Below are 133,024 nucleotides of genomic sequence, written 5' to 3'. Positions count from 1 at the left end.
CGTGCTGGCCCCGACCGCTGGACCTCTGCCTCTGCTGCGGCTGGGCGCCTGGGGAGGCCGCTTGGAGCCACATCCTGGGGCCGGGCACCCGCTGGCCTCTGCCCCTGCGGTGATGTCACAGGGGCCACCTAGCAACAGGGCCGGTGCCCGTGGGCAGGTCCCTGTGGGGCGAAGCCATGTGCTCCAGCTGAGGGCCACTCGGGAGCGCCACCCCCCACTCTGCTGTGACCAGAAGGTGGGGAGGATGGACAAGGACGGCATGGCCGCCCACAGGAGGCACCGGCCCGGCCCCGGTGCCCCTCCCATGGGCGTGGGTACCACACACCTCAAGGCGGCCAGCGAGATGGCCGAGTTGCACCGTAGCCGGAGTGTGGGCGGCCTGCTTCAGAAGGGGGACCCGTCGAGCTGCATCAAGAAGCTGTGCAAGGAGCTAGGTGGGGGCAGGCGGCTCACCCAGAGCTAACGTGGGTCCCTGATCCCTGCGTGTGGGGCTGTGGGGCCCATCCTAAGGGCTGGGGGCTGTGGGGCCCATCCTAAGGGCCGGAGAGCTGTGGGGCCCATCCTGGGGGCCGGGGGCTGTGGGGCCCATCCTAAGGGCTGGGGGCTGTGGGGGCCATCCTGGGGGCTGTGGGGCCCATCCTAAGGGCCGGAGGCTGTGGGGCCCATCCTGGGGGCCGGGGGCTGTGGGGCCTATCCTAAGGGCCGGGGGCTGTGGGGCCATCCTAAGGGCTGGGGGCTGTGGGCCCATCCTAAGGGCCGGGGGCTGTGGGCCCATCCTAAGGGCCGGGGGCTGTGGGCCCATCCTAAGGGCCGGGGGCTGTGGGCCCATCCTAACGGCCGGGGGCTGTGGGGCCATCCTAAGGGCCGGGGGTTGTGGGGCCCATCCTAAAGGCTAAGGGGCTGTGGGGCCATCCTAAGGGCCGGGGGATGTGGGGCCCATCCTAAGGGCCGGGGGCTTCGGGTGCCCATCCTGGGGGCCGGCCTGGGGCTTCCGGGGGGCCTGCTGTAAGTTCTGCTGAGGGCAGGAGGAAGGGGTGAGGACAGAGACCTGGTCCCTGTGGCCTGTGAAGGCATCGAGTACTTTGGGACCACCTCTGGCTCTTGAGGTGGCGTGGAAAGTGTCTCGGGTTCATAGTGAGGCTCCAGGGCAAGGCTCGATTCCACTGCGGGAACCAGGGGCCTCACAGGGGCAGCGGGGAACCTGTGGGACTGGAGCCGCCCACCATACATGGCACAAATGAGACTCTTACATTGTGAACTGTGCACATTTGCATCTTATGTTGTCTGTTTCCCACTCCAGCGTGTTGCTAACCCCGCAAGCAGGCAGTGGTGTGCCCAAGGTGGGGATGGGTGCTCAAAATGCACTGGTGCTGACGTGGACCTCGAGGGTCAGCTACCCCGGGGCAGCAGGCCCTGATCTGGTGGAGAGACGGGGAGCTGCCAGTCATGGGTGGGGCCCCTAGGTCGTGGTTCTGAGAAGGCCACGCCAGCAAGTGCCCTTTGCCAAGACTGTCATTCAGGCCCAGGAAAAGAAACAGTGAACAGGAATGCAACTGGCCGCTCAAGCCCTAGGAGTGCCATTAAGAGCCCGTGGTGTAAAAATACTTGTTTTCTCAGCTTAAAAATCCAAAGCTGTGTCGGAGGAGGAGGTCACCGCACAGAGGCCACTCCATCTCCCCCACCCCCCATCCAGCACGGCCGCTCTGTGTAGGGATCTCAGGAGAGCTGAGTCCCTGAGAGGAGACCAACCCATAACCTGCCAGAAGCACTGCAGATGGCTGTGGTGTCTCTCAGTAACACTGGCCTCAGACCTTCCTGTCCAGCACTGCGTGGTTTCCCGAAGTTGGACGGCCGGGCGTGCCGAGCTGAACCTCATCCTGCCCTGCACCCACCTGCCCCAAGGCTCCAGGCCCAGGAGGTCCCGGACAGTTCAGAGGAGCTGGAACACAGCGGGCCTTGCTGTCCATGTGGTCAAATGGAACAAGTCATGGCCCCCCTGAGGGAGCGCCAGAGACCCACCTGGCCTCGACGCTCGCATGCAGGGATCGCGAGGGAGGAGGCTGGTGCTGCCTGACCTGTGGCTGTCAAGACGACAGGGTCGCAGATGCGGGGGCGCCGCAGACATACCAGCCGGAAGGTGCAGAAGCCGCTGGAAGCCGCAGAGCCGTGCCTACGCTCTGAGCGCCTTGCCTGGGACCCCGCACCCTGGCAACCGCCTCGCCGCACAGAACCTGCCCCGGGGCCGCTGATCAGCCCCTGCTCCCGACGGCCCTCCTGCAGGGCGTGTCCAGGAGGAGGAGGGCCTCGGGCTGCTCCACGTGGTGGGGCCCGCTGAGATCCACGGGCCGGAGGAGGCTCTCCTGCTGTGAAGGGAGTGAGGGGCGCCCTCGCTGCAAGGCAGTGTCGGTGTGGTCGTGCAGAGGGTTCTGCGATGTCAGCCCCTCCCCACCTGGCCTGCCCACCCTACACGCTCATCCCAGACCTATGGGGGCGACTCAAGCTGAGACAGTGACCTGTGAGTGCTGTGAGGGTCGCTTAGAGCCCAGCTGAAGGGAGGCAGCAAAGGGGGTGCTCTACCTCCAGGCCAACTCCCGACCCCCTGCGCCCCCTCCTGATGCTGCTCGTGGGGCCCAGGGGAGCAGCCCTCCCGTATGCCCGGAGATCACTACAGACCCTGCAGACATGCCCAGAAACTGCGTGAATGCAGGATCTTCCTTAGACCGCAGACGGGGGACCCACCAACACGAGTGTTTCCCTTTCTGACAATGGTGCACTGGAGGAAAAGGCGGCTGTTGCTGATTCTGCGGCTGTGGCGGAGCAGAGAAGAACCAGCTCTTCCTGCTGAAGCTTCCTCTCCTGTCAGTCCACGCAAGAGGAGGGAGCTGTGGAGAGTATGTGGGCCAGCCCATGCACAGACACGTGTGCACACACACACACAGGGGTAGGGTGCCAGCACACACGCATGCACACACTTGCACACACAGGGACATGTGTGCCGACATACATGTGCACACGGTCGCACACCCAGACATGTGCCCCAGCACACATGTGCCCACACACAGGCACACGCGCCAGCACACACATGTGCAAACTTGTACACCCACAGGCATGTGCACCAGCACAAAGGCACACACGTGTGCACACAGTCAGGGGCTGCTGAAGATTTTCCAGAAGTCACCTTGGAGCACTGCCTGCAAACAGCGGCTCCTGACTGTCCGGGCCCTTCCTGCTGAGAGCAGTGGAGCTCTGAAGCGTTCTCTGAAGGCCCGCTGCGGCTGCACCCCTGGCCTTCAGGACTTTGTCTCCAGGTGGCCAGGGCCTGCCTGGGGACAGCACAGCACAGGTCAGCAGGCTCCCTGGAGCCTGTGCGGGCCCTGGAAACGGAGGAGGACGCACAGCACCCAGTTCTTACCTGCAGGGAACTCAGCCCAGAGGCGAGGGAAGGTCCACGAATGACCCAGCCCGGGGCGTGGGTGCCGAGTACCAGGAAGGCCAGGCCTGGCAGAAAACTCCCTCCACGGAAGGTCACTTAACCCTGGGCAGGGGGCCCAGGTCCCCGTGAAGGACGGCGCTGGAGGATGTCAGGAGCCAGGGACACGGGCTCAGGGCTGGGGGAGGAACAGCGTGCGAGGTGGCGAGGGCCAGCGGACGAAGTGGCACAGCTGGCAGGGCGGCCACAAGGGGCTGGCCCTGACCCCATCCCTGGCGTTGCCCCAGCCCCGAGGCCTGTGAGCTGAAAAAACCCTGAATAGCCAATCTGGCCACCAGATTCTGTAGGAAACTCTCGAACCATGGCCGCCAGAGGCACCCTGCCGGGCGTCCTGCCGAGAGCACTCCTTAAAGCTGGGAGCCTCCTAGACTGTGCCAGCTGCAGGACCAGGGCCCAGGGTGTGTGTCAGGCTGGGGTAGGAACCGGGCCACCAGGGGCAGGGGGTTCTGGAGCAGCCACGGGGTGCCTCAGGCTCAGGGGGGCTGAGAGGTGGTGGGGCTGGAGCGCAGCAACCTCGGGGCCCCTCCGAGGGTCCTCTGAGGCCCCGGGGCCTGTGGGAACCCCCACTGTGAGCTCCAAGCTATGGAGCGAAGAGCCTGCATCTCACCAGGAAGCCACAGCCTCCTGCTCAGAGCTCAGGGTTCACGCTGTCCCATAAGGCCCTGAGACGCGGCCCCCCTACTCCCCATATGTGAGGCTCCCTCCTCTGCTCACGGACAGACCCCGCAGCCAAGAACCCGCCCCCGCAGTGCCCTGGGCCACTGAGGCTCAGATGCCGCCTCCGGGGGTCCAAGGATCGAGTTCCCCCTGCCCCCACCGCTGCTGCCTCCAGGAGAACACAGCAACACCTCAGGCTCCCCAAGTTCCACTGAGAGGGCGAAGCCCCACAGGGACCCCCTTGGCCCAGCTGCGACCCCTCAGGGCCCCTCACTAGCCTGCAAATTGCTGATGGGGACGTCAGGGCCAGCGGCCTCCCAGGCGAGGATGCCGGGGGACTTGGGTCCAAACAGGGGCAGCAGAGCCAGGCTCCCTGTGGGTGGCCATCAGCATCCTTGCAGACTGACCACAGCTCTGCTGCCCCTCCTCAGAGTCTGAAGACCCGGGGAAGGACGTCAGGAGTGAAGCAGAAGATGCCAGCTGGTGAGCGGCCTCGGCACAGCGGAGGCAGCCATGCAGATGCGTGCGGGGACGTGGGAGACAGGGCAGGAGCCAGGCCTGGAGGCCCTGAAGGAGGGCAGCAGGGTCCAGGGAGGCTCAGAGGGGCAGGCCACCCAGCAAACAGCAGCGCGGCTTAGCCCAGCCCAGCACCTCGGCGCTGGCACCTCTCTGGCGTCCTTCCCCGGGATCTCCAGAAAGAAAGCTTGCCCTCCGGGAGGCTGCCAGGACCCCGGGGCAACCGTCGCGCTGGGTGGGTCTGGGTCGGGAAGGCCCCTGGGAGCCCTGCGTCCCTGCCTCCGCACCTCCTCTCCCCCCAGGGCCTGCCTTGCCCACCGCCCCCGCCCCTCTGCCAACGCAGGGGCACTACACGGGCTCCCAGGGTTAGGGTTATGGTTAGGACGAAGCTGTCCAACTGTCTCCACCCCCTGCAGCCAGGCCAGCCTGGAGGACAAGCAGGACAGGGGCCAGGATGCCCGCGGGCAGGCGCCCGAAGACACAAAGGTGGAGGAGGCCAGCATCCGCAGCGAGCAGCCGGCCGGAGGGGAGGGCGCAGACAAGTGCACCCCGGAGGCCAAGGTGACCCGTGCCCCCCACCCGCGCGGCCAGCCCCCAGCTCAGCCCTGCCCATTTACCCGGCCTGTCCCGCCTCCTCACAGGAACAGGAGCCCGAGTCCATCAAGCTAGACGACCTTCTGGAGAAAGAGGCAAGACGGTCTCGCTTCAGTAGCGGAATCAGGCAGGGAGGCAGCGGGGCGCGGTTCTGCTGTGGACGCTGGTCTGTTCCCCGGGCGGAGCCAGGCTTGCGTGGACTGGCCCTGATCCCCCTCGGCACCGGGCTCTGTGCTCCGCCCTGGGGCACTTAACCCCAGCTCGCAAAGCAGCACCACACTCAGGGGGCAGGGAGTCCTGACCGAGACACCCTCAGCTCAGCCTTGTGGGGAGACCCAGCCCAGCCAGCAGCCCGGGGTACAGCCCTCCCTGGACGCCGCCCACCCCCGGGAGGGGCCTTCCTTCCCACAGGCTCGTGGGGGTGGAGAGGAGCTGGGCGGTCTTGTCAGGGTGTACACCGGTGGCCCTGGGCCCGTGTCCGGGGGTTCTGGGGTTCCCTCCACTCCCAGAAACACTTCTCCCGGTGTCGGCCAAGGCGCTACCACAGGAGCACTTTCAGGGCTGAGCCAAGGAGCCTGAGGGGCAGAGACGTGGGGCAACTGCCACACAGACCCCGGGCCCTCAGGCCCTGTGTGCATCTGCACCAGGCGGAGGGCCGCCTGCAGACGGAGCCCAGGAGAGCATGTGGGCATGCAGTGTCCGCCCAGCTCTCGGCATGCCTGCTCACCCAGGCTCTGGTTCTCAGCGGGTAAAGGTGGGGGGCCCCTCTGCGTCCTCAGGGACCTGATATGAGGTGACCGAGGGTGCTGGGGAGGCCAGACCTCCCTGCCCTCTGCCAGAGCTGCCGTGGAGGCCTCGCCAGCCCCACTGCCAGGAGCTCCCACCACACACAGCCAGGGTGTGGTGACCCTGGGGTAATGAATGCCCAGATCTGAGCACCACGGGGCCTCGAGCCCACGCCCCTCCCAGGAAGCTGCACTCCTCGCCCCTCCTCAGCCACACCCGTCATCCGTGTGTCTCTGATTTCCCTCCACAGAAACCATCTGTGTTTGTGGACATTGATCTGGGAGACCACGCCGAGGAGGTAAAGCGCCAGAGCCGAGAAAGCCGGGCCACCCACAGGGAGGCAGCAAGCTCGGGGCCCACAGCGGCCCCGGGAACGTGCCCGAGCAGGGTGTGCTGGCCGCTGAGGAGGACAGGGCCTGGGGTTTGAGGGCTGGCCTGGGGACCAGAGGGCACCTGGGCCTCTTTCTCACTCCCTCACGCCAACCCACACGCGTTTCTGCACCACCAGCAACCCCAGGGCCTGGGTCAACACTCGAGGTGCCCGGGGGCCTCGAGAACCTCTTGTGGGATTGTTGTCCAAGCCAGGAGCTGGAAGATTTAGTCTCCACATGCAGGGAAGGCTCACACAAGTCACCATGCCTCTCCATGACTCAGCTTTATCATCTGCAGAATGGGATCTTAGTACCTGCAGCCCAGCATTGTTCTGTAGCACCCTCAGAGCTCTGCCTGGCGCCCAGAGAGCCCCTGCATCGGGCACTGTCTTCCCCACCACCACCATCGTCCCTGTCTCCACCATCATCGAGACGGCCACCCCACTCACTGCCTCCATCAGCACCAGCCGCACCTGCACCACCTCCACCACCACCATCATTTCAGCACCACTCTCTGGAAATGGAACTGGTTGACCCAGTGGCCTGGTTGGGTCTTTCCAGCACGAATAGTCTCCATTTCTGTTGCAGTGAGCAGCCGTCCCTTTGGGAGCTTTCTCTGATTCGCCCCTGCCTCGGGTCTGCCCCTTTCCAGGTGGTACTTCCTAGCTCTCTGCCCTCAGAACACGATGCACGGTGAAGAGAGTCGGTGACTCACCCCAAGGTTACCGTGGCTCGAGAAGGTTCAGCCAGGGGCACAGCTGGGACTGAGGGACCAGGCCTTTTGACTTGCATTCCAGGGTCAAGGGCATGGCTCCTTGGTCTGGGTCCCCAGCTAGAAATCCCTGCCTGACGGGGCCTGCTGCGTGGGAGGACGCTCAGGGCCGTCTCCATGGCCCCATCTTGTTCTCGGCGGGTCCAGCAGGTCCAGCCTTGGTCCCTAATGCCTCCCACCCCATCCCCTCAACTGCTCCCGCCCCACAGGTGATCACGTGCATCACGAAAGAAGAGAAGCGGTCCCAGAAGGACATGGGGGATGTGTCAGAGGACGAGTGAGTGAGGAGTCCACTCAGGAGAGGTGGGCTAGGGTCAGGGGAGTGTTTGTCCCAATGCCTCCACCCTCTGGGGTAGAGATCATGAGGCTCTGGAGCCAGGAGGAGGCTCGATGCTCGCCCGAGGGCTGTGGGTTGATGGTATTTTAATCGGTACAGAGAAGCACAAAGAAGAAAATAGTTATTCATCCACTTCTCACCTGAATTAACTGTATTAATATCTCAGCTGATTTGCTTGCACAGTTTTAAAAAGAAAAATTTCTCTGTTCACCTTGTAAAACTGATAGTCATTTAAAATAAATGAAGTCACATGAAATAGCACAACAGAGAGGAAAAGTTTAAAATACCCAAGTGCCACCAACTGGAAACAGTGGGAGCATCTGGGAGCCTGGGCCTCGAGGGACCAGGAGCAGAGGCTGGAGTGTGGGTGAGCTGGGGCGGGGGGCCCCCAGCCACGCTCCTGTGCTTCCAGACGTGCTTGGCCGCAGCATCCCGGCCCTTTGCGACTTGGCGGTGACTGTTACTGCCTCTCCCCGGGTTGGGTTCCGGGGGGACAGTGCTCCTGTGAGGAGGTGTCACCCCCAAGTCTGTGCTAATCTCTGCTCACACGGCCAGGCACACAGCTTTCACCAAGGTGTCAGGACTGCCTGGCATAGCCTCAGAGCTAGGCTTGCCAGGAAAGTCTTCCTTAAGCTAGTGTCTGCTCTTCTCATCGTTTCTTACTGGACGTGGTGATGGACTTGGTCACTCTGGACACAAACTGGCAGCTCATTTTCCGCCCCAGGCCTGGCAGGCCCAGGCCCACCTCTCAGCCTCCGGGTCTGGCTCCCACACTCTGTGCTCAGCGGCCCCAGAGAACCTGTGGATGGGCCATGCCTAGGAACCAGGCCTCGGCGGCCGGCAGCTGCTCGGCCGACAGGACAGGGTCTGCTCATAGGGGGTGCCTGGATACGCGCCAGGAAGGCGGGGTCACCTGCCTGCTCACCCGCAGCCTTAGTCCGTCCAGTCAGCCCCCTCGGGCACCCAGGTGCCTGTTAGGAGCCCATTGGGGCACCCTGGCCCAGAGCCATGGAGGTCCCTGTGAAGAGGAGTGAATCTGACCCCAGAGACAGCCTTGGTTGGAAGTGGAACCCCCAGAGTCCCCCCAGCAGGAATAGGCACAGGCCACAGTGCTCTGGAAACACTGGGCTGGGGTGGGTACTGTCCACCCGCGATGCCTCTTCACGGCTGGGCTATGGATGGACGGAGCAGCAGGCTCAGTGGGCCTTCAAGCCCTCTCGTGCTCGAGGGGCTCCTGTTGGACTGGAGAAGCCGAGGCAGCAGAGGGGAGGGCCCCAGAGGAGCTGTCTCCGCGAGCTTACCCACGCGGAGTTGATGGGAGGGGGCAGGGTGCCTCTCACACCCTCCCCTTGGCCTCCAGGTCCAGGACCAGCTGGGTGTGCTGCATCCCATACTCCACCAGGAAGAAGGTGAAGGAGAGCACCTAGGCTGGAGAAGGTAACTCAGGCTCAGGGAGGGGCCGGGCGGAGGGCAGGCTGCCTCCTGGGTCCTAACCCAGACCTGCCCCTCTGGCCAGTAACTGGGCTACACTTGGCTCCTGGGCCAGCCAGACCGGGAGGGGCAAGGATGCAGACAGCTGTCCTGAAACACCAGAGGAGCCTGCTTCAGAGGCGCCGTGACCACTTCACACACGATGATCCATCACTGGGAAGCAATGAGGCCATCTTTTAAAGACGCAATAAAAAGTGAATGAAAGATGTTGTACCTCTCAAGGGCCCCATCCCTTCTTGCCACGAATCTTGTCCCACAAAATGTACATCAGGGAAGAGAAGCAGCTCAGGGACTTATCTCCCAGGTCATGTGGCCACACCTCCCCTCCCAGGTCATGTGGCCACACCTCCCAGGTCATGGGGTCACACCTCCCAGGTCACGTGGTCACACCTCCCAGGTCATGTGGCCACACCTCCCAGGTCATGGGGTCACACCTCCCAGGTCACATGGTCACACCTCCCAGGTCACGTGGCCACACCTCCCAGGTCATGTGGTCACACCTCCCAGGTCACGTGGTCACACCTCCCCTCCCAGGTCACGTGGTCACACCTCGCCTCCCAGGTCACGGGATCCTGCAGCACCACACTTAGCCCCAGACCCCCCAGGGGCCTGGCCCCAACCACAGCTGCCGCCAGGGCACAGGGGGACCTGGGCATTGGTCCCTGGAGACCAAGGGGCGGGCGTTCCTACAGCTGGACTGGGAGCCCTAAGGGCCACTCAGAGGAGGTGCAGCCACAGGGAGATGCTGCCTGCAAGGGGAGGGATGCAGGACCTGGAGGGGAGCTGCACCAGGGAGACCCCACGAGATCTGTGGCTCCTTTGTCCAACCAGCTGGGGCTTGGCAACCTGCCTCTGGCCATGTGTCTGACTCAGCCCAAGACTGAGGACACGGTATCACAGCGCTTCCTGAGGACGTGTCCGTGGCCTCCACCAGCAGGCACAGCCTCCCAAGCAAGTGTCCCCGTCATCCCTGCCCCTGGGTGGCAGCTCCCAGCTCTGGCACCTGGTCGCCAAGATGGACACTGAAAGAAGCTTCCAGAGAATTGGCCAGAGGAGGCCACAAGCCAGGAGTGTGACTGCTCGCCAGCCAACACTCGCCCTTGTCCATCCCTGGCCACCATGGACAGCTGGCCTGACTCAGAGCCACGGGAGGGCCGGGCCCAGGGCAGCCCCACGCATGAGCATGTCTGGCTGCAGGTGGTGACCTTCGCCTCCTGGGTCAGCTGGGGTGCCTGCAGGGAGCCAGTCGGGTGGCCCGTGAGAACCGGCAGGACAGTGTGGGTGTGGAGGTGGCTCCTGCCCACTGGCCAGGCTCTAGAAAGGAGCCTTCGATCTGACCCCCAGGCCGACTGAGGCCACAGAGAGACCCCTACCGGGGAGCTGGGCCACAGCCAGCGGAGGCAATACCGTGACCTGGGTCACCCTTGATGAGCTGGAGCCCTAAAGTCACTGCTGGAGGCGGGATCGCTCGCTCCGGGGCAGGAGGGAGGCCGAGACCCCACCCTTGCCGCCTGGGAGCCGTGGAGCTCTCTGTTCATCTCGGTGCTCGGAGCCCCGCCCCCATGGACTGCAGGCGGGAGGTGGGCATTTACCCCCGGGAGGGCCCCAGTCCTCAGGGCCCCCGACTCAGCCTGCAAGTTTGGGACCCCAGCCTGACCCAGGTCCCTCCCCAGCCCCCACTGGCCCACAACTGCTCAGACCAGTGAATTTAAGGCCACAGGGCCCCCAGGGCGGGCCCAGCCCAGGGGCTCTGGTGGACACAGTGCCCCTGGGGGCCTGTCCCTGCCGCCAGCCTGTTCCTCCCAGGGTTGCTAGTCTCCCCCAAATCACACATGCAGTTTCACTGTGGGCAACGTGGGACCTGGCAGAAAGCGTGTAACCTGTCCCCTTGTGACCTTCATACCACCACCGGCTGGATTTCTGTTTCTCCCTCAAATACATAGAGAGCGCTGTATATGGAGATAGGTAAACACAGCTTTTTTACAAAATTGACACCACATTGCACTAGTTTTTGGGTTTTATTTTTGTTTGTTTGTTTTGTTTTGGTTTTACAATTTTTCCTTCTATGCTCATAAACCCTTTCCCACTATTGTTGGTCAGTGTTTGCCAAAAGCCTGCCTTGTGCCAAGTGATACTCAGGGGACACATGGTGGTTGAACAAACCCTGGCCTGTCAGAGCCTCCATTCTTGGAGGAGACAAGCGAGGACGCCCAGCGCGTCCTGACTTACCACTCGCTGCCCAACAGACGTCAGCTGCATCTCCTGGAAAGCGGGGCTTCACGGCTGCTCCACCCAGCACAGGCACCTGCCACAGGCAGGTGGATTAGGAGGAAACGCAGGTGGTGGGCTGGGCGGGGAAGGGGCCTGGGGAGGACGAGCTGACGGTGGTGCTCATGGCCACAGCAGCGGACCCTCAAGGGCGGGTGTTTGCTCTGCACCCCGTGACCTGCCCTGCACGGACTGGCATCTTTCACGTCTACACGGCGGGCCCTGTTATTCCCCCTGCTTTTGCAGCAGGAAGGTGGGGTGGCGGCGAGGGGTCACTAGCAGGGCACCCCCACCCGGGCAGCTGCCCTCAGGAGCCACAGTGCCCGAACATCAGGTGGTCTCTTCCTGCGGCTCCAAGGAAATGGATGTGCAAGGGCCATGTCCGCGGCCCGTTCTTTCTGCCACCGCCGGGAGGGCAGCTGCGCTTGACCTGAGCGCCGCCTGGTGGCGGGCCGGTCCTCCAGCCTCCCTCTGACGCCCAGTCGGAGTCACGCTCCCAGACCTTTCAGCTGGAGGAGAGCTGACATCTCCTAACCTCGCACACCTTTCACCAGGAGGCGGGCTGACATCTCACCTTGCAGACATAAACTCTCTACTCAGTCACGAAGCAGCCGGAAGGAGGCTGTGTTGGTGGCCAGCGGCGGGCGGACGGAGGGGCCTGACCCAGGCACCCTGTGCGGAGCTGCCCTGCTCTTGTGTCCAGGGCGCGGAGGTCAAGGGCCCTGGACCCCGACCCTCCCTGTGCCGTGACCTCAAGACCCACAGTCCTGGGAGCTGCGGAGGATGGACGGACAGACTTACCCTCTGTCTAGAGTCTTGGGCACCTCCAGGGGGGGATGACACTTCGCGCGTGTGGGACCCAGGCCCCAAAGAGAGGCTCCCGGTGCTTTTCTCAAGAACTTCATGCGACGAGAAAAAATGCAGAGCTCGCTCCAAAGGGCACCACACTAAGAGGCCTGTCCCCAGTGTCCCCAGTGTCCCCAGTGTCCCCCATGTCCCCACAGTGTCCCCAGTGTCCCCAGTGTCCCCACAGTGTCCCCACAGTGTCCCCAGTGTCCCCAGTGTCCCCAGTGTCCCCACAGTGTCCCCAGTGTCCCCAGTGTCCCCAGTGTCCCCAGTGTCGCCAGTGTCCCCCATGTCCCCACAGTGTCCCCAGTGTCCCCAGTGTCCCCAGTGTCCCCACAGTGTCCCCACAGTGTCCCCAGTGTCCCCACAGTGTCCCCAGTGTCCCCAGTGTCCCCAGTGTCCCCAGTGTCCCCACAGTGTCCCCAGTGTCCCCAGTGTCCCCAGTGTCCCCAGTGTCGCCAGTGTCCCCCATGTCCCCACAGTGTCCCCAGTGTCCCCAGTGTCCCCAGTGTCCCCCATGTCCCCACAGTGTCCCCACAGTGTCCCCAGTGTCCCCAGTGTCCCCAGTGTCCCCACAGTGTCCCCAGTGTCCCCAGTGTCCCCAGTGTCCCCACAGTGTCCCCAGTGTCCCCAGTGTCCCCAGTGTCCCCACAGTGTCCCCAGTGTCCCCAGTGTCCCCCATGTCCCCACAGTGTCCCCACAGTGTCCCCAGTGTCCCCAGTGGCCCCAGTGTCCCCAGTGTCCCCACAGTGTCCCCAGTGTCCCCAGTGTCCCCACAGTGTCCCCAGTGTCCCCAGTGTCCCCAGTGTCCCCAGTGTCCCCAGTGTCCCCAGTGTCCCCCATGTCCCCACAGTGTCCCCACAGTGTCCCCAGTGTCCCCAGTGTCCCCAGTGTCCCCACAGTGTCCCCAGTGTCCCCACAGTGTCCCCACAGTGTCCCCAGTGTCCCCAGTGTCCCCAGTGTCCCCACAGTGTCCCCAGTGTCCCCAGTGTCCCCAGTGTCCCCACAGTGTCCCCAGTGTCCCCACAGTGTCCCCACAGTGTCCCCAGTGTCCCCAGTGTCCTCACAGTGTCCCCAGTGTCCCCACAGTGTCCCCAGTGTCCCCAGTGTCCCCAGTGTCCCCACAGTGTCCCCAGTGTCCCCAGTGTCCCCAGTGTCCCCACAGTGTCCACAGTGTCCCCACAGTGTCCCCACAGTGTCCACAGTGTCCCCACAGTGTCCCCAGTGTCCCCAGTGTCCCCACAGTGTCCCCACAGTGTCCCCAGTGTCCCCAGTGTCCCCACAGTGTCCCCAGTGTCCCCACAGTGTCCCCAGTATCCCCAGTATCCCCAGTGTCCCCACAGTGTCCCCACAGTGTCCCTAGTCTCCCCACAGTGTCCCCAGTGTCCCCACAGTGTCCCCACAGTGTCCCCAGTGTCCCCAGTGTCCCCACAGTGTCCCCAGTGTCCCCACAGTGTCCCCAGTATCCCCAGTATCCCCAGTGTCCCCACAGTGTCCCCACAGTGTCCCTAGTCTCCCCACAGTGTCCCCAGTGTCCCCAGTGTCCCCACAGTGTCCCCAGTGTCCCCAGTGTCCCCACAGTGTCCCCACAGTGTCCCCAGTGTCCCCAGTGTCCCCACAGTGTCCCCAGTGTCCCCAGTGTCCCCACAGTGTCCCCACAGTGTCCCCAGTGTCCCCAATGTCCCCAGTGTCCCCACAGTGTCCCCAGTGTCCCCAGTGTCCCCAGTGTCCCCACAGTGTCCACAGTGTCCCCACAGTGTCCCCACAGTGTCCACAGTGTCCCCACAGTGTCCCCAGTGTCCCCAGTGTCCCCACAGTGTCCCCACAGTGTCCCCAGTGTCCCCAGTGTCCCCACAGTGTCCCCAGTGTCCCCACAGTGTCCCCAGTATCCCCAGTATCCCCAGTGTCCCCACAGTGTCCCCACAGTGTCCCTAGTCTCCCCACAGTGTCCCCAGTGTCCCCACAGTGTCCCCACAGTGTCCCCAGTGTCCCCAGTGTCCCCACAGTGTCCCCAGTGTCCCCACAGTGTCCCCAGTATCCCCAGTATCCCCAGTGTCCCCACAGTGTCCCCACAGTGTCCCTAGTCTCCCCACAGTGTCCCCAGTGTCCCCACAGTGTCCCCACAGTGTCCCCAGTGTCCACAGTGTCCCCACAGTGTCCCCAGTGTCCCCAGTGTCCCCACAGTGTCCCCACAGTGTCCCCAGTGTCCCCAGTGTCCCCACAGTGTCCCCAGTGTCCCCAGTATCCCCAGTATCCCCAGTGTCCCCACAGTGTCCCCACAGTGTCCCTAGTCTCCCCACAGTGTCCCCAGTGTCCCCAGTGTCCCCACAGTGTCCCCAGTGTCCCCAGTGTCCCCAGTGTCCCCACAGTGTCCCCACAGTGTCCCCACAGTGTCCACAGTGTCCCCACAGTGTCCCCAGTGTCCCCAGTGTCCCCACAGTGTCCCCACAGTGTCCCCAGTGTCCCCAGTGTCCCCACAGTGTCCCCAGTGTCCCCACAGTGTCCCCAGTATCCCCAGTATCCCCAGTGTCCCCACAGTGTCCCCACAGTGTCCCTAGTCTCCCCACAGTGTCCCCAGTGTCCCCACAGTGTCCCCACAGTGTCCCCAGTGTCCCCAGTGTCCCCAGTATCCCCAGTGTCCCCAGTGTCCCCAGTGTCCCCACAGTGTCCCCAGTGTCCCCAGTGTCCCCACAGTGTCCCCAGTGTCCCCACAGTGTCCCCACAGTGTCCCCAGTGTCCCCAGTGTCCCCAGTATCCCCAGTGACCCCAGTGTCCCCAGTGTCCCCACAGTGTCCCCAGTGTCCCCAGTGTCCCCACAGTGTCCCCACAGTGTCCCCAGTGTCCCCAGTGTCCCCACAGTGTCCCCAGTGTCCCCACAGTGTCCCCACAGTGTCCCCAGTGTCCCCAGTGTCCCCAGTGTCTCCAGTGTCCCCACAGTGTCCCCACAGTGTCCCCAGTGTCCCCACAGTGTCCCCACAGTGTCCCCAGTGTCTCCAGTGTCCCCACAGTGTCCCCAGTGTCCCCAGTGTCCCCACAGTGTCCCCACAGTGTCCCCAGTGTCCCCAGTGTCCCCACAGTGTCCCCAGTGTCCCCACAGTGTCCCCAGTATCCCCAGTATCCCCAGTGTCCCCACAGTGTCCCCACAGTGTCCCTAGTCTCCCCACAGTGTCCCCAGTGTCCCCAGTGTCCCCACAGTGTCCCCAGTGTCCCCAGTGTCCCCACAGTGTCCCCACAGTGTCCCCAGTGTCCCCACAGTGTCCCCACAGTGTTCCTAGTCTCCCCACAGTGTCCCCAGTGTCCCCAGTGTCCCCACAGTGTCCCCACAGTGTCCCCAGTGTCCCCAGTGTCTCCAGTGTCCCCACAGTGTCCCCAGTGTCCCCAGTGTCCCCACAGTGTCCCCAGTGTCCCCAGTGTCCCCACAGTGTCCCCACAGTGTCCCCAGTGTCCCCAGTGTCCCCACAGTGTCCCCAGTGTCCCCACAGTGTCCCCACAGTGTCCCCAGTGTCCCCAGTGTCCCCACAGTGTCCCCAGTGTCCCCACAGTGTCCCCAGTATCCCCAGTATCCCCAGTGTCCCCACAGTGTCCCCACAGTGTCCCCAGTGTCCCCACAGTGTCCCCAGTGTCCCCACAGTGTCCCCACAGTGTCCCCAGTGTCCCCAGTGTCCCCACAGTGTCCCCAGTGTCCCCACAGTGTCCCCACAGTGTCCCCAGTGTCCCCAGTGTCCCCACAGTGTCCCCAGTGTCCCCACAGTGTCCCCAGTATCCCCAGTGTCCCCAGTGTCCCCAGTGTCCCCACAGTGTCCCCAGTGTCCCCAGTGTCCCCAGTATCCCCAGTGTCCCCACAGTGTCCCCACAGTGTCCCCAGTGTCCCCACAGTGTCCCCAGTGTCCCCACAGTGTCCCCAGTGTCCCCAGTGTCCCCAGTGTCCCCACAGTGTCCCCAGTGTCCCCACAGTGTCCCCACAGTGTCCCCAGTGTCCCCAGTGTCCCCACAGTGTCCCCAGTGTCCCCAGTGTCCCCAGTGTCCCCACAGTGTCCTCAGTGTCCCCAGTGTCCCCACAGTGTCCCCACAGTGTCCCCACAGTGTCCCCAGTGTCCCCAGTGTCCCCACAGTGTCCCCACAGTGTCCCCAGTGTCCCCACAGTGTCCCCAGTGTCCCCAGTGTCCCCACAGTGTCCCCACAGTGTCCCCAGTGTCCCCAGTGTCCCCACAGTGTCCTCAGTGTCCCCAGTGTCCCCACAGTGTCCCCACAGTGTCCCCACAGTGTCCCCAGTGTCCCCAGTGTCCCCACAGTGTCCCCACAGTGTCCCCAGTGTCCCCACAGTGTCCCCAGTGTCCCCAGTGTCCCCACAGTGTCCCCACAGTGTCCCCAGTGTCCCCAGTGTCCCCAGTGTCCCCACAGTGTCCCCACAGTGTCCCCAGTGTCCCCACAGTGGCCCCAGTGGCCCCAGTGTCCCCAGTGTCCCCAGTGTCCCCAGTGTCCCCACAGTGACCTCAGTGGCCCCAGTGTCCCCAGTGTCCCCAGTGTCCCCAGTGTCCCCACAGTGACCTCAGTGGCCCCAGTGGCCCCAGTGTCCCCAGTGTCCCCACAGTGTCCCCACAGCGTCCCCAGTGTCCCCACAGTGGCCCCAGTGGCCCCAGTGTCCCCAGTGTCCCCAGTGTCCCCAGTGTCCCCACAGTGACCTCAGTGGCCCCAGTGGCCCCAGTGTCCCCAGTGTCCCCACAGTGTCCCCAGTGTCCCCAGTGTCCCCACAGTGTCCCCAGTGTCCCCAGTGTCCCCAGTGTCCCCAGTGTCCCCACAGTGTCCCCAGTGTCCCCACAGTGTCCCCAGTGTCCCCACAGTGTCCCCAGTGTCCCCACAGTGTCCCCCGTGTCCCCAGTGTCCCCAGTGTCCCCACAGTGTCCCCACAGTGTCCCCAGTGTCCCCAGTGTCCCCACAGTGTCCCCACAGTGTCCCCAGTGTCCCCAATGTCCCACAGTGTCCCCACAGTGTCCCCACAGTGTCCCCAGTGTCCCCAGTGTCCCCACAGTGTCCCCACAGTGTCCCCAGTGTCCCCAGTGTCCCCACAGTGTCCCCACAGTGTCCCCAGTGTCCCCAATGTCCCACAGTGTCCCCACAGTGTCCCCACAGTGTCCCCAGTGTCCCCACAGTGTCCCCACAGTGTCCCCAGTGTCCCCACAGTGTCCCCAGTGTCCCCAATGTCCCCAGTGTCCCCACAGTGTCCCCACAGTGTCCCCAGTGTCCCCAGTGTCCCCACAGTGTCCCCAGTGTCCCCACAGTGTCCCCAGTGTCCCCAATGTCCCCAGTGTCCCCACAGTGTCCCCACAGTGTCCCCAGTGTCCCCAGTGTCCCCACAGTGTCCCCAGTGTCCCCAGTGTCCCCACAGTGTCCCCAGTGTCCCCACAGTGTCCCCAGGCACCCTGATTCTATCCAGACACCCTGCTCTCCAGGTTGGGGGGGGCCCCTCTGCGACGAGGGTGTAGCTGAGCCTCGCCAACCTGGCCCAGTGGGGAGCTGCTGAGGCCTTGGGAGGTGAGGGGCAGCCCTCAGAGGTGGGGAGCAGCAGCCCAGGCCACATGAGGGGAAGAACGCCTTTTGTGCATGAGTTGTCCTTCTGCGAGCACAACCTGCCCGAGGACTCCTCTGAGGCCTCACGCGGAGCCCCCCAAGCCCGGCCCAGGGCTGGTGCCGCTCTCTGGGGCGTCCCGGGTCCCAGGGCCTGCCTGACGTGGGCTCCTGGAAAGGGCAGGTAAGCAGTCAGTGCTGCCGGCCGGAAACACGGGCCAGGGAGCGGGCCAGGAAAGCGCAGTGTCCCCACCTGTCCCTCCTCGGGAGGAAAGCGGGGCGAGCGCGGGCTCCAAGGGGCTGGCCGGGGCAGGGGACACGGGCCTGAGACCCCCACGGCAACACCAGCGCCCACCTGCTCATCTGCCTGACCGTGTCTCGAGAGCTGCTCCCCTCAGCCGCAAACACCCTCCATGGGCCCGAGAAGTGGGAGCCAGAGCCTTGGATGTGGGCCAGGGGGCATGGCGGCCGGAGACACAGTGTCCTCAGCCCACAGGTGCGGGGCACTGGGGCAGAGACCTCCCGCCTCCGGCTCATCCGGGCCCGGCTCCTGCCGGCTCCTCCCAGGCCCTCCCTGGCTGCAGACAGCTGCCTTCGCCTCAGTCCACACCTTGGCTCGTCCTGGACTCCATGTGCTTTGGAGAGTAAACAGGGCCCTCAGACCTGGGTCCATGCTTCCCGAGGAGCCTGGCGACCACATGGGCCAGGAGTAAGCCTCCAGCATCTTCAGTGACCAGTACTGACCGCCACCCCGGGGCTCCACTGCTGGGCCCCCACCCCAGCCCGTGTGCGAGCCCTGCTCAGGCTCCACGCCCACTGGCCCCAGCCCTACAAGCAGGCCTGCCTCCCAGCTCTCCCAGAACAAAAGGGTCTCACCCAAACCCTCCTCCAGGTGTGAGCTCGGACCTCATTCCCCGGGGCTTCTGGGGATGTGTGCCCCAGTCAATGTCCAGCGGCCTGGGGGCCTCCCGCCGGGTCCGTGCCCCCCAAGCAGGGACTTCCCTGGCCTGGAATACCAACCCTGCCCCCCTTTCCCACCGGAATCGCTGAGGGTCCTGCCAGGGCAGCTCCAGCGTCACCCGGGCCATGGAGTGGCGGGTGGGGAGGGGCACTGGGTGTGGTCTGACGGGCAACCTGCAGCCCAGGTGCTGACACACGCAGTCCTGGCCCCGTTACACCTCCGCCCCGACAGGACAGGACAGGACGAAGCAGGGCAGCTCAGACACCGCGGCCCCTGCAGGGGTGCTCACTTAACCTGAGCTGACTCAGCCGACCACTTGTCCACGCTAATAACCTAACCCACCTTACTTCTCAACCCAGCGGACTGCCTACCCACCTGACCACGTTCGATACCTACGACCTAGCCCTTCTAACTACTTAACCCAGCTGACCGCCGATTATCTGCCCAGCTGACCATCTGCCCAGTCCCTCTAGACCAGTGGCTGGCTCCCTGTGTGAGGGTTCTACTTGTCACAGGGACAGTCCCTGGGCAGCCCCCACCACGCTGAGACACCCCCGTGGAGAACAAGCCAGATGTATTGTGGACATGAAGACTGCCGTGGGAGCCACGCTGATACTCTGAAGCGACTCCGGAGGGGCGTGCAAGGCTCTGCGTGCCTGTGGACGTCTGTCCTCTTGATCTGTGATCCTCCGCAGCTGGAGTGAGCTCACCCAGACGGCCTTCTCCTTCCCTGTTTACCTGTCACCTGTCGAGGGGAGGTTTCCTGAAAGCAGCGCTGGCCTCATCCCTGTGTGCTCGTGTATGCAGGTGGCTGTGTCCGTCAGCCTGGCTCGCACACTCTGGGTGACAATGCACCAGCCTGAGTCTGCTGCTCAGGGCATCCGTCTGTGGCTGCTGGCAGCACTCCCAGGGCGTGCCCTGTGTCTGCTACAGGCTCTTACTTTCCTAATTAACTAAATTGGGGAACATTTCCTGGCTTTCTGGCCCCCAAAGATATTCCAGGCTCAGCTTGTGTTTTCTCTGACCCAGTGGGGAGTGGGACGGGTCGGGGGCACCCATTCAAAAACGAGAGCTCACAGGGGATATTCCAGGCATCACTGAGAAAGCTGAAAGGATGTTCTACTAGGAACATCGATATGATGGTCAAGAGCAAGGGTGACCTCTCCCCAGGGAGGAGCTGGGGGCCTCCAGGCCAGCCAGCAGGGCAGCTGTGGGTCCAGGTGGGTGCCCCACTGTGACCCTGAGGAAGGAAGGAAGGGCAGGCAAGCTTCCAGGGGCCTGAAGGTCCAGTTCAGACTTCCTCTCACAGGGGAAGCAGGTGGGCAGCAGGCTCTGTGCCCCAAGTCTGTGACATCCTCAGCTCCTGGGTGTCCTGGGTAAGTCCAAGACACACAGCCACTTGCGTGGAAGGTGGCTCTCCCCCTAGAGCCTGAAAACGTTCTTCCTGAGAAACCTGGCCCAGCCTCCCACACCTGGCCTCTCCGCCTGGCCTCCCCGCCTGGCCTCCCACACCTGGCCTGTCCACCTGGCCTCCCCGCCTGGCCTCTCCGCCTGGCCTCCCCGCCTGGCCTCCCCACCTGGCCTCCCCGCCTGTCCTCCCCGCCTGGCCTCCCCGCCTGGCCTCCCCACCTGGCCTCCCCGCCTGGTTTCCCACACCTGGCCTCTCCACCTGGCCTCCCCGCCTGGCCTCTCCGCCTGGCCTCCCCGCCTGGCCTCCCCGCCTGGCCTCTCCGCCTGGCCTCCCCGCCTGTCCTCTCCACCTGGCCTCCCCGCCTGGCCTCCCCGATGGCCTCCCTGCCTGGCCTCCCTGCCTGGCCTCCCCGCCTGGCCTCCCCACCTGGCCTCCCACACCTGGCCTCCCCACCTGGCCTCCCCACCTGGCCTCCCCGCCTGGCCTCCCCGCCTGGCCTCCCACACCTGGCCTCCCCACCTGGCCTCCCCGCCTGGCCTCCCCGCCTGGCCTCCCTGCCTGGCCTCCCCACCTGGCCTCCCCGCCTGGCCTCCCCGCCTGGCCTCCCACACCTGGCCTCTCATACCTGGCCTCTCATACCTGGCCTCCCCACCTGGCCTCCCCGCCTGGCCTCCCCGCCTGGCCTCTCCACCTGGCCTCCCCGCCTGGCCTCCCCGCCTGGCCTCCCCGCCTGGCCTCTCCACCTGGCCTCCCCGCCTGGCCTCTCATACCTGGCCTCCCCGCCTGGCCTCCCCACCTGGCCTCCCCGCCTGGCCTCCCCGCCTGGCCTCCCCGCCTGGCCTCTCCACCTGGCCTCCCCGCCTGGCCTCTCCACCTGGCCTCCCCGCCTGGCCTCTCCACCTGGCCTCCCCACCTGGCCTCTCATACCTGGCCTCCCCACCTGGCCTCCCCGCCTGGCCTCCCCACCTGGCCTCCCCGCCTGGCCTCTCATACCTGGCCTCCCCGCCTGGCCTCTCCACCTGGCCTCCCCACCTGGCCTCTCATACCTGGCCTCCCCGCCTGGCCTCTCCACCTGGCCTCCCCGCCTGGCCTCCCTGCCTGGCCTCCCTGCCTGGCCTCCCCGCCTGGCCTCCCTGCCTGGCCTCCCCACCTGGCCTCCCCGCCTGGCCTCCCCGCCTGGCCTCCCCGCCTGGCCTCCCACACCTGGCCTCTCATACCTGGCCTCCCCGCCTGGCCTCCCCGCCTGGCCTCCCCACCTGGCCTCCCCGCCTGGCCTCTCATACCTGGCCTCCCTGCCTGGCCTCCCCGCCTGGCCTCCCCGCCTGGCCTCCCCGCCTGGCCTCCCTGCCTGGCCTCTCATACCTGGCCTCCCCGCCTGACCTCCCCGCCTGGCCTCCCCGCCTGGCCTCTCCACCTGGCCTCCCCGCCTGGCCTCTCATACCTGGCCTCCCCACCTGGCCTCCCCACCTGGCCTCCCCGCCTGGCCTCCCCGCCTGGCCTCTCCACCTGGCCTCCCCGCCTGGCCTCTCCACCTGGCCTCCCCGCCTGGCCTCTCATACCTGGCCTCCCCGCCTGGCCTCCCCGCCTGGCCTCCCCGCCTGTCCTCCCCGCCTGGCCTCCCTGCCTGGCCTCCCTGCCTGGCCTCTCATACCTGGCCTCCCCGCCTGGCCTCTCATACCTGGCCTCCCCACCTGGCCTCCCACACCTGGCCTCTCCGCCTGGGCTCTCTGCCTGGCCTCCCCACCTGGCCTCCCCGCCTGGCCTCCCCGCCTGGGCTCTCCGCCTGGGCTCTCTGCCTGGCCTCCCCACCTGGCCTCCCTGCCTGTCCTCCCTGCCTGGCCTCCCACACCTGGCCTCCCCGCCTGGCCTCCCCACCTGGCCTCCCCGCCTGGCCTCCCCGCCTGGCCTCCCCACCTGGCCCCTGCTCCTTGAGACCCTGGCCCCTCCCCACAGTGACTCTCACCCAACACTCACCTAACCTCAGTGGATGACCCATTCAGTCCTCATGTGACACTTCTGGAACAGGCACTGCCATTCGCTCTGTCCTGCTGGTGGCGGCCGGGGCCATGAAGAGGTCAGCACCCTGGCCGGGGCCACACAGTAGGCGAGCTGGCCGGCAGCTGTGAGGCCGGTCGGGGCCTGGCCCTGCCCCCTGTGCTTGTGCCTGTTCACAGCTCGGGAAACAGGCGGCCTCTGGGCCTCTCACCAGGGCCCGCGGAGACCCTGGTCCCGCCTCCCTCAGGGGTGTACCCGCCCCGCTCTGGGAGGTCGCCCCGTCTCGGGCACACAGGCGCAAGGCCGGGGCTGGGCTGTGTTCAGGAAGACTCCGCTGTAGGGCAGCTGAGCACCCAGAAGGGACGGGGTGGCAGGTGAGGGCCACCGGGAAGGTGCTGGCCACGGGGCTGGCTGAGCCAGGACAGAGGTAGGAGGGGAGACTGCATTCCTGGAGCGAGAGTGTCAAGGTGGGCCGCGTGGAGACCCCTCCCCCAAGGCATCTGTGTCTGAACCCATGGACCAAGGGGGACGTCACCTCACTGGGGACAACGACTTGGCGGTGGGGTTAAGGTGGGGCTCCTGTTCTGTGGAAGCGGGCCTGTGTACAAGCTGGCTGAAAGGAAGGCAGGGGAAGGCGGGGCTCAGAGGCAGGCGGGACTGGAGATGCTGTGCTGTTCAGTTTGGGCCCCAAGGTCCGGCCACCCGTGCTGGGAAGAGAGGATCCCCGGAGGTGGCCCCGCAGCCCTCGGAGCCCAGCACGGCCTCAACTGACCCCCAGCTACTGACGGGGAGGCACCAAGCCGATGGGGTCTTGAGCTGTGAAGCCTGTGATCAGCCAGAGCTGCTCTCTTGGGGTCGAGCCATCACCCTGGGGCCGGGCCAACTGCGAGGACAATGCAGAGTCCGGGGCCGCAGTCCGAGCCAGGACCCTGCAGCCTGCCTGGCAGCTCAGGGCCGAGCTCATGCTGGACTCTGGCCTGGACAAACACGGGCTCTGCAAGCAGCAGGGGCTGAGCGCAGGACCGGGAGCCCGACCGTCAACCCTGCTTCCCTTCCCGCTCACCGCTCCGCCCCCATTCCCCACCCCAATCCCCAAACCGCCATCCCCCCAGCCCTGCTGGGGGCTGGTCCTTCATGGACCCACACTTCCTGGCACTGAAGTTGTGTCTGTCTTTTCCAACTCTGGGCTCTTAAAAAATCCTCTGATGAAAACCTATTGCGTGTGGATGTCTTCTCCACAAACACTAAGGAGCTTCTCACTGGCTGCAGTCCTGCCTTCACCAGCTCAGTCCCACCCAGCCCGTTTTAGGAAGCTAGTCATTTGTGCAAATTCCATGCAGCAAGGGGCTTTTCCAATCGTGATCACAGTTAGCGAAGTTGCTGGGTTTCAGCCGACCTCTGGCACTGGGCCTGGCGTGGAGAGGGCGCTCCACGGCTGTGTGCACGCTTGTGAAGCCGAGGCGCAGCTCCTCCGTGCCAGGCACTTCTCCGGGGAAGCAAAGAGAAGATGTGAAAACAAACACGCATCCCGGCCTCCAGCAGTTCACAGCCAACAGGAGCCCCGAGCCTCCTGAATGCAGTTTACCCCAAACAGCAGTTGCCATGGCAACAGAAAGCCAGTGGCGGGGCCAAAAGCACCCCCAGTTTGGCTACTGAGAGACAGATGTCTGGGAGATCAGGCTACCAACCCTTTCCTCACTAAAGGGGAAGAAGCTGGATCTTCTGGGAGAGATTTAAGAGGACAGTCTGAAATCCAACAAAAGCAAGGGCTGCGGAAAGAGGCGGGCTGCTGGGCCAGAAGCCAGCCCCCCAAGGCTCTGTTTGTTCTGGCCTCCTCCAGGTCGCACTTCGCAGCAGGCAGACAGCGGCCAAACCTTTACTGGTCAAACAGCACATGGGGGCCAAGTTTGCTAGGAGAGCAAACAGTGGCCCGGGGCCAAAGGCGGCTTTGGGAGCTGTTTTCCACTTTTCCTCCAAGCAGCTGGAGGTCCTGGGGCGGAGGCTCCCAGTCGTGCCTGAGGACTGGGTCCTGACGCGGAGTTGAGACCCCAGGGAGGCGAGGACAGGCCTTCCCGTACTAGGACCCCGGGCAAGCCTGGGGGTTGGGGTCAGAGGACAGGGAGGCCCGCTGACTCCTGTGAGCAGGTGGGCGGGGAGCTGGGCGCCAGGCCCGCCCGGGACGCTCCTCTGTGGCCCTCACCTGCCCAGGCCCAGCAGCCCCATCCCGCGGCAGAGGGTGTGTCTCTTCTCGTACCTTCGCTCCGGATGGCTACAGGAGACCCTCCACCAAGGTGCCTGACCAGGGGCACCATGGCTGAGCGGTCGGCACTTCACGAGTGGCCTGTCGGAACCATGAGCTTAACCAGGCCATCTGAGGCAGGGGCGCCACACAGAGGCCCAGGCCGCAGTCCCCAGGGTCTCGTGAGGGCTGCCCAGGTGCTATGATGGGGGAGGACCCAGGCCTGGCACTGCAGCCAGAGGTGGCCGGGCTGAGACCCCGGGAAGCTGAAGAGATTGGGCTGAAGGGCCAGGTTGGCCCTGGGTTCCAGACAAGCAGGAGCAAGCCTCCCCACGCTGGGTGGGGGTGGTTGGGTGGAGTGGGTGACGTGAGGACATCTGAGGACAGAGTCCAGCACACGCCCAGGTAGCCGCCCACGGCTCTGTGGGGACACTGCCTGTCCAGGACACCCGCAGAACAAGGCGGGCAGGCAGGTCTGGCCCTGGGCCCTCTGTGGTCGCTCAGTTGTTCAGTCATGTCCACCTCCTTGCAACCCCATGACTGCGGCATGCCAGGCTTCCCTGTCCTTCACCATCTCTTGGAGCTTGCTCAAACTCATGTCCATTGAGTCAGTGATGCCATCCAACCATCTCATCCTCTGTCACCCTCTTTTCTTCCTGGCTTCAATCCTTCACAGCATCAAGGTCTTTTCCAATGATTTGGCTCTTCGCATCAGGTGGCCAAAGTATTTGAGCTTCAGCTTCAGCATCAGTCCTTCCAGTGAATATTCAGGGTTGATTTCCTTTTGGATTGACTGGTGTGATCTCCTTGCAGTCCAAGGGACTTTCAAGAGTCTTCTCCAGCCCCACAGTTTGAAAGTATCAGTTCTTCGGCGCTCAGCCTTCCTTATGGTCCAACTCACATTCATACAACTGCTAGAAAAACCATAGTTTGACTATACAGGACTTTGTCGGTACCTACTCACATTTTTTAAAGTATTTTTTTCATTGGTGTAAGATTATCGAATTAAAATTAAAGAGCAATAAACTGAATGCACCTGAAGTGTGTAATGAGGTTGCGGTGTGCGTTTGAACCCAGAAACCTCACTGTGCCCATCGCAGCTCTCCAGGACATCCCGGAAGCCAGGTGTCTGCCTGCAGCTACAAGTTTTGTACGATCTGAACCACACATGTGGGCTTTTTCCAGCCCGGCTCCTTTCACTCAACTTCGTGACTCTGAGACTCACCTGTCCTCACACGTGTTTCTTCCCTGTCATTTCTGAGTAGCCCTGTGCTCCGCGAGGCAAACGTGCCACCAGATGACAGATATGCCGTCTGTACATGGCTTCAGTGATTCCAAAGGAAGCTTCACGTTCACACCTTGGTGTGGACATAAGCTTTGTCTCCTGAGTAAACATCAAAGGGGGGGATGGATGGTTGGGTGGCAGCGCTGTGTAGGTTTCTGTCATTTGTCTTTTTCTTAATAGGAGGAGTTTTTAATTGCAACGAAGTCCAATTGATCAATTTTTAAGATTATTTCATGCTTTCTGTGTTCTAAGAAATCTTTGCCTGTTTCCTATGTTTCCTTGCAGAAGTTTCATGGCTTTAGAATTTACATTTACATGTAACCTATTTTGAGTTATGTGTGTGTGTGTGTGTGTTGTAAGAGACAAGGGACATGTTTTTCTCCGTATAAGGACATTCAGTGGATCCAACACTATTTGTTGAAAAAGTTTTCTTTTCCCTTTGCGTTGTCTTAGCACCTTTGTTGAAAATTGATTTACCATATATAGTAGGTCTATTTCTTTTTAAAGATGGATTTTTGAAAGGAAAATTCCAAGACTCTTTTTTCTACATTTGGTCCTACGTCTTCCCCCCGCCACATTTGACTCACCTCCATCCATTCTGTTTGTCTCAAAGTTTCCTTAAAAAGTTAAATATATATCTACCAGACAACCCAAAATTGCTCTCCAGGGTTATCCTGGAGAAACAAAAATTTGCATTCACAAAAAAAGTCTGTATTCAAATGTTCGCAGCAGCCTTACCTGTGAGAGCTAAAGCCCAGAAACACCCACGTGTCCTTCCGTGGCTAAACAAGCCCTGGCCCATCTTGGAAGCAGTGCATTGCAATTACATTATGCTCCTGAAATGACAAATTATCGTGATGGAGAAGAAGCCAAGGGCTGGGGAGGGACAACATGAAGGAGTCCTCTGTGGGGATGGAAGAGTCTCACGTCCTGAACATGGCCTCAGGGTCTACACGTCGCGGGATCCCTGCACAAGACACCCCGGAGGGACCGCGTGAGCCTGCACAGACTGGCCCACCCCTGTGAGCTCCTTGGTGTCAACTGCGCTAGCTAGTCTAGTTAATGGTGTCAACTGTCCTAACTAGCCTAGGTAACAGTGTTGGCCGGTTATTTACTGGTGTTACCTTGCTAACTTGTCTAGTTGATGGTGCTAACTAGTATAGTTACTGGTGTTACCTGTACTAACTAGTCTAGTTAACGATGTTAACTACATAAAGCTCCTGGTTTTGAACATTTACTCCTGTCAGGTAAGTTTCCACCACTTGCAGAAACCCAGCAGTGGGCATGTGGGACCTCTCTGTGCTATTGTGCGACTTCTTATGAAGCTGTAATTCATTCAAAAGGCAAAACTAGAAATATACATACTTAGAAATAAGTCTGACAAAAGTTATACAGAAGACCCATAGGCTTAGAATGTAAAAACACTGCTGAGAGAAATTAAATGAATAAAGAAATAAATAAATATTTATTTAAATAAATAAAGAAACATTGAGTTCATGGAGTGGAAGATTCAATATTGTCATAATCATCAAGAGGCCAATCTCCCCAAATTAATCTGCATAATCAGCACAGTCCCAGTCAAAGTCCTAGCAGGTTTTTAGTAGAAATTAACATTCAAGCTAATTCTAAAATTTGTATAGAAATGTATAGGACTTAAAGTAACCAGAGCAAGCAGGGAAAAGAACAAGGATGGAGAATTCATACTGCATGATTCCAAGACTATTTTAAGTAGCGCTGATCAAGAGTGATATATCATCATGATAACAGACCAACAGATGACCTCGATAGAGCAGATTCCAGAAACAGACCTGCTCGGGTGCAGTCAGCTGGCTCGACAAAGGTGCTGATGCAATTCAAGGGGAAAAAAGCAATCTTTCCAGAAATGACCCTGGGTCACCTGGATGTTCATCTGCAACAAAACAAAGAAAACTCCTTAAAACCCTTACCTCATTGCAAAAAATATAACACAAAAATTCACATGAAATTAACAAATTTCAAAAATTAACCTAAAAGAGATCTTAAATCTTAATGTATGAGCTAAAGCAACAAAACTTCCAGAAGAAATATATAATAACATCATAGCAATCTTTCATTTGGGAAAGATTTTTTAAATATGAGGCAAAAGTTTAAACTATGTAGAAATTATCAATAAATTAAATTAACGTTTTTCCTTCAAAAGACAGTGAAGAAAATGAAAAGACAAGCCACAGAATGGGAGGAAATATTTGCAAAACATCCAATGCACAGCTTTTATCTAACACGTATAAAGAAGTGTTACAACTAAATAACGGGAAGACAAACAACTAATTTAAAAGTGAGCAAAAGATTTGAAGAAACCTTCACCAAGGAAGATATCTGGATGGAAAAGATGTACAAAAAAGGCAACAAACATCATCTAGTCAACAGATAAATGCGGATTAAGAACATAACTAAGCACCACTACAAATCTGACTCTTAGTGACCCCACGGACTGCAGCCCACCAGGCTCCTCTGTCCATGGGATTCTCCAGGCAAGAATACTGGAGTGGGTTGCCATGCCCTCCTCCAGGGGATCTCCCCAACCCAGGGATCAAATCTGAGTCTCTTATGTCTCCTGCATTGGCAGGCGGGTTCTTTTACCACTAGCATCGCCCGGGAAGCCACAAAGCCACTAGGAAGGTGAAGATTAAGAAGACTGACGGCAGGTGGAAGTGAGGTGCGTTGCTGCTGGGCTCTGCAGACAGAGTGTGTCAGACGGAAAACACCTCAGAAAGCAGTTTGGCAGTTTCTGAAAAAAGCAAACCCAGACTCCATTTCTAGGTACGTCCATTACAATCTGGGAGCCACTTAGATGTCCACTGGAGGGTGAGTGGATAAGTAATGACGTTCAAATAGCACTAACAAGGGATGACTGACTGGGTGCTCAGGGTGATCAAGGTCAGGCTGTAAACACACAGGCACACCCCCTTCATTCACAGGGAAGTCCCAAACACGCACACCAGTCTAGCGTGATGGGGAGGTCTGAGCTTCTCAGGCCGGAGGGGCAGGAAGGACAGACAGAGTCTGGGATGACAGCTGCGCTCCTGATCACCCCAGTTATGGCGACGGTCTTACGTTGTGTTTGGGCATCAAAGCTTACCAAAGTGTGCGTCCTACACATGTGAATTTATATCAAATAGGTCTCAGAAAAGCTGAAAAATGCACAATAAGTGGCATCCAGTTGTGATATAAGGGGTTTAGTTCAGTAGAAGGAAGAATCCCGCAACAGAGGCCACGGATCTCCAGGGCCGGTCACACGACATCACTCCGTGAGCCCTGCTCAGGGGCATCTGAAGGATGAGGCGTGGACATGGGTCACACTGGTGACCCGTGTCCTCCTCCTGGAAGGTAACATGGAAATAGCAGAACAGCATGATGTCCCATTTCGGAGGGTGTGCTCCCCAGTCTACAAGGAACTTTCCTCTCCCAACACCTGCCTCCCAAGGGCTCTGCCTCCGCGTCTGTGTCTGCCTCCCGTCCGCCTCCCACTACCTTACCGTCCGCCTCTCGTCCACCTCCCACTACCTCACCGTCCACCTCCCGTCCTGTCCACGGCCCGTCCGCCTCCCACTACCTCCCCATCCGCCCCACCATCCACCTCCCGTCCACCTGGCCTTCCCCTCTAGGAACAAAGCGTGCCCCCCGCTCCCGCCTGCACAACTCCAGACCCACAGACTGTGCTCCCCCTACAATGGACTTCTGTCCAACTCAGAAGCTACTGATGAAATAAAACTGCTGTTAGGGCAGGATAAGTAACTTCAGCATGAGGCTTTCTCTGCCCTGTAGCCGCTCTACGGGGCCCTTCAGAGTGTGTTGCACACACATCGCACACGCTAGTGCCCCTTAGGAGATGCAGGAGTGCCTGCCTGCTCCCAGGAAAGAAAGCCAGCCTCCTCCTGGCACTCGTGAGGTGACTCTTCAGAAGACGCCATTCCTGTCCCAATCCTGTAAGGAGTCGCAAGACCCACCACTCACCTTGCTGGACGATGTGAACCGTCAGTGAGTGACTTTGACGCAAGACCCTTTGTCTCGCTTATCTAGCTGTACTTCGACCTCTGAGGGGCAGAATGACCTCAGAGATTCTGAAAGACTATCTGCTGAGTTTTAATCCTCAGGTTGGCTCAGATAAAATTTTCCACTTCTTTTTTAGATTGACCACTGATTAGGGGAGCGGAGCCTGTAGGCCATGGCCCCAAGCGTCTCTGCGGTCCAGGAGGGGGACTGAACCTCTCTCTTGGCTGAGACACTACTGCTGGCTCTGCCTGCTGGAGCCCCTCCATCCCACTAGTGTGGCCAGGGCTTCGACTCTTCCGACTTTGGCCCAAACCTCAGCCTCCCAAGGTAGGGCTCTGGACATCTCCCTAATCAAACACAGCCGTCCCCTTGGCCTCAAGCCCTTTTCCTTCCTGGATAGAACAGTGGGGCATGGTGACCCAGGGGCATGACAGTCAACACCAGCTCCAGAGGTCCCAGAGCAAAGTGGACCTGGGACCCTCGAGGGGCAGCTGGGCGTTGGGGCTCCCAAGGAAGGCGGGCAGAGGAGCTCACAATCACATCCTGGGGTCACGACCCATGGGGGTGCAGAGGTTGTCTGTGTCTGTCACAGGTGAGGAGGCACAGAGCCTGCCCGGTCCCCCTCCTCCTGGGGACTCGGGTCCAGGCTCCGCCCTCAGCTCCAGCCTCTGTTCTCACTCAACTGGACCCCCACCCCCCTATGGATGCCCCCCAGGCCACCCCCCAGATGGACGGCACCCGGCCCAGGCCACTCACGCTGCACAACAACCCCCCTTCCCCGGCTCCGTCCCTTGAACAAGCCTATAGAAGCCCCACACACAGGTCAGGGATGTGATCTTCCTCCCTGTGGTCTGCCCGGGACGCCGCTCCGTGAGGCCTGGCTGGGAAGATGAGACACACGGTCAGCGAGTAAGAGGATACACAAAAATTCCACTTCTCTTCTCACTGCTGGGCCACATTTGGAGCGAGGGTTTCACAACAGCTGGAGGAACGCAGTGCTTCCTGTTCCGGGACCTCCAGGGTCTTGTGGGTTTTACCGCAGTCAGACATCCCTTTACCAGGAAGAGGGGTCTGTGTGGACATGCCAGGGGCCACCCGGGCCAGGGCTCAAGCTTCGGGACTCTCGCTGGGGACCCGGCCTGGGATGCTGGCAGCGCGGGGCCTGGAAGTGTCCGCGTGTTGGACATGGAAGGCCACTGCCCACCAGAAATGAGGACAGAGGGCCGAGGGCTGGCGCCAGGGTCTGCTTGGCTGGGGTCTGCATGTGGCGCTGAGCTTGGCCTCAGGGACTGGAAACTCTGGCAAACGCAGATGTGACTGAATCTCCTTAGTCATCCCATGGTTGCTGCAGTCTCACTGGAACAGGGACAGCCACGGCACGAGTGCTCCCCCAACGATTGCTCCACAGCAGGAGTGCTCCCCAACGATTGCTCCACAGCAGGAGTGCTCCCCAATGAGTGCTCCCCAGCACGAGTGCTCCCCCAACGAGTGCTCCCCGGCACGAGTGCTTCCACAGGAAGCTTCCACAGCAGGAGTGCTCCCCCAGCGAGTGCTCCCCAATGAATGCTCCCCAGCATGAGTGCTCCCCAACGAGTGCTCCCCGGCACGAGTGCTCCCCCAACGAGCAGGTGACCACCCTACACAGGAGGGCCCCCTGGGGGGAGGGGCAGGATGGAGGGCTTCCTCCAAGCTGGACTCCTAGGGGTGGAGGAGGAGGGGGTCTGGGGGAGAAGGCCCAGCCCTTGTCCTGGAGCTTAAGTCCAGATTCAAGAAACCCAAACCCGTGAAGGGAAGGGAAAGGAAGGGAAGGGTGCAGGCAGGTGGGGCGGAGGGACTGGGGTCTGGAGAGAGCTTGGCAGTTTCCTGCCGCTGCTGCCTCTGAGGCCCACTCAAGGACTCAAGGGCCCCCTTGTTGAGTGAAGCCCCAGGACACGGTCACCCCACAGGTGCAGTGTTGCCCCACAAGTGCAGGGTGCAGTGGTTGTCAGCCAGGACAGCCGGGGCAGCAGAGCGAGCTCTGACCTTGCTCTGACCGTTTTCCAGGAGGACGGAGGCTCAGAGGCAACTCCTGGGGAGACGCCAGGTGGTCTTCAGACTTGTAGGAGCAGAGTCCACAGGCAGCATCTGCAAGAGCCTCAGCCTCTGGGGCCGATCTGGTCCCCAAAGACCCTGATACAGCAGCAAAACAAGAGTGAGGGCCAAACGGGACTTCACCTATAAACTGAGAACCTCAGTAACTGCCATAGTGTAAGGACAAGCTCGCTCAGAAATACGACTCTTTCTTTTACGTGTATTTTATTGATGTAAAATGTACATAACACACAAGTAACTACTTTAAAGTGTATAATCCAACGGTACTTGGTGCATGGACAATGTCTATAACCACTGCTTCTCTCCACTTCTCTCTAGTTCTAAAAATTTTTCAAAATGTTCACCCCAGAAAAACACTCTCAAACCATTAAGTAACCCCTGCCCCTCCCACCTGTCAGCCCCAGGCACCACCATGCTGTGTCCCGTCTCTAAGGGCTTTCCGTCTCTAGACATTTCATGCAAAATGAAGCTTACACCTTGTGTATGTTCATGTCTAAATCCTCTCACTGAGCATAATGTTCTCGGGGTTCATACAGCCGCACTGTTTTTATATTCAGTGGAAACTGTACTTTGAGTTTTGAATTTTGACCTTCTCTGGGCTGGTGATGACTCGCTCCTGATGCTGGGCAGGGGCGAACGCCCCATTACCCCAAGGTCACGAGGGCAAACGGCTCGCACACTTGCTGCCACTCTGTACAGACGGCCACTCTGATTTTCACTTTCAGTACAGTGTTCAATAAATCACATGAACTCTTCAACACTTTGTTATGAAATAGACTTTAGTGTCCTGAGCATGTTTCAGGTAGGCCAGGCTAAGCTACCAAGGAGGCTAGGTGTATTAAATGCATTTTTGACTTAAATGTTTTCACTCACGATAGGTTTACTGGGACACAATCCCCACTGTGAGTCAAGGAACAGCTGTGCATGACTGTATATATATATACACACACATATACACTGCATTTCTTTATCCATTCAGCTAATGAAAAACATTTAAATTGTTTTCATGTATTGGGTATTTTAAATATGTTTCAATGAACATGGGATTTCTTTTGAATTAATTTTGTTTTTTCAATGTTGGTGTTCACAGCTAATAAATTTCCCTCTGATCGCTATTATTGCTGCACCCCTTAAGTTCTGCTATATTGGGTTTCCTTTTCCATTCTTCTCTAAGTGTTTCCTTTCCAACACTTTGGCCACCTGATGCAAAGAGCTGACTCATTGGAAAAGACCCTGATGCTGGGAAAGATTGAGAGCAGGAGGAGAAGGGGGCGAAAGAGGATGAGATGGTTGGATGGCATCGCCAACTCAGTGGACATGAGTTTGAGAAACTCCAGGAGATAATGAAGGACAGGGAAGCCTGACACGCGGCAGTCCATGGGGTTGCAAACGGTCTGACATAACTGAGTGACTGAACAAGTATCTTCTCAGAGGAATTTTCCAGTTTCCCTCATGATTTCTTCTTTGATCCATTGACTGTTTATGTTGCTTAGTTTCTGTGCATTTGCAAATATTCCTGCTTTCCTTCTGTTGTTGATTTACGGTTTCATTCCATTGTGACCAGAGAAGATAGTTTGTATGAGTTAAATTTTTTAAGATGTACTGAGAATCATCTTGGGGCCTGACCGGCGTCTCTCCTGGGGACTGTCTCACAGGCAGCCCGTGTGTCTGGTTCCCTGCGGGCTCCTGTGGTCTGGTCCAGCTGGTTGACAGTGCGGTCAAAGTCCTCTGTTTCTTTCTTGATCCTCTTTCGAGAGTTCCTTCTATTATTGAAAGTGCATAATACTCTTCATCCACTTAGCAAATGTTTCTCCATCAAACAGTCATCAATCCAGCAAACGCACTCGCAGTGAGTCACATGCATGGTCAGTGGGACATTCAGAGAGCACCTACTGACTGATCTATGTAACGATGTCTGTTGCCCACGATACAGCGTGCAGGAAACACAAAAGCAGATGACCTACTGCTCGGGCCAGTCAGCAGAGATGACCTGGGCACTGCCAGCTGTACCACAAAGCACAAGGTCCTAAGGGTTGTGGGACGCGCCAGTGACCAGCACTGCACGTTTAAGGGTCTTTCAAACCCAACAGGGGATCCCTTATGGTCGGGAGCAGATTCAGCTGAGAACTGGCCCTGAGCTGAGGGCGGGCAGTCTGCATGGACGTCAAGGACGGGTCCACGCTGGTGATGGAGGGCAGCTGTGCGGCTGAAGGGGAGCTGAGGGGACAGGGAGCTGTGCCGAGGCCTGCTGCTCCCCTCTGCTCCTGGGTTAGTCACTCCTCCCGGAGGAGAGGACACGAACGCGAAGGAGGAGCACGGCATGATGACCACAGGCTCCCTGCAGACAGCGGCTTCACCCGTAGCATCGCTGCTGCTCGGGTCTCAGGGCGGTCACTCCTGGCCTAGTGACTCCACTCCCGCGGCGTGCTCTCCACCGATGCAGAGCCCGCCCCGCCTCTCCCTGGATACCCGTCTGCTGCCTCCTCGGCTCCCGGATCAGTGGCGCTGGGGCGGATCCAGGCCCACCTTGGGGGCCCCAGCCTGGCCCAGCCGCGGGAGGGCAAGGCGCTCCTGCCTCCCGGCCTGGCCGCACCTCCCACACAGCACGGGGCAGCCCGGCGGGCAGGTGGAGACGCGCTCCTGGGTAAATGGCGGGTGGGGACTGCAGAGTCGCTCAGAGTCAGGGTGTGTGGCTCACCACAGCAGAGCAGCCACAGGAACAAAGGGCCCAATGTCCCGAGGGAATTAGGGGACCTAATCCTGCCACATCCACCTAGGAATTAGCCCTTCACTGCTCACAGGGGTGGACATATGAGGCTGTGAAAGAAGTCACTTGTTCCCACACGTTAGTAACTCAACTCCGGAGAACCCAGCTACCGACCCTCAGAGCAAGTTCGATAAGATGCTCCGACCGTGACTGCATAACATAGGCTGAAATTACATACTTGTTTCCAGGCAAATCTAAAGAAAAGCCTCTAAGCCCATTTTAAGACCTCTAGAAGGAAATTTGCTGGACACAACTCTGTGTATGAAGGCCAGGTGTTGACACGGAACAGGCCAAACACGAGCCCAGAGCTGTCCCGCGAGGGTTGGGCCCAGGTGCGGGGACGGGCACCTGCCCTCGCTGACGTCCCCCGATGGAGCCAACAGGACCAGCGTGAGAAGCGACGCAAAACCTTATCCAGGAATGAGTGAAAGAAAACCCACGAGCGGTTCCAAGTAAGCTTTCTGGTCCTATTGTATTTGACGCTGTGGTGTGTCACGTGTATACAACTATTTTAACTATAACTTAATGAGATAATTGTGCTTGCCTGGTGGCTCAAATAGTGAAGAATCTGCCTGTCATGTGGGAGACCCAGGTTTGATCCCTGGGTTGGGAGGATCCCCTGGAGAAGGAAATGGTTACCCATTCCAGTGTTCTTGCCTGGAGAATTCCATGGACAGAGGAGCCTGCTGGGCTAGTCCGTGGGGTCGCAAAGAGTCTGACACCAGTGAGTAACCAACGCACTAAGGAGATAATTAAATTACAGAAGATGATGTAACACTTCCCAGCTCCCCCGTCAGTGGTGGTCTCACCCCAACCTGGCCAGCCTGCACTGTGGGGAGGGGTGCTGGGTCCTCACTGATCACAAAGGGCTGAGGTGCAGAATCTCGGGGGAGCACACGGCAGCCTGGGCAGGGATGACCAGGTCCTACTGAGGAGCCCCACGATGAGCTCGGGATCGCTGCCAGCGACCCCGGAAATGCACAGGAAACCGGGAGCTGCTCTACTCCTGGTCAACAGTTGAAGGAGCGGACCCGGGGCCAGGAACTGAGGTGCGGTGTGAGCCAGGAGACACTGGGACAGTGGGTCTTCTTCCTGCTCTGGGACGGCAAGCTGGCAAGATGTGAGGAGGGATGTAAAAGCTCCGAGCCTCTCCACACATCAAGCCCCATGAGGAAGTGACTTAAAGGACAAATAATAAAGCTGTACGCTTGCAAACAGAAAACCACCCAAAATGTCTAGCGACAGGCAGTTCTAGGCGTATCTACTTTACGCTTCATTATCACTGACACTGGCAACATGCACATTTGTAAAAGTATGTGCAAAATACCTTATCTGGAGAAAATCAGAACACAAATAGTGTACGAGCAACACCGAAAGTGTGTAAATGTGTGTGTATATGTGGTTAAGTGTGCAAGAAACAGGAGAACCCAAAATAGGTAAGGCTGGTTTAAAAAAGTAAGCGACACTGCATCTTTTAATATTTTCATAATAAAATAAAATTATCTTTTTTATTGACTTACAAGGTTAAAGTCAATGTTCACTTCATCTAGTCAATAACCCCATTTTTTAGAAGAGGAACCGTGTAGCTCAGACTGCAGATGGATGAGTCAGAGTGAAAACTCACGTCCGTAACTCAGCACCTTGATCAACTCACAAAGCACAGAAGACATGACCATCTCCACTACCCAGGCTGAGGCCAGGTTCCGGTTCATTTAAGCCTCACACACCCCTAGCAATGGACACAGAATGTCATCTTCTGCAGCAGCGGCAGAGCTCCTAACTGTGTCAGCATCTTGGAATGGAGCCTCGTGTGGGGAAGATCAAGAAGCCCAGTGGGGGAGGAGCTGCAGGTTGGGCCGCTTCCTACCACAGGGCCTCCTGCACCCCAGCCTCTCTTTGCAGTGGGGTCACACCCCAAAACAGGGGAGGGACAGGTGGGTGGGCGGGGGTGGATGGCAGGGGCAAGGGTGGACGAGGTGGACAGCTGGGTGGACAGCTGGGTGCATGGGGTACCACCTGCGGCCAGAGGCCCCGCTCCTTCCTCGGTCTTGCTTGGGTCCCATGCCTGCATCACCCCCATCTCCCTTGCAGGAGAGAGAAACCCAGCACCCTCCTACCATCGAGTAGTCAGTCAGTACACATCAGTGGGTGAAATTCCACATTCACCCAAGAATAAAGACAGCGACAAAATGTCAGGTGGATTTACCACTCCAGGCTGGGCCTCTCTTGGTGAACTCCATCTGCAGGCTTGCTGACCACTGGCCGAGAGAGGTGGTGGTCACATGAAAGCAGCCACACGGAGACCTTAACAGACAGTGACGTGGGGCAGGCAGTCCCAGCAGGGCTGCAGAGGAGGCAGGGCCAGGCTCTTCCAGGAGGGGCCCGGGGGCTTCCTGGGGGAGGTGGCTGAGAAGATTGAGCGGCAGGCTCATTGCATTTTGTGTTTTGTGTTTTTTTTTTTTTAAAGCAGTAAAAACTAAAGGAGAAAAACTGTCACCTCTCATGTTCGTGCCAGATAAAGCCTTTACTAAGCTGCGGCTGCACAACTCCACCCTTTGGAGTAGGGGAGTGAGGGAGGAGGAGAGGTCAGGGCGTCCTGTGTGGGGGGTGGCCTCAGTGAGCAAAAGCGCAGACCTCCAGTCTGCTTACCTGGAGCTGGAGGGGGTGTGGGCAGTTTCCAGGCGGGAGGACACCGGCATGTCCGCCTTTTGGCGCAGGGTCAGTCAGTTCCATCGCTCAGTCGCGTCCGAGTCTTTGCCACCCCATGGACGGCAGCACGCCAGGCCTCCCTGTCCATAACCAACTCCCGGAGTTTACTCAAACTCATGTCCACTGAGTAGGTGATGCCATCCAACCATTTCATCCTCTGTTATCCCCTTCTCCTCCTGCTTTCAGTCTTTCCCAGCATCAGGGTCTTTTCCAATGAGTCAGGTCTTCAAATCAGGTGGCAACAGTACTGGAGTTTCAGCTTAAGCATCAGTCCTTCTTGTGAATATTCAGGATCAATTTCCATTAGGATGGACTGGTTGGATCTCCTTGCTGCCCCAGGGACTCTCAAGAGCCTTCTGCAACAGGCGCAGGGTCAGCCTCAGTCAAGCCCTGGACACAGGTACTCTAGCTGTGCAGTTTCAGTCTGGTCGCCCACCCACCACTGAGGACTGCTCGCAGCTCGGCTGGAGACCCCAGGCCTCCCCATGACAGGCGGAAGGGGGTTCACTGTCCCAGAGGAATCCCTCGGGGTCGGCTCCCAGGCCCAAGTTTAAACCAAGGCGGAGGTGGGATTGGCTGCAGAGGCTCTAAGATGAACCAGATGCAGTCTTAAACACTCGGCCTCAGCAGCGCTAGAAATATTTGGGACGATCTCTGAAATTTATCGAGCACTTGCTACGAGCCAGGAACTAAATAAACACATTCCACACACTGCTCTGCTGGGCCACAACGACCCTGCAGAGCTCCGGAGGCCAGGGCGCGTCCTCCGCCCACCTTGGTCACGAAAGGGTGAGCTGACAACGGCCCTGCAGAGCTCCGGAGGCTGGGGCACGCCCTCCAAGCCACGGCCAAAGTGGGTGCTGACCTGGAGGCCTTGGGGGCCGTTGTCTCTCAGGGCTCAGAGATGACCCTCCAGAAGGAGAAGGAGTGAGTCCAGGCACATCAGGATGGTCCTCGAAAGTCCGTGTGGGGGATAGTGACAACACAGCGCAGCCTGAACCAGCAGCTGCCACTGGAGAGTGCCCGTCCGCGTGACAGGCGGTGGGCTGGACGCCACACCCCTGTAAGCCCCACGCTGAGGCCCTGGGGCAGCTGGTCCTCCAGGTCTGGGCAGAAGCCAGTCTGCTCCAGCCTGGGGCAGAGAACTTCCGTCCACACACTTTTCTAGGACGGGCTTCTGCAGAGCTTCTGTCCTCAGGACACTCTGGGTGGAAGGTTCTCACTGCTGTGATTTCCGGACCCTCCTGCATTCAGAGCCTGTCTCCTGCCTGAATCTGAGCTGTGTCCACTGGGCCCTCCCCCCGCCCTGCTAAGCCCCAGGGTCGAGCGGGTGGTTACACTCCCAGCCACGTTCAGAACTCAGCTTCTGCAGAGAAGGTCAGCACCTGTTGTGTTGGCCCAAGCTGCTTCCTCGGGGAGAAACTCCTGGGACCCCCAAGCGTGACTCCCATACTTACCTGTCCTCCAGGTGGTGGGATGATGCCCACCAGGCCGGGAGCTCTGCCCATGCTGCCCCTCCAGTCTCGCGTCTCGCTGGGCCCCCTTTTCTTCTCCGCCTCTTTCACCCCCCACACTGGGACATCATTGCGGGGTGAGGTCTGCGCAGCCAACTGGCTCCTGGGGCGGCAGCGTGGAGAGACGGAACCAGGGTCAGCCTTGGCCACCACGCCTCTAGAGGCAACAGATGGAGCGGCCGTGTCCCTGCCATCAGGATGTGGCGGCCTCTCGCATCCTGTCTCGGGAACAACACGGCCCACAGGCCATGGTGTTCACTCAGTGAGTGAGGGCTTCACCGGGGGCTCAGCGGGTGAGGAGCCCTCCTGCAATGCGGCAGACACGGGTGATGGATCCCCGGGTTGGGAAGATCCCCCGGAGAAAGAAATGGCAACCCCCTCCAGTATTCTTACTTGGAGAATCCCGTGCACAGTGGAGCCTGGTGGGCTACAGTCCGTGGAGTCGCAAGAGTCAGACACGACTGAGCGACTAAGCACGAAGTGACAGTTGAGATGATTTTTGACGACTGCATCTAGAGGAAGAGGGCACAAAGGCCGAATTTGAAACCTCCATCTGCGCAGTCCACCAAGCTCTGGTGGCCTCCGGCGTGACCGTCCTGAAACCCTCCCTTGGGGATGGAATCCTGCCGCTAGCCTGGCTCTGCCCCCCAGAGACATCCCGAGCACAGCTGACGTGTCTGTGAGCTCTGCCGCGCAGCGTCCAGGTTTCACGGGCACCGTCTCTACACCGTCAGGTCGGTGTTGAGAGCGCCGGCCGTGCGGCATCGCCACCCCTCCAGGACCTGCTTCAGAGCTCCACAGGTGGAATAAGCCTCCGCACATGCCCGAAACTTCCAGACAGCGGTCACCCACCCACATCTACCCACCGACGGCCCCCACGGTCTTCGGTCTCCTGGGGTTTTACTTCCTAGGAAACCGCTCTCTATGATTTGGAACCATAATTGCAGAGGAAAGGCACAGAAACACAGCAGGGTTATCTAATTTGCTTGCCAAGAACATGCTGCTCTTCTAAAATCCTCTTGTTTTCTGTATGCTAGTCATGGGCCAAAATGTCAGCGTCCGTCTGAACAGTCTGAGAAGGACAGACTGGAGGGGACTTGCAGCTGTCGCTTTGGGCCGCCAGCTTTGTGGAGCTCTGAACCGGGCAAGAACTGAAAGTGTAATTAGGACACAGGACCCGCTCTGAGCAGAGATGCTCTGAACTGCGCTTTCACGGGAGCGGGCCCTCTGATCACGGAGGGACTCAGGCAGGCGGCTCCCGAGATGCAGCCACAATAAGGAACTGACTTCTGATTAGCCAGGAAGTCACTGCCCTCAGCGCACGCGTAATGTGCTCCAGATGCCGCTGGCATCGCCGGACGCCAGGACTGAAGGTCGTCCATCCACGCTGGCGGGTCATGCGGGCGGCGGGCCCCTAACCCCACCCCCACACCCTCCAGCCTTCCCTCTGGCTCCTTCTCCCACCTCAGCACAGCGTTCTTTCCAACTTCAGGGTCTGCTTGAACCAAGCACGAGCTCTCCTTCCACTGAACACAGCACACAGAACCGGGTACAGACACGACACGGTGAGAGGCATTAACAAAACATGCTGTGTTTACGTCGTGGATCCAGAGAGGGACGCCTTTGATCCTCTGTGCGCCATGAGTCCCAGGCTGGCGGGAAAGCAAGGCTGACCTGCCGTCTCACCCGCACGCCGAGTCCCTGCCGGGCAGAGCAGGGCCCGAGGCTTCACGAGGCCTTCTCTGGCTGGGGGCACGGAGCACAGCGCTGAGGCCTGGGCCCGAGTCAGACTGGCCCTGCAGATCCTGCGCCCGGCCCTCGTCAGGACAGGAGCTCAGGTGAGGCCATCAGCGGGACCTGAGGCGCCTGTCGCTTCCGCCACTGTGTGTTCTGGTCATCCCGGGAACAGCGTGAGTCTGAGAAACGAAGCCATGCAGAGAGACTGTCCTGTGAGCCTGAGCAGACGTCAGGGGACCGACCACCACCCCAGAGCTGGCTGGCAGCCTGTCTGCGTCCGGGGAAGCAGAGGACAGCATGCCGGGCGGGCAGCCCCGAGGGCCTCCGCATGTCCTGGAGGGCAGCTGTGGTCCCATGATGACCCAGTCCCCCCGAACGCCTGCCTGGTCCTGGAGCAGGTGGCCGGGCCAGACTCAACCTGTCCCCCCAACATCTGACCATGCTCCCTGGACCCTGAGCCCTGCTCCCTGGGGCCCAGAGAGACGGCACCCAGCTGGCATTCAGACCGGCTGGGCAGATGGCTCTCCTGGAAGGAGGAACCGAAATAAGAAAAACCTGAATGTTCTGGCTCAGAAAAACGGAGGAGACAGAGGAAAGAATCAGTGAACTGAAAGCTGAGCCAATAAGAACCACCAAATCTGAACAACAGAGAGAGAACAGACCCGAAACCAAAACTCTGAGAACGTTAGGGACTGCAGGGCTATGGCTTTGTGTCACAGGATCCTGGAGGAGAGGAGCGTGAAGACGGAGCTGGAAGTGCTAAAGAAAGCATAAGTAAGGACAGAAACAGCTGAGATTTTGCAAAAGGCCTTAAACCCACAAAATTAAACTGAAAAAAAAAAAAAGGATTCCAAAAAGGAGAAATCCACACCAAAAAGCCAGCAAAGTCAAACTTCTGAAAGCTGAAGACAAAATGAAATGATGCTTTACACATTTAAATCAACAAATTTAGAAAAGCACTCACATTATAACATTGTCTCATGAGAAAGCAAGAAAGCCTAAAGGACAGAGCCTGGCATTTTCAGATGCTAAAGGAAGGATAGGCCTAGAGGCCTGTATCCGTGACAACAGCTTCAGGTTGACGGGAAATCAGAGAATCTCAGCTGAAGGGGAACTAAGAAGACATGATGCAGAAATCCTTAACAAAGCATTAGCACATAGAATTCAGCAACATGTAGGAAAATTGTATGCCAGGGACGACTGAAGTTCATTCTAGGGATGCAAAGCTGTTTCAATATTTTAAAATCATCCAGTGCAGTTCACCATATTAACAGACCAAAGAAGAAAAATTACATGATCCTATCAGTAGGGGACACACACAGAAAAACCATTTGACAAAAATCGGCACCTATTCATGCATGATAAGACAAGTGCCAGGAGTAACATCATGAATTGGGCAGGGTGGCAAGAGTCAAACCCAACATAAAAAAAAAGTCAACTGTGTCTTTATGTATCAGTAGAAATACACCTACATGTATACGGTCAAGTCATTTTCAGCAAAGGTGCCAACGTAACTTGGTGAAGACAGAAATACCTTTCAGCAACTGTTGCTACAACCGCTGGATATTCAGAAGAAAATCAGCGTTGACCCTTACCACCCTGCACACAAAAACTAACTCAAAATGGATCTTAGCCCTGAGTGTTAAATATAACACTATGCAGGATTTCCAGGAGAAAAATGTGTAGTTTGCGTATACACAAAGATTTCTTTGGATCCTAAATGCACGAGCCATGAAAGAAACTTGATAAATTGGACTTCATCAAAATTTCAACACCTTTGCCTTTGGAAAAGCAACATTAAGGAAACAAAAAGGAAGTAGATCAGAAAAGGAATATTTGCTTTTTCCCCTACACTGAAAAGACATTGATGTGATTTAGCAACACTCTCTGATGAAAAAATACTGACAATGGAAAACAAAAGGAAATACCCATAACATGTTTTTGCCTTTTACTTTGGTGGGAAAGCCTCCTGAACGTGTGATCGTTGCCAGGTTTATTCTCCTCTCTTGGCTGCACATCTGAGCTCATAAATCCTCTCCATGAAGACAAGCTGCCTCCACCTGGAAGCCTCCCAGATGTTTTTGCCCAACACATTTCAACATTTCTTTAGACTTAGAGATAAGCAAAGAGAAAGGGGTGGGGAGGAAAGTCTTACTGCATCGTTGGGCCAACTGCCCAGGGCAAAACCTTCTGCTGGGGCGGGTAGGGGAAGGAGGCAGGGAGAGGTGGAGACCCCCAGGCAGAGAGGGGTAACGCGCACAGTGGGCCCAGACAGGAGTCCCGGACCCTGAGCCCAGCTGGTCCTGGAGGCCACTCTCATGGAGGGGCTTGCGACTGAACATCCGATCCACGCGGCACCGAGCCCAGGTCAGGCTCCCAGGCTTGGAGTGGCTCAGACTTCAAGTCCGCGACAGGAGGCGACTGTGGACTGTGGGCTTGGAGGGGCTCCTGATGAGGCGATGAAGCAGGGACAGAGCGGGGACCCCGGGTGAAGCACACAGCTTTCAAGGGTCATCGGGGCCATGGCAGGAAGCCTCTCTGTGTCCACTGTACTCAGCAGTCTAGAAGTCCCACCCGATGCAGTAAGACCAAACAGAAATAAATAAGAGCTGGGACACCAGAAGACGAAGGGAGGGGTGGAGAACGGAAACAAAGCTATTACCACTGATATGTGATGTCTCTAAGAATGTCTGTATTATGGTTTTACACACATCATCTGGGGCCCTGGGAGGTAGGTCTGATCACAAACATTTTACAGACAAGGAGCCAAGGCTTTCAGAAGGTAATGAGTGGCATTGGGAAAAGTGAATATCCACATGCAGAAGAATGAAACTGGACCCCTGTCTTATATCATACACCAAAGTTAACTCAAACTGGATAAAAACTGTAGAACTCCGAGAAGAAAACGCAGAGGGAAAGCTCGATACCGGTCTTGGCAAAGGTTTTGGGATTTGATACCTAAAGCACAAGTGACAAAAGCCAAAAATAAACAAGTCAGACTACGTCAAAGTAAAAGCTTCTGCATGGCAGAGGAAATAATCAACAAAACAAAAGGGCAGCCTACAGAATGGGGGAAATGTTTGCAAATCATGTGTTTGGCAAGGGATATTGCTGTGAGGAACTCATAGAACTCAACAGCAAAGCAAATAATTTAATTTAAAAATGGGCAAAGGACCTAAATACACATTGTCCAAAGACAACATACTCTGGACAGTAGTCAACAGGCACATGGAAAGATGCTCAGCATCACTAATCATCAGTGAAATGCAAGTCAAAATCACAGAAAGATATCTCCTCACGTTGTCAGAATGGTTATTGTGAAAAAGGCAAGTAACAAGTGTTGATGAGGATGTGAGAAAGGGAAGCCTCCTGCATTGTTGGTGGGAATGGTGTTGACAAGACATGGAAACAACTTAGGTATCTGTCGATAGGTGAATATCACATTATGGTTATAAGTGCTATACATTGTAACATACATATATACATATATTTATCACATACATCACATTTTATTTATCCATGATTATCATAAGTATACACACATATGTATATTGGATAATTATGCATATGTAAAATGGATAATCACTCAGTCATGTCCACATGGACAGTAGCCTGCCAGGCTCCTCTGTCCACAGAATTCTTCAGGCAAAAATACTGGAGTGGGTTGCCATTCCCTTCTCCAGGGGATCTTCCCGACCCAGGGATTGAACCTGGGTCTCCACTGCAGGCAGACTGTTTACCGTCTGAGAAGGACTGATGCTGAAGCTCCAATACTTCGGCCACCTGATGCAAAGAGCTGACTCATTGGAAAAGACCCTGATGCTGGGAAAGATTGAGGGCAGGAGGACAAGGGGGTAACAGAGGGCAAGATGGTTGGATGGCATCACTGACTCAATGGACATGAGTTTGAGCAAACTCCAGGAGTTGGTAATGGACAGGGAGGCCTGGCGTGCTGCAGTCCATGGGGTTGCAGAGAGTCAGACACGACTTAGTGACTGAACAACAAACTGGATAATAATTATTCAGCCAAAAAGAAGAGGTAAATTCTGCCATTTTACATGACATGGATAAAATTTGAGACCATTACGCCAAGTAAAATAAGTCAGAGAAAGGAAAACACAGTATGATCTCAGGTGTATGTGCAGATCTAAAGCGTCCACTTCACAGAAATGGAGAGTGGAATTGCTTCCCCATGGGGGCTGGGCTTTCAGGAGATGTTGGTCACAGGATACAAGCTTTCCGTTACAAGGTGGATAAGTTCCAAGGGTCTGATGGGCAGCCCACAGCAGCACCCGCAGTTAGCAGCACTGAGCTGAACCTGTGAGGTCTGCTGAGAGTAAGTGTTAAATGTTCTTAGCACACTCGGAACAACACGGTCACTATGTGAGGCGACACATGCCAGCCAACCTTAGTGATGATCATTTTACAATAGATACATGCATCGAATCACCACGTTGTACACGTCGAACTCACACACTGTTGTTAATAACATCTTAATAAAGCTCGGGGGGGAAAAGACCTGGATCCAGCAAATGGTGTGTTAAGAATATAAACACAGGTCTGGTTGATTCCAGAATCAGAGCTTCAAGTCAAAAAACTTTCCCTAACACCCAAAAGAATGGACTCACAATTAGTAAAACAAAAATGAAATGACAATGTTGGGTAATAAAATGAATATACAAAGCCAATAGCCTTTCCAGGTGCTAGACATAACTAGTTAGCCAGGAATGGTGAGGGCGGAAGATCCATTTAAAATAGCAACACAGTCCACTAAACCTCAGGATTAGTTAGGTCAAGAAATGTGACAAAATTCAAACTGAGGAAACAACAGACATTGTAAGGCAAAGACTTGAGCTTGTTGAAAGATGTAAATGTAATATCAAAAGCAGAACCAGAGATGGGAAGAATGGTAGTCCAAGTGCATAAAAAACAGAAGACGTATAAAAATATAAAACCCCACGGTGCACACATTTGTAGAGCAAGTGAAAACACAGAACTCCACCACAGGGCGTGAAAAAGAGTGTGTCTTTTTCACGGAGGAGTACCGCGTGCTCTCGGAGACTTTTATTGGTTGAAATGTTTGGTCTGATGAGTGAAAAGCATGGGGAAAGCAGGGATACGTGATGGTGGTAACCCGCCACAAACACTCCGTTTTGGCCGAATGTGCACCACAGCTCACGTGTGTCCAGGCGTCTGTGCCTGACATGAAACCTGCAGTGAACGGGTGACCAGTTGTAGAGGCCTATGACCCAGTACCAGCCAGATCAGTTCTCATTTCCACTTAGGAAATACCATGAAGACTTTAGGGTAATATTTCAGAGGAGTTTTTAGTAAACTTAAAAAGTGCTAACAATATTGCTAAGTAGAAAAAGCATGTTGCAGAATCAAGTGGATAGCCCAAACACTTTTTTGCGAAATGTAAATGTTGATATGGGGTTTCCCAGGTGGTTCAGTGGTAAAGAATCCGCCTGCCATTGCAGGAGACTCAGGTTTGAGCCCTGGATTGGGAAGACCCCCTGAATAGGAAACGGTAACCCACCTTTCTTCATGACTGGAAAATCCTATGGACAGAGGAGCCTAGCGGGCTACAGTCCATGGGGTCACAGAATTGGACATGACTGAGCATGCACACGAAATTAAAAGACGCTTTATCCTTGGAAGGAAAGTTATGACCAACCTAGAAAGCACATTAAAAAGCAGAGACATTACTTTACCAACAAAGGTCTATCTGGTCAAGGCTATGGTTTTTCCAGTGGTCATGTATGGATGTGAGAGTTGGACTGTGAAGAAAGCTGAGCACCAAAAAATTGATGCTTTTGAACTGTGGTGTTGGAGAAGACTCTTGAGAGTCCCTTGGACTGCAAGGAGATCCCACCAGTCCATCCTAAAGGAGATCAGTCCTGGGTGTTCATTGGAAGGTCTGATGCTGAAGCTGAAACTCCAATACTCTGGCCACCTCATGCAAAGAGTTGATTCATTGGAGAAGACCCTGATGCTGGGAGGGATTGGGGGCAGGAGGAGAAGGAGATGACAGAGGATGAGATGGCTGGATGGCGTCACCGACTCGACGGACATGAGTTTGAGTGAACTCCGGGAGTTGGTGATGGACAGGGAGGCCTGGCGTGCTGCGATTCATGGGGTCGCAAGGAGTCGGACACGACTGAGCGACTGAACTGAACTGAACTGAGCACGCACACACACACAAGGATATATGCATGCATATGTTGATATGACATGCATATTCATGCATCTTAATGTGTTAAGATATCGAGTATAAGTGAAAGTCTTAACAGTGGTGATCTCTCAATGATTTTATTTCCTTATTTGTGTTTTTCAAATGGTGTGCAATTCACACGAATTTGGATGGCATCACCGACTCAATGGACCTGAGTCTGAGCAGATTCTGGGAGACAGTAAAGGACAGGGAAGCCAGCCGCGCTGGAGTCCATAGGGTCACAAAGTGTCAGGTACGACTTAGCGACTGAGCAGCGACAGTCCGTATGCCAGATGTGCCCCATCAGCAGTCCTATTGCTGCAACATTTACTTGGGATAAGAAATTACCTACTACAGCCAGCTTTCCTTCCTTAGATTTTAAGTGGGACTTGCCTATATTTTTTTGATCAATGATTTTCCCACCAAAACGAGGAGTATGACACCAGCGTGGAGATCTGCAGCCGGGTTTCTGCCCGGGGGGGCGGTGGGGCAGGTGATTTTCTGTGACTGCCCTCAGCCACGCACCCTGCTCTTCTCGTTCTGTGCTACCCTGCTTTCCAGAGGAAGGCAGTGACCCATCTCCTCGGGTCTCAGAGTGTGGAGGAAGTCCACCAGGAATTTGAGATTGTCCATAGATGGGTACATTTTATTTTAAAAGTTGCTAATTATTTCAGTGTATTGTAGAAAAAACATGCAGCAAGTACCACGAAGCTGATTTTACAGATATATTTTCAGGTGGCACTGGATGTATTTAAGATTTTAATCTATTAAAGGTGCGTGAAGTAAATACTAAAAATATTATTATTTTTAGATATGGCAGATACTCAGATATGGCAAAACTATGGAATTAGCATGCAAAAGACTGAAATTTGAGCAACACTCATGTATGAAATAATGCTTGGGCTCACGGAATAAATACCGTTATGTTGTATCTGTGTTCTCATTGCTTGTAAATATCTTGAAATACCTTTGCACACTGCTTTCTATATAGGCACCACTTGTTCTGAAACAGAATAAAACCCCACCTCAGCAACATAAGTGGGTTTCAGGGAATCCAAACAGGCAGATCGTGGGCTGCGTTTCTGTGAGGTTACATGACCAGGGCAAGCTGGGACAAGCCTCTGGCTACATCTGACCAGATGCCACCTCCTGGTAACGGTCCACCTCACCCTGGCTTCATGTCTAAGTGGACGGCTCTTGTGGTTACTGGGACCTGCAGCAGATGGGGACACACGGCAGACAGGGACAAGCTGGAAGTGCTTACTTGACATCCCCCAAGCATTTTCGATGCAGAAGTCTGGGGAGTGAGGGCTCAGACAGCCCCTCTCATTTCCTTATGGGCGTTTCTATGATCCTTTCTCCTTTCTTCAAATATAAAATTTGACAAGTAGGTGCCTGGGGTTGACAAGTAGGTGCCTGACAAGTAGGTAGATGGAGGTGGAGTCTTCCTTTCAACAATGCTTTTGGGCAAGGTTGGCTATAGTATCCTTGCCAAGATTTACTTTTGGAAAGTTTCTGGAACTAGCTTCTGAATCGGTTTCCACATTGCTGGTAAGAGCTTAAAAGTCATGTGTGGGTTGCCACGTGGATCAGACTGCTTATTAACTATCTGATCTTGTGCAAGACACCCAGTCGCTAGATGCCTCAGTCTTCTTATTTGTACACTTGATACGAGACGCCTCTCCCAGGGGACTGCTGTGGGCTTAAACAAGACAGCATACATATCACATCCTGAAGACAGCAATTATTGCCGCGATCATTTTGTTATTCTGGCTCCTCCACCGCGACTACCCTCATATCTACAAGTGAAAACTTTCAGATTCTCCCGGTTCCTTTGGGGACATCATCTTTCTGTACTTCTCAGTGCTTCTGGAGTATTACAATCCTGCATCTCTGCTTGCTCTCTTAAAACATCTATTGCAATTATAAACATGGTATTTGAATACAAGTGACCTGCCTCATGTTTACAAACCTTGACTTTTCTCTCCTTTTAAAATAGTGTAAATTCATCAGAGCTTGAGCAACAGCATAAATTTGGAGGCCTCCTGCTCAGCACATGGTCTCCGTGAAGATTCTTTGCTTCCTCCCCCATAAGGTACCCCCACCTCAGGACACGTATCGGTAATGGGACAGGGATGGTCGTTTTCTCCAAATGCCTCATCATTTTTGGAGAGCCTTGTGCTGGACTTCTATTGTTTTTTATTGGGGGTAGTATTATTGGGGCTTCCCTGATGGCTCAGATGGTAAAGCATCTGCCTGCAGTGCTGAAGACCCGGTTCGATCCCTGGGTTGGGAAGATTCCCTAAAGAAGGAAATGGCAACCCACTCCAGTACTCTTGCCTGGAAAATCCCACGAACAGAGGAGCTTGATAGGCTACCGTCCATGGGGTTGCAAAGAGTCAGACACGACTGAGCGACTTTACTTACTTATTTATTATTATTATTGGTGATTTCGCAGGTGGCTCAGTGGTAAAGAATCCCCCTGCCAACACAGGAGACATGAGTTTGATCCCTGGGTCAAGAAGATGCCTGGAGGAAGAAATGGCAACCCACTTCAGTACTCTTGCCTGGGAAATCCTGTGGACAGAGGAGCCTTGTGGGCTGCAGTCCATGGGGTGGAAAAGAGTCAGACATGACTGACGGGAGACTGCGCGTGCACGCACACATTCGGGGTATTATCCTGGCTTCATCTGAGCATTTTCCCCAAGACTAGCTCTCCTTCTGGCCATTTTCCTGTGTCTGTTTCTTTCAGAAAATGCTCTAATAAGGCACTGATAACCAAAGTCACCAACAAAGGTCTTCTGCCTTTGCCAGGAGGCTTATTTGGGGAAAGTGAGTGCAAAGCCACATGTGCACTTCCCCAGAGAGGCAGACACTCAGACACTCGGACAGACCGTCTTTGGAGACTCCGAGGCCCTGGCTGCGGTGGGCAGGCTGCCCGGGCCACCAGTGGCAACCTCACAGGGAAACTATGCAGCGAAACAATGGAGCTGTGAGCAAATGATTCATGCCTCTTCCAGGAACACCGTGAACAGACCAAACACAGTAATTCCCCTGTGAAGGCTGCACTGAGAGGCAGCGACCTGCCAGCACTGCATGCCTTCCCGCCTGTTTCCGCATCTGCCTGGGGGTCGGGGCACGGGGCCGGCTCCGGAGACACCAGTGGGGCGCCCGCCCGCAGGCCCCGCCTCCCACCCCCCCACCCGCCCCCCGCCAGGTGCCCCGAGTCCGCTCCAGGAATTTCCAGTGCGGCAGCGAAGGGCCAAAACAGGAATCACGTGTACATGAGCAGAGAACACTCACAACCTGAAGCCATCATAAAATGCTCATCACAGGGAAAGTGGGAAAGCAAAAAAACAAAAGAAGAAAAGAAGAAATCACCCAGAGAAAACTGCAGTGAACATTTTTGCCATATTTTCTATGAGAAATATTGTATCATGTTGTTGTTGCTTAGTCGCTAACTCGAGTGTGACTCTTTGCTACCCCATGGACTAAAGCCCACCAGGCTCCTCTGTCCATGGGATTCTCCAGGCAAGAATGAAGGAATGGGTTGCCATTTCCTGCTCCAGGGGATCTTCCCAGCCCAGGGTCCAAACGTGTCTCCTGCATTGGCAGGTGGGTTCTTTATCGCTGACTCACCAAGGAAGCCCATCATAGTTCAAGAAATAATTGTCCCCATACAGCACAGGTACAATCTTATGACACAGAACACCTGACCATCACTTGCGGACGGACAGACGAATGTCATTAACTCTGGATCAGCACACCTCCATCCATCAACAGAACCCACCAAGGGTTGACTAGTAACCTTCCACTGGGACACTTGAGTTGTTTGTATTTTTCACGATTATCCAAAATGCTGTCCTGTAATGAATATCTCGGGGCACAAAGAGATAAACGTCTTTAGCACTTTTGATGTCTGTTTCTTGGTTGGCCTTACACCAAACTGGTGTTTTTAATTGAACAAAATCTATTCAAATATTGAAACACTGGCATTTTGTTGGAGAGTTTTGGAGAAAAGTTCATTTTTCTACCCTGAGGAGCTGTGCAAAAAATGTTAAAGCGTGCATTACATAGAGTTTAAGAGAGTCCACCGAGGGAGTCATGCTTTTTCCCCTATTCATGGAGGACCTGCTATTGCAGCCAGGATCCCAGGCGCTGGGAAATGTGCACAGGAAGCTTGGAGTCCTCAGCGCACGTGAAGTCCTCCCCAGGAAGTCAGAGCCCAAGAGCGGGGATGGGTACCATCCTGAAGAGGCACCTGCTGGGTGGGGGGGTGCCTGCAGAACCGAGGTCCCAGGGGGGGAAAGCTCCTGCCGCATAGAGAACAAAGCACTCACAGGACATGTGACAGCATTCTCATCTCTTTCTTGGAAACTTGGCTCTAATTATTGATTTTTCATTGCTTCCCATACAGCTTGATACGTTTTGCTTCCTGAAACAACCCTGCAGGTTCCACAGGCAGGAGAAAAGAGAGGCTGCCGCCGAGGGTGGGGTGCGAGGCTGTGGGGGCGGCCGGGCACCTGGTCACCGGAGATGCTGAGACCTTCAGGGCCAACTCGGCCGGCGGGGGCGGCTCTGCCTGTGGTCCCTAATCTCAGAGCACTGCTTTCATCTTCCTTCAGTCCGGGGGTGGTTATGATAAAGCTTATTTTTGCTTTGTTGGAGCCTGAGGTCCAATTAGCAATGATGTATTCTTACTCCGCACCCTTTCAAGTTTGAAATAAGAACCTCAGGCCCACAGGAGCCAAAAGCCTTTGTTGTGCTGACAGTTCAGAGCATCTAAGCTCCTGCTGTGCCGCAGGGAAAAGGACATCTCAGCGACAGGAATCTGCATCGGGACTGGGCCAGGGGATTTGAGCATCCTGCAGCTGTTTCTGAAGCTCCCGGCCGGTCTGGATGGTGACTCTGGTGACTCTGAGCCCGGGTCACCACCAGCCGTGGGTGGACCTCGTGATCGAGCCTGAGGCTCCCAGGTGTCCTGTGGTCTCTGCATTTGCTGGGAACCACCTGCTGGCCCTTGGTGCGAGCGCTGCTCAGATCCCGCACCCGATCCCAGCCCCTCCCCAGAGAACCAAGGACTCGTCCACACGTGACCCAAGAACAGAAGCACAGCGTCTCCGTCCAGATGCTCTGCAATGGGAGGACAGTGACTCGGCATCCCGAAGGGCCACCTTCCCTCCCGAGCCAGGACAACGAGGATGGCTCCAGAGGCGAGGGCCACACTCGGCATGCATCCACACTTGCCAGGTTCAAGAGCAGACCCAGGCCTGCGAAGGAAGCAGCAGAACCCTGGCTCCTCAGGGGGCTGTGGGGAGTCATTGGGAGGGGATGAGGGTTACATGGCCTCTGGTCCCATCACTTCATGGGAAATAGATGTGGAAACAGTGTCAGACTTTATTTTTGGGGGCTCCAAAATCACTGCAGATGGTGACTGCAGCCATGAAATTAAAAGACGCTTACTCCTTGGAAGGAAAGTTATGACCAACCTAGAAAGCACATTAAAAAGCAGAGACATTACTTTGCCAACAAAGGTCCGTCTGATCAAGGCTATGGTTTTTCCAGTGGTCATGTGTGGATGTGAGAGTTGGACTGTGAAGAAAGCTGAGCACCAAAAAATTGATGCTTTTGAACTGTGGTGTTGGAGAAGACTCTTGAGAGTCCCTTGGACTGCAAGGAGATCCAACCAGTCCATCCTAAAGGAGATCAGTCCTGGGTGTTCATTGGAAGGTCTGATGCTGAAGCTGAAACTCCAATACTCTGGCCACCTCATGCAAAGAGTTGATTCATTGGAGAAGACCCTGATGCTGGGAGGGATTGGGGGCAGGAGGAGAAGGGGACGACAGAGGATGAGATGGCTGGATGGCGTCACCGACTCGACGGACATGAGTTTGAGTGAACTCCGGGAGTTGGTGATGGACAGGGAGGCCTGGCGTGCTGCGATTCATGGGGTTGCAAAGAGTCGGACATGACTGAGTGACTGAACTGTTGCTGTGGTTTAGTTTCTAAGTCGTGTGGGGCTCTTTTGCAACCCCGTGGACTGTAGCCCTCCAGGCTCCTCTGTCCATGGGATTCCCAGGCAAGAATACTGGAGTGGGTTGCCATCTCCTTCTCCAGAGGATCTTCTTGACCCAGAGATCAAACCCCAGTCTCCTGCATTTGCAGATGGATTCTTTACCAGTTAACCATCGTGTAAACATGAAGCCTACATAGGATGATCGATTTATCAATGCTTTATAATCCATTATATGCAAGTTTTACCTCCCAATTCTCCACACCCATCAGGATGCACAGTCCAGGAGCAGTGTCCTGACTGGGCTGAACCAAACTGCTCACGAGGACCCAGCTAAGGTCTTGGATTCTCTTCTCTGTTTGGCTCTCTCATCCAAAACTAAATTCTGCCTAAAGTTCCAAGTTGTTAGAGTTATTCTTTGGAATGATTTCCCTCCACACAGCCTCTTCCTCATCCTCTTTGCTTTACTTCTGCCCCAACTCTTAACAGTTAAAATGTCTGATAACCTCGAAAATAACTTTTCCAGCCAAATAAATCTCTAAACCTTCAGTTGCTGCTGTTTGCATGTTTGAAGACTGTCTCTCAGAGGCAAAGACCCCTCAAGGTGCATCGGAATGGAGTTTTTGACTTTGTCCCAGAGGACAGGCCCCACCAGCCTGGACCCCAGCTCCACTTAACCGACAGGCTCACCTCCCACATAGCAAAGAGCTGCTAGCATCACTTTTGCGGGCCCTACACTGAGTGGACTGCAGCTGAGTCTGCATTCCCGTGTCTGCTGTGTTGGAATCCATGAGTGGGCTGGGGGCTGTCTGTTCCCTTGTAGCGGGTGGTGGTCCTGCACCGAGGCCACCTGCATCTCCCAGTTAACTGCAGGCCTTTCACGTGGGTCAGGCACCACAGCCAGCTGCCGTAGATGGGGACCCGACCTATGCTGACCCCCTGGGGTGCTGACGCTATGAGGAGCAGCATTCCCCCCAGCTCCGCCGGTCTGCCAAGCCGACTGCTCTCTTCTCACCTCTTAGCACAGCACCCTTCTCCCACCACAAAAGTGCGGGAAGGAACGTCCTCGCTGCCAGTCAACCCCTTTGCGCCTGTCTCTGAGGCAGGAGTCTTCCTACTTCTTCCAACTTTTCCATTTAAATCCAATTGGTGCATCTCAGATGGTAATACGTGATTCCACAATCAACTCCAGAGTTCAGGGTGTCCTGAAGCCAAATCTGGTGAAGGATGACCTGCCTTAGGTCATCCAAGGACGTTCAACTGTCTCAGGCCACAAGGACACTCCTATAAGAACAACGCCTCCTACAAGGCAGCTCAGACCCGAAACCACAGATGTCTGTGCTGCCAGCGGCTCTTTTAAACCAGTTGCCCAGGAGATGGGGTCCCGAGGACCCGCGGAGCTCTGACGTCAGACGGGGGTTTCAGCTAGAAAGGGGGACGAGGGTGGCCCTGAAGCCTGCAAACCTGACTCGACTTTGGCTTCACAAAATTTTTAGCTCTGAGACCTTGCATAACTTACTTAACTTGATCTCAGATACCTCATCTGTGAAACAGGTATAGCAACACTTAAAAGGCTAACACTGAGGAGTCAAAATAAGATATTTAAGTGATAAATCATGCGATAAACTATCCATCTGGGTAAAACAAAATTTCTACACTTTATTGTTCATCCCATGTATTAGAATACATTTCAGATGAAGCAAGGATTTACATTTGAAAGAAGAAAGGAAGGAAGGAAGAAGAAAAGCAATAGATGGAAACATGATTTTTCTGCTGTCACGTGTTCTTACAACTTTACAATCTTGAAAGGAAAACACGCTGCTCTAAGGGAAACCTCGCTACCTCTCTGGATACAAAATCCAGAGAACTGGAGAAAAGGCTAATAAAATTAACAGCATCATTTTAAACTCTGTCAGATGATATCCTTACCACCTGGGACTTCCCAGGTGGTGCTAGTGGTAAAGAGCCTGCCTGCCAACGAAGGCCACAGAAGAGACGCGGGTCCCATGCCTGGGTCGGGAAGGTCCCCTGGGGAAGCAGGTGGCAACCCTCACCAGTATTGTCGCCTGGGAGAGTCCAAGGACAGAGGAGCTTAGTGGGCTAGAGTTGGTTGGGAGCCACAGAGGCAGACACAATTGACGCAGCTTAGCACAGACATACGCATCCTTACAGCCCAACAACAGTAATTTACATTTGCTGCTGTACGTATGAGCAGAACGCTTTCACACGCAAACAGCCTTTTGAAATAAACATAATAAATAAAGAAAAATGGGGAAGTTTTCTGCACACTTGACCAAAGAGCAGTCATTTCCTTTGCGTATAAAAGGTACAGAGAAGAACAGGCTCCACTTCATGGCAGTAGCTCCCCATGAACCCGTCTTTCCAAACATAGCAAGTATAAATTCCAGACACAACATAAAACCAAGTGCTTGCAGGTACCAGAGCGTGACAGAAAGCAGGCACCTGCTGGACCTTTGTGAAGACAAAGCTGTTCTCTGGCTCTGCCGCCCTCGCCTCCCGCCTCCCCGGCCCCCGCCGCCCCAGCCCCACTGGACTCCGCGCCCCGGCCTCCGCCTCCCTCCGCGCCCCGGCCTCCGCCTCCCTCGGTGCCCCGGCCTCCGCCGGCCTCCACGCCCCGGCTGCGACACTCCACAGTGCTCCCACTGGAGGGGAATGCGAAGGAGGCCACAGCAGTCTCTCTGCTTTACTGTTTACAACTGGCCTGAATCTTTAATTACCTCAAAGTTTTTCAAAATTTAATTAAAAATGAATTTTTGTCGTTTACAGGATTATAGAAAAAAATTAATCCATGTGGTCATTGAGATGTGTGGAGATACATGTACAGAAAGCCTTTGCCAAATTCAACATTCATGATTTAAAAAACCCAGCACACTAGAAGAACCCACATTAGAAGAACACAGCAAAACCAGAGGATAATTGCTTCAGTTGATAAAGGGCATTTACAGAGTCTACACTTAATATAATGATTACAGTGCAACAGCAAACAGTTTTCTCTTAAGATGGGAAACAAGGTGAGATGACAGCTCCCTAATTCCCCAGCATGCAGTGTAAGGGTAGCCGGTGCAATACTTCAAGAAAGATGACAAGCATCTCAGCGGATGCCAAAGGTCAACGGTCTGTTTATCTCAGCTCCTCAAGCTGACCGCTTCTAGCTGTCCTCAAGTCCGAGGCAGATAAAAGGCTGGGCTAGTGGATGCTCGTCCTCTGCCTTCCGTTCCCCCGAAACATGAAAGGGTTTGGCGAGCAGAGCTCCTACGTGCCACACTGGCCCTCCGGGCAGTGAATCGGCTGGCAGCAAGCTTGTCCTGCTGACGACCCCTTCATCCTCAGCTGAAGCCCTCACCTTGACTGTGTGAGAGGCGCGGCCACGGGCTGTGGCTGGGCTCCGCTACTCATGGGGTAAGCCGGTCAGACTCAGGAGCCACGAGGGGCTCCTTCGGGTAAGTCACTTTGGAGACGCCCAAGGTCACCCCCAGACCCCTGCCTCTAGCCCCAGCCTCAGTCCCCTCGGGGCACATACCCCACACAGCCGCATGGGCTACAGATGGAGCAACCCCCAGGCTCATCTCCTTCCTCAGGCTCAGCCCAGATGGGAGGAAGCCACCTCCCCCAGAGTCACTTCTCACACCACTATCAGGACCCACACTCCAGGTGTGCCATCTGGACAATTCATTGCTTAAGATCTGCCCCATTAAAGAAGGTAAGTTCTTTGCAAAAGGCCCTATATTTGAAGTTTTCATTTATTGTGTGCCTCTCGTCTCCACATCTCCCATGGTTCCTGGAGGATGATGATGTGAACTTGATAAATAATCGTCAACTCAATGAATGGATGCAAGAAGCCCGGGAGAGGGTCCAGGTGAGGACTGGATGGGGGCTGCAGGACTTGGGGGGCACAGCTGATGGGCCCTGAGTCTCCCACACGTGACCCCCCAGGAGAGAGGGTGGCAGCTGCACCACGGCCTTGACCCCGAATTCCCTGAGCACACCCCACCCTGGGGCATGGGTGGATCTAGGACCCAGAATGTCATCTCTGGAGGAGACGGCCACGGATGCGGGGGGGCAGCCCCAGCACATGAATGTCTGCATCTGAAGATCACTTCTCACAGGAACTATGGCTGCATGTCTTATCAACCGTTGATGACACAGCTGTTTATCGGGACATCGCCTCGAACCATTCACGCTGGCACAGAATCTCAGCAAAACTACCTGACGGGGCCTGGGAGCCGCGAGTCTGAGGGCACCCTGGGGAGGCATCTGCTCACTTGGTGCAGAGCTGTTCAGGGTTTGTGTGGGTGGGGGTAATGCCCCCCCAACCTACCCCCAATCTGCCAACGCGCCCTTGTGGCCGATGGGACTGTGGACGTGGAGGATCTGAGGCCGGGCAACGGTACCGATGGCGAGTGTAACCTCAGAGTGCTGAGGAGGGAAGGCGGAGGCAGGTAGGTCGGAGTCAGGGGGGCCTCGGGGTGGGGGTGGGGGGAGCTGACCCCGACTGCCGACTCGACCGACACCGGGGCTCGTGTGGGGGCTGCAGGCGGGAGCTGACCCTGTACCGTGGACTCCGACGGTGTGGTTGCTTGTGTGGAGCTGGTGTAGTTCTAGCCGCACCCCCGCCCGGGAGGAGGACAGCCAGCCTGGGGGTCCGGGACTCGGGGGCGGAATGGCGGTCACAGCCGCGCGTGTTCCGAACTGAACTTTCAGACCTCCTGCCTACACAAGGTGCTCCCGCGGGTGGGCTGATGGGCGAGGGGCTTGGGGGTCAGGGGTCACTGCAGACCCCTGGGCAGGAAGGCTTCCAGGCAGCCAGCTCCCACGAACACTTCACATGCTTGTAGCCTCAGTCAGGTTCATCCAGGGGAGCTGTCATGGGCCCAGTGCGGGGTCCCAGCCCACCTCTCCAACCAGCCTTTGCACCCTCCACACACCCTTCCTCCACTCTTGGGCGCAGACACTCCCCCGGGTGGAGGGCGGCCAAGTTCCTGGGGGTTTGGGCCCCAGTGCACGGGTATGCCCCCCAAGGTGCCCTGGGCCACGCCTGACCCCTCCCCGTGCCCAGCCCAGAGCCTGGCCTGGACCAGAAGATGGCAAAAGAGCCGCTGAAACAGCAAGAAACCACCGGGGAAACAGCAGGGGAAATCCGCACTCTGATATCTGATGACCGGGAGGAGTCACTGTCACTTATTTTCATTGTAAAACGCGAGTTGTGGTTTCCTGGGGTGTTTTTATTTCTTATCTAGCTTTTAGAAATACTTTCTGAAATATTTACAGATAAAGTAATATGACGTCTAGGACTGGCTTAAAATAACCCTATGAGGAAGTGGGTGGGGTGTAGACAAAACAAGGCCGGCGGCGGCCGGATCCTTGCGGTGGGGGCGGGCCGCATCCTTGCGGTGGGGGTGGGCTGGCTGTGCGCAGTCCTCGGTCTCAGCGCGTGTGGATCCCCCCCACCGCACGGACCACTCTCGGTGCCGGTTCCTCTGCGGGGCTGCTTGGACCAAAGCCGCGGGGCGGGCTCTGCCCTCGGGAAGGGCGCACAGCCTCCACCTGGGTGGACAAGGGGCCCTCGAGGCGGCTCACTCACATTAATCTGGGGCGAACACACCCTGGCCGCGGACACGGCCGTCTCAGCCGTCCTCCAGGCCCGCCTACACCAGGCACCACCCTGTGGGCGGCTCAAAGAGGGAAGATCAGCTGGTGAAGGGCCTCCCCTTGTCCAGCCCGCCGTGGCCCTCACCTGGCGTCCTCACAGTCCAAGCCCCAAGCCGCCTGTCCCGTCCAGACCAGGGGCAGAAGGCCACCTCCTCCGACGCCGGGCTTTCGCTGCAGCCGCTGCCCGGGCCGCTCACACCTCCTCGCCTTGTGTAACACAGGAAGCGGCCTGTTTTGATAAGACGGAGCAACAAGCTGGGAAATCAGATAAGCTGGGCTGCACAAAAGCGTTTCCTCTGCCGCATTCCAGCCCGAGACGGGTCTCAGGTCTCGCTTGGAAAGACCGGGGGCGCGTCGGGGGCGCCGGGTGGCCTGTCACCCCTCGTGGCTCCCTCGTGGCTCCGTCACCACTGGGGGGGTGGCCGCGTTGGGCTGGGCCACGTGCCAGACAGGCCATGGGACCTGCAGCCGCTCTCCCGCTTAAACACGCTGCAGCACTTTCTCTCAGGCCCTTGACGTGTCAGCGAGGTCAAAGGGTCCTTTATCCACTAGCTCTGCAGCCTTTGGCCCAAATCTCAGAACCAGAAACAGGAAGTCAGGTGGAGACTTCGGTCAGGCAGAACCCCAATTTCTGCAGCCCCAGCCAATGGGCAAGACCTCAGGTAAACAGCAGCCCCCAGAACCTCGGGGCCAGGAGGTCAGCCCAGAGGCTCAGGGCCCAAAAGGCCCAGCAGCCTGGGAAGGGGTTGCCTGAGGCGTGGCTGGATGTGGGCACTGCTGGGGACGGAGGCCACGGGCCCCAGGGACAGCCTGTGGCTGCTGGGTCCCCAGGGCCGGCGCGCCAGGAGGGGGGCCAGGGTGTGCAGGCCAAAACCGCGTGAGAACTGAGCCACAGGAAGGAGGCGCAAGCAGGCGCCCCCGAGGAGGACGGGCCAGCACCACGGTGCCCACGGCCTGGATCGCCGCGAAGCCCGGGGCCCAGCACCAGGCTCACACAGCCAGGCTTCCCGCAGGCGCTTCCGTCAGAGCTGAGACGACACCTGAGGGCCCTGGCAGAAACCAGTTACTGGTGACTACCACGGTCACGATGACGCTGTGCTCCCTCCAACCCCCGGTGTCCCCAGGACCAGGCCGTGAGAGCCGCAGGGCCACATGGGGCCCGAGACAGAAGCAAGAACACGAGCCTCTGGACATGTGCGTTTGTGTGTGTGTTTAGTCGTTTCTCTGGAACATTAGAAGTCTTTGAGAAAGACACTGAAAAATTGAAAAGCAGATACATTGAAACTCACAATATTATGTTTAAATATTTTATTTATATAAAAAAATTTATGTAATTTAACCATATTGAATTTAGTGGAATGGAAATAAAGGCACTGATAATATTTTCAAAATGCACTTCTAAAACAACCATTAACTGAAAAATGACACAGCCATGTTTATGGGGACATGTAGGAAATACGAGAAAATACAGTGAACACGTCAACATTCACACCAGCATCACTCACAACAGCCAAAGAGTAGACACAACCCAGGTGTCCCTCAACTGAAGAAGATGCAAACAAAACGTGGTCCATATGCTCAATGAATGATTGCTTTTCTAAAGGTGTCACATGCAGAGAACAAATGACCTTAATACTGAGCGGACAACCTGGACCCGTCAGGAACGGGACACACTCCCCAGCAGTGACACGGCAACTTCTCTTAACATGAAAGATGACAGCAGCTCATCCATGCCCTCCCCCACGGACCTGGAGTCACTGCAGGACCGGAGAGACGCTGAACTGGATTCCAACTCAGCTCAACCACTTCTGCCTCTGATACCAGGCAAAATGCTTACCCTCTCTGAGCCTCACACCCCTCGTCTGCAAAATGGGAATGAAAGCAAAACAGTGTGATGAAAGTGCTTAAACCACAACTGACCCTCAAGCAGTGGCTGGGTCCCCCACCTCCCCTGGGGACACCGCAGTACTCAGACACCACAGACCTGGGATTTCCAGCACCGACAGGACGCTCAGTGCTCACCAAGTCCTCTCCAGTTTACAAAGATGCGCTCGATTCACACACAGGGTCCTGCAGCCCGTGTGGGCTGTTCACCCGTGAAGTCCCTCTGCAGTGCCGTGGTCCCTGACCAGCAGGCAGCAGATGGGGGTGCCAGCCTCCCATGGGGAGCCTGTCGGGTGGAGGGAAGGCAGCGGCCTGGAGAAGGGGGCAGCGGCTCGGGCCCGCGTCTGCCTCTGCATCCCCCCCACATCACAGCAGCTCCAGGACGCCCACCTCACACTTAGAAACCACACGTGCATCGAGCACAAGGGCAGCAAGTCATCTGTTCTGTTAAATCCCTGGACGGCATGAGCTCATTCTCGGCACCAGAACACCGGCCTCCGCGCCTCGGGGGCGAGGGATGGAGGGTGTCCAGGCCCCACTCGGCTCTGGCTTCCGCGATCACAGAGTGTCTGGCAGCAAGAGCACCCATAACTAATGGGTTGTTTCCCTTGCCTCTTTCGATAAAAAGCAGGAGAAGAAGATGTGATTTCACGTGGAGAGTGAATCACACACGTCCCAGAGAGCAACAGCCTGGGCAGGAGGAAGGCCTCGCTCCGCATTCTGGAGTGAGTGCCGCCCCCACCAAGCACAGAGCCTCGGTTCTCAGTCACCTGGGACAGTCACCTGGAAGCTGGCTGTTTGGAGATCAGTTACCCCGCCCTGCTCAGCTCCCAGGAAATGTCCCCATCCAGTAAACAGGCTGCTTGCAACCTTGGGCTTCACGAGTTGCAGGGGGAGGTGACTAAATACCAGGGCGTCACCCGGGAGACGTGCCCTGGACAGAGGACAGACAGGCCTCCCCAGGGAACACAGCGCTACCTGTGCAGATGGGGCTGGCTGGCCTGTACCACGGAGTCACCTCCACGTCCGAGCCCCGAGACCCTCGTGACTTTCAGGGAGGGGAGCAGACCCCGAGGCTCCCCTCCTGCTAACAGACAGCCAGGACGGGTGGGGGGAGCGTGCACAGCCTCACGTCCCCGGCCGGCACCCGCCGGCCCTGACTGGCAGAGCCCGTCTCCAGGTCTGAGGTTCCCTGAGCACCAAACGCCAGCAGGTTCCACAGCACACTGCAAGGGATGGAGCGGCAGAGGTGGGCGCTGCTAACCCTGGAGTCTTAAGGGACCAGGTTCACCACCTGGAATCTGTTTTACAGATGCAGCAGCCTACAGATCTATTCTTGGCTTCCAAACAGAAATTCCAACAAGAATTTTCTTGTTCTCCATTAAGCATAAAATAAAGAACTGTTGAGGCAGCAGACCCACGCTGAGGACGAGTGGGAGGCACCTGCAGGCCCACTCCGCCAGGTGTTCTAGGCAGGCACTGACCCCAGGGCGTTCATGAATGGGGAAACCCACTGTGAGGGAATCAGGCCTGTGAACCAGCTTTCCTGTTACCTGGAGTCACAGCTCCAGTCACCAGCCAGAGCAGGTTAAAGGCTACTTGAGGACAGACCACATTGTCTGATAGTACGATGGCCTCTTCTCAGGGAGGAGAGCACCATCTGTGTTGAGAAAAATACCCCAGACTTGGAGATCTGGCCGGACAGCGTGTGGCGAGACCCCAGCGTCAGCCTGTCCCCTTGCCCAGCCCACCAGGCGTTCACCGGGGCCCAGCGCCCTGCGGGTCACAGAGGCAGGCTGCAGAGTCACTGTGGGGTAGAGCTTCACTGGCAAAGGGGCGCGTGACTTCCTTCCACGCGACTCTGCGGGCACACAGCACCTGAGCATCCAGCCCCCCAGCCCTGCACGCACGTCCCTCAGTGGGTGTGGACACCAGGTCCTTAAAACGCTCCTGGAACAACTTCACTCTGATTCCCTCGTTAATGAGAGGATAAATATTTGACACTTGTTCATTCTGCATCTGTGTGAGAGTCAGGTTTTGAAATATTTAAAACTATAGCATGTCACGCCCACAGACAGAGGACAAACCACACCGGAGGCAGCCTGGGGTCAGGAGCCTGCGGAGACGGGCCTCCCGGCTCTGCTGACCTCAGGAAATGAACCCAAGTTCACACGCTGGTGTCTTGGCTGCATGGGGATGGCCTCACAGGTCACTGCTCGCCTGGCCTGCCCTTGAAGGTGAAACGAACTCCACAAGTGATAAAGCAGCTGGTCAACCCCAGGGGCTCCCACGGCTACTGGAAACATTTTTGATCCTCCCCAGAGGATGATTTCTAGGTGTCGTCAAGCTCTCACTGAACCAGGTTTTTTTCATTAACTAAGGCAAAGCTCATCAGTTTGTGTAAAGGTCAAGGCTCAGACCAGCTCATCTAGGCACCCATGTCCATAATCCCAGATTGTTTCTGTCGGCAGGTGGTGGGTTCAAAACTGAGGCTGCACACGACTCCGGGGTCCTCAGGCGGCCTCCCCCATGGCGCTGTTAGACCAGCCTTGGAAGGCAGATCAGACCAAGACACCCGAGCGTCACCCTCCCTGCTTCCTATAGGTGCACAAGTTCTGGCCGCAAAGGACTGACCCGGGTTCCCACAACGGAAGCCGCTGGTGTGACTTGGGTGGAGGCTCAGGCCGCAGCTCATCAGACAGTTGGCAGGGAGGAGCCGCCCAGAGCCCTGCCTGGCCCGCCCGCCTGGACACTGACCCGCACCCGTCACCCGCGAAGGGGATGAGCTCGGGGGATGTCACTACTGTCTTATCATGACCCCTCCTTTCTGTCAGCTGACCGACCAATGACACAGCGGGCGCCCACCCCTGGCCTCAGCAGAGACCAAGTCATTCGACTTCAAAGATCCTGATGGCTGTTACAGACAGAAGCACCCAGTAACTCGGCCCGACAGACAGGCAGCCCTGAGCCCCTCTGGGACTGGGCCTGACTGGCCGGAGACACCACGCGCTCAGCCTCCTCACGCCAGGGGAGGCGCCTCCTCTGAGCGCGAAGCTGGGGTGGGTCTCACACCTGGCCTCTGCATCTACGGAGGCCCCTCCCTCTGCACCTGGTCTCCCCACCGCAGGGGCTCCAACGTTCGATACTCACGGGCTTGTTGTAGCAGTAACTCGTGCTTGCTGCCAAAGACAGAACAGGTGCAGAGATGCAAGGACACGGTGAGGGAACATCCCCTGCACCCTCCGCAGGCAGCTGCTCTCGACCACATGTCCCCAGGCACGTGGCAGCCCACGGGCCCGTGGAGGCTGCATCCCCTCACTGACGGGCTCCATGCCGCTGCAGCTGCGCATGTGCATCCCGTGACCTGGGCGACAAGCGGAGCTCAGGCCGCCACGCGTCACCTGCACTCCAGGGACGTGCCAGCTCCAAGCCCTGCTTCCCAGCACGCCGAGAGCCGTGGGAACCTTGATGTTTCAGCAAACGGCAGCTGACCAGATGGTCAGTCTTACATGGAGACTCGGGGAGTCACAGAACCAGAAGATGGGAGGCTGAAGGGGAGGATCCCGGGCCCCACAGAGCCTGTGACTCAGCAACGACGGAGGGGGCCCTGTGTCCATGATTCAGCCCTGATGGAGGGGGCCCTGTGTCCACGGCTCAGCCCCGATGGAGGGGGCCCTGTGTCCACGGCTCAGCCCCGACGGAGGGGGCCCTGTGTCTGTGACTCAGCCCCGATGGAGGGGGTCCTGTGCCCACAGCTCAGCCCTGATGGAGGGGGCTCTGTGTCCACAGCTTAGCCCCGATGGAGAGGGCTCTGTGCCCACAGCCTGCTCTTGGCGCCTCACGCCTGCACCCACCTCTCTTGCCCCTTCCTGCCCCGTCCAGGCTCTTCCTGCTGGCTGCTTCCCGCCGGAAGAAGCCACCACTGACCCTCCCAGGAACAGTCTTCTCACGGTTGCTCTGCCTCAACTTAAAATCAGCTTGCAGTGTGTTCAGACATACTTGGCTAACAAAATCTGCTTGGGAGATGAGTAGATATGAAAAGAACACTTCCTATCAGGCTTCGCAAAATCAGTCTTTGTCACAATGATAAGGTTAAAAGTCCGCCCGGAGCTCTGCGGGGCGGCGAGCAGGGCTCTGCCCTGACCCCTGAGCCTCCCGCCCGGCCAGTGCCGGTGACTGAGGAGGAAGCCCCAAGAACTGTGACCTCACCGGAGGTCGCTGCAGCAAAGCGAGACCTTTGCGTCTGGGTTTCAGATCTTTAGAACACAGTCTAAGCCAGCTTACATAGCTTTCTAACAAACACCTTATCAGCCAGGAAGGAAAAACAATGTTCTGAACAGAAGCTAGTGACCCGCAAACTCTAAAACTGTAAACTTTCCTGTGGTGGCGTGTTTATCTACCCCTCCGGTACAACGGCGCTTCTGTTAACAGACACAAGGGGCATCTGTGGCATTCCATCTGCCCAGCAACCTTGCCCTCTCGGGGAGCTCTGCATGCCAGTGAGGAAGCTGAGCGCACAGTGCCAGGGCCACTCAGGCCAAGCGGATGCGCCCCTGGAGCTCCGGCGGGGCCCCTCAGAAGCACACGGCTCCTTGGGTTTCAGGACACCACCGTCTCGCTGCTGCCAGAGGACACGTTACCTGCCGACCCAGGGGGTCCAGCACCACCAGGGCCCAAGGTCAGCGCCGGCCAGGACTTCTCGGTCACCCAACCGATGGGCCCCACACACAGCCACACTGGCCTTGGTGGGCACACCTCTGAATCCGGGAGTCCCGGCAGTTGGCCCAGGGGGCTGCGCTGGGCCCACGCTGCATCCCAAACAGGCAGCCCGCGAGGCCTGCGGGCCGGGGAGGCTGTCCTCCGAGAGCCTCGGCCTCCGTGTACTCAGCCCACAGGTGCCTCTGGTGCGCGACCCCCCAGGCGTCTCGTGTGCTGGAGCTGAGTGCGCGGACGCCCCGGATGGAACCAGCCTCTGCTGAGCAGCAGCAGCGGCTGCAGCCAGACACACCATGGAGGCCATGGCCCCTTCTCTCTCACGACCCTTATCTGCGCTGCACCCCAGATAAGGAAACGGGGTGTAGAAAGGTGACCGCCAAAGGATCCCTGGGGTGTGAACTGCATCTGGGCCCAGAGCCCCCCCACCCCCGGCTGCCCTCACCAGGCCCAGCCTCAGGCCAGGGCACTAGCTTCAGACAAGCAGGGTTAACCAGGCTACTTCAGCAGCCTTGCCTGGGGATGGCTGTTGTTTCCAGCAAGACCCTAGAGCATTCCACAAAACCACTTCACACAGAGCTCAGCACAAAACCACCTGTAAGTCACAGGCCGCCAGGGAACCCCCACTGGGGCAGAGTATGGGGAGCAACCACCCTGGCCTGCCGGGGCTGCGGGGTCCTGGGACCCAGGGCTGAGCTTGAAGCAGCCTGGGAAACCCTGAAGGACTTTTCCACACCAGCACTGTCACCTCAGTGGGGCTGGACCACGTTGACTCACGATGCTTAGCAGCATCTTTCAAGCTTCTGGACCCTAACCCACAGCAATAAATACATTTTACATCAGGATCCAGCACGCACTCTGAGAAATACAGTGGAAATAAAAACTCACATCTGATAAAACTCTGCTACCCTCTACCCTATGTCGTTAAAAACTGCAGGTTAACAAAACACTGAAACCAGGGCCTGAACCCAGGCCTGCTGCATTGCAGGCAGATTCTCTACCATCTGAGCCACCAGGGAAGCCCCAGGTACCTACCAGTGGGTGCGAAACATGGTTTGGGGGTAAAAAATCCTTCATTAAACTACGTCTGGAGGGTTCTGTTTTGGACAAGACAGTGTCACGTGGCCCAGGCTCAACTTCCTGTCTGATTTACCAGGCAGAGTCTGAAACAACTGCAGAACCAGACAAATCTAGGAAACGACAGTATTCCAGAGAGTGACCCTGCGGGACAGAGCACAGGTGAAGGTGGGCCCAGACCTCGCCCACTGTAGGGAGGGGCCCGGCCACCCAGACCTCGCCCACTGTAGGGAGGGGACCCCGGCCACCCAGACCTCTCCCACTGTAGGGAGGGGGCTGGCCACCCAGCCCTCGCCCACTGTAAGGAGGGGGCCCGGCCACCCAGCCCTCGCCCACTGTAGGGAGGGGGCCCGGCCACCCAGACCTCTCCCACTGTAGGGAGGGGGCCCCGGCCACCCAGCCCTCGCCCACTGTAGGGAGGGGGCCCCGGCCACCCAGACCTCTCCCACTGTAGGGAGGGGGCCCGGCCACCCAGACCTCTCCCACTGTAGGGAGGGGGCCCCGGCCACCCAGCCCTCACCCACTGTAGGGAGGGGGCCCCGGCCACCCAGACCTCTCCCACTGTAGGGAGGGGCCCGGCCACCCAGACCTCTCCCACTGTAGGGAGGGGGCCCCGGCCACCCATCCCTCCCGGGAGACTGCTGCCCAGAGAAGGAGCTTCTGAGACCGCTTTGGCTGAGTTGCTACAGTCTCGGGAAGACTCCCAAGACTGGGAAAGAACCACCTGAAATGATCAGAGGCGCCAACCCCGAGGTTCTCACATGGCCTGGACAGTTCCAGTCCCTTCTGCCAGAGTGGGACTCTTCTGTTCATGGGCTTTGGAGCATCCCTGGTCCAGGGTCCCCGCCGCGGGGCTGCAGCAGGAAGGCATCTAGCTCTGCTCCTGCCTGAAGAGGCTTCAGGCGAAGCTCCAGAGACAGAAACAAACGTCAGAGATGAAGAAGACCCTGTGTGGATGGATGGATATAACGCTGCAAAAGAAGAGATTGGGGGACTTGAAGGCCCAACAACAGAAAATATCAAAATCATACAGAGAGAAAAAAATGTTAAAAAGAGCATTTAGTAAGTTCTGGGAAAACTTCAAGTAGCCATATGTATGTGCCATTGGAGTTCCCAAAAGAGGAGAGGTTTGAGAGACATAAAACAGCATTTGAAAAATAATGGCCAATTTTTTTTTTCCAAATTCAATGAAAACTGTAAGCTCACAGATCCAAGCAGCTCTGGGACCTCCAATAACAGAAGTGCCACCAATTAATTAAAGATCTGGTGTAAATCACGACTGAAGGATTTTCTGCCTCACCAAGATTTTTGAAAGTAGTGCTTGTCCTCAGGACAAGCAGGAAGATTAACGTGTTCAATATTCTGTGTAAGCGCCTGCCATTCCAAGCCGGCTTGGAGTCCCCGCTGAGGTGGGAGGCTGGGAACGGAGCGCAGACACTGGGGCAGACATCCGTCCCGGCTATTAAATTGTTAATTCTGTAGAGGTTGGGGGAACATCCTTTTCCCTTGAAATTAACATATTCACTTTCACTACCCCACCTTCAAACCTTTGACCTCAAAGAATCTGCCAGCAGGCAGCGCTCATCGGCCCTCCAGGGAAGGTGGGGTGGGCGCAGGTGTGGACTGGAGGTCGGGGTGGGGGTGCCTCGCCGCCCCTTTACTGTCCCGCGCGGGCGCGTGCTCCGGTCAGGACCCCCGAGGCGGCGCCGCCCGGTACTCGCCCTGGTCCCCCGAGGGGGCTGCTCTGCTTTGGTTTTGCTTATGTGGATTTTTTTTTTTTTTTTTTTGCTTGTGACTTTGCGAAATATTGGTCCCCCAGAACGAAAGAACACTGCTTTCGGTTTAAATAGCTACTGGGAGCCCTCGAGGTTTTCCAACACCACCGTGAAAACAGAAACTACAGAAGGACATCATCTAATCTCGCTCCTGGACCCCAGTGCGGCTCGCTCGTGTCTCTCCTTTGGTGGGTAGTGGTCTTGAGAACACGTGCCCCGGATCTGAAGACCGCGGAGATCTGGGGCGCGGTCGGGGGACGGGGTGGAAAGAGGTTCGAAGCTGCTAAATGTCCGTCTGTACCTGACAGGCTGTACTCGCGTGACCTCCTCTCCGCGTTCGCACCGCCCAGTTACATAAACTTAACCCGCGATTGGGCGCGGGGACCGGGCCCGGCGGGGGTGGGCAACTCCCCGCCTTCGTCCCGCAGACCCGCTGCCCCTCCGGGCTTTGATCTTCCTGAGAAAACCCGCTCGGCCGGGCGGAGAGGCCGGCGCGCCCCGAAGACCCGCACCGCCCTCGTCCCGAAGACCCGCACCGCCCGGTGACATAAACTTAACCCGCGATTGGGCGTGGGGGCCGGGGGCGAGGTCGGGGGGGAACTCCCCGCCTTCGTCCCGAAGACCCGCTGCCCCTCCGGGCTTTGATCTTCCTGAGAAAACCCGCTCGGCCCGGCGGAGAGGCCGGCGCGCCCCGCCCGCCCCGCGCGGCCCCGAGGCCGGTCCTGCCGCGCGCCCCGCCCCCGCCGCCGCCCCCGCCCAGCCCCGCGCGAGCGCCGCGGTGCCGCCGCCGGGATGTGACCTTCAGAGCCGCTCGCACAGGATGACCGGAGCCACAGCCCCTCGGCGTCCGCGCCTCGCCACGGCCCCCCGGACGCTCTGACCGCGCGTGCCCGGCTCCCGGCCCCGGTCTCAGTGCCGGCCCTCGGCCCCGGCCCGCCCCGCCCCGCCATGCCGCACGGACCCGCCGCCGCCCTGGGCACCGCGCTGCTGCTTCTCCTGCTGGCCTCCGAGTCGGCGCACAGTGAGTACCGCGCGGGGCCGCGGGGCGCGCCGGGCCGGGAGACCCCCAGCACTCCGCCCCCCCGGAGGGCGAGGGGCGCCTCGGCACCCGCACCCCGACCCGGCCTGGTGCACCTCGGCCCCGCGCGCCCCTCCGCCCCGTGCGCCTCGGCCCCGCGCGCCCCGGCCCCGGCGCCGCCGCGCTGACGGCGCGTCTCCGCTCTCTCCCCGCTCCTCCCGCCCGCGCCCGGGAAGCCGTGATGCTGCGGGCGCGCGAGGCGGCGCAGTTCCTGAGGCCCAGGCAGCGCCGCGCCTACCAGGTCTTCGAGGAGGCCAAGCAGGGCCACCTGGAGAGGGAGTGTGTGGAGGAGCTGTGCAGCCGGGAGGAGGCCCGCGAGGTGTTCGAGAACGACCCCGAGACGGTGAGCGCGGGGCGGCGAGGCGTGCGCCCGGAGCCTTGGGGCCGCGAGCGGGGCGTCGGGGCAGGCGGGTCACCTCGACCCCCGCTCCCGCGGCACCACCCTTCAGGGGACGCCGTCGGCGCGCACGGGCGGGAGCCTGGGGTCTGCGGCAAACCCTTCTGCGGGCACACGGACCCTTATACAGGGAGGCGGCGGCGGCGGCGGCGGAAGGGCAGGGTGCGGTGTGCCGCCCCGGCCACCCGCAGGCCTCCTCCTTTCGAGCCCCTGTTCTCCCGGTGATGCCAGCTGCCCCTCAGCGGGGGAGAGGCGGCCGATGCCAGTGGCGGGGGGGGGGGGGTCCTGTGGACGCCCGCAGTCGCTTCCCGCGGCAGGCCTCGGAAGGCAGCCGCCTTGAAGGAAACTGCAACTCTGACAGCTCAACCAGAAAGAGTAGGGTCCAGCTTAAAACGTAAACGAAATAAATGGTTGAAGAGCCGGAACAGTTTCCTGCCTCCCTGCCCCCTTGGCCAGATTAGAGGTGGGGGTGGGGCTGTCCACAGATCTCTATCTAGAGGCGGGAGCCTCAGCTTCAAAGACGGAGGGCTGGACACGCCGGAGGCAGCAGGTCCCACGCTGGGCGGACTGGGAGGACGGCGCGGGGCTGGCACATGCGGGAGGGCGGGCCGGCAGCCGCAAGGTGCACCCTGGGAACCGTGGCGACCGCAGGAGCCTAAGGTGCTGGCTCAGAACAGTTCAGTTCAAAAAGTTTCTATTAAAAGTGTCATGAAGAATGTGGGGCGACAGGCGGCCGACCACAGGGAGTGGCCCTGGGTGCTCTGTGCCGTCTTAGGGGGGGCAGAGGCTGGGGTGTGTGCCCAGGAGCTCCCCGCTGGGAAGCAGGACTGATAGAGGGGTGGGCTCACCCTGCCTCACTTCACACCCTGAGGTCAGGATGATTTCACAGCTGTTTTTGGTTCTACTGGAATATTTCTTTTAAAGAATTCTTCTGGGGTGGAATAAGCCTCTCATGCAATGAACAAATGAGTGTGAAGGATGCAGGCTTTTACTGTAACTCACGTTTCTGACTGGCTGGCTTGACCCAGCCCGTGGTGCCCTCTCTGAAACAAGCTTGATGGCGAAGACCGGCCTCTGCCCCTCCGTGGCCTTGGCACAGCCCACGGCTGCAGTGGCTGAGCTGTGACTGGTGACGCTCCGTGTTAGCAGTGGCGTGCTTTAACCCGTGTGAGCTGCAGTTCTGCCCTGCCCCGTCTCTTCTGCCTGTCCTCCCATCTCTGATGATGAGTCCTGCTGGCCCTGGGGAGCTTGCTCCGCGGAGCATTTCTGAAGGTCCCACGCGGGCTGTGTGCTGGCTGCTTGGGTCACTGCCTGACTGCGGGGTGTGTGATAAGAGTGTTTCTGCCAGTCCCAGGCTCAGCCTGGAACACTGGCTCATACAGAGCACGGGATGGGGCTTGCAGGTGACCAGACTTGAGGGCAATGAGACCGCTGCCCGCACCAGCCCTGCCCCACCCGGGCCCTGCTCCTGCAGGCAGGAGAGGCTTGGGCTGAACACACCGCATGCTGGTCACCATGTGCGCTTCCCAGAGCCCACCCCGCCCCACTGTAGCTGTTCTTAGGTTTGCTGTAACCTTGTCTGTGCTCAGCCGCTCTGTCGTGTCTGACTCTGTGTGACCCCGTGGACTGTGGCCCACCAGGCTCCTCTGTCCATGGGGACTCTCCAGGCAAGAATACTAGAGTGGGTGGCCATGCCCCCTCCAGAAGCCTGTCTGCAGTGGATGAAATGAGGGCAAGGACAGCAGTGCCCACAGCAGCGACTTTAACACAGGGACTTGGCACTCCCTCTGGCGTCCTGCCCCCTCCCTTCCAAGGGGAGTTGCCTCCCACACCCGCCCCATCCACCCCATCAGAACGCGTGGACTCCTTTCACATCAAAGCCGCGTGTAATTTTCCAGAATCCAACCTTCCTGACCCATTCCCGAATTGCAGTCACACCTTTCCCTGTATTAGTAGCTTCCCAGGCGGATGAGCTCTTTCTGCGTTCACTGAGGGGCACTGGCTTCTGGAGGAGCCAGTTCGGGTCGGGGGTTGGGGCTGGTGCTTGGGGGACTTCCTCATGGTCTGCTCTGGTCGACCAGAGGCCCCTCCAGGCGTCCACACCATCCTATCCTTCACTTTGAGGAGGTCCTGGGTCCCAGGGGTGGGGAAGACCCTGCAAACACAAGTCACTGCTAATAAACCTTTGGAAAAGCAGCGCATCAAGTGAAGCGGTCCTGTGACCTCACCCATGGCCCCCGGCTCCTGAGAGTCTGGGCTTTCCTGAGAAGCATCACTCCCTTACCCTCAGATTCCTGGCTCTTTGTGATCGTGTGTGGGTGTGATCTCGACGAGGCCCTGGTCTTAGTTCAGGAAGTCGCAGGAGCCCCATGCGTCCTGACGTGTGACGGGGAGGCCGCGGCCTCTGGGCTGAGAGCGCTGCCAGCTCAAGGGGCCGGCGGTGGGACAGCCCATCCTCAGCTGCGGCAGGACATCCTCCATGCGGCTGCCCCATCGCAGCCATACACACCTGCGGGAGCATTTCCCACGGGCCCTTTGCTTCTGGCAGAGGGGCAGCCTGTCCCATGTCTCCAGGGTTGTGGGCAGAAGATGGGGCGGCCGCCCTGTGCCTGGGCCGGGTGGGGGCTCTGGCACCTGGAGCCAGCCCTCTGGGCCACGTGCCCGCCCTGGAATCCCGGAGGCGGTGCCCTCTGTGCTGGGCGTGTTCTGGGCGCCTCCTGCCCAGGCGGATTGTTCCGCCCTGCGCCGCCTTCCTCTCTGTGGATGAGCCCCTCCTCTGAGCAGGTAGCTTTGGGCACCTTCCTGATTCCAGTGGCTGTGGAGCCCTGGAGAGGAAGGAGCCTGGGGCCTTCCTGACGAGTCCAGCACTTCCCAGGCTTCCCTCCAGGGACGGGCAGTCTCCTCCACATTCTTCCAGCCTCGGGAGTGTCCCACCCTGCCCTGCCCTGGAGCCCTGTGATTAGGCTCCCGCTTCTTATCTTGTTTTCCTCTCACTTTGTTACTCTGTCTTCCCAGCACTGCCCTCCTCCTGGGGTCTTGCTCAGAGGACTCGGTGCTGGCCGCCCTGCCGGGCTCCCCAAGCTCTGCTGAAAGCTCACCAGCCCAGCAGTCACCTTCCTACTTAGGTCCTTCAAGGCAAGCGGTCGCTAGAGCCCATACCGCTGCCCTTGGCTTCAGGAAAGGATTCTGGACGAAAGACTCACCCAGCCAGACCCGTGGCCCAGGCCCAGTTCTGCACCTCCCAGCACAGAGGCCACCTGAGGCCTGCAGGCTGGAGGGGGTTCCATGTCTTGGTCCTCCATCCCCTTGTTTGTTTGAGATGCAGTCAGTCATGTTCTCACGTCCACAGACAGCGGCGCTCTCACGTCCGCAGCTCGGCGAGTGTCACACCCCAAAGTCTCAGCATCTGGTGCAGCTGGAGCCTGACTTCTGGTCTCACGTCCCTCTGTCTCTCTGTCTCTGTCTGGCAGTGTCTGTCTCTGCCTCGCTCCGCCTGCCTCCACCCCTGACTCCCTCCCCCTCTGACGTGGGGGCTCTGTGGTGGGCAGGTTCCCTACCAGGAGGGTTTTCTGGGTGCAGTGGGTTTCAGAGCCCTGTGAGCTGCTGGGCTTCTCTGAGCTGTGTTGGCCATCCAAGGACACCTGCCTCCTATGATCCCAGCATCTTAGGGACAGCTTGGGGGGATACCCTGAGGGAGGGGAAAACCCCTCCCCTCAAGTCTCCCCTTGTTGCAGTGCCTAAACAGTCTCAGGGGCACAGAAATGGAGTCCCAGCAGGAGGGGATGGGGGACCTTTCACCCCCAGTGGCCTCCAGGACAGCCGAGGCCCACCTGCCCCCCACGCCCCACCCCACCGTGTCAGCAGCTCCCTAACACTGCCTCAGATGCTCAGACACACTCCTCTGCCCCCTGAGGGTCCATGGAGGATGGAACCAGGACCCCACCGGTGCAGACTCAGCCCCAGCTCCTGTCTGTCCAGGAAGACCCCTGTTCACTGTGGCCAGGCGTCCCCCAGGGCCTGGTCCCTCCCAGGCTTCCTCCACTGGAAGCCAACAGGGGCGGGTTCTCTGAGTTGCCCGTTGCATTTTCTCTGGAGTTGACGCCACACGACCCAGAGGCCTGCAGACCACTGGTTAGACGGGTGGCACGCAGGGCCCCCACGCGGGCCAGCCTCTCCCTGGATGGCCTTGGGGGAGGGACAGCTCTGTCTGGCCCCCCTTTGCTGCCCCTGAATCCTCATACACACTAGTCCTGGGGGGTCAGCCCAGTGTGGAGATGGGCCCAGCGGCCTAATGACAGGGCAGGCCCCTAAATGATGTGTCATCCGTGACCATGGGCTCAGCGTCTGTGGAAAACCTAAAGATATTCTCAAGGGCGCTGCAGGTCTGCCTATGGGACTTGGGAAGAAAATGACCTTTAAGAGGCTGATGCTCGCAGCCTGGTTTTTGAGATTCCGAGTGGCTGGGCTGGGACGTTCCAAACCCAGCGAGGCTGTCACTTTACTCCAGCTCTGCCGGTGCGTGTGGGATGTCCTCGCGCTGTGTCCGCTGAGCTCAGAGGTCGGAGCTGTTTCTGGGCTGCAGACTTCGCTGTGGTTTGAGAGTTAGTGTAGATGTTGGGGTTCCTGGCCCTGTGGTGGTGACGTCCGTCCAGTGATTTCACTGCAGTCCACGTGTGCACGCTTGTAAATTGTGACCCTGGGAGAGTGCAAGTTATTATGTTTTAAAGTAATTTTTAAGGAGGAGTTGGGTATGGGATGACCCCCAAGCCCTCGCGCACTCCTGAGACCACGGGTCTCGTCCCTGCCTGGAGTCCGCTGGCTCCTGCCCTGCCCTTCTGCTGCGTGGGCTCCTGGAGGACGCCCCCTGCTCACCAGGGGCTGGTGGGCGTGTCTCTGTGGGCAGCAGGTGGGCAGCGTCGTCCCTCCCCCGGTCCCATGCTGTCCAAGCTCCCCAAGGCCGCCACCACATGTGGGCAGGGGCGGGTCAGAGGGAGCAGGAGCGTCGCTCAGAGTTGGAGGAAGATGCGCCGTTCCCTGTCACTGCAACGCGCCAGCAGGAGCTTCCTCTTCTGGGGCCCCAGGAGGCTCCACGCCTGCTTTTTCCATCTCCTGCCAGCTTATTCACAGCTGCCAGGAAGAGCACCTGGACATCAGGCATGTCACTTCTGTGCCACCAGAGGGTGTGGTGAGGCCTGGCACCCGGGGAGGCTTAGGACCCGGGGAGGCCTGGCACCCGGGGAGGCTTAGGACCCAGCGAGGCCTGGCACCCGGGGAGGCTTAGGACCCAGCGAGGCCTGGCACCCGGGGAGGCTTAGGACCCAGCGAGGCCTGGCCCCTGGGGAGGCTTAGGACCCAGCGAGGCCTGGCCCCTGGGGAGGCTTAGGACCCGGGGTGGCCTGGCACCCGGGGAGGCTTAGGACCCGGGGAGGCCTGGCACCCGGGGAGGCTTAGGACCCAGCGAGGCCTGGCCCCTGGGGAGGCTTAGGACCCGGGGAGGCCGGGCCCCTGGGGAGGCTTAGGACCCGGGGAGGCCTAGCCTCTGGGGAGGCTTAGGACCCAGCGAGGCCTGGCACCCGGGGAGGCTTAGGACCCGGGGAGGCCTGGCCCCTGGGGAGGCTTAGGACCTGGGGAGGCCTGGCCTCTGGGAAGGCTTAGGACCCGGCGAGGCCTGGCCCCTGGGGAGGCTTAGGACCTGGGGAGGCCTGGCCTCTGGGAAGGCTTAGGACCCAGCTAGGTCTGGCCCTTGGGGAGGCTTAGGACCCGGGGAGGCCTGGCCCCTGGGGAGGCTTAGGACCCGGTGAGGCCTGGCCTCTGGGGAGGCTTAGGACCCGGGGAGGCCTGGCCTCTGGGGAGGCTTAGGACCCAGCGAGGCCTGGCCCCTGGGGAGGCTTAGGACCCAGGGAGGCCTGGCCTCTGGGGAGGCTTAGGACCCGGGGAGGCCTGGCACCCGGGGAGGCTTAGGACCCAGCGAGGCCTGGCCTCTGGGGAGGCTTAGGACCCGGGGAGGCCTGGCCTCTGGGGAGGCTTAGGACCCAGGGAGGCCTGGCCTCTGGGGAGGCTTAGGACCCGGGGAGGCCTGGCACCCGGGGAGGCTTAGGACCCGGGGAGGCCTGGCACCCGGGGAGGCTTAGGACCCGGGGAGGCCTGGCCTCTGGGGAGGCTTAGGAGCCGGGGAGGCCTGGCCTCTGGGGAGGCTTAGGACCCAGGGAGGCCTGGCCTCTGGGGAGGCTTAGGACCCGGGGAGGCCTGGCACCCGGGGAGGCTTAGGACCCGGGGAGGCCTGGCACCCGGGGAGGCTTAGGACCCGGGGAGGCCTGGCCTCTGGGGAGGCTTAGGACCCGGGGAGGCCTGGCCCCTGGGGAGGCTTAGGACCCGGGGAGGCCTGGCCTCTGGGGAGGCTTAGGACCCGGGGAGGCCTGGCACCCGGGGAGGCTTAGGACCCAGCGAGGCCTGGCCCCTGGGGAGGCTTAGGACCCGGGGAGGCCTGGCACCCGGGGAGGCTTAGGACCCGGGGAGGCCTGGCACCCGGGGAGGCTTAGGACCCGGGGAGGCCTGGCCTCTGGGGAGGCTTAGGACCCGGGGAGGCCTGGCCCCTGGGGAGGCTTAGGACCCGGGGAGGCCTGGCCTCTGGGGAGGCTTAGGACCCGGGGAGGCCTGGCACCCGGGGAGGCTTAGGACCCAGCGAGGCCTGGCCCCTGGGGAGGCTTAGGACCCGGGGAGGCCTGGCCTCTGGGGAGGCTTAGGACCCAGCGAGGCTTAGGGCCTGGAGAGGCTTAGGACCCGGGGCAGCCCAGTTGTTTCCGGTTGTTTCCTGTCCTGCCAGTGAGCACCCCAGCCAGTCCGGTGAGCATCATAGCTGCATTTGGCCTTGAGAACAAAGGTGTCTCCGAGCAAGGCTGTGGATGGACAGCCAGTGCCGTGAAGGGGAGCGCCCGCAGCCCTGAGAGGCCTCTGCCAGGAAAGCACACGAGAAGGAAGGAAAGGCCTTCATGTTGCCCATTTCCCAGAACATTCTCACTGACTCATGAAATTTTCACTTTGCAGGCCATGACACATCTATTTGCACTCATTTTTCAAATTCAGTTAGCCTGGTACTTTGGCCTCATTAGAGTGGTTTAAATAAGACTGTGTTTCTCTCTCATGTAAAAGGTGGAAGGCAGGCTGCCCAGGGCTGCTCCACGGTGGGGGCCCAGGGACTTACATGACCTCTTTGTGCTCCGCCGCACTGGTGCATGGCCTTTGTCTTCCAGGCCTCCTCGCACAGTGGGCAAGATGCTGGAGAACCAGCCATCACATATGCATTCCAGCAAGGAGGCCAGAGAACCAAGGCGCCCCACTCTCTACTCTGTCTCGCTCCCTGTTTCCCGTTGGCCAGGACTCGGCCGCACGGCCACGCCTGGCTGCAGGGGTGGCTGGGAAGTGTAGTCCTACAACTGGCTGCTCTGTTGCTCTAACTGAATCCAGGTTCTGTTACTGGGGATGAAGGGAGAATTGGATGCTGGACAGCAGCTACAAATCTCTGCTGTGGGGGAGCAGTATTTGGAAACAAACCTGTTTTATGAGGTCCATTTCCGAGAGTATTTTCGTGCCTGGCAGGAGACGCTGTACTGAGCCTGCCAGGAGGTTTGCACAACGCGCCTCACGCGCGGGCCTTTCAGCTGCACACTCACAGCCTGTGCTGGAGGGACCAGCCCCTCCGGTCCCTGGCTCACGCCCCACCCTGGGCCTCGGCTCTCCCATCTGCCAGAGCCCATCAGCTGCCTCAGGGCCCCACTGACGCCCGGGCCTGCCAGCAGCTGGGGTGCTGCGGGTGCCCGGGGCAGTGGGGACTCCGGGGCGGGGGGGGGGTGGTAGGCGGTGCGATGGGATGTGCCGGGGGCGGGGCAGACTGCAGGAAAACTCTCGGTAGTGAGGGGCGCTGGGATCTCCACACCCTGAAGGTAATGGCCACCTGCCCCAGCCCTGAGCATAGCATCCAGGGCAGCTTATCCTGACGCTGATGTGATCGGACCTGGAGGACTGGGCTTCTCGACCCCTGTCATGCGGGGGCAGGCTGGGTGGGAGGGGATGGCTGTGGGGATGGAGGGGTGTTGTAGCCCCAGGAGACACACACACACACACACACACACACACACACACACACGTGCGGAGCTGCCGTGGGCCCCAGGTCACCCACGCCTCTGGCTGGTGACGTCAGGTCTTTGTTCCAGGACCTCCCTGCAGTCTGAGGACAGAGGGGATGCAGCGCCCTCGCGGGGTGCCTAGGGGCCCACCTGGGGTCCTCCGGGAGAGCAGGGCCTAGGGCATCCGGGAGGCCCGTGGCCTCAGAAGCAGTGTCCGCGTTTCCTTCGGTCTCATAGAGTCTCCCGCGCCTCGTTGGGAGAATCTCAGGAGAGGAACTGGGGAAGGAAGGGAAGAAGGCTTTGTCTGAACCGCCAGGAAGAGCGGTGGAGCCCCGCGGGGTCTGTGGGCACCGAGGGAGTTGGGGCGCCCGCCTGCAGGAGGGGCTGTGCTGAGCTTCACGCTCTCGGGGGCAGCTCCTGAGCAGCGGCGGCCTCCTGGTGAGACTGGGGCGTGAGCACTGGCTGGGCCTTGCGGGCCCTACCCACCGACTCCTGGGGAGAACGCCTGCGTCTGCCCTGTCGATAAGCAAACTGTCGTGACACCCGGGTCCCAGCCTGCTTTGACAGAGAGTAGAGATCTTTGGAACTAAAATTGCGGACAGCTACAGGTTAAAGGAAGCAATAATTCTCAGTTCACTGTTTGGGGAAAACCGCATTTGCTGCAGTCGTGTTGTGTGGCCCAGGTACAGGTCCCGCACACTCCAGACAAAGGCACTCAGGCGCCGCCGACACCGTGTGTCTGCGGGGGTCACTGGAGCTGGGGCTGGGTGTCCCGGCTTGTCTGCGCTAAGGGTGGGGAGTGTGCGTGGCCGGTGGGAGGTGGGGCTGCGTGGAGGCGGGAGTCCCAACCTCACTGGGCCCCGCAGGGACATGGCTGCCTCCGAGGAGCTCAGGGTGAACAGCTCTCCTTTCCCCTTAGGGGGACGGATCATGAGGAGCAGAGGGAGAGGAGGAGGCTCGGATGTGCTGTGCCGTGGCACAGGACGTGGCCAGAGCCCATGGCAGCCTCACTGCAGACCTGGGCGGGCCCCGCTGCCTTGGGTCAGCTCCTGGAAGGACTACATGTTCCTGCGTTTACTCCTCCAGTTCAGTCAGTCAGTTCAGTCGCTCAGTCGTGTCCGACTCTCTGCGCCCCCATGAATCGCAGCATCCCAGGCCTCCCTGTCTATCACAAACTCCCGGAGTTTACTCAAACTAATGCCCATCGAGTCGGTGATGCCATCCAGCCATCTCATCCTCTGTCGTCCCCTTCTCCTCCTGCCCCCAATCCCTCCCAGCATCAGGGTCTTCTCCAATGAGTCAGCTCTTCGCGTGAGGTGGCCAAATTACTGGAGTTTCAGCTTCAGCATCAGTCCTTCCAATGAACACTCCAGACTGATCACCTTTAGGATGGACTGGCTGGATCTCCTTGCAGTCCAAGGGACTCTCAAGAGTCTTCTCCAACACCACAGTTCAAAAGCATCAATTTTTCAGCACTCAGCTTTCTTCACAGTCCAACTCTCACATTCATACATGACCACTGGAAAAACCATAACCTTGACCAGACAGACCTTTGCTGGCAAAGTAATGTCTCTGCTTTTTAATATGTTATCTAGGTTGGTCATAACTTTCCTTCCAAGGAGTAAGTGTCTTTTAATTTCATGGCTGCAGTCACCATCTGCAGTGATTTTGGAGCCCAAAAAAATAAAATCTGACACTGTTTCCACTGTCTCTCCATCTATTTCCCATGAGGTGATGGCACTAGATGCCATGATGTTAGTTTTCTGAATGTGAAGCTTTAAGCCAACTTTTTCGCTCTCCTCTTTCACCTTCATCAAGAGACTTTTTAGTTCCTCTTCATTTTTGCCATAAGGGTGGTGTCATCTGCATATCTGAGGTTATTGATGTTTCTCCCAGCAATCTTAATTCCAGCTTGGGCTTCTTCCAGCCCAGCGTTTCTCATGATGTACTCTGCATATAAGTTAAATAAGCAGGGTGACAATATACAGCCTTGACTTACTCCTTTTCCTATTTGGAACCAGTCTGTTGTTCCATGTCCAGTTCTAACTGTTGCTTCCTGACCTGCATACAGGTTTCTCAAGAGGCAGAGAGGTCTTTTTCACAGCCGCAGGGTCAGTATTAAAATGTGTCGCGTTACCATCAGCTTGTCGTGATTTGGGGAAGTGGAGAACATCTTGTCTGCAAAGCTGCAGCCACGCGGCCGCCTGTGAGAGGCGGGCAGCCGCCCCACAGCCTCCCTCCTGCCTGCCCCCGGTCTGGCTCCTGGCTTCCTCACCCTGAGCAGGCCCTGCCTGCCCCCACCCTGACTTCTCTTTCAGAACCAAACCCCTCCACCCATGACAAAGTCCAGTGCCCTCTGCTGTCCCGCTAACCCCAGAAAGATGCCACGACCCACAGATCCCGGGGGACCCGAAAGCGCTCGTCACAGGGGCCCAAACCTGCCTGCCTGTCTGTTCCCGGAGCCAACTGGTGCAGGACTGAAACTGGGCAGGAAAGACGCAGCCCGGCTTGTCGGAGCGGAGAGGGTGTTTTACAAGAAGCACCCCTACCAGAATGTTATTTCTAAAAGCATGAACTGACTGCATCTGCACAGGGCGCCCCCACCCCGCCCCCAGGCACGGGGGCCCAGCCCAGTGAGTGGAGGTGACAGTCACCTCCACAGTGGCCTGGAGTCTCAGCTCACTCATCTGTGATAATGGGCTGATGAGAGCGACCTTCCTGGGAGGGTGGTCGTGAGGATTAGACACCAGCAAGCTGGTGACATCGGGTCACTTGGTTTCCTTGGGGAGGGGATTTAGGACCAAATGGCTCCGCCATCAACCCTGAGGGGCGTCAGAGGCAGGGGCGGGCTGCTGTGACCCCACCCCGTGGCAGCTGGAGACGGTCTCCCAGACTCACTGCCCAGCTCCGACCTTGTAATTTGTAGTCGTGGGTGAAAGGACGAGCCCTTCACACCCTCTGTCCTCTTCTGGCCTGGTTTACAGACACAGTAGCTCCTGGGAGTCCTCCCACCGGGTCTGAGGCTGGGCTCTTTTGGGCGTTTCTCATCCTTCTGAAGGACACTTTACCCGCGTGGCATAGCTGCTGTCAGTGGCACTGGCCTGCTGCTTATGGCCGGCGGGGTCTCAGCATGCAAGCACACTGCAGAAGCCTCAGGGCTGCTAGGGCCTCCTCTCCCCTCCCCTCCCCTCCCCTCCCCTCCCCCCCGCCCCTCCCTGTCATGTTAGAGGCAGAAAGCTTTCTGGACCGTCCTCGCCCTCGCCCTCTGCAAGCACCTGCCTCCCAAGGGGAGGGCGAGGTTCCTAGCCCAGCGGCCGTGGGGGTGCCCAGGCGTCAGGCACTCTGCCAGTTAACCGCTGCCTTTCTTTTTCTCTTTCCACAGGAGTACTTTTATCCAAGGTACTTAGGTAAGTTGAAATCACGGCCTCCTTTAGTTGGGGAGGAGAGGTTTCTCAGGCCGCGTCGCTGAGTTGTCCCTGGAGGGACAGAGCTCCGTGACAGTGAGGTGGGACCTCGTGGGCTCACAGGGCAAAGCCTGGTCTGTGACCCTCTCACCGTGGTGACCTCTAGTGTCACTTGCAGCCAGCGTCGTTGTTGGCAAACCTCCACATCACTCTGACCCCCAGCTTAGCTGGTTAACTGGGAACGCGGTTGATTTAGTCTCAGGACTCCCCCCGTGACGTTACTGAAGGCCCCGGGGAGCTCTTGCCTGTGTCGGCTGTGGCTGTTGACACCATAAGGTAACTAAAGCTGAGAACATTAGAGATGAGTTTGCTTAACTTGAACAAGATTGTGCAAGCAAGCCGCCTTGGCTGTCAAGCAGCGACGTCTCTGTGAGTGTTGGGGGCAGGGGGCCTGGAAAGCCCCGCTGGACTTTGCGGGGAGCGAGAGGAAGACGGCCCAGTCTCTCCAGGGCAATCTGGAAGTCCCCGCGGAGCTGCTCCTTGGTCCGTGCCTCTTGGGGGCTCTTAGGATGTCTGTACTTGGTGGCGAGAAAGGTATTCGGGGCTCTCCCTTCTAACGGTGTCAAGTGCGTTTCGGTCACTTTTCCATTGACCTTACAGACTCTTAGAGGTGCCTCCCTGGGGTGCACATCGGGTGGCAAGCAGACTGGACCGTGGTCGGCCCTGAGCAGCCCAGCCCAGGCCCCGTGCGGCCTTGCTCCTGGGTGCGCGGCTTGTGTCCTCAGGAGGGGTGCCGTGGTCCCCTGGGCTGCCTCCGGTGCTGTCCACTGCCGTGCCCACATCCTCCGCATTTGCTTGGGCAGCAGCAGCCTCCTGAGAGGCCAGTGCAGTGGCTCAGCATCCGTTGTCCCAGATGCCCGTGGCCGCTCCCCCACCCTGGCCCGGGGCGGAGGCCCAGCTAACTGCGTAGCGGGGAGGATCTCGGTCTCCATCAAACCCAGGGCGCTGTTCCAAACAGGGGTCGGGTTGAGATGGAGCTTGGGTCTCTGCCACGGTCAGAGAGCATCCAGAGGGCCACCAGAGAGCCTTCTGAGCAATAGCAGGAGCCTCCCCCCTCAAGGTTGCAGGGGCCAGCGCCCCTCAGACAGAGCTCTGCCTGTTGGAGGCACCTGCTCATTTTTGGTGTTAAAATTCTGTGTCAGCATGAGCTTGTCAGAGGGTGACGCCCCCTCCCTGTCTTGCAGAATGCATCAGTGAACATGGCTCTCCGTACAGAAAGAACCCAGCTTTCGTCACCTGCGTGCAAAGTAAGCGTGCTCCTTCCTTGCAGCCCCTGAGTCTGGGCTCTCAGGGCCTCGCGGCCATTCCCAGGGGCCCCGGCTGTCCCTGTGGCCTTCAGAGCCACAGCCTGAGGTCAGCCCCCTCTGCCCTGAGCCGAAGTGTGTGCGGCATGAAGTGCAGACCCCTCCCGGGTGGAGGGAAGGCCCATCTGGGCCCACCTCCTGGTCAGTCCAGTCCCCTTTCACTGCCGTCACTGGCTCTGAGAATGTTCTCAGCTCACCTGGCCGCAGCATGCTTGGTAAGCGGGGTGCGCTGGCAAGGTCCTGGGCTTTCTCCAGTCTTTATTGTAACAAACCAGAGTGGTCTCCTTGTCTCCCTGAGCACCTCTGCTGGGTCAGCCCCTAGGAGTGGGAGTGCAGAGGGAAAGCTGTGTCCTTCCCCAGTTGTGACGCAGACCTGGCCCGTTACCCTTACAGAGGGCGGGACTGCCCCCAATACCTGCACCTACCAAATGTACTTCTTTTTACTTTTTATCTTTTCCAGCAGGAAAGTGGGGAAATGACCCTCAGTCCGTTCAGTTTAGTTTTTCTTACTCATGAGTGAAGCCGAGCTCACCTGTTTCTTTCTCTGCAAATGGTTTGTTCATATTCTTTGCCTACCTTTCTCAGTTGGTAGGAACTGTTGAGTTTGTAGGGACTGTTGATCGATTTTGCGGGTTAGCCGTTTGTAGTAAAGGTAGCAAGATTCCCCACCCGCCTAGGTCATCACGCATCTTTATCATTATTATTATCACATGGTAACACATTTTTGGTGTCTGGTCACGTGGCTTTCGATCCACACGTGCACACGTCTCAGCTGAGCCTTGACTCCAGGCCTGGCTGTGGCCTGAGAGTCCCATGAAGCAGACACATTACCTCTGCCCCCGTCTGCCCCTGGCGCAGCCGTCTGTGACCCAGCTGTCCCCGCGAGGGCAGTGCCTCGGCTTTCTCTTCTGAGCATGCCCTGCCCAGGTTATAACTTGTCGTTGCCCTCACACTTCTGGAAGGAGGAGCAGAAGCCACGAGACTGGCCTCCACTGACCATAGCAGATGCCGTGCATTCCAGTGCAAAGGGCGGCCTCTCTCCCTCGCACCCTCCCACCGCTGGCAGCAGGCAGATAACCCCTCACCTCCCTCCTGTCAGGCCTGGGTCAGGGCTCAGCCCAGAGCCTGTCCGCGGGCTGCCCACATCCACCGAATTCCTCAGAAGCTTGGGACACCCGCAAACACGCTCCCCACTCTGCCCCAGAGATGAGCTTCCCAATGAGGCAGCAAAGGAAAGCGGGTGGAATTCTTCCTGCTGGGAGTTGTCCACCCCCAGGAGAAGGTGGGGTTGCCCTCTCGGCCTGGGGACCCTGAGATTTGTAATAGGGGCGGTGTTGGGCATTCTAGGCAAATTCCAGGCAAAGGTAACAAACTCAGGCTTGTCCTTCTGCAATAACTTAAGTCTAACCGAGTGTGTCGGGTGGGGACGCCCCCACGTCCAGCCGCCCCTCCCGTGGGGCCTCTGACGTGCTGGTGCTGCAGGGGGTGGCGGGACCATCCGGCTTGGGAGCTGCCTGGCCCCGCGCACGTCCCCCACTGCCCAGGGGTCCTGGGCACGCTCCGTGCGAGCTGGACACGGGGCTGCTGAGCGCTCGGGGAGCAGGCGCCACTGCTCGCGTCTCGGGGGAAGCTGGGCAGGGGGTGGGGACCTGTTCCTGCGTCCTGTGCCTGCCGGGGCCCGTGACCTGCTCCCTGGGAGGTCCGTCTGGCTCTGGGGCCCAGCCAGGCCTCGCCTCTCCCCCGAGGCCCCAGGGCGCAGCCCCAGCCTCTAGCCTGGTGGGTGGGCGGCTGCTCCCTCCAAGCTGACCTGAGTTTCCTGGGGCCAGCCGGGGCCTGGCCAGCCTGGTCTGTGACCCCCTCCGGGGAGGCGGGGCTCGGTGTGGCCAGCCAGTGCCCCGGACCTGCCTTGGCGCTCCCCCAGCTCAGGGCCCCTCCTCTCTGCTTTCCACTCAGAGCTGCCTGACCAGTGCTTTCCAGACCCCTGCGATAAGAAGGGGACCCAAGTCTGCCAGGACCTCATGGGCAACTTCTACTGCCAGTGCAGAGACGGCTGGGCAGGGCGGCTGTGCGACAGAGGTGAGGCTGCGTTACCTGGGGAGGTCGGGGTGCTGGGAGCCCCCTCGGGGCCACCAAGGGCCTGGGCTGGCAGGGCTGGGCTCTGGCCCTCCTCTTGCGCTCCTGCCAGGGAGCGTGTCCAGCTGCGACAGCAGTGAGGAGACGTCGGGGGGAGGCCAGCTGTGTGGGGACACAGGAGCTGGTCAGCTCCCAGGAGATGGGTGGGTGGGGTCCTCAGCCTCTCAAGTCCTCCCGGACGCATGGATGTCTGGACAGTGCTGGGTGTCCTGCTGCTACCCCAGGCAGGGTGCCATCCAGCTTGAAAAGCCACGGTGCTGAGCCCCGAGCAGTGCCCAAGCCAGGCCAGCTCTTCCAGGGCACTGTGGGGGAGGGCATGCCCTCCCTGAGGCAGGCTCCCTGTCTGGGCCCCCACTGGTTGGAAGGGAGTCAGGAGCAGGTTCACCTCTGCCCTCCCTGAGTTCCCGGCATGCTGGGTCAGTGGAGAAGCTGCAGTAGACCCTGGGACCTGGTTAGAACCCTTGGGCAGCCCCTCGCTGCAGAGGGAGCCCTGAGCCCCTCAGAGCCTCCCATCCAGACACAAGACTGTGCCCCCCACCCAGGGGCTGAGGGTGGATTCTGTGGGGCTGGGGGTGCAGACGTTGCCGAGTGTTCCAGGCGGTCGTGGGTCACCTCTGGCCCCGTGTCCTGTTCCCAGATGTCAACGAGTGCAGCCAGGAGAACGGAGGCTGCAGCCAAATATGCTACAACCAGCCAGGCAGCTTCCAGTGTGCCTGCCACGCGGGCTACATGCTCTCCCCCGACAGTCGGACCTGCCACGGTGAGCCTGACCCGGGACCCCCGGCCTCTGTCCTCGCCCGCTCGCCTCTGCAGTTGCCAGAAGTCAGCAGGCTGAGGCCTCGGTCGCCTGGCTCCTCCGCGGGAGGCTGAGGTTGTGGCTGGCTCCGTGGCTCTGGAGGGAGGGCAGGAGGGCGTCCTGCAGACACGGCACATGCCCAGGCTTGTCCGTGGCCACGGGCCGCAGAGCCGGGACACAGGCTGATTCACTCAGATCTGTGGACGGAGCCCGCCCCGCTGGGGAGGCCTGTCTGCTGCTCTGGGAGAGGCGGTGGGGTGGTTGCCAGGCCTCCTTCCCGGCCACGGAGCCTGCAGACGCTCCTGTGCACGCCAGGGCCCCAGACGCCTTGTGGGGAGGTGTGGGCAGGATCAGAGCCCACAAATGGTAGAAAAGGAAGGTGCCTTTAATCGGAGTGCTGGCAAGCTGGGGAGATGGTGGGCTCAGCAACCCCCAAAACCACCTCTGAAGACTCGGCTTGGCCTTGAGAGCTTTTAAAGGGACACAGGACGGAGCCTCACTAGCCACGGAGATGGGGGTCAGCGTCCTGCTGCGCACACAGCGTGCGGCCGCTCAGCCCTCCTCACGGCCCCTCCGGGCACTGTCTTACTATCCGATCACACAGTTTGTTCGCGAGGGTACTGAAGGGGAAGCTGGGGAGAGACCTGGTCATCTGTTCTTTATTTCTAGCTCTTTGATCCCCAGAAAGAACCATTACGTTAAGCAGGGTGCTCTGTGGAGGTGTGCTTGGGCCAGAGGTGGGGTGGAGCAGGGCAGGGCCTGGCTAAGAGCCAGTTACATGCTGTTTTGCTAAAGTGATGTGAAAGGGGGCTTCCTGCTCAGGACAGAGTCCTGCAAAGGGCTGCTCACGAATCCGCACTTACAGAACGTCGCTGCCTCTCTGAGGGGTTGGGCTGATGGTCTGCTTTCTGTAACTGCCTCCAGCTGACACGGGCACCATGCTCTCAGAGGGAACGATGTCCCTGGAGGCCTGGAGCATCTCTTTGCTGATGGTTTTAGTTGCCTCCTTACACATATGGGCAGAACAAATGATTCCAATGCCCACAGAGACACAGATTGTCGTGAGCGATAGTGTGAATCCCATTCTTTCAAGGCCACAACTTCAGTTCTGCTCAAGACAGAGCCGCGTCTGGCATGTCTGCAGTCTGCTCATCGTGCAGTCTGCCTGTGCCTCTGGCGCCAGTTACAACCTCTGTGAACCCACTCAGACATGTGCATCCGACGCTGAGTCTGTGACTGTCGTCCTGATCAGGACTGCTCAGCTTCATACTTGGTGGGTGAGGGGTGGGGGGGCCTGCAGGGTTCTGCTCGATGCCTCCAGGATCCTACCTCACCACCCCCGCCCCACTGGCTTCCCAAGGCCCCAGTCACCAGCCTTCCTCTGAGAAAGGTCTGCTCTGGAGTGAAGCAGAATGCAGCTACCCTGCACCCCCACTTCTGCAGTCTGGGGCTGCAGTCTGGGGCTCCCCACATCCAGCACCCGGGGCACCCCAAGAAACCACTGCAAGCTGCCCGCTCCCCAGAGGCACCCGTCTCTCACCCCACTCTCCAGGGGCACCTTGCCCGCCCGCCTCCCTCTCTCCATGAATTCCCATCTGTCGCGGCAGCACAAGGGGTCAGGGCCCGGGGGGGGGCTGGGAGCCCCAGGGGGGCCCCGAGCACAGACGCGGGTCGGCTCTCTTATCTGGAGAAACCACTTCCAGTCAATGCACATCGGTGCCTCCCAGGCCTGACGAGACGTGGGAGGCATCCGTGTGTCCCGCTGGCAGTTCCCACCCCGCCCCGCCCCGCCCTTCACAGTCATCTGCCTCCCCCTGAGAACGCGCTTCCTGGCAGGGCATGTTGCAGGGCTGTCGTTGTGAGGTGTGGAAGGCGGTGCTCAGGGGCTCGGGGCTTCTCCCCTCACTTCTCCGGGGGCCCTTCTCTACTCAGACTCGGCCTCTCCTGTGCCCGCAGCTGCCGGGGCAGTTCCGGGGCCTGGCCCAGACTGTGGGGCTCAGATTCTGGGGGAGCCCTGTGCTGTCCATGTGGGTGCCCCAGGCACTGTCGCAGCCCTGCGAAGGTGCCCTCTTTGGAAAACCCCGAGGGCCGACTTTGAACCGCTTGTGTACCTCACAGGCCGCCCAGGGGTGAGGCGGCCTCCGGCTCTGAGTGAATCCCAGCATCCTGCATCCCTGACTGAGGACTGGTCCCTGTTAGCAGGACTGGTCCCTACTGAGCCTGACGGCACGGGCCCCACCCCAACACCTGTTTCGGGGTGTGCCTGCAGATGCTGGCCCAGCACCTCCCTTTCTCTTGGCATCTGTTTCCTTAGGATCCCTGCAGTGAGGCATCTTCTCACCATGTCCTCTGTGGTCAGCCCTGAGATGCTGAGAGCGAGGGGGTGGGGACTCTGCGCCTGTGGGGCTGGGCTCCAGGGGTCTGCCCTGAAACACCGCCCAGCCTTTGCGGATGAATCTCTGGGCACTTTCTTGGCTGCGAACAGCGGACCACCCAGAGGCTGGTCATTGCTCATGAACTTTCATGGAGCCGGTTAGGTTGAGCAAGACTGCAGGGTGGGCTGCAAGCTTTCCCTACGATTGTAGTGAAGTCTCGGCATCTGAGGCCGGGGCTGGCACTGCTGAGACGGCAGGGTGTGGGGTACCTGCCTGTGGCCCCCAGTGTGAGTGTGGTGCCTTCCCGCTGGGGACTCCGCTTGGCACCTCCTGCCCCTGGATAGCTGGTCTGGACCCACTGCCAGCCTGGCCCATGTGGGCTCGGCCCAGCCTGGCTCCTGCAGTGCCTGTAGGTTGGGCAGCTCGGTGCAGATCAGTCCTGACAGTGTGGGGCCCGCGGGCTTACAGGCTCCCTGTGGGGAGCACATGGATCATTCCCACCGTCTCTGGGAGGAATCTTAGTTTCCGCGTCTGAAAGCCTGTGTTTGCCGAGCTCCCTTGTGACAAGTCAGGAGCAGCTGTGAGTCTTTGCGTACTTTGAAGTGCCAGTTACACTTTCTAGAAATTCCCTGTCTCCTTAGGAACCAGCTCTTGGCTGCAGGCTTCTCCTGCTGATCCTGGTTTGGCCATGTGGCAGAGGGGAGGGGGCCTCAGGACAGACCCTGAGGGTCACAGACCGTGACTGTGGTGCTGGTGTTCCTCGGGCAGACCTCAGTGTGAGGCCCATGCAGTCAGCGTGGTGGCCAGGGGGCTCTGGGGATGCGGGGTGGGACTTTGGGTTAAAAGGCTCAGAGGTACTTTTTTACCCTCCTGGACTGCTGTCGTTTGAATTCAGCAACAACTCTGTGCACCTGGCCAGCCAGGGCGCTGCAGAGACAGGAGTCGGCCTTCTCAACCAGGCCCCTGCTTCTGGGCCGGGGCTGAGAGCCCAACGGGTGGACGGAAGGGAAGAGGGAGGGGAAGGGGGATGGGTGGGAGGGGGAGGGGTGGAAGAGGGAGGGGGAGGAGAAGAGGGGGAGGCGGCGCTGCACTGACACCGCCAGGCCAGGCCGGGCTCCCCCCGCAGAGCTGGCCGCCTCTCTGTGGTTCCCGGCCAGCGGGCAGCAGTTCCTTCCGGGCCGGCCGCCAGCAGGCCTGGTGGACCTGATGCAGCTGGTTTTTCCTGCAGACGTAGACGAATGTGCGGACGTGGGTGCCTGCGGGGCGGCTCGGTGCCAGAATCTGCCGGGTTCCTACTCCTGCATCTGCGACGAGGGCTACGTGTTCAGCTCGCAGGAGAAGGGCTGCCGAGGTACCTACCTGAGGCCACACGGGACACACATGCACACACAGGGCACCGTGTTCTAGGGAGCGCCATGTGCCGCGTGCCCCTGGAGGGTCCGAGTACCTGCACACACGTGACGTGGCCCCTGCATCACCTGCACACACGTGATGTGGCCCTGCATTACCTGCACACATGTGACGTGGCCCCTGCATCACCTGCACAGACGTGGCCCGTCTCACCTGCACACACGTGACGTGGCCCCTGCATCACCATAGACGTGATGTCGCCCCTGCCCCACCTGCATACACGTGACGTGGCCCCTGCCTCACCTACATGCACATGACATGGCTTCTGCCTCACCTGCACACACGTGGGCCCTGCCTCAACCGCATGCGCATGACATGGCCCCGTCTCACCTGCATGCATGCGACGTGGCCCCTGTCTCACCTGCACACGAGTGACGTGGCCCCTGCCTCACCATACACGCATGACGTGGCCCCTGCATCACCTGCACACACATGACGTGACCCCTGCTTCACCTGCACACACGTGATGTGGCCCTGCATCACCTGCACATGCACGACGTGGCCCCTGTCTCACCTGCACATGCGTGGCCCCTGTCTCACCTACACACACGTGACGTGGCCCCTGCCCCACCTGCACACACATGACATGGCCCCTGCCCCACCTGCACACATGTGACGTGGCCCCTGCATCACCTGCACACACGTGGCCCATCTCACCTGCACACACGTGACGTGGCCCCTGCATCACCATAGATGTGATGTGGCCCCTGCCCCACCTGCACACACATGACATGGCCCCTGCATCACCTGCACACACGTGACGTGGCCCCTGCATCACCTGCACACACGTGGCCCATCTCACCTGCACACACGTGACGTGGCCCCTGCATCACCATAGATGTGATGTGGCCCCTGCCCCACCTGCACACACATGACATGGCCCCTGCATCACCTGCACACACGTGACGTGGCCCCTGCCCCACCTGCACACACGTGGCCCATCTCACCTGCACACACGTGACGTGGCCCCTGCATCACCATAGATGTGATGTGGCCCCTGCCCCACCTGCACACACGTGGCATGGCCCCTGCCCCACCTGCAAACACGTGACGTGGCCCCTGCATCACCTGCACACACATGACGTGGCCCCTGCATCACCTGCACACACGTGGCATGGCCCCTGCATCACCTGCACACACGTGACGTGGCCCCTGCATCACCATAGATGTGATGTGGCCCCTGCCCCACCTGCACACACGTGGCATGGCCCCTGCATCACCTGCACACACGTGACGTGGCCCCTGCATCACCATAGATGTGATGTGGCCCCTGCCCCACCTGCACACACGTGGCATGGCCCCTGCATCACCTGCACACACGTGGCATGGCCCCTGCATCACCTGCACACACGTGACGTGGCCCCTGCATCACCATAGATGTGATGTGGCCCCTGCCCCACCTGCACACACGTGGCATGGCCCCTGCATCACCTGCACACACGTGACGTGGCCCCTGCATCACCATAGATGTGATGTGGCCCCTGCCCCACCTGCACACACGTGGCATGGCCCCTGCATCACCTGCACACACGTGACGTGGCCCCTGCATCACCTGCACACACGTGACGTGGCCCCTGCATCACCTGCACACACGTGGCATGGCCCCTGCATCACCTGCACACACGTGACGTGGCCCCTGCCCCACCTGCACACACATGACATGGCCCCTGCCCCACCTGCACACACGTGACGTGGCCCCTGCATCACCATAGATGTGATGTGGCCCCTGCCCCACCTGCACACACGTGGCATGGCCCCTGCATCACCTGCACACACGTGACGTGGCCCCTGCTTCACCTGCACACATGTGACGTGGCCCCTGCCTCACCTGCACACATGTGACGTGATCCCTGCATCACCATAGATGCGATGTGGCCCCTGCCCCACTTGCACACACGTGGCCCCTGCCTCACCTGCACACACGTGACGTGGCCCCTCCCCACCTACACACACGTGGCCCCTGCCTCACCATACACGTGACGTGGCCCCTGTCTCTTGTGCAACCAGCCCCTCCCCAGAGACACAGGGAGATGGGCCGGGCAGCCTGGATCCTGGGTGCTACCTTCTTTCCTGCCCCCAGCGCACCTGGCCCAGCCATGTCCAGGGGCCCAAACAGCCACACTGCCTCCCACCACTTTCCTGCCTGGGGCCTGTGGCCGCCCCTCCACGAGGAAGGAGACAGGTGGTCCCAGCCTGCCTCCCTAAGCCCACCAGGCCATCCTGGCTCCCCACCCTGGCCACTGTCCTGGGCACAAACCTGCGTCCGAACCGTGAGCCTGGCATCCTGTGCCGACCTGGCCGTGCTGATGGCCGCCATGCACGCATGCAGCCACGTCCCCAGGAAGGAGCCGGCCACCTGGGACCCCACGCTGGGCCTTGCATCCGCTGAGGTGTGATGGGGGCAGAGACGCTGGCGGCCCTGTGGGCTCAGGGGCTCCCTTGTGGCTGCAGACATAGACGAGTGCACAGAGGAACGCTGTGAGCAGACCTGCGTCAACTCCCCCGGGAGCTACACCTGCCACTGCGACGGGCGCGGGGGCCTGAAGCTGTCCCGGGACATGAGCACCTGTGAGGTAGCCCCAGGCGGCGGGCGGGGGCGGCAGGGCCCCAGGGTTTCGCACCCCCGCCTGCTAGCCGCGACCCCCCCCTCCCCACACACAGGACATCCTGCCCTGCGTACCCTTCAACGTGGCCAAGAGCGTGAAGTCCCTGTATCTGGGCCGCATGTTCAGCGCCATGCCCGTGATCAAGCTGCTCTTCAAACGGCTGCAGCCCACGAGGTGAGAGGGCAGAGGGCGTCCGGGCCCGAGGGAACGTGGGCAAGAGGCTGCCTGGTCAGAGCGCCCACCACCCAGCGCGGCCATGCGGGTCTAAGAGCTGGTGCCAGCCTTCCCTGCCCAGTGACTCACTGCCCGGCGTGCGGACGGCACCCAGTCTGCCCACCTGGCGCTTCCTGAGGCCGGGTGAGCCCGCGCCGGGAAGGGCCACACGCCGCAGCCTATGAGTGACCCTCTTGTTCCCGCCGGCCCGCAGACTGGTGGCTGAGTTCGACTTCAGGACCTTCGACCCCGAGGGCATCCTGTTCTTCGCCGGAGGCCACCGGGACAGCACCTGGATTGTCCTGGGCCTGCGGGCTGGCCGGCTGGAGCTGCAGCTCCGCTACCAGGGCGTGGGCCGTGTCACCAGCAGCGGGCCCGTCATCAACGACGGCGCGTGGCAAACAGTGAGTGGGGCCCCCGCAGCCCTGTCCAGGACCCCGCGAGGCTCGGCAGGCACGGGCCCAGCAGGGCAGCCCCGGCAGGAAGCCTGTACCCTGACGGGCGCTATCTCATCGCAGAAGCTGAGCTGGGCTTCCACCAGGACTGCAGTGCTTAGCGGACCCGCTGCACTGGGAACACCTGGCTATGTCTCGAGATGCTTCTGTTTTTCACAATTATGGGTGGGGGCTCCGGGCCGCTGGATTGAGGCCAGCGGGGCCACTGGGCCCCCTGCAGCACACGGGGCTCCCCTTCCCAAGGATCCTCCAGTCCAGACTGTCAGCTGCACCGAGGCTGAGGACGGGCTGAGATCTGGGTTCCTGCCCTGCCTCATGTGCTCTCAGTGGAGGTGAGGGTCGGCCGTGACTCAACAGCGTCCCAGGCTCTGCCTCCGGGCCAGCTCCAGTCCTGCTGACCTCCAGGGCTCACACTTGGCTGCCTCTAGATGGAGGCGCCCTGATTGCCCAGAGCCTGGCCTCTGGCCATCGGCTCTCTGTCGGTACCACAATACCTGGAGCAAAGTGGCCTGCGACACAGGCTTCCTCCCAAACTGTTAGAACTGGGCTTTTAGAAGTAAGTGCTTGAAAGAGAAATGGGAAAAGTATTCTTTTTTCCTTTATAAGCGAAGATAAAATGGAAAAAGTTGCCCTGGCCTCCATGAATAAAAGCACTGTAGACATTTGCTAGTGTTTCCATCCCATCAGTGGGTCCAGTTCCTCCACTCCTAGACTCTTAAACCCCCGGCACCATCACGACAGCAGAAGACCTTCTGCAAAGGGACAGATAAGTTAGTCACTCTTCAGGGAAGCTGTCCCCGGAGTTGAGGATGCTCCACATGTGAGAACCCGCTGCCCTGAGCTCGAGGCACATGAGGGGCCTGAGTGGGGCCAGGGGAGGCATGACCAGTGGGTGCATGGCCCCAGCACGCCACCCACCCCGAGACACACCCGGCTCTTGAGCCACAGGCCCGGCTCCATGATGATCTGCCTGCTCTCCGGCCCCCGTGAGACCCCCACCCCCCACTCACTGAGTTTGCCTTCTCACCAAACTCAGACCCTGCACCTGGATGCTTCTCCACCTGAGCTGAAAAGGAAACCAGGGGCTGCTGGGGCTGAGCAAGATGCACCGAACACAGAGTCATAGGCTTTAAACTCTCCTACAAGGAGAGCAGGGGAGAGGGGAGAGTTCTACAGCAAATTCATATGCCCACTTGGCGTCCCGTCTGTGCCGGGCACTGCCCGGCTGCAGAAAATGCCAGGGTAGAAAGTGTGCTCCCGTCTAAACGTGCTCAGCTGAGGGCAGAGAGGCGAAGGGCCAGGGTGGAGCAGAGACCCCTGGGCTGACACGCGGGGGAGTGACCCCAGGCTCCTGAAGCAGCTCTCTGGCTAAGGCTTGAAATGAGGCCCAGAAATGGGGAGGGGAGGCCCCCTCATAGGAAGGAGGATGAGGGGGTGGAGCAGCCCCTGGGGGCGTTGGCGGGGCCGGAGCCACACCATGGATGCCAGAGAGGCAGTGTAGCTGGTGAGCCTGGACCCCCGAGGCTGGGGGTCTCCTGGCCCCAGGTGGTGCTGGGAATTAGTACCCTAGGTTGGGCCCCCTCCAGAAGGTGCACGTCCACCCTCATGGCACCTGTGCTTCTCAGATCTCTGTCGAGGAGCTCGAGCGGAACCTGGTGATCAAGGTGAACAAGGATGCTGTGATGAAGATCGCCGTGGCCGGGGACCTGTTCCAGCTGGACAGAGGCCTGTACCATCTGAACCTGACCGTGGGGGGCATCCCTTTCCAGGAGAGAGACCTCGTGCACCCTGTAAGCACTGTCCTTCATCCCTGGGGTCTGAGGCAGAGAGTACTCGTCTTAGTCCCTGGGGTCCGAGCCCACGGTGGGTGAGGAGAACAGGTGACCATGCTGACCAGGTCTAGCAAGGGATCTGGAGAAAGCGAACATCTCTAGACCATGACAAGCTGCAGGGGCAGCCATTTCACGTATTTTGCTGTCTCTTTCTATGAAATTCATTTGCGTTTTCGTCTGCACTGATAATGAAAATGTCATCTTGCCGAGGAGATAAATCACAATGAAATTATTCTCTCACAAAAAAAACAATGAACTTTTAAACACATTTTGTAGACAGTTGCCAAGAACATTTTGGGTTATTAATGCTGTTGAGGTTCCCGTAGGGGAAGTAAGACCTAACAAGAGGTCGGTGTTGGCCGTTTCTCCAAGTCCTGTCCCTTCTCGCCCCCGGCGTGCCATGTCTTTGCCAGAGCCCCCGGCTCCGAGTCAGGTTTCCACAGCGGGCAGGAGACGAGAGTCCACACGCTGAGGCTCCGAGTGGGCAGCGGTGTTGCAGCATGTCCCCCCGCCCCGAGGGCTGGGGGCTGCCCGACACCCCGGAGTCCCTCCCAGTCTTCCAGACGAGGCTGGGCTGGCCTGACCTGCTCAGAGCCGTGGCGGGTGCGGCTGAGCTGGAGCCGCGCTGCGGGGGCCCGGCGTGAACACAGGCATGTGGGAGTCCCCTCACCCATCCTTCCAGGAGGCGGTCGGCACCCCGAGCCTGCCAGGCGAGGGGGGACCAGGCGCAGGTGGGGGCGGGGGCAGCCCTGAGTGGGTCCAGGGCGCAGCGATTGCCACGCGCGTGACCAGCAGGGCGCCGCAGGACGGGCGGCACCAGGGAGCCACTGGGGTCTCTGTCTCCAGATGAACCCGCGTCTGGACGGCTGCCTGAGGAGCTGGCACTGGCTGGACGGTGAGGACACCACCGTCCAGGAGACAGTCGAGGAGAACGTGAGGATGCAGTGCTTCTCCGTGACGGAGAGGGGGTCCTTCTTCCCCGGGAGCGGGTTTGCCTTCTTCCACCTGGATTATGGTGAGTCTGCGCTCCGGCGAGCGGACGGCCGCGCTCAGCCTTCTGGCCAAAACTCCCCGAAACAGACACCCCCCCAGGCAAGCGCCTGAGGGACAGACGCCCTGGGCTGCGGGGAGAATGGGACGGCGGAGGGCCTGTGGCTGAGACGGGACGCTGGGCTCGAAGGGGGAGCTTCCGGGAAGGTTCTGAGACGGGACACGCTTGAGCGCGTCTGCAGTCACAGCGCTGTGGGCTGTGGGGAGGGGCGGCACGGCCCGGAGTCCAGTGCTCCAGGCTCAGCAGGAAGAGGCCCCTGACGGGAGGGCCTGAGGCCCCAGCTGTGACTCTGCCTCAGAGAACTCAGGCTTTTCCAGCCACTGCGGAGGCTACAGAGGAGCTTTTCTGTGAGCCCAGCAAGAGGGGGGTGGACAGGGCACGCAGCCAGGGTCCTGGGTGGCTGCAGGGGACAGCGGTTCGCCCAAAGTCCCTCCCGCTTCTGTGAAGCAGGGCCCTTACTTCCTACGGCCGCTTCCCTTTTAGTATTAGTTAGCGACAGTTTAAAGATCAGCCATCCGCGCACGCTGATGAGTGGGCACCTGGCCATCAGCTTCACATGAAATGAGCAAATGTTCCAAACGGCAGGACTGTGGCCACAGCTGCCCTGAGGGGTTGGCCTGCACGGTGTGGACCATGGGGAGTGGGGGGCGCAGCAGTTCCGTTTGAGTCTGGCCTCAGGATTTCCCCAGAGTTCCTCGGGCAGGGCCAGAGTTAACTTCTGCCCCTGGGAGGGCACCCCTGTGCCCGGAGGCGTCGCTGTGCCTGGGCTCATGGCCTTGGTGGCCTTTGACTTGAGGATGTAGGGCGGCTCTGTGTCATGGCCTGGGAGACACCTCGCATGGACCTGTGAGCCTCTTTCCTTGGGGCGGCAAGGTGTGCGGAGCCCCGGCTGCCCACCACCCTCCTTGGCCCTGGGGTCTCTCCCCTCCCCGCTTCCATCTCCCCTCTAGCCAGGCTCCTCCTGGCCGCCTCTCCAGGGCCCCTCCTGGCTCTGCCTCGCCCCCCCTGCCCCGGCATGCCCCCAGTGCCTCTGTTTCCAGACTCCAAGCCTGTCATGGTTGAAGGTGCACATATGACCCTCACTACCCTGCATGGCCCAAGTTAAAGGAGGGTCTGTTCAGGGAGAGATGGGACCTGCTCCCCACTCCCCATTTCTGTCTTGGCTTTACCTGTCACGAGCGTCACCAGATCATCCAAGGGGAACCCTTCACTCCTGACTGCAGCTCGTACGGAACACGCACCGCCCCTTCAGCCCTTGCTTCTGTGCACGCAGACCAGGGCATCCTTGTGTTGGTTAGTGTCACACATAACATGCTGGCCTGTGTGTCCGCCGCGGAGGCAGCCACTTGGCTGCAGGGCTGAGATCTGCAGGCTGTGACAGCAAAGGCCACAGGGCAGGCAGGGCTGGCGCCTCCCTAGTGCTCCTCAGGCTGGGCCGTCCTGTCCTCGTTACAACACAGAACGAACATGTCAGGAGTTACAGGCACCGTTCTCGGCAGCAGGTCGAGGCTGTGGACTCAGTGGGTCTTAAAGCCCCAGAAGCCATCAGGCAAGGGGCATGCGGGTAACCCCCCTCGGCACCTGAGCAAACCTCCCCAGGGGAGCTTAGGCGCTGGCCCCGCAAACACGCTTCTGGCAACCAGGCCCCTCTCCCCACCTCTGTCGAGGGGACCCCGCAGAGATAGCCCCTCTCCCCACCTCCGTCAGGGGGACCCCACAGAAAGCACTCCTCTCCCCACCGTCAGGGATGCAGGAAAACTTGGCAACAGAGGAGAAGGCTGGGTTTGGGGTTTTGTTCGTTGCCTTTTCCCATTCTATGTGCATTCAGTTCAGTGAACAGTTTTCAGAACTGATCATTACGTCCCTCTCTGGGGTGGGGACCCACACATGAATCAAGGGGCTCTCGGTCCGCTGGCAGAAGAGAGCAGCACAGGGCGAGGCCTGACCTGGGTGGCCTTGTCGACCTGCGGCATCTCGAGAGGTGGAAACGCTCAGAAACCGGGGGGTAAGATTTCTGCCGGCCCCTTCAGCAGCAGTTGCTCACCTGGAAGGATCTGCGAGGTGGTGTTTGTGTCTGAGACCCGGACCCACCACGGCTACCAAGGGTGCTTTGGAGCATGACATACATGACACACGGCAGGTGACCTGTCACGCACACGCGTGCCTACCGTGTCCTGTAAGCAGCGCCTGCCCCGCAGAGGCGTCGATTACAGCAGAAAAGCGCGGCTCCAGACGGGAACATTGGACACTGTCGGGCAGTTTTCCCTGCCTCCCCAACCCTTCCCGGCCCTTCAGTTTGTGGGGCCGAGCCTGTGTGGTGGGTGGGCGGGCTAAGGGCTGAGCCCCACCCCATTCCTATCCCTGGATGGGAAATCAGATGCCCAGGGGGTGGTCCCGGCCGGACTGGGTGGGGCAGCCCAGTGGTCACTCAAGGGGGTTCTTGGGGAGCGGGCAGGTGGCCATGCTCCGGCGCACTGGGGCCTCTGGAGACCGACGCTGGGCTCCCGGTCAGTTCCTGACTGCTAGCCAAATGACTGACTCTGGGCCACTGAGCCCCGAGCTACCGGCTTCCCGTTGCCTCTGCCGCCCGGGGCCCCACGGGGCCCGCCGCCTCTCCACTGCACCATCTGGATGGCCTGGTGATGCACGGCCTTCCTTGCAGCGCGGACGTCGCCGACCGGCGGGACGGAGACCACCTGGGCAGTGGAGGCCGTGGCTCGGGTCCGCCCCGCCGCAGACACCGGGGTGCTGCTCGCACTGGTGGGCGACAGCCAGGCCGTGGCCCTGTCTGTGGCGCTGGTCGACTACCACTCCACCAAGAAGCTCAAGAAGCAGGTAACGCTTGCTGCGGCCCCTGCCCTTGCTCTGAGGCGGAGCCGCCTGGAGGCGCAGCCCCGCCTCTCGCCTTCCGGGTCCCAGCGGCTGCCGCTCAGCCGCGTCTCACTGGCCTCTCGTGGCTCAGGGATGGCGCTGGAGTCCTGCATGCCGGCTGTGCAGTGGGGAGACCGTCCTGCCCCCTCAGCGGTGTAGATTATATGAATTAATCACTTGTATTTAAGCCAAATGATTTTGCTCACAAATGATGTGTGTGAGTGTGCAAACAGGCCGAGCCTCGCCAGGCCGCCCCTAGAGGCAGGCAGGGCTCTGAGCATCTGCCCCTGGATAGGCCACCATCACCTCATGCAGTCCCCACCCCACCACCCCTGACTGTCATTGTGGTCACCGCGCTGGCTGTCTTCTCAGAGAACAGGCAAGAGTAGTGGAAATGGGCTTATTTTCCCACCTCTGTCCCAAGAGGGGTGTGCTCCCCATGTCAGCCTGCCTGAGGGAGCCATCAGCTCCCCTCTTACCGCAGCTGCAAGCTGCTGGTCACTGATCCAGGCTCGGTCCCTCTGCTGCTTCTGTGGTAGCGGCACACGCAAGGGGCAGCTCCGCCCTGTGTCCGGCTGCGGACACGGTGGGAGCCACGGCCACCTCTGCCCAGGCCGACACGTGTGTCCCTGTGACCAGAGCATGCTTCCCCCACCTCCTACCCGGGGACATGCAGCTTGTATGTTGGTCCTCAATCACGCTGGAGGGGATCCAGATCCCCCTAATTCACACGTGTAGAAACCGTGTTCTTGTCACGCTCTGGTCATAAGCGACCCTACCCACAGGAGACCCACGGATCTCGGCAGGACAGGAGGGCCCACGGACACGTGGCCACTGGCCCTTCTGCCCAGTCAGCTGTGCCTCTCCCCACAGCTGGTCGTCCTGGCTGTGGAGGGCGTCACCCTGGTCCTGATGGAGATCAAGGTCTGTGATGGCCAGGAGCACGTGGTGACTGTCTCTGTGAATAAGGACAGGGCCACCCTGGAGGTGGACGGCACCCAGGGCCAGAGGGAAGTGAGCCCAGCGGGGCTGCAGGAGCGGCTGGCCGTCCTCGGGAGACACCTGGAGGGCCCCGTGCTCACCTTCATCGGGGGGTTGCCAGGTAGGGGCCCTGACTCGCTCCCCCAGGCAGGGCCGGGCGCTCTGTGGGGAAGGGAGGCGGGAGGAGCCAGCCTGTGGCAGCATCGTGTGCTCACGGGGTGTCTGTTCCCGCCCAGCCACTGTGGGGTCAGGCTGACAGCATGCTTAGGGGGACAAGCATCGGCCTGAAGCTGCCCCCCACCCCACACCCCCTATGGGTATCAGATGGTGGGTCTGGCCAAGGCTGGTGGGGAGGGCCAGCCCAGGGGCCGCACGGGGAGCTGGGTGCCCCAGCGCCCGGGCCCCGAGGCCTGGTGTCCAGCTGCCCAGGCAGCAGGCCAGGTGAGCCTGCCCCCCCGCATCTGGAGGTGGTATCCCGGCAGAGTAGGGGAGGTGGGAGAGGCTGGGCCTCCCACTGCTCAGGCGGGTCTCTACTTATCGCTGACGGAGGATCGCTGTCTTGGCCGCCAGACTCCAACTGCGTTTAGTTTTAGTAAACAGCTTTGAAGAGGATGAGAGAGCCTGGAAGCCCTGGGCATGACTCATCCGGGCCGAGGAGATAGCATTTAATGGATGTGACTGTCTGTGTGCCCTCCTGGGGCTCGGGGTGCTGTGCCAAGCCTGGTGGCAGGCGGCTGCTGCCCGCCGGGGCTCATGGCTGAGCTGCATGTTCTGCTGGAGACGCAGCGCGGCTTCCAGGCTCCGGGCAGCTCACCCGCTGAGACACGCTTGCTCTTTCCCCGCGGCCCAGATGTGCCCGTGACCTCGGCCCCGGTCACGGCCTTCTACCGCGGCTGCATGACGCTGGAGGTCAACCGGAAGGCGCTGGACCTGGACGAGGCCGCCTACAAGCACGGAGACATCACATCCCACTCCTGCCCTCCCGTCGAGCCCGCCGCCTAGGCTTCCGGCCGCAGCCGCCCCGCCCCACGCACGCCGCAGCCTCCTCGGACGGGAAGGATGGCAGCGCACCCGCGCCGGAGCCCTGAACCCGCGCCCGCCGAGCCCCTCGGCAACTCCCTCCCCGCGTGTAACATACGTGTACATAGAGGACTAACCTCAGCGCCGCCTGAGCGGACCCGGGAAAAGAATTGTTATTTTTATCACCAGATGCTTCTTTCTGACATAAAACTATGAAAGAAATAAAATATTTACAGAACCTTTCTAGCTGTGCGTTGGCGGTGTCCGCTCCTTGCTGCTTCGCGGCGGCCGTCATGGGGTCGGCGGCTGGGGGGATCTGTAAGTCCAGGGGCCTCACCCCTGCTGCTGCCCGAGGTCCTCCTGGTGGGGACGAGCCACTTCACTGGGGAAGAGACCGCGCCAGCGCCCACCTGCGGCAGGTCAGCACTGCCGGCTCCCAGACACGCCCACCCAGCCTCAGCTCTCCGGTTAAACCCGGGCCGTTTGCTCATTTTGAGGGGCCGGCAGTGAGCTGGGTCTGCAGGAGGTCAGGTGGGCGGGCCTCACGCTCTGGCTGCAGGAGTAGGGGGCGGCGGCAGCCGTGGGGAGCGCGCTGGACCCACGGGTCTCCGGAGACCGAGGCCGCGGTTTGCAGCTGCAGCAGGACACGGTCAGCACTGCGGGCACCATCACAGCACTGGCTCCAGGGGCATCTCCAGCACCTGTTGGCTTGACTCCATCCCCAAAGCTGATTCCGTTTTTTATAATAGACTGAGACTTTTTTCTCAAAACTAAGATTCTTACTTTTTTTAGACACCAAACCCCAAAATGTGTCCTGAAGCAGGCAAGCAGGCAACCAAGAGTCCGGGACGCCATCTGCTCAGGTCTTGCCCGCCACCCACGACCTCCTGGAGCTGGCCAGCATGGCTCTGAGAAATGGGGGGCGAGCACAGTCTGCCGCGCCCCGCAGGAGACCCCCTGCTGCTCACCATCTGACCAGGTGCGGCCTCGGGAGCCCAGAGCCACTCGGGCTGATCCACCTCTCAGCCCTGGCACCACAGCTTTCCCGCCAAGCTCTCTGCTTTTCATCTACTCTGGAGACGGCTCTGGAATGTTCTCATGGAACGCTCCCCCAGTCAGCTGGGAGCCCGCACCTGGCCGCCCCTTCAGACAGAGGCCAGGACAGCCAGAGAGCAGACAGGACGCATGCGGAGCTCTGGGGCGAGACACCACAGACACCGGTGGAAGCCAGCTCTCGCGGCCGTCTGACCACCCCGGTCCCTCTTCCCCCCTAGGAGAGCGAGGCACAGCCTGTTTCCTAGCGTGGTTTGCACAGACTTCCACTGGGCGCCAAGGGTTGTGCAGCCAAGAAAAAGCTTATGGCCAGTTCAGAGCCATGGGCTGCAAGACAGCTCCCAGCTGTGCGGGCCAGGCTGGCGGCCTTGCTGCTGCCAGGTCCAGGGCCAGGCTGCACACGGGCCTGGGGCAGACACAGAGCTCCATGACTTCTGACTGTGCTCCAGGAAGCGGAGGCAGGGTAGGTCTGACTGTGGTTCTGACTGTGCTCCATGGAGGAGGAGCTGGGGTGGGCCTGACTGTGCTCCGTGGAGGAGGAGCCGGGGTGCGTCTGACTGTGCTCCAAGGAGGAGGAGATGGGGTGGGTCTGACTGTGCTCCACGGAGGAGGAGCCGGGGTGGGTCTGACTGTGCTCCACGGAGGAGGAGCCGGGGTGGGCCTGACTGTGCTCCACGGAGGAGGAGCTGGGGTGCGTCTGACTGTGCTCCACGGAGGAGGAGCCGGGGTGGGCCTGACTGTGCTCCACGGAGGAGGAGCCAGGGTGGGCCTGACTGTGCTCCACGGAGGACGAGCCGGGGTGCGTCTGACTGTGCTCCAAGGAGGAGGAGCCGGGGTGGGTCTGACTGTGCTCCACGGAGGAGGAGCTGGGGTGGGCCTGACTGTGCTCCATGGAGGAGGAGCCGGGGTGGGCCTGACTGTGCTCCGTGGAGGAGGAGCTGGGGTGCGTCTGACTGTGCTCCAAGGAGGAGGAGCCGGGGCGGGTCTGACTGTGCTCCACGGAAGAGGAGCCGGGGTGGGCCTGACTATGCTCCATGGAGGAGAAGCCGGGGTGGGCCTGACTGTGCTCCGTGGAGGAGGAGCCGGGGTGGGTCTGACTGTGCTCCACGGAAGAGGAGCCGGGGTGGGCCTGATTGTGCTCCAGGGAGGAGGAGCCGGGGTGGGCCTGAATGTGCTCCACGGAGGAGGAGCTGGGGTGTGCCAGACTGTGCTCCATGGAGGAGGAGCTGGGGTGGGCCAGACTGTGCTCCATGGAGGAGGAACTGGGGTGGGTCTGACTGTGCTCCACGGAGGAGGAGGTGGGGTGAACCTGACTGTGCTCCACGGAGGAGGATCTGGGGTTGGCCTGACTGTGCTCCATGGAGGAGGAGCCGGAGTGGTTCTGATTGTACTCCATGGAGGAGGAGCCGGGGTGGGCCAGACGGTGCTCCATGGAGGAGGAACTGGGGTAGGTCTGACTGTGCTCCAAGGAGGAGGAGGTGGGGTGGGCCTGACTGCTCCATGGAGGAGGAGTCGGAGTGGTTCTGACTGTGCTCCAAGGAGGAGGAGCTGGGGTGGGCCAGACGGTGCTCCATGGAGGAGGAACTGGGGTCGGTCTGACTGTGCTCCAAGGAGGAGGAGGTGGGGTGGGCCAGACTGTGCTCCATGGAGGACAAGGTGGGGTGGGTCTTACTGTGCTCCAAGGAGGAGGAGGTGGGATGGGTCTTACTGTGCTCCATGGAGGACAAGGTGGTATTGCCAAGAGTGAATGATGGATCACTGAACAGACAGAGAGCCCAGCAACAGACCCCCAGAAATAGTCACCTGATCTTTGACAAAGGAGTTAAGCTAACACAACGGAGCAAAGACAGTCTCTTCACAGAGGTCTCTGTACCTTCCTGTCGATTTTGCTGTGATTCTAAAACTGCTCTAAAAAATAAAGTCCACTTAAAACAAACCAACCTATCATCAAGAACATCTGTTCATCAAGGCACCATAAAGAGCGTGACAAGACCAGCTGAGGAGGAAACATCGGGAACCACGGTAACCAGTCAACGTGGGGTAACCATGTTAACCAAGAAAGGACAGAGTTCCTCCTGCAGATCCGTGAGAGCAATGACCCAACAGAAGACCGGACGGTGCTGGACAGGACAGGAGGTGCCAGCGGGCAAGGTGTCTGTCCACAGGGCCAGCTTCGTCAGTAAGGGGGATGCGGGCACAGACAGCACGGGAAGGAACCTCGGCACCCACAGCTGTGAAAGCTTCTCGCATCGAGTAGGACCCGATCTTGGCAGCCTGGAGCTGAGACTGGTGTGGGCTGACCCTGAGGACCAGGGCTGGGCATTGTCCAGCAAAGTCCAAGTCTCCCGTGCACCCTAAATCCACACCGGGAGCCCCACATACACATAGGAACCCCAAGACCAGCCAAGGCCACCCACAGCCAGAGGGGCAGTCACGGGTCCCCGTCTGGGGGCAGAGCCACACGTGTCTGTCACAGGCATGCAGCTCAGCAGAGGACAAGCCATGCACAGCAGAACCGTGGCGGGTGGGCGCCAGGATGGGGGGCAGCCCCGGCCTCGGTGACGGCCCTGCTCTGAGGAGCTGCCGCTCACACTGGGGTTCTCAGCGTGCTTTCTGTTCCATTTATAGTAGTCATTCAGTTTCATGATTAAAAAGTTTGAGCAAAGAGGGAAGGGAAAGAGGCAGGTGCCACCCACGAGCTGCTGAGGATTGAGGCCCTGCCCACTCCTCTCGGGCACCGGGAGGGCATGCCTGCTCCCGCCAGCTCCGCGTGCTCTGCCCACGCCCAGAGGGCGAAAGACTGTCAGAACAGTAGAGGGCAGGGCTGGGGGGCGCTGGTGACTGCAGACCACTCAGCAGACAAGGCTCCCTCCCAACGCTGCTGCTGTGGGCATCTTGCTAACTAGCACACACGGTCCCCTGGCCACGCTCAAGGAGCGCATCCTCTGGGATCCAGCTCACACCAGAGTGGTCACTCTCCAACAGTGTGCGACTCAGCAGCTTTTAGCACCTTCACAGGGCTGTGCAGCCAGCACTCAAGTCCAGTTCTAGAACATTCCGTCATGGCAGCAGGGAGCCCTGTTCCCATCAACAGCCTCCCTGGCCCTCCCACCCCCAGGCTCCAGCCCGCCCCGTGGTGCAGCAGTTACGCCCTGTGGGCATCAGGCCCAGGGAGAGCCTTCTGGGCTGGGGAGGCCTTGGCAGAGACGGTCCCTGGGAAGGGCGCCCGGAGCACGCTGAGGCCAGGCCTGGGCAGGTGCCGTGTGCCAGGCGGGGGAGCTGCCCTGGAGGCCGGGGGCAGGAGGGGGCACATGGGTGTGCAGGGTGGGGGAGTCCCGGGAAGGGGAGGGAGCCCGAGCCACTCGTTCACATTCTTTGTGGCTGGGCTGAGGGATACAGACATTTTTGTGGCAAGAGCAAAATTGCTGGCTTTGGAGTTTAATTCTTTTTATCAGCTCCAGGCGAGATGAAAATACCTGGTGGGGCAGACAGCATGATCGGGAGATGCAGGTGTGGACAGTATGGAGAAATGCTGAGGCTGCTGACCCCAGCTGGGCTTGTGTCAGAGGTCAAAGGTCAGCCCGTGTTCTGGGGCGCAGGTTTGCTGCAGGCCTACAGCTGCCGCTCTGCTGTTTGCTCCAGGGGCTGCATCTTCACTACCTGCAGCCCTGGACCAAGGTCCTCCCCGTCCAGTCACATGTGGGTCCGGGAACCACTGAGTGTATTGACATCGCGGACCACAGACGCCCTGGCTCCGCTGAACACTTAGGTTCTTAAACTCTGGGCGGATGAGGCACTTGCTGTGAGGCCCCGGATGGGTCAGCGGGGCCGGTGGACATCCTGACCTCAGGCAGCGCGAGGGGTCAGCCCTGGTACCCGATGGGACCCCAGCAGAGGCCCGCACTGAGCTCTGCCGTCACCCGTTGGGGAAGCCAGAGGCCTGGCACCTCGGGTGTTTGCCAATTATTCGTGGGATTTCTGGCTCCAGGATGCCCCCGGCTCAGGCTCATATCCGAGTGTACAAACTGAGGGGGCGGGACAGGGCACCGAAGGAGGAGAGAAGAGAGAACTCCTTCCTGGTCTGGAGCGCCGCCCGGCCCGTGGACTCGGGGTTTCTGCTCGGGCGTGGCGCCCCGCCCTCCCCACCCACGAGAGCAGCTCTGGCGCTCGGCCCCGACGTCCTGTCTCCTCTTCTCTCCTGCTCTTGCCTGGCAGGGTGGACACCAGGTAAGATGCCCCCAAAGGGCAGATGCCAGCACCCCACAGGGCAGCAGCTCTGCTGGCGCCAACACCAGGGGTTAGAGGCTCCAACCTCGGGGCCGCAGAGGGTCCTGGGATCAGGCAGTATCCCCCCCCTTGATCGACACTTCCAGGAGTGACAAGGGGCACGTGAAGGTGTTTTCACACCACAGCACGGAGCCCGAGCCAGCTGCAGGCAGAGCAGGAGGCCCTCACGCTGACCCACGGCCCTGTGCCCAGAATTCACTTTCAAGCAACATGGTTGCAGGCATTTGAACATCACGTGTTTCTGCACTTTGAACCCAAAACACTGAGTGCGTGAAATCAAGGATCCCCTGGACAGGAAGGACTCCTCCTGGAGCCCACCTGACCCAGACAGACGCTGTCTCTCTGGCTCCAAGGAGCGCTTGTCCACCCAGGACTGGGAGGTGTGGTCTCTGTCGTTCTTTAGCGCATGCAGGGCGGCAATCAGGGAGGGCGGCTGGATGGGCAGGCCCTGACCCCGAGCAGGCCAGTGGACACCACACACGCAGAGCCCTGAGTGCCTGCAAGGTCCACCAGATGTCCCCAGTAAGCGTGGACTGTGCGTCTGCAAACACGCCCCGCAGGGAAGGTGGGACGGCAGAACCTCGCCTGACACGAAGCGAAGCGAGCAGACACGCGTGACGGGGCTGGGGAGGGGGCTCCTGGCCGCTTCCCCTGGACGGCGGGAAGCCAGGCGTGCCTGCAGGGGGAGGGAGGAGCCGGGCCCTGGTCCTCAGCCCGTTGGGGTCACTCGATGGCTCCTGACTTGTGCACAACACCCTGACATACTCCTCAACATACATAACTGTCTCGGTGACTATGAAATTCTTTATGAAAAGTCCCTAAATTTATACGTGTAAGTTTTGCAAAGTCGGGAGTTTGCCCCCTTGCCTTTGTGATGAGGACATTAGGGAGAGGACGGCAGTTCGTCCCCAGCTGCGGTCCAGACGCCCCCTTCCTTCCCTGCCCAGCGCCCAGGCCGTGGGGGCACCTGCTGGGCCGGAGCAGAGCCGGGGACTCAAAAAGGCTGTCAAGTGTCACGTGTAGTAAGACGACCTTCCTCACGCTAAACAAGGCCTGTTTGGTCCCTATGAGCCTCAGAAACGAGAAGAGTTTCCGTGTTCTCTGCACAGTCTAGGCAGGGAAACACAGCCCTGGGAATTCTCCTCTCATATGCCATTGTGTCACGTGATGTTCAAACCAGGTTTCTTTGGTGGAAAATGACCTGCCCAAGTCTCAGGGCTGGGCCAGACTCATCTTGCAAGGGCCTGCCTTGGGCTCAGGGGCGCCTGTCCTGGGGTTCTGGGAGCACACTCGGCCACTCCAGGCCCCAAATGAATGCCGTCGTGACGTGACGCCCCCAGGAGGGAGAGCTTTGCAGAGAGGCTAACTCCTCAGCCAGCCGCCAGCACAGCGAAGGACGTTTCAAAGCCTCCCAGTGGCTGCAGGCTCCATCTCGGCCAAAGGAATTACTCCGCCTAAATTTTGATGGGTTTGTTTTTAACAATATGCCCAAAGCGAGTCAAAGAATTCAGCAGGATGGGTCACAATGACTTTGACCTAAAATTCCAAATCGATGAGGAGTGGCCTTGCTGGGTTTGTAACCTCTGGAGCTGAAATTCCAGGACAGCCGGGGGTGGGGCCGCGTCCTGTCCACAGAAGCCGCAAGGCCAGCGCTGGGCTGGGCCCACCTGCAACACGGCCCATGAGCCCACGTCTGACAGAACGCAGGCGTGTTCACTTTACCTCGCTTTGCACACGCTGCCTCTCTGTTGTTGTTGCAGACTGAAGGTCTGCAGCCACCCTGAGCAGGGTGAGCCTGCTGGCACATTTTTCCAGCATCATTTGTTCACTTCGTGTCTCTGTGTCCCATTTCGGTAAATCCTGTGATATCTCAAACTCTTTATTATCATAGTTGTATAGTGACTCCTGATCAGTGGGCTTTGATGTTACTATTGTGGTTGTTTAGGTATTTTTTAGCAAGAAAATGTTTTCAATGAAGTGATGTACCTCGTTCCGGTAGACACAACACTGCTGACGGCAGACACGGGGACGGGGCCCACACCATCCCCGGGTGCGGGGGCCAAGGGGTCCGTGCCCACCCGCCCTGCCCGCTCACCCCGGGGCCAGACACTGCGCGGGTCCCTCGTCTCTGCCGGCAGGGGGCGCCGGAGACCACGTCTTGTTGCGACTTGGCCGCCTCCCCTCCTCCCCCTCCTCCTCCCCTCCTCCCCCTCCTCCCTCCTCCACCACTGCTCCTCTCCCTCCTCCCTCCTCCACCACTGCTCCTCCCCAGCCCCCTTTCCTCGGGCTGTAAGTGGGGACTCAGGTCTGTGAGCAACTCCAGGCCTGCGCTCACCTTCCTCGGGCATGTCTGGTCCGGGCAGAGCTGCTCCCAGGCGGCCCCTGCAGGGGTTTCTCAGCAGAGTGCCGGCATCTTAGGGGCACCTGCTCTGCAGGCTAGGGGCCCGTGTGGGGTCCCCCCGCCGAAGAGCAGACCCGGCTCTGCTGGACACCCCAGGGGCTGACAGTTGGGACAGACAGCCCCAGGAGCTCGCCCAACCCCCAGACACCACCGGAGCAGAGCCCGAGCGGACCCCCGGCCAGCACAAGCTGTGGGCGCGGAGCTTACACTCAAGCCGGGAGGACTTGCCCTGGGCAGACGCGCACCAGGAGGGCCGTGCTGAGGGCGGCCACCCTGCCCTCCCTGGGACACACACACATGAACAGCACAGCTCCAGGGAGGCGGCCCTCACAGCGCACAGCCTCGCTGCCTTTGGTAATGTGCATGATGACGGATGAGGAGGACAGAGAGAAACAAAACTGCTCTGTAAGCGGTGAGGCCAGAGCCCTGCCGCTTCAGGGGGAATTTTAGCTCAGCTGGGGGTGTGGTCTCACGAGGGGTGGAGTGGCCTCACCACGGGGTCCCCTGCTCGGTCCTGGCCTCTCCTGCACAGATGCGCCAGGGAGGGTCTGCAGAAGGGTTTGCAGGAGGGTCTCCAGGAGGGTCTGCAGGAGGGTCTGCAGGGAGGATCTCCAGGAGGGTCTCCAGGGAGGGTCTGCAGGAGGGTCTGCAGGAGGGTCTGCAGGGAGGATCTCCAGGAGGGTCTCCAGGGAGGGTCTGCAGGACGGTCTCCAGCGGGCAGCCACAGTGGGGAGGGGGCTGCTTTGTCCTTGAACAGACCAAACTACTGCTTTCCATCTCTGCCCCCTGCATCACGGCGTGTAGGGAGGGGGCTTCTCCCTGGGGAGGAGGTGGGTGGGGACGCTGGGGGGGTGTCGGCAGCTGGAGCTGGGCTGAGGCTGTGAGTCCTCGGGAAGAGGGAGGTCAGAGCCGGGTGAGGCCGCGAAGCCACCAGGCAGCTGTAATCAAACAGAAAAGCCTCCTTAGCTCACGGGAGCCCCTGGGACCCCACTTGGCCTCAACCCCCAGGCCCAGGCCCGCAGGCAGTGACTGCTTCCTGATGAGGCTGCGTTCCCAGGGGCCACAGGAGGCCCTGACTCAGCCCCACGGGGCCCCCACCTCGCCTGTGGGACACCGGTCTCGACACTCAAAAGGGTGGCCGTCGACCACCTGACACTGGACACACGAACATGCGAACTCTGTCCCAGGAAAAGGCTGCCAGCTTGTCTGGGACCCTGGGCTTACTCAACGTTTCATATTTTAAGGGAAAAATGAAGAATATCAATGTTTTCCATAGTGCGTGATGGTTAATTTTATGCATCAACTTGGCTAAACCACAGTCAGTGCCCAGGTGCCAGACTACCATCTAGATGTCATCTTGAGGGTGTTTTGTAGCTGTGATGAGCAGGTAGACCAGCAGATCACACTCTCTGTTGCGGTGGGCCTCATCCAATCAGTTGAAGAGGAAATGACTGAGGTCCCCGAGCGAGGGAATTCTGTCTCCAGACACCTTCAGACGCAAACTGCAAAACCGACTCTTCCCGGGGCCTCCGGACTGTAGCCTGGCATACAGCTTTGGGACTCTCTTCCTCTAGCACTCTATTTCTCTACCTGTAGGTCTATGCCTGCACCACCTCCATCTATAAATACATCTCTCTGTGCGTCTACTCTGTGAGATACGCTACTGGCTCTGTATCACACGCTACACGCTACTGTATCTCAGGAGACCCCACACTAATACACCTGGATGCAAAGTGACCCTGCAAAGAAAACGTTGGGGCATGGCAGAGGTTTTAAACAAACAAAACTTCCAGTTTCTTCCCGTTTTTTTCCCACCAGCCAACAAACCTCTTAAATTTCTCTTTTTTACTTAACTTCTAAGGGTTAAAAATGCCTGCTTAAAACCAACTTGAAGTAAGTAAAGCAAGCAACCCCTTCAGCAATGTGACAAGGTGAGTGCATGCAGCCTGTGGTCTGCGGCGGGGCCGAGTGGGTCCTTGCTCTCCACCCATCAGGAACTCGGGGCCAGGGGGCATCCGCCTGCCTGCCCCTCCTCCTGGAGACCCTCTAAGGAGGCTCGGGACCCGAGGGTCCTGGGCCCCTGCCCACCCCTGTTGCTTTCTCTCTCTCAAACTCACACTTCTTTCTGACCTCGGACAACAGAGGAAATCTCTAGAGAACACCCTCTCAGGTCTGCAGGGACCCCAGTTCCCACTGTGCACTTGCACACTCTGTTCTTCATGGAAATGAGCCACTGAGAGAACCAGGGAGTAAACCACACCAACCACGGAATAATCCAGTGGGAACCACAGAGAAAGCCACCAGAAACCATGGAACAAACCACACAGAACACAGAGAAAACCACCAGGAACCACAGGGAAAACCACCAGGAACCACCGGGAAAACCACCAGGAACCACAGGGAAAACCACGACGAACCACAGGGAAAACCACCAGGAACCACAGGGAAAACCACCAGGAACCACAGGGAAAACCACCAGGAACTACAGGGAAAACCAGCAGGAACTATAGAGAAAACCACAACGGACCACAGAGAAAACCACCAGGAACCACAGGGAAAACCACCAGGAACCACAGAGAAAACCAGCAGGAACCACAGGGAAAACCACCAGGAACCACAGGGAAAACCACCTGGAACCACAGGGAAAACCACCAGGAACTATAGAGAAAACCACAACGGACCACAGAGAAAACCACCAGGAACCACAGGGAAAACCACCAGGAACCACAGAGAAAACCAGCAGGAACCACAGGGAAAACCACCAGGAACCACAGGGAAAACCACCAGGAACCACAGGGAAAACCACCTGGAACCACAGGGAAAGCCACCTGGAACCACAGGGAAAACCACCATGGACCATGGAGAAAACCACCAGGAACCACAGGGAAAACCACCATGGACCACAGAGAAAACCACCAGGAAACAAGGAACAAACCTCCAGGAACCAAGGAGGAAGCCACCACAGAGCAGAGTTAAACCAGGCGCTGCTCACTCAGGCGATACCATCAGGAGGGCAGACAAAAAGTCCTTTAGTGAAGGATGCGAGGCCCTATTTACCGGATGCAACGCCCTTAGTGACAGCATGTGAGCTGGTTCTCGGTGGGTCCTTACTCCTGACCAGGCAGCCCAGGGAGTGAAGGTGAGTTCCCTTCTGCAATTTTTCTTTCGACTAACTGCTCAAACCAGCCCCCAACAGCTGCTCACTCCCTCTGTCGTGTAGGAGTGTTTTCCACTGCCAAAGACTGGATGGAACACTTGCAGAGTCCCTTTCCTCCTCCGCTGGAAGCAGAGCTGGGAGCAGCCGTCTGTCCTTCTCCTCCTGACGAGACACACACGGCATCTCCTCGGAGTCTGAGTGCTGCTGTGCATGGAATTATGCTCCTACACGTGTTGCTGGTGAAAGCTAATCAGGCCCTTGTCGTCATCGGTACAGACCAGAGGATGTGCCACCCTCGTCATCATCGGTACAGACCAGAGGATGTGCCAAGGCCGCCCCCCCCAAAATGGAGGCCCTCTGCCCCCCGAGGCCACAGGACGACATTGAGGACACTTTGGCCGTCGTGCTGGGGGTGTGCTGGTGGTTGGTGGGTGGTCCGGCAATGCCGCTCTATGAACAAGGCTTCACCCCACACGCCTCCTCCCACAGCATCCCAGGGTCCCCAGAGGTGTGTTAGAGTGAAGCCTGTGTGGTAGCCGCTGTCGAGGGTAAGGAATGGCTGGAGGCTGGCAAACCCGCAGGCACCACTCGGGGACTCTGGCACATCCCGGGGGCCAGGCAGCTGGCCCACCCAGTCGGTCTGGCCAAGAAACTGCAGCCAACTTCCAGGGGCCCCGGATGGGGGTTAAGAAAACTGAGGCCCCAAAGGGTCAGCTGGCTGGGTCTCCGGGGCCACAAGGAGCAAAGGACACCCAAAATGCACCCCCGGGGCCATCAAATGTCCTGCAAGGGGCCTGGGGACGCCTCCCCATGCCATCCTGCCCCCCTTGCTGGTCCACACCAGCTGCACCGCCCCCCGCAGACCCCCGCACTCCTTCAGCCCAAGCCCCCCGCCCCCGTGTCCCGCCCGAGCAGCACGTCCCAGGTGAAGGCTGCCGTGACGTGAGCCCCGCCCCAGCCGGGGCACTCAGCCTACCTGCAGGGGCAGCGGGTAGGACGAGCAGGTGGGGATGGCCGGGGACCCGGCGCGGAAACCCGAGTAGGCCAGGATCTGCTGGGCGGGGTCACAGAGGACCCGAGGCGCTGTGGACCGGCCGTAGGCCAGATGGGCCAGCGGGACCTGCCGCAGAGGATGGAGACGTGTCGGCTGAGCCTGGCTCTGGGCAGCCCTGTCCGGCGGTCATGCAGGACACAGCTGTCATCCTGTGGGGTTCCCAGGGGACAGCATCCACGTCCTCCCACGGGTCTCCCTCTGACCGGAATTAAAGCCCACCTGGCACCTGCCTGCCGGAGCCGTGGCAGCAGAGACCTTTGGGTGGCGAATGAAGTGTCTCCGTTTATGATAATTCCTCAATTATAAGATGCACTACACTTACAAGAGCATCTCCTCATAGATGTAAATTCCAAGGAGTCACTTTGCTTGCTTCTCCCAACACCCCAGAGCTCTGGGTCTGCGAGAGGAATTTGTCTGGCACATGGCTTACACACAGCTGCGTCCTGTGTCATGAGCGGCCTTTCTGGGGGGTTGCCACATTCCCCAGAGAAGCTGCAGCGGTTTTATCACAAACTCAGTGAGCACAGGGCCCCTTCTGGGAAGCCCATCAGGCTGACCACCGTCCCTGGGGATAGACCAGCCGCCTCCACCAGGCTCACAGGGCCCGAACCAGACTCTGTGCAGCCATCGAGTCTAACCTCCCTGTCCTCGGAGATTTGCCAGGGGAACACCCTGACTGGCCACAGCGGGAGAAGCCCCCCGAGAGGGCCCCACTGACCCCGGCCGTCCCAAGGGCAAGATGATGGGCTGGTTGCTGAGCCTTATGACCAAGCAGAAGCCGGGCCTGGGGTCTGCATGGCCCAGGATGGGAGCTGGGGAGAAGGGTGGTTACGGGGGCATCGGGGTCTCCCATGGCTCCCAGGATTCTTCTGGGGTCAGGAAACCTAGAAACACATCATAACCCTTGAGAGGCTCCAGGCTAAGCTGAGAGATGCGGGCAATGGCTAGTCTCCAGGGCAGTAGTAACAAGCAGCCTGCCGGCCATTCGCGCGGGCGTTTGGAGGTGAGTTCACACGGCCTTCTCTCTAAAGCTGGGTGACGGGAGCGTGGTTGCTGGTGCGGGCGGTCATGCACACTCCCGGGTGTCGGGGGCCTCGTGTGTGGCACCTCCGAGGATGGGACGGTTGTGGGAGGTGCCCCACGGGCTCCGCTTGAGAACACGGCCTGGAGCAGCCGGTCCCCTGGGGAGAGCTGCCTAGATGCTGAGGCAGACTCTCAGGGATGCACACAGAGTTACCTCTGCCTGGGGAAGTGCAGGCCTGAGCCCTGGACCCGCGGGGCGGAGGCACCGGGATTCCACGGGCCGTGGGCCAGGGCGGCATGGCAGGGCCGTTAGGGATCGGGCTCCGCATCCCGCTCTATCCCGGAGCAGACTCAGGCCACTCACGCCTCAGGGAGGACGGGCTGAAGGCCCGAGGCGGCGGCCAGCACAGTGGGGGCACTCACCGCGTCCTTGAAGGCCCCCAGGACGGCGGCGGTGACGACCCCCAGCAACAGTCCCAGGACGTTGAGCACGGCCGAGGCCCAGAGCAGCCAGTAGAGCTGGAGCGCGTCGCGGCAGGCACCGACGCCCACGAACTCATGGTAGGCTGGGGGGCTCCGGGCGCTGCGCGGCAGGGGGCATGCATCACCCCCAGTCGCAGAGGCACTGCCCAGGCGGGCGGGGTGTGGCAGGGACCTGGGGCCTCTGCAGGGAGATGCAGCAGGCAGCGGACCCCGAGGCCATTTTCACCCAGGAGCGCCCCAGGCCTCTGAGAAGAGCAGGACACACAGCCCTGCAAGCCCTGCACGGGCCCAAAACTCCAGGGGTCCTAGGCTTCGGGGGGTGGTCCCCACAGAATCGAGATTTACCTCCAGGGCTGGACCAAACCCCAGAACAACCCCCCAGCCTTGGTGGGGGGCAGGGAACACGGCTCTGAAACACCCCAGGGCCCCGTGCCTGCCACCAGCCCCTCCCCAGAGAACCAGGGCCAGAGCGGGCAGTGATCCCCAACCCCAGCCCCTCCAGAAGCAGGGTCGTGGCCCCCAGCACAAGCCCCCCAGGAGGCCTCCCCCCACACGCCTGCCCAGGCCCCGGGCCCGCACCCCCCGTCCTGCAGCCTCTCACCCCTGGCAGTCGTAGAGATCACAGCAGTAGCAAGTGTTGCTCTTCACCTTCAGCGGACACCCGCCGTTCGGGGAAGGACAGGTGACCTGCACGCAGAGAGGCAGCCAGGTGCCCACACCTGCCCGCCCTCCCCCGCACCCTCCCCCGGCACTCTGCCCCCCAGCCGGGCAGCCGCCCCTCCCGAGCGCGTTTCCTGACCGCCCGGTCTTCTACCGGGTCAGGTGCAGAGGCTGGTGGGCAACACGGCCTCCCTGCAGGGGCACATAAGGGACCAGGTGAGCGGCACCTGCTGCTGGACGAGGTGGGGGAGGGGGCCTCGGCCCTGTGCCTCCAGGGAGGGACCCCTCTGGTTGGGAGACCCTCCAGGTGGGCAGTAAGTGGGGCAGGGACCACCCAGCTGCAGAGGGAGGCCGGGGACCTTAGGGAAGACTTGAGGGGAGGAACTTGCATGAGTGAGGGCAGGGACTCGGGCAATGGCCCCCACGGACTGGGACGAGGCCCCAAAGCTCCCTCCGGGAGCGGGCCAGGCCCCCGGAGAAGGGGTGTCCCACCGGTGGGCGGGTGGCCACAGAGGCCCTTCTCCCTGAAGGCAGCGTCCCCAGCAGCCACGAGGCCTCAACCACGTGCCTGTTCCAGCCTTCTCTCCACCACCGCCCCACGCCCCTTCCTGACCTCCGCACACAGCATCAGAGGCTGTGTTTAACCAAACTGACCAGTCTTCACAGACTAGACAGTGAGGTGAGAGATGGCAGGACAGAGGGGGCCACGCGGCCACCACACCCCCGTCGCTCCCAGAACAGACGTGAAAGCACCTGTGTCCTCAGCCTGGGACGGCTGGCCAGCGGGGCCCCCGTGAGTGAGGTGTCTGAGCCTTATGTTGCACTAATTAGTCAGTAAAAGGCTCATCTCAAAAGCCACACAGACTGGACACGTGGACGCGGAGCTACTGTGAGGCCAGGGTGAAAGTGACGCCAGACGCCAGGCTCCTCACCAGACACGTGGTGGGGATGCGGCAGAGGCGCACTAGGGCAGGACAGCCCGACGTGGACAGGGCTGAGGCCCCGGGGAGAGGCCGTAGGTCAGAGGGAGGACCAGCTCCGGCCCTTACCTCCGTCTGGTAGACGTCGTGTAGGTAGCCAGCTCCGCTGGAGTAGAACTGACACCTGCCCGCCATGAGGGGCCTGGGCTCCTGGAGGAAAGTGTAAAGGGCGGCCTCAGCCTGGATTGGCAGCCACCTAGGGCGAGTTCAGACCTGTCGCCGCAGGCTCCGAACCCGAAGGAGAGAGGCCGGCCAGCGAGAGCCCCCTGGGGGGACGGGCCAGGAGCACCGCGGCTCACCCCAGAGCCGCTGAGCAGGCGGGGAACTCGGGTCTAATGGCAACTGGCTACGGCGCGGGCAACAAGGGGAACGCGGGGAGGACAGCTCAGCAACCGGACAACGCGCGTGGACACAGACAGTGAGGGTCACCGAGCGGGGCTCCGCACGAGGAAACGGAACTTTGAAGATTTCCTAAACGCACAGAGCACCTGAAACCTGAAGCAGGACGGCTGGGCAGAGGACTCACGATGTGCCGAGCGGCGAAGACGCCGTCCACCACGGCGCAGCAGAAGGCCGCCACCACGCCGAAGCTGATGAACACGACGGCCGCCACCAGCTGGAAGCAGAGACGGGAGCGGCGTGGGCGTGGCGGACCTTCCAGAGCCCACCGCGCTCAGGTCCCGAGTCCCCCCGGAACCCGCAGCGACTCCGCGGGGTCCCCCCCGGAACCCTCAGCGACTCCGCGGGGTCCCCCCGGAACCCGCAGCGACTCCACGGGGTCCTCCCCCCCGGAACCCTCAGCGACTCCGCGGGGTCCCCCCGGAACCCTCAGCGACTCCGCGGGGCCCTCCCCCCCGGAACCCTCAGCGACTCCGCGGGGTCCTCCCCTTCGGAACCCTCAGCGACTCCGCGGGGTCCCCCCGGAACCCGCAGCGACTCCGCGGGGTCCCCCCGGAACCCTCAGCGACTCCGCGGGGTCCTCCCCCCCGGAACCCTCAGCGACTCCGCGGGGTCCCCCCGGAACCCGCAGCGACTCCACGGGGTCCTCCCCCCCGGAACCCTCAGCGACTCCGCGGGGCCCTCCCCCCCGGAACCCTCAGCGACTCCGCGGGGCCCTCCCCCCCGGAACCCTCAGCGACTCCGCGGGGCCCTCCCCCCCGGAACCCGCAGCGACTCCGCGGGGCCCTCCCCCCCGGAACCCGCAGCGACTCCGCGGGGCCCTCCCCCCCGGAACCCGCAGCGACTCCGCGGGGCCCTCCCCCCCGGAACCCGCAGCGACTCCGCGGGGCCCTCCCCCCCGGAACCCGCAGCGACTCCGCGGGGCCCTCCCCCCCGGAACCCGCAGCGACTCCGCGGGGCCCTCCCCCCCGGAACCCGCAGCGACTCCGCGGGGCCCTCCCCCCCGGAACCCGCAGCGACTCCGCGGGGCCCTCCCCCCCGGAACCCGCAGCGACTCCGCGGGGCCCTCCCCCCCGGAACCCGCAGCGACTCGCGGGGCCCTCCCCCCCGGAACCCGCAGTGACTCCTCGGGGTCCTCCCCCCCGGAACCCGCAGCGACCCCTCGGGGTCCTCCCCCCCGGAACCCTCAGCGACTCCGCGGGGTCCCCCCCCCCGGAACCCTCAGCGACTCCGCGGGGTCCCCCCCGGAACCCGCAGCGACTCCGCGGGGCCCTCCCCCCGGAACCCGCAGCGACTCCGCGGGGTCCCCCCCCCGGAACCCTCAGCGACTCCGCGGGGTCCCCCCCGGAACCCGCAGCGACTCCGCGGGGCCCTCCCCCCGGAACCCGCAGCGACTCCGCGGGGTCCCCCCCGGAGCCCGCAGCGACTCCGCGGGGTCCCCCCCCCGGAACCCTCAGCGACTCCGCGGGGTCCCCCCCGGAACCCGCAGCGACTCCGCGGGGCCCCCCCCGGAACCCGCAGCGACTCCGCGGGGCCCTCCCCCCGGAACCCGCAGCGACTCCGCGGGGTCCCCCCCGGAACCCGCAGCGACTCCGCGGGGTCCCCCCCCCCGGAACCCGCAGCGACTCCGCGGGGCCCTCCCCCCCGGAACCCGCAGCGACTCCGCGGGGCCCTCCCCCCCGGAACCCGCAGCGACTCCGCGGGGCCCTCCCCCCCGGAACCCGCAGCGACTCCGCGGGGCCCTCCCCCCCGGAACCCGCAGCGACTCCGCGGGGCCCTCCCCCCCGGAACCCGCAGCGACTCCGCGGGGCCCTCCCCCCCGGAACCCGCAGCGACTCCGCGGGGCCCTCCCCCCCGGAACCCGCAGCGACTCCGCGGGGCCCTCCCCCCCGGAACCCGCAGCGACTCCGCGGGGCCCTCCCCCCCGGAACCCGCAGCGACTCCGCGGGGCCCTCCCCCCCGGAACCCGCAGCGACTCCGCGGGGCCCTCCCCCCCGGAACCCGCAGCGACTCCGCGGGGCCCTCCCCCCCGGAACCCGCAGCGACTCCGCGGGGCCCTCCCCCCCGGAACCCGCAGCGACTCCGCGGGGCCCTCCCCCCCGGAACCCGCAGCGACTCCGCGGGGTCCCCCCCCCCGGAGCCCTCAGCGACTCCGCGGGGTCCCCCCCCCCGGAGCCCTCAGCGACTCCGCGGGGTCCCCCCCGGAACCCGCAGCGACTCCGCGGGGCCCTCCCCCCCGGAACCCGCAGCGACTCCGCGGGGCCCTCCCCCCCGGAACCCTCAGCGACTCCGCGGGGCCCTCCCCCCCGGAACCCTCAGCGACTCCGCGGGGTCCCCCCGGAACCCGCAGCGACTCCGCGGGGCCCTCCCCCCCGGAACCCGCAGCGACTCCGCGGGGCCCTCCCCCCCGGAGCCCGCAGCGACTCCGCGGGGCCCTCCCCCCCGGAGCCCGCAGCGACTCCGCGGGGCCCTCCCCCCCGGAGCCCGCAGCGACTCCGCGGGGCCCTCCCCCCCGGAGCCCGCAGCGACTCCGCGGGGCCCTCCCCCCGGAGCCCGCAGCGACTCCGCGGGGCCCTCCCCCCCGGAACCCGCAGCGACTCCGCGGGGCCCTCCCCCCCGGAACCCGCAGCGACTCCGCGGGGCCCTCCCCCCGGAACCCGCAGCGACTCCGCGGGGTCCTCCCCCTGGAACCCGCAGCGACTCCGCGGGGCCCTCCCCCCGGAACCCCGCAGCGACTCCGCGGGGTCACCTCCCACCACGGCTGCTGGAGACCTCCATGCTGGCCGGGGCGCCCCCCACCCTAGCAAGGCCTGCCCCGGTCGCTGCTTGTTTCATGGGGCACAGGGGCCGCAGGCACGCAGGGAGCTCGCGCCACCCTCCCCCCGCCCCCGCACAGCCTCGCAGATGAGCCGGGGCCCCAGCGCCCGGCAGGTCTTTGCTGTAGCAAACTCTGCTACCACGACCGTGATCGTGTTCCACAGAAAAGCCTGGGCTCAGACACGAGCGTTTCTGCAGGACAGGCTCCGGGGACCCAGGGGCCACAGATGGGCACCTTCGCATTCCAGAACCCGAGGACGAGCGGGTCCCCCCCAGTCTGACGCATGCCCCTGACGTCCCCAAGGACACTGCCCGCCTCTGCCATGCGCCTCCTCCGATCTGACAGCAGACAAGCCTCACTCACTCCCCGCATTTCTGTTACTTGTGAGGCTGAGAACCTGTCCTCACGTCTCAGATCGCCCATCTCTTTAACACTTTTTTCGATATTTCTTGTGAAACGATTTCAGGTTTATGAAAACAAACAGCAAAACTGGAGAATTCCTGTGTCCCCTCCTGTTAGAGTCACTGGTGTCAGCCCTGCACCAGGACCCCTCCCAGCGCCGTGCGATCCACAACATGAGGGCACGCTCTCCGTCCTGGGAAGGACGTAAAGTGACTGGAACTTTCAGCCAACCCTTGTGAAAAACAAGCTGCCAAGTGAAGTATCACACTCATGCACATGGCATCTCATCTTCAGCTTCGAGAAAGTGGCCAGAGGCTGCCCGCTCAGCCATGGGGCCGTCCCGAGGGGCAGGTGGCCGGGTGCCCTCCCCACGGCCCCTCCTCGCCATGCAGATATTGGGTCTGCCCAACACCTGGCTGGCAAGCCTGCTCCAGCGGACAGGCACATGGCCTCCTGTGGGGGTGCTGCCTCCCCACCCCTGCCCCTGGGCCCTGCGGCGTCTCTGAGCAGCGGAGCTGGCCCTAGAGCCAGCACTGCTGGACCGGCGGGTCTCCATGCAGCCATCACTGGGCCCTCTTGGCAGTGGGTGTCTGCCCAGCCCATGTGCCTGAGCTGAGTGCCGGCCCTGGGCCGGGAGCCCTGCTGGACTCACCACGGGCGGTGGGTGAGCAGAGCCGTCGCCAGACCCGCTGCCCCGGGGAGGCCCTCGAGCACCACCTGGTGACCTCACAGACCCGCACTCCCGGTCCTGGCTGGCAGCTGGCCCCAACCTGCAGTCTCGGCCGAAAGACCCTCACACCACACCGCCTCCCAACTGCCTCCAGGCTTCACAGAAAGCACACAAGTTCCAAGGTACCCTGGCACACAGGGCCGCCTGCCTGCCGCAGATGTGTAAACGTGGTCTGACTCAGTTTGCACAGGTCCCACGACCTGAATGTCCTCATCAACCTTCAGGAAACGTTCGAAGTCAGTGCTAGCATGATCACAAGCATGATCAACTTGGCTCGGGGATGACCGCACGCGTGGAATTGCCCAAGAACCCAGGGTCCAGGCGACGGCGCTGGGAAAGACATTGGAAGTCCTCCCAAGCCCTCGGCTGGAAACAGGAAACCTGTCAGGACTAGCGTTAGGAGAGCGTCCTCTCAGCTGAGACCTGTACATCCTGGGCTCCGTCACAGCCCGTCATCCTTCCCAGGCCTCAGGGCCCCGCCAGCTGCTAGTGGTTTAACATCAGCAGAAGGACCGCTCGCCCCAGAAGGTGCCTCTCCCGTGTGAGGGCGGCCAGACCCCTCAGATGTTGCAGAGAGGATGTGTCTGTTGCCCTGGCAACCATAGGACGCTCTGGGTTATGCTCTGAATGCCGCTCCCCGTCCAGCAGGGGCCTCTTCTCCTAGGAGAGGGACAGCGGCTACTCAGTAGCTAGAAGGTCATCTTCGAATCTCTGCTGGGCCCACCGTCTACATTCCAACAAGGGGAGGCGATTTTAAAGTGCAAATACCAAGTAGATAAGGTTGTGATATGAAGAGGGCTGCCCAGAGCTGGGTGGAAATGGGGTACTTTGCCCCGACAACAGGGCCCAGGCCAGAGGGGACACGGCCAAGCCAGGACCAGGGAAAGCGAGGGCTGTGAATCTGCACGCTGAAAAGGAGAACCACCGCAGACCTCAGGCAAAAGCTGGAATGTGGACCCGTCTCATGCTACATACAAGACCAATTCTCAGTGGTAAAGAATCCGCCTGCAATGCAGGAGACATAAGAGATGCAGGTTTGATCCCTAGATGGGGACGATCCCCTGGCGGAGGGCATGGGCAACCCACTCCAGTATTCTTACCTGGAGAATCCCATGGACAGAGGAGCCTCGTGGGCTACAGTCCATGGGGTCACACAGAGTTGGACATGCCTGAAGCGACTACACAGACATGCTCAGACCAGACTTAAATGTAACTGATAAAACTCCGAGACCCTGGGTAATCTTCATGACCTTGGAATTGGCATGCGATTCTTAGAAGTGACACCAAAGCATAAGCAGCAAAAGAAAAAGTAGGTAAAATGGGCTTCATTAATACTGAAAATGTTTACGCCTCAAAGGACACCATCAAGAAGGTGAGAAGACACCCCACCGGATGGGTGGAGCACCCGCAGGTCACCTGTCGGGTAAGGGACTTGTGTCTGGAATACCTGGTGCTGACAACAAGACGAGACCCAATTTTAAAAATGGCCAAAGGACTTGAATAAACATTTCCCAAAAAATGATGTACAAAAGCCAACCAGAACATGAAAAGCAGCTCAACGTCACTCATCAAGGAAAGGCAAATCCACGACGAGCCCCCCGCCACACCCACCAGGGTGGCCAGCATAGAGACAGAACAGCCCACACCTTATCTGCGGTAACTCTGGCTGTAACCCTCTGAGGAGCTGCCAGGCTGTTCTCCCGAGAGGCAGCGCCTTCCCCACATCCTCACACACCGTGGACGCCCAGGGCAGCCACCGCAGCACTGGGGACGCCGCAGGAAGACGGAAGCGCGTAGAGGCGGAAGCACCAGCACGGTCTGATGTGAGACGAGGTAGAAACGGCACATCCCTTCTGAACCTCACAAAGCCCTGCCACACTGAACCGGCAAAATTAACTAGCATTCTTAGAGCTTTATTTCCCAAAGGGGCTCATCAGCAAAGCAGATTCCAAATGGAAACAGTCAATAAAAAATCAGGTTTGCAGTACCAATCAAGGCTGGCACGCATAGCCCACAGACAGACAGCTGTGGACATGCCCTCTGCAAAGCCCTCTGCAAAGCCAGCAGTCCTCCTGGCTCTCCACTGACCCTGTCTTTCCCCAGTCTGGGAGAGGCTACATGCTGTCATACCACGGAGGCAGGAGAACACTCGAGGGCCCCTGACTCAAGGACAAATGCTCACACATGCGTGATTTTGCCTGAAGTTCATACACAGTGAATTAAAATAATGACCAACCCTACACTTTCCTTCCTGTGCCCCAACCTTAGATGCTAAGGCAACACATGAGGCTGTGGGACGTAACCCACAGTCCCAGGGTGCGGCTCGCTTAGACTAGGCTGTGAATGACTCCCACTAAGGCCCGAGTCTCCGTGTTACAGTGCAAAGCTGGGGCTGATTCTGGGGTGCTGGATTGGGGCAGGGCTTTCCTAGGAAAACCTATAGCTAGAGCTGTGAGGGGCCATGCCCCCACCCACATCCCACCCCCCCAGCCCCCGCACGCCCCACTCCCACTCTCCACTGCCCACACCCACACACTCCCCACACACTCCCCACACACTCCCCACACACTCCCCACACACTCCCCACACACGCCCCACGCCCACACTCCCCCCACACACTCCCCACACACACTCCCCACACTCCCCACACACTCCCCACACACTCCCCCCACACACTCCCCACACACTCCCCCACTGCCCACACTCCCCACAGTCCCCCCCCACACTCCCCCCCACACTCCCCCCCCACACTCCCCCCACAGGCCCCACCGCCCATGTTTGAAACAACACAGATTCTCACCATTTGTTTTCTGTTCTCCACCAGGTTGATGCCAATAATTCCTAAGAAAGATCCGAAGCCCAGCTGATGCCAAAGGAAAACAAGGGAGAAAGGGCTCAGGTTACAGGCCTGACAGCCCAAAGCTGACATGGAGCAGTGACCACCCACCTGAGGATGAGGACGTCCCATCAGGGAGCCCGGCTGGCCACCCCCACCCCCTGGGCCGGAAGCAGTAGTGGCGGGGGTGGGGATGGGCTGGGGGCGGCTCAGGCCCCGGTGATCACAGGGAAGCTGCTGTGCCCTCGGCTCAAATGTGTTCTCAAATACTGGAACTCCTACAGTGACAGACTTTATTTTCTTGGGCTCCAAAATCACTGCGGATAGTGACAGCAGGCATGAAATTAAAAGATACTTCCTCCATGGAAGAAAAGCTATGACCAACCTAGACAGCGAATTAAAAAGCAGAGACGTTACTTTGCCAATAAAGGTCCGTCTGGTCACGGCTGTGGTTTTCCCAGTGGTCATGTTTGGGTGTGAGAGTTGGACTACAAAGAAAGCTGAGTGCCGGAGAATTGATGCTTTTGAACTGAGGGGAAGACTCCTGACAGTCCCTTGGACGGCAAGGAGATCCAACCAGTCCATCCTAAAGGAGATCAGTCCTGGGTGTTCACTGGAAGGACTGACGCTGAAGCGGAGACTCCAATACTTTGGCCACTTGATGCGAAGAGCCGATTCATTGGAAAAGACCCTGATGCCGGGAAAGATTGAGGGCGGGAGGAGAAGGGGACGACAGAGGAAGAGATGGTTGGATGGCATCACGACTAAGTGGACATCAGTTTGAGCAAACTCTGAGAGACAGTGAAGCACAGGGAAGCCTGGCGTGCTGCAGTCCATGGGGTTGCAAAGAGTCGGACACGACTGAATTGAACACATCAGAGCTGAACACCGAGTGATGTGAACAACACATCAGTTGAACTGATTCTGGGAAAAAAGTGTCGCAGGCCCCCACCCCAACATGGAGAACATCTTCACGGGGACCCAGCCTCTGCGTCAGGGGGTCAGAGGGAGGCCCGTCCCAGGGTTTCTCCTGGGCCGTTGGAGGAGGACAGCTGACCCCTTGGATAGGAACTAGAAGCCGGAACCAAGGCTGTTCCAGACACAGACAGGCTGACACCCGTCACTCAGGTGAGCAGGCGGACAGGTGACTCTCGGGACCGTCCACTTGCCCCTCGGCCTTGGCTCTTCGGCCGGGGGCAGGTGACGCGGGTGCAGCGGGGAAACCCCCGGGCTGTGCACGGCTCGGCGCCCAGGGTGCAAACAGCCTCACACCCACCGTGCCCACCCCGGGGAGAACGTCTTAACTTCTGAAGAGCGGAGTTCCAGCAACGCCAGGGGTGCTGCTCAGAGCAGTGGGAGACAAGCCCCGCGCGGGCACCAGGGCGCCCTGAGACTCAGCACTGGAGCCCGCCGGATGGTGCCCTCAGCTCTGCCTGCCCGCTGGCTTCCGAGCGACCGTGCGGAGCCGGCGGGGAGGGGGCAGCAGGCCGTGGCGGCTCTAAGGCCATGGCACCAAATTTAATGCATGGACGTCAGACCTGCCTGTGTTCACGAACGCAGTATCTGTGAGGACATCTGTGAGACGGACATGGACCAGTAACTTAAAAATTCTCAAGGAGTGAGGAAAGACGAGCAGTTTCTTCCAAATATTGCAGTCCCTCTCCACCATCCAAGAGAGCAAAGTCCCCTCCAAAATAAATGAATTAAAATATGTCTGTTGTTGCCGTAAGTTCCACGTTTCTGGATTTGAAAAAAAAAAAAAACCCTCTTTCTAAAATGTTGAGGTACTTGCACCCTCTCACCCAGTTTCTGCTTGAGAGACAACCTTCACTACAGGGCTGGAGCTGTGTGTCCCCAGAAGTGACTTTCATCCTCATGTGCCGTGAGCAAAGCTCATCTGTCGTGTCCACCGTTTGCTTTCAAAACCATCCAGCCGAAGCCAATTTCACCCTGGTCATTGCCCAGGAGTCAGGTTCTCCGCAGAGCAAAGCTCTGAACACACCCAGGATGTTCTGAAAGTGACCTCAAGGTGAAATCCTGAGCCACTGAAGCTTGGAGAACATGGAAAACCTCCTTGCGGTTGATCCTGACACGCTGCAGGTCGTCTGGAGGACACGTCCTCACAGCCGCAGGCCCCCAGCTCCCCCGCCCCGGCCAGGACACAGGCAGGAAGCCAGGCTCTCGCGAGATCTCACTGAGAACGCCATCCACACAGACAGTGTGCGTGGGGGTTACTCGTAAAGGGTACACGGGGAGGTAGCAGATTTATACAGCACAGAGCATAGAGAATAATACAAAGAAATGCCATCCGCACAGACAGTGTGCGTGGGGGTCACTCGTAAAGGGTACATGGGGAGACAATGCAGATTTATACAGCACAGAGTATTGAGAATAATACAAAGATGAAACGAAGGACGTTTGTAAAGTATTCTCATCCTTTCTAAAATGTCATCAACATCAGTACTCATCTGGATAATAATTTTAGCGAGAAATTAAATACGCTTTATTTTTAAGGTCTCTGTGTATCACTGTGTGAGACCGCGCCCGGGCGTCGCGGCTGATAAAGGGCAATGCCACAGCGCTCACTGAGCACGACGCCAACGCCGGGAGCAAGCCTTGCTGCCAACAGTGGACACGACTTCATAGTTCTGAGCCTCGATGATCTCAGATCTGGGGGCTGCTGTTGCCAGGTCTGGCTAGGCTGTGACTCTGCCGCGGGGGCTCACTGCCCAGAAGCAGAGGTGTGGACCGCGTCAGCTCATTTTTCTGCTGCTCCCATGTGGTCGTATTAGCGTACCTCCATCCAGGCTTCGTGGCATCTTTTAAAGTCCGAAGTCAATTCCGAGAGGGTTGACTCCCTCTGGGGACTTTGGGGACACCCTGAGGAGGCCTATCACACTCCTTGGCTCCGACTCCTTCCCCCCTCCACTTCTCAGGATCCGGCACCCCACAGGGCCATCTAACAAGGCAGGCAACCACCTAAATTTACACCTCTGCGGGGCTGGGGTGGCGCATGTCAGCACCATGCGGAAATCTGTATCCTGGGCCCCCAGACCCGCCCCCCAGGGACCCAACACTCACAATGATGCCGGGATAGTAGCCGCCCACAGTCACGTTCTCAGTCCTCGTGGTCGCGGCCAGGCCGACGGTCAGGATGGAGGCAGACACCACCAGCAGAGCCCCCACAAACCACAGGGTCGTCTTCTTTCTTCTCACAAACCCTTCTGGGGAAGGACACGGAGGCGCGGGTCAGTGAGGTGCTGGGCTCGGGGAGGGCATCCCAGCTGCCGCGGCTCCTGCCTGCAGCCCTCTGCTCACGGGCAGGGCCTGGGACGCGCTGCATCTGCCTCCATCCTCCCCGCCCCAGTCCTGAGAGCCAGCCCACTCGCCTCCCCCTCCTCTGCCCACCCTGACGTCTCGCCCGCTTCCTCGGGGTCACCTAGTGAAGGGCACACAGACCCCACCGGTCCTCCTGCACGGCCGCCCTTACCCGGGCCTCCGTCCGGCCACCAGCTGTGAGAACAGGAGCCCAGCCACGCTCCCCTGAGGCCCCCGCTGCACCCAGAGCGTCTCTAGCCAAGGTCAGCAGCCACGCGATCTGTGTCCACTTCCCTAACGCTGTCCCCCAGACAATGGGCCCTGAGAGGGTGGGGGCTCTGCCTTGCTACCAACGCCCCACTCTTGCCTAGGACAGCGCCCACACACGGCGGTTTCTCAGTAAACGTCGGGCTGGCCGAGCCCTCGCTGGGTCCCAAGTCCCCCAGCCCTCCACCCCGGCCCCAGCCCACAGCAACAGCCAGGCAGCCACTGGAGCAGGTGCCTGGTGCTCCCAGGCCTGGACCCCACCCCAGCTCCAAGGCTGGTCAGAGGCCCTCTGCACCCGCCTGGACCAGGCCGAGCAGGCTGGGCACAGTGGGGGCGCCCACCCCCTTCCGGGCCGCCCATGAATCCACGCTTCTCTGGGGGTGCACCCTTGTCCCGGGCTCCACCCCGAGCCAGTCCCACTCGCTGGTCCTCCTCTAGGTCTCAGCTCAGCGCCAAACTCGCAAGACGTCGAATGGTAGGTGCAGAAAGTATAAAAGTGTGCAGGGCTCGCCACCATCCTGCTGCACATCCGCCTCCCTCTCCCCTTGTCAGCGGGCCCCCATTATTGGATGTGGAAATGGGCCAGCTGAGAGGTGGCATTTCCCTCTGCTGGGTGATTACATCCTCCGCAAATAGTCTCCATTTCAACAAGGGTGTCAGGTGGAACCTATGGGAAATCTCTTAAAGGAACCATTGCCTCTGCCTTCCTCCCCTTCGTCCTTCCCACAGCCTGGAGTGTGAGCACAAAGACAGAGCCCCTGCTGCCATTTTGCTCTGCGGGGGAACCTCAACAAGGGAAGTCACACCCAGAGAGAGGCAGAGCAGAAAGACAGTCCTGGCTCACCCACCTCCAAACTCTGCTTAGGTAGCAGAATCACATCTCCAGACTGCAAGGCACTATTGTGGACGCCCTGGTATCTGCAGTCACAGAACTCAAGAAAGCAAGAAGGGAACGCTTCCATCGCTGGCACCTCCCTCCCCCAAGCCTTAACTTCTGGGTTTCGTGTGGAACTAACTTCCCCACATGTGTCTCAGGGAAGGCAAGAAGGCTTGTTTACAATAACCATAATTGTAATGCTAATAATTATTACCATAATCAAATCTCAGTTACTCCCATCCCTACATGGTCATCAACAACCACACAACAGAGGCAAAGACAGCTAGGCAGAGGGCCGATGAGAGACCCCACACCGAGCCCATCCACGCTGGTATGTTTTGTTTGTTGCAGAGTTAGCTGTTTTGATCCCTGTGACTCCAAAACAAAATGAGGTGAAAGAAAAGCGTGGTGCTTCGTCCCACACCAAAGTTTTCAAAATTGATGTGCGTGTGTGTGCGTGTCTGCAAGCAGCTGTGCGTTTGACCACAACCACCATCTCAGATCTGTACCACCCCATGGCCAGAGGAGCCTGGCAGGCTACCGTCCGCGGGGTCCACAGAGGTGGACACGAGTGACACGCACATATACCGTCTCAGATGACCCCGGGCCCCGCCAGCAGCACTCACCCGCCTCCCCGCGCGCCCCTTCCCCAACCCGGGCTGTGCACCTGAAGATTTACACGCTGTCTGCAGTCCCATCAGGAAAGCTGAACGGCAGGCCAAGGCCATGCCACCCAAAACCAGATTGTCACGTACTCAGAAATAAATTACCCAAAACCCTGAGTCAACGCGCTCACTCAGAATCACTTGGTCAGCCTGGGAACACTGCTCTACCCACTGGGCTGGCTGGGGCGAAGCTCTCAGGAAGGTCACGTCATTCCGGAGGCCCTCCACCCTTCACCTGCTCTTTCACTGATATTTTCTGGTAGTTTTTACTGAAAATATATAAGACCTGTTAAGGGTGAACCACTTAGGACAATGTCCACAGGAACCACAGCCCAGATGCGCGTGGACGATTCACACCTTTGGGACCCAGTGGGCCCGGGGGTCCCCGCGGAGGGCTTTCCCCTCATTCACAGACATCCACTGCATCTTCCTGATAGAGTCACAAGCATGCAGAAGCAATCACTTATTTTTCCTTGCATATATTTAAAGCCTGAAACCAAGGATTCAAGTACAAGCTGGTTTCCCCCAGAGATCGAAAGGTCAGCGGTTATGACTGATCTGGGGTGTCTTGTGGGGGGAAGAGACCATGGAAAGGCAAAGCCACTTCAAAAATGGGTGCGTGAGAGAAAGACAGACACCTCCCCACAGGTGACATCCTGTCCTGGGTGATTAACTTCAGAATGGCAGGTACACTGAAATCAAGGCCAAAGAAGTTAGAAACGCGTCTTCTTCTACGGTTTGGGAAAATTAACAAAGCTGTTACCTTGGACACTGACGCGACAATCACACCAGGGACACAGGGCCGTCCAGCAGCCAGAGGGGCCCTCTAGCCTCCGCCCTGCCCACCTGGCCCGGGGCTCACCTCTGCTACGCACGGGCCCCCCTGCCCAGCCCGGAGCCCCACGGGGAGCCCACAGACGTGCTGTCCCCTGGGCAGTGGTCACCCTCCACCGCTCTTCCCGAGGGCCCAGACCAACCTCGGCTGTAAGGCGTGTTTTAAGAGCAGGAAGATGCCTGAAACAAAATTTTATGGGACTAAGCGTTTGACAAAATTATCAGATGCTCTCCTCCTGAGAGGGCTTTGCTATTTTTACTATTCTAATGCATTATATGTTCATCATGTTCAAAATAATTAACCGACATCTCAGTACCTGATTCACACCAACTGTCTGACTGTTGTACCTGGTCTCTTAGCTCTGTGGGCCCGTCTGACTGACCCCCTCACCTCCCTGTGACGACACTCTGGTTCCAAAGGCTCTCAACTCCGCTTTGATCGGCCCCTTTAGGAAGCTGCATGATGAGTGGTGAACAGTTTTTCTGGGGCCTCGTCAAGTCCGTCAGTGACGTCCTGACACTTTGTCAAAAGTGTCTCCTTCCTAGGAACCACCTTCAACCTAACTGCACCGTTTCCCCACGTTTCGCCGAGTCTGACTTTCCCTGTGAAGCCACCACGCGAGCAGCCCTTTTGTCAGGGTCGTGTCGTGGCTTCCGAGGGAACATGCGGTCTGGGAAGACAGCAGGCGGGGAAGGGATGGTTCTGAGCGGCCCCGATTCAATGACACAGGCTGCAGTATCTGGACTCCAGGCACAAGAGCGACAACAAGGCTGGATCCCAGCCTGCACTCGGCGTTATAGACGTGGGGCTTCACATAAACATCAGGCAAGAAGCAGCAAGTTCAAGAAAGGAAGGTGGGCCATGTTCCTGACCACCATCACACACGTGCACTTTTAGGTCAGGTTTTGGAGAGGAGGGGGTCTGTGCTGGAGGAAAAAACCAGACTCCCTGACGTGCTCCTTCGACCTTGCTGTCCCGCCAGCAGGAGTCTCACACGTGCTTTGTTATAACTGAAGCAGCGTCAGGTTGTGCCCCGGCTGCCAGCTAAAATCTCAACTATTGCGCTTACAGCTGTGCTGGCAATTTACATGAACTGCGCCCGACACGCTGAGTGATTCCAGGTGCCCCCAGCCCTCAGACCCTGAGAGCAGGGGCCATGGGGCTCTTGCTTGACATGGGGTTCCCACACCTGTATCCCCTCATGCTGAATGCATGACTGAGCCTTGGTTCCCTGATCTGCAAAGTGGGGATAATGACAACTCCCTGCTTGCCCACCACTTCAGTGCAGTGAGAGAGTATAGATGAAGGTTCCAGACGTGTTTTTATGTGTGTGATAGCTAGAGGGTTGTGGTTGGTGCTAACATTAAGATGGCTCAGCCCAGGGCTGCTCCTCTCCCAGCCTCCCGTCCCAGCCTCCCAGCCCCAGTCTCCCCCCCCAGCCTCCTCCCAGCCTCCCTCCCAGCCTCCTCCCAGCCTCCCCCCAGCCTCCTCCCAGCCTCCTCCCAGCCTCCCCCGCCCCCAGCCTCCTCCCAGCCTCCCCCGCCCCCAGCCTCCTCCCAGCCTCCCCCGCCCCCAGCCTCCTCCCAGCCTCCCTCCCAGCCTCCCTCCCAGCCTCCCCTCCCAGCCTCCTCCCAGCCTCCCCCAGCCTCCCCTCCCAGCCTCCTCCCAGCCTCCCCTTCCAGCCTCCCTCCCAGCCTCCCCTCCCAGCCTCCTCCCAGCCTCCCCTTCCAGACTCCCCCCAGCCTCCCCCCAACCTCCTCCCAGCCTCCCCCGCCCCCAGCCTCCTCCCAGCCTCCCCCGCCCCCAGCCTCCTCCCAGCCTCCCCTCCCAGCCTCCTCCCAGCCTCCCCTCCCAGCCTCCCTCCCAGCCTCCCCTCCCAGCCTCCTCCCAGCCTCCCCTTCCAGACTCCCCCCAGCCTCCCCCCAACCTCCTCCCAGCCTCCCCCGCCCCCAGCCTCCCTCCCAGCCTCCTCCCAGCCTCCCCTCCCAGCCTCCTCCCAGCCTCCCCCAGCCTCCCCCCAGCCTCCTCCCAGCCTCCCCCGCCCCCAGCCTCCCCCCCAGCCTCCTCTCCCAGCCTCCTCCCAGCCTCCCCCAGCCTCCTCCCAGCCTCCTCCCAGCCTCCCCCACCCCCAGCCTCCCTCCCAGCCTCCCCTTCCAGCCTCCCCCCCCAGCCTCCCTCCCAGCCTCCTCCCAGCCTCCCCTCCCAGCCTCCCCCCAGCCTCCCCTCCCAGCCTCCTCCCAGCCTCCCCTTCCAGCCTCCCCCCCCAGCCTCCTCCAAGCCTCCCCCAGCCTCCTCCCAGCCTCCCCTTCCAGCCTCCCTCCCAGCCTCCTCCCAGCCTCCCCTCCCAGCCTCCTCCCAGCCTCAGTGACCAGGCGCAAGGACGGAGGAGACCCAGTCACTGTCCCACCCTCTGCACCTTCTTCACTGAGTGGAGCTGGAAAGGTGCATCACAAAGTGGGGGGCAGTCACCTAGTCACCCCCTCCCGGCAGGCAGGGCCCGGGCCACCCAGAAAGAAGGAGCTTGCTTAATCTCAACAGCAGCCATGGGGAGAAAGCAACTGTTCCAGGGAAATGGACGCAGGGACAAGCCCTCAGCCAACAATTTCCCTTTAATTCCACTTCTACACGGAACACATCCCCAAGGGTGTGAACGCAGAAACGTAAGGTAGAAGATGTCCATAATCCCATCCCAGCCACACTAAAGTTAGTATTTTTAAGTAAAACACCAACTCTCAGCTTTTTTTAAATTTAAAGTTCCTCCTCAGAAGAAAAATCTAAAATGTTATTTTTAAATCAAGTCATTCTAATATAATAATGGCAATAACCATAAGTAGTTAATAACTATAATAACAACTATCTGTTATAATCAGTAACTGCATTTGGTTTTAGAGAGTGTTGGTCACAGAACTGTTTTCTTTTAGAAACAGCTTGGCACCAGAGGAACGGAGCGCGGCTCACCTGCTCCTGCTCCCCATTCCTCCAGACTCCTCTGTTATCATTTAAAAATCAAGTGACATCACTAATCTGGTTTTTAAAAAGACTTTGCAGGCTGGGAGTTTAATCCCGCATTTCCTACTGGATGGTCCAGGAAACCCTGCAGGACCCAGGTGTCTCCACCCCCACCCCAGAGCCTCGTCTTTGGAAGTCTCCCGCCTCCTCGTCGGGAAAACAGCCCCCTCCTGGCGGCACCGGCCTCCTGTATCCCAGCCTGGCTTGGCTGGGATTTATGGAATTATGGAATTATGGAATCGTCTGGGGAGGGCGCACAGGGAAGCCCAAGGAGAAAGAAGCTACCTGGCCCCAGGAAACGACCTTTTCCTAGAAAATTTTGGAGACTCAAGTTGGGTGGAAGGGTGAAAACAGAGTGCGTTGTCCCGCTTGTGCGGGTCGTGGTCTACTGTCTGCAGTAGAAGACGGTGGAGAAGAGACGGCAGAGGCTCGCGCTGTCGGGACCCTCAGAAAAGAGGTGGGAGGGGGCCCGTGGGAGCTCGGCACCGGAGGAACGGAGCCCGGCTCACCTGCGCGCTCACCTGTCGTGTCCAGAAGGGCCATGGGCCCGGGCACCGGCGGCGGGAGCGGCTGCATCCCTGGACTGCTCTCCCGCTGCTGCGACAGCGACCGTGGGCCGCGGGGCCGCGAGGACCAGCCGGGAGCGCGAGCCCTTAGGTCCGCTCTGTCTGGCCACGGAGTCCCACCCGCGCCCCGCCCCGCCCCTGGCCCCACCCGCGCCCCGCCTCGCCTCGCCTCGCCTCGCCTCGCCCCGCCCCTGGCCCCGCCCCGCCCCTGGCCCCGCCCCGCCCCTGGCCCTCGCCCCTGGCCCCGCCCCTGGCCCCGCCTCGCCCCGCCCCAGCCCCCGCCCCGCCCAGCCCAGCCCCTGGCCCCGCCTCGCCCCGCCCAGCCCCTGGCCCCGCCCCTGGCCCCGCCCCGCCCCTGGCCCTCGCCCCCACCCGCGCCCCGCCCCGCCCCGCCCCGCCCCTGGCCCCGCCCCGCCCCTGGCCCCCCTCCCCCACCCGCCCACCCCCGGCTTTGTCCTGGGCAGACCCTCAGAGGTGGGACGGTAGGTAATGCTAAGAATCTGCGGAAAGGGGGCTCCCCTGGCGTGGCCACACTGACACTGCTGTTTGGAAAGGAAGGTGGTTCCCGGCTGCTCTGCTGCGCTGCCGTAGGTCGCTAAGTCAAGCCCAACCTTCTGAGACCCCATGGACCGCAGCCTGCCAGGCTCCTCTGTCCATGGCAGTCTAGGCAAGAAAACTGGAGTGGGCTGCCATTTCCTCCTGGGTCTTCCTGACCCAGGTATCGAACCCGCGTCTCCTCCCTGAGTTTCTTGCGTGGGCAAGTGGATTCTTTAGAAGCTTCGGGACACGCCCAAGACCTGTGGTTCTAAACCCAGAGAATCAGCTAAAGATATTTTTTAAAAAATTCACTGCTGCCCTGAGCTCAACCCAGACCCATGACTCAGAACATCTGTCAATGGAGTCGCTGTGAGGAACCCCGGTAGTTCTGAAGGGGCTCCATTGTGAGAGAAAGCCCTGGCTCGGGGTCTGCGGACACGAGGGCTCTGTGTGTGACAGCGACGAGGACCGGGGTCGCTGCGGGGTGGGGCTGCACACACCATCAGGAAAGATCCGAACGCAGCGCGGAGCGAAAGCATGCGTGTGCGGTGCTGAGGCGAGTGGAGCCCCGCCGGTGCGCGGTTTGTGAGTGTGAGAAGCAGCGCTGTTCACCCACACGAGCCCTGCATGGACTGCACGGACAGCCGCTCTGCACCCGAGAAGCCGTCCCCTCACTCGGGAAGGACCGGCGGGCGAGGCGACAGAGGTCCTGGGACAGTGGGCCCTCGGCGGAGAAGGGACAGGGAGAAGAAACCCAGTACCCAAGGGCCATGTGGGC

The 133,024-nt window shown here is 59.8% G+C and overlaps 3 protein-coding genes across 3 annotated transcripts; 2 read left to right on the top strand and 1 right to left on the bottom strand.

Annotated features, from left to right (window-relative positions):
* The first annotated feature begins 244 nt into the window (after positions 1-244).
* C11H13orf46 (chromosome 11 C13orf46 homolog) lies at positions 245-8,950 on the top strand. The gene is made up of 7 exons (XM_065902460.1): positions 245-434; positions 4,579-4,630; positions 5,080-5,224; positions 5,305-5,352; positions 6,294-6,341; positions 7,396-7,463; positions 8,884-8,950. Exons 1-7 carry the CDS (start codon positions 245-247, stop codon positions 8,948-8,950), a joined length of 618 nt encoding a protein of 205 aa, XP_065758532.1.
* A 59,595-nt stretch (positions 8,951-68,545) lies between these two features.
* Positions 68,546-100,135, top strand: GAS6 (growth arrest specific 6). Its single transcript, XM_065901624.1, has 15 exons — positions 68,546-68,801; positions 69,035-69,201; positions 80,761-80,785; positions 82,027-82,089; positions 84,100-84,222; positions 84,917-85,039; positions 88,679-88,801; positions 91,312-91,433; positions 91,522-91,640; positions 91,894-92,083; positions 93,760-93,924; positions 94,813-94,981; positions 97,680-97,852; positions 98,762-98,990; positions 99,720-100,135. Exons 1-15 carry the CDS (start codon positions 68,729-68,731, stop codon positions 99,869-99,871), a joined length of 2,016 nt encoding a protein of 671 aa, XP_065757696.1. The 5' UTR covers positions 68,546-68,728; the 3' UTR covers positions 99,872-100,135.
* An 8,286-nt stretch (positions 100,136-108,421) lies between these two features.
* On the bottom strand, positions 108,422-131,787 carry TMEM255B (transmembrane protein 255B). The gene is made up of 9 exons (XM_065901820.1): positions 131,665-131,787; positions 125,254-125,396; positions 122,137-122,199; positions 115,514-115,603; positions 115,057-115,137; positions 113,949-114,034; positions 113,288-113,447; positions 111,764-111,907; positions 108,422-108,568 (listed from the first exon to the last, which is right to left on the bottom strand). The coding sequence occupies exons 1-9, from the start codon at positions 131,717-131,719 to the stop codon at positions 108,422-108,424; spliced, it is 969 nt and encodes a 322-aa protein (XP_065757892.1). The 5' UTR covers positions 131,720-131,787.
* Positions 131,788-133,024: the final 1,237 nt, after the last annotated feature.

The sequence above is a fragment of the Muntiacus reevesi genome, chromosome 11, assembly GCF_963930625.1.
Source record: "Muntiacus reevesi chromosome 11, mMunRee1.1, whole genome shotgun sequence".
Lineage (NCBI taxonomy): Eukaryota > Metazoa > Chordata > Mammalia > Artiodactyla > Cervidae > Muntiacus > Muntiacus reevesi.
This window is presented reverse-complemented; position numbering and strand designations above follow the sequence as displayed.

Bases quoted from the DNA above. Each gene is read 5' to 3' on its own strand.
- GAS6 (XM_065901624.1), top strand. From the start codon at position 68,729: ATGCCGCACGGACCCGCCGCCGCCCTGGGCACCGCGCTGCTGCTTCTC. The intron at 69,202-80,760 runs GTGAGCGCGGGG...CTCTTTCCACAG, and splicing joins TCGAGAACGACCCCGAGACG to GAGTACTTTTATCCAAGGTA. The intron at 85,040-88,678 runs GTGAGCCTGACC...TTTTTCCTGCAG, and splicing joins CGACAGTCGGACCTGCCACG to ACGTAGACGAATGTGCGGAC.
- TMEM255B (XM_065901820.1), bottom strand. From the start codon at position 131,719: ATGCAGCCGCTCCCGCCGCCGGTGCCCGGGCCCATGGCCCTTCTGGAC. The intron at 125,397-131,664 runs GTGAGCGCGCAG...GTCCTTCCCCAG, and splicing joins GGCCCTTCTGGACACGACAG to AAGGGTTTGTGAGAAGAAAG. The intron at 115,604-122,136 runs GTGAGAATCTGT...CTCTGCTTCCAG, and splicing joins TGGAGAACAGAAAACAAATG to CTGGTGGCGGCCGTCGTGTT.
- C11H13orf46 (XM_065902460.1), top strand. From the start codon at position 245: ATGGACAAGGACGGCATGGCCGCCCACAGGAGGCACCGGCCCGGCCCC. The intron at 4,631-5,079 runs GTGAGCGGCCTC...CACCCCCTGCAG, and splicing joins GAAGCAGAAGATGCCAGCTG to CCAGGCCAGCCTGGAGGACA. The intron at 5,225-5,304 runs GTGACCCGTGCC...GCCTCCTCACAG, and splicing joins AGTGCACCCCGGAGGCCAAG to GAACAGGAGCCCGAGTCCAT.